This window comes from Buteo buteo, chromosome Z, assembly GCF_964188355.1.
Source record: "Buteo buteo chromosome Z, bButBut1.hap1.1, whole genome shotgun sequence".
Taxonomy (NCBI): domain Eukaryota; kingdom Metazoa; phylum Chordata; class Aves; order Accipitriformes; family Accipitridae; genus Buteo; species Buteo buteo.
In genome coordinates, this window is record NC_134204.1 from 67650299 (window position 1) to 67794477 (window position 144179).

General features: G+C 38.9%; 2 protein-coding genes across 2 annotated transcripts; one reads left to right on the plus strand and one right to left on the minus strand.

The window, feature by feature from the left end:
* Positions 1-17131: 17131 nt before the first annotated feature.
* Positions 17132-25493, plus strand: LOX (lysyl oxidase). The gene is given in 8 exon segments (XM_075020882.1): positions 17132-17865; positions 17867-17926; positions 17929-18340; positions 18772-18880; positions 20169-20306; positions 22595-22751; positions 25137-25232; positions 25374-25493. Coding segments are annotated over 8 exon segments (1395 nt in total). The 5' UTR covers positions 17132-17562.
* A 9337-nt stretch (positions 25494-34830) lies between these two features.
* On the minus strand, positions 34831-111671 carry SRFBP1 (serum response factor binding protein 1). The gene is made up of 8 exons (XM_075020883.1): positions 111528-111671; positions 83282-83370; positions 82246-82318; positions 58671-58742; positions 38743-38824; positions 37063-37798; positions 36600-36637; positions 34831-35863 (listed from the first exon to the last, which is right to left on the minus strand). Exons 1-8 carry the CDS (start codon positions 111555-111557, stop codon positions 35676-35678), a joined length of 1308 nt encoding a protein of 435 aa, XP_074876984.1. The 5' UTR covers positions 111558-111671; the 3' UTR covers positions 34831-35675.
* Positions 111672-144179: the final 32508 nt, after the last annotated feature.

The following is a 144179-nucleotide window of genomic DNA, read 5'->3' on the forward strand; positions in this document are numbered from 1 at the left end:
GCTAACATCCTTTCTTTCATGAACACTTCTAGATATATAATGGCTGCAAGTTATCTAAACCCAAATTCTACCCTCATCTCATGTAACATACTGTACCTGGAGCAACACAGCACTTCCTCCCTTTGTGCTGGACAACAGGGTTAGGTAGCAGTGACTCAAAAGAAAGCTGTCACCCGGTGAGTTATTATCACCATATAGTGCAGTATTTTATAGCAGTATGCTTTCAAAGAGTCAAAGAGAGCTGACCATATATGGTCTAACTTCTTCTGGACCACATTTAAGATATTTCTTCTCACCTATTCTCTTGTATCGCTTTAGCTAATCTCCAGCTCTCCATTTAAATTTGCTTTATATTTATGGTTTCCTAAATACATTAAAAATCTTTTTAAAAGAAAAATATTTGCCACTTTTCAATCTCCAGTGGGTTTTCTGATCTTAGTTAAATAAATCATATCACTTAGAAATGAGATTGGAACACAAAATGCCATGAAAAATATAATGTTTTAAAAGTATAATTAAAAATCTCTGTCTGGATATTAATTTGGTGCCACTATTTGAAAAATCAAGTTAGTTGATCTTCCCCCTGCCACACCTCCCCCCCTGAAGCTAAAAGGAGAGAACCAAATGACTACCTTATCAAAGAATAAATGGCAAGATGATGAAGATAAAAGACAATTTATCTTATAAACTTTATACACAGTAGAAACAAAGTGGGAAATAGATGTGAAACCACACAAAGTCTTTGGGTGATGAATATGAGTTGGTTTCACCAGGGAACATTATTGTCTTGATAGAAATTAAAACTATACCCTGAGCCTTACTGTAAAAACAATTGTACAAACATGAAGATTTACTAAAAGAAAGACAGAAGTGGTGCTTACTTTTCTAACAGTTTACATGCATTATCTCCCCTTAAAAGCCATAGGGTTTTTCATGGATTTGGACCTGTTCTGAACAAAGCTTGTAGATATACAAAGAATAATCTAAGCATATCCACTTCTGGCATACCTCTTTATTTTCAGTTTAAACTCCAGGAGTCTCTCACCTTAACTTAAAAACACTGATGTACCTTAGACATTCACTCCCTCTACCTGACACATGATGTAGCCTCTTTTATAACCTGGCTGCAGATCTACCTAGCACAATGTAGCATACGATGCCTAGTGACTACTGTTTGTTTCCTATTATACTAACAGTCACTTTATTTCTTTACCTATAAGGTCAACTGAAACGTCTAACTCCTTTTTGTGTTACCATGTTATATAAAAGTCAGATTTCAGGATCTGGACATTTCCACTAAAATCTACCAGCATGTCTGCTAAATCTGGCAGACAGATTATTTTGGGAGTACTATGAAGTTATTTTAGACAGATTCTTTAGTCTAAACATTCAGTTTAAGTCTCATCCCATCACAAGTTAAAGAGTTCTCTTATGCCTGGGAGGTCCTGGAACCACCAACATTCTTCCTGGACAATTTGGGATCTGAATGGAATTATCTTCAAATGGAGAAGATTAATAAATAACATAGCTACAGGAAAAGTGAAGATTCAAGAATGTCCCAATATTCTGGCTTTCAGGACAGCACTGTATCGGCATGTTTGTGAGAGCCTATGAATTTGTGAGCTCCAAAACTTTGCTTAAATAATTGTAGATCTTCATGTAATTGTTCTAGCAGATCAAGTAACTGGGGTTTGGTAAATTAAAATGCCACATATGAGGAATTAGACTTTGCACTATAAAACACAGGGCCTTGCATTAAAAGCAGCAAAATCTAGGATGATTCAGTACTATGTCTCAGTCACATCCCCAGGCTTACTCCTGATGTGACCCTGATGAAGGTGTTCTTGCAAAACACCTGGCTAGTTGGCTGTCCCTCCCACTTCCTTGGCTGTGAGAGTCTTTCCCCAGGTGTGGGCCTTTACAGTCTCATTTTTTACTACTCCAGCATTCTGATTTCACAGAAACAGGACAGCAGGTCAGAGAATAACTTTCTAAATGAAATGTAGTAATTCTGTTTACGTTTTATACATATGTACACATTTGCATGCATGCCTAATAGACACACTAAAAATATATATATATAAAAATAAAATATCCACCTGATAGTATAGGCTTGCAGTACAGGTGAAAACAAGCACCTGATACATACAACAGGATATACATAGCAGTAAGAAGCTTCAGTCTATATGGGTATCCAAGATGATTTCCTTCAAATTTATGAACATAGGAAATCAGATCCCACACTCCTACACAATAAGACTGTTTACATGGAGTCAGAACCAGTGCTACTTCTCTTTTCAATGTCTTTTCCATCTCATGCCATTAAAGCTGCACTTAAAATTTCTCATTCTTCTGGACAATAAATGCAGGCCACAGGGTTCCTAATTCAAAATCCAGTACCACATATGCCACCTGTATAATGCATGCTTCCCCTGCTATTACCCAGCACAGGATGGCTAGTGGGGGAGTATACCAACAGGCTGTGTCTGGGGTGATCCACCTTGGGAACACATACATAACCTGGAGAAGTCAGCAGGCTGCAGCTCTCTTGAGCGCAGCTGCCTTCAGACTACTGGGTTGAGCAGATGCTTATGGGTTCTGTCTTCCATTATTTTCTCAATTCAGTTCACAACTCCTGCATTGTGCCCTCTATATTACCCAGCAGTAGTTAGTCCGCAAGGTAATTATATCCTGGTGAAAAAAAAGGTTTTTTTCTCTTTTTAATTTTTTTTTTAATGTAAACTTGGCAATAGTCATATTTTTGAGTACTAAAAAAAATTTCTCCCCATTCCCCTCCTCTGCACCAGTCATGATTTTTAATGTCTATCATTCCTCCGCCTTCATCTGTTTTCTCCTTTATGAAATGAAAGATCTTATTCTAAGGAAAAGCTCATCAAATTAGAACATGGGAAACTCTGACTTAACATTAAGAAAAATAATTTACCATGAGGGTGGTGAAACACTTGGATGGACCCAGAAAGCGTGTGGGATCTTCATCCCTGGAGATATTTGGCACTTGTCTGGGCATTGCCCTGAACAAACTGCTAAAACCAGGTCTCATATGTTTCTTGAAGAAACATACACTTTTACCCTCTGAGAGATCCCTACCTGTAATGATTTATTATCTCATAATGGCTTCCTTTTGTTGTATGTATTTATGGCAAGATGTTATCAAAAGCACTTTTTAAATTCAAGTATTGACTGGATTGCCCTAAGTCTGTGTCACAGACAAATTCCACAACAGCAGAAGGAGCAAACAGAGTTCACTGGGTCTGAAAAACTGCCTGTTTATAGTACACTGATGAGAGAGGTTGTTCGTACTACCTGAAAAACCATGTTCACGAGTCATATATTGGACTGCAAAAGGAAAAAAAACTGTCAGAGGAATGCATAATGTTCTCAGGAGACCCATTTTGGATACTTTAAACCTGAAAAATTACCAGATGAAACCAGGAGAGGGCAATGAGCACATAGAATATTGTTGATAGCTAGAAAGGCCCAAGTTCCTGAATGCTCTGGTATTTTCCTTTTTTTAATCAGGCAGTAAATATTTATTTGCCCCATCATTGGCTCTGAAGAAGCTGCATTTCTGAGGTTAAATATCATCACATTGCACACGATAAGTCTAAGGGTCTTTCAAAACAAAAAAAAAGGTTTCCACATCAATCTTGCTAAAATAAAAAACAATTCAGAATTGCTGCTGAGAATTTCCTCTTGGGCTAAATGGAAGAATGTGTTTTACTGGAAAAATTCCCAGAATTAATGCCACAGAAATTTGCATTAAAAAAACCAACAATCAGCATTTAGAAGTGGAAAAACCATTGCAAAGATCTGTTCTAAGAAATTGCTTTCACAACAGTCTTCACATGAATGCACTTTCTGAGTTCCTTCTTTCCCAACTGTTATTATTTTTAGGCAGCCTATTTAGTGCATTTTGATCTCTTTCAGAACCTTTAACTTCTGGTGAACTCTGAAAAAATCTATCTGTTCATTACCAAAAGGAGGACAGCATATGTTTGGTTTTCCCAAAAAGAAAGCTTGCTGCTATATCTGTTGCTGTTAGGTCCACTGCAGACATAAACAACAATAAATTGTCCTGCTGGATTGAGGCATATAATTTTCTTAGTTTTCTTTAACAGGAAACTCCCTTTAAAAAGACAGGGTAACTTCTAACTTCAAAGATGCTGAAATACAAAAAAAAAAAAAAAAGCAAAAATTTAAAAAAAAAGAAAAAAAGAGCTGCTTTGGCTGAAACAAAAATAACCTTTTCCAAAAGCAAATGAATAAGGTACATCATTATTCTCAGGTGTAAACAAGGACAAGGGTTTAAACTGGAATTTTTTTATAGATGAAGTGGAAATATGTTCCATCAAAAAAAAAATTCTTCAGAAGCTTGAGTCCTGATTTTTTATTTTTCAACCTTAGCAATTTAGGTGGCATGTGTTGGATTCTGGTTTTGTCTCAAAGGTATTGGTTTAACATTTTATAACATAATATTTAAAGTCCTGAGGAATTCAGAATACTTTCAGTATCCACGGGAGCAAACAAACACATATTGCTTGCATACCTAATAGTCTAGTGGTTTACCGTAGTGAGAAACTGCCCACTACATTTTATGGTTTAACCTCAGTGCTTAGTTTTTTATGGGTTCAAATGAGTTGAGTTCGTGTTTCTCAAGGATATCACTATCTCACACTTAACATACATAGTTTGTTCACTACTTGGAACATCTTTCCAAAATAATGTATTTTAAATGTCTGTATAGTTTATGAAAACATGATTTAATGTGATATAAATAACAACACGACCATTTTCTGTCACAGAAAATGACTGAAGTAAATCTTACATTCTTAAACAGAACAAACTCAATTATGTATAAGAGCATTATTTTTATAATTGGGGTGCTATCACTTTGTAGGCTGCTTGAGAGGAGTACACCTCAGTAAGGATTTGATCACATAAAGTATGGAGCTGGACCAGACAGCTAGGAGTGCACAGGTGAGACAGGACTGACTGGGTCACACTAACAACAATGGAAATTTGTCCTTTGTTTCTGCCCTCTGTTTGCTATCTTTTAACCCCAAAGAAAGGAACCTGGCCAATTTCTTCAGGTATGGGATATAGTTTACCTGATGTATTTTAAGCCTGGGAAAAAGCTACAAATCATGATGTAGGACTGAGTACATGGAGCTCTGCAATCCCCTGGTACCAGGCTTTTTTTGAGCAGTCCCTCCACCCACTATGCCTTTTCACTAGAATGTGGATCTTAAATGTAGTTTTATAACCTACAACTATGATTGTGTGTTCTGAACATAAATTTTGAGCGGTGAAGGAAATAGAATTTTTTTAAGTGATGCAGTATTCATTCTGATCTCAGTGTTTAGAAAGCAAAAACCATGTAATAAAAGAGAAGAGTTAGCAATTTCTGTTAAATAATGTGTTCAATGACTCCTTGAGAAAAAGGCATCAGACTGTCTTCACAAAACTTCCCAAAATGCTTCTGGGGGGTAAGCAGGTCTCTTCCCCCCAGCTGACACTCACTGGTGGTTTTTTAAGTCCACTAGCACTCCATTGTTTGGCATGAAGAATGCAAAGTTAGATAAATACATTTTCAGCACACCAGATACCATATCCAAAACTGTTCCTTTACAGCAACATGCTCCTTTCTGACAGGTAGAAAACCAGTGAAGGACAGTCACTCCAAAGAATGGATAATGGTAGGGTTCATTTCAAAAGGTTCTTCAAAGGTGCTGCAGCTCTTCAGCACAACCCTGGCTCTCACCTATGAAGAAAGCAGCCAGAAGGGAAAAGTGAGGGACCTTACAAAGGTGAGTGAACAAGAACAGTGAACAAAACTTTGCTTTATTTTTCTTACTTCTCCAGTCACTGCTTTTCATGCTTAAAACATGTTCATGCTTGTGTTAGCAGGTGCTTTTTTACTACAGGTGCTGTCCTGAATGACAGCTTCAGTGGAGGTGTTCAATTCAAATTGTAAATAAGGAACAGTTTTGTTTTGTTGTTTTGTTTTGAAGTGAAGGGAAAAACTATTGCATCAGCTGACTTCGGGTTGTGGTGTACTCTCTGTCATTTGACCTCTTTAATCCAAGACTGTCTTTCTAAAAAAGATATCTTAGCTCAGCAACTAATTATGACCTGTGTGCAGAAATTACTGGGTGAAATTACATTGCCTGTGTTATGCAGAAGATCAGACCGTATAGGTCCTTCTTGGCTTAAAATATTGTAAATCCAAATTCCAATCCAAATTCTAACACATGTAATCTTACTTATGGATTTCCCCAGAGGTTTCTATAAAAGAATATTTCATTTTCTTCCTTTCCAACACTGCTCATTAACACTACTTTAACAGAGATGACATGCTCTTCCTCAGTGGTGTGCAAAGAACAGTGATGGGAGAGTTTTCTATAATGTGCTTTTGAACCTTCCATGATGTATTGCAAACTAAAGTTACTACTTGTTATTGTTTAGTCTTTGGCAAAAGACCCGTAAGGACAGTACAGTAATGATGGAAAGGCAAAAGGTAGTTTGAGAAAGACAGTATCTTGCCCTTCTTAATTAACACAGGCATTTTAAATTGTACTCTGCTCCTACTTCCCACCATAGTCAAATTTAAACTTTAATCAACCAAAGTTTTACAACAGGAGAGTTGTGCTGGAAACCATTCTAATTTTAATGCAAAGTGAAATGCAAAACCAGAGTTACAATAAAAAATATGAAAAATACAGGATCTGGAGGAATTTTCATTCCTCAAAAAATATATCACAGGACATACACAAACTTGTTAAATGCTCTACTCTCAGCTGCAAAGTCCCACCCTGGTGTAACTCAGCTGATTTCCATGGGAATTGTTCACTATAATTGAGTATTGTCCACAAAATTTAAAGGGGAATTCAGACACACTGTATTCCTTCCGTGTCTGTAGGGGAAACACCTGCTTCTGGAACCAGACATTCAGTAAGCTTCATCTGCCTCAAGCAGCATCTTTGCTTCTTAAACTTGCCAATGCTTATTCATGTTCTCTCTTCCTACAGCGTCTCTTCTGCTGATATGATTCCTAGAGAAGGCCTATAGGAGTTCCTATAGGCTCTGCTCTTTATTCCTCAAGAGGTCCATGACAGTGAATAAAACAATGCCACCAAGTCAAGACTTTCTTATTCCTTATTGATTTCTCATGGCTTTTTGGAGAAACTCCTTCTGGCTTTCTCTAAGCAGCTTGACTTCAGTGGAGCAGTCACAGTAAGCTTCCACTAGGAAAAGCAGAAAACCTAGGAGCAGTCACACCTCCCTATAGTCCTTTCAGAGAGTTGTGCTAGTAGGTGTAATCTGTCATACTATGACTGGTGAGACACCCCATTCTGCAGAACAGCTACCCTACTGTTGATCTCTCCAAAACAAAGCATGGATGGTGACCAGAAATATAAAATCTCCTAAAGCTTAGGACTGTATGTATTTTTTTAGGATGGTCTATGTATTTGTATAGTTTCAAGAGTTTGATTTTGTTCAAGTTATGCCGGGATATGGTACTTGTACCTAGATACAATATTATATAGATAGATACATACAGGAGTTTTTGCTGAACAAGTACAGAAGGAAATTAGCATGGTAAAACTAGACTAAAATCAAAACTAGTGTGGGTTTAGCTGTAGATTTACTGGGGAAGATAAGTAAGGGGTTTAATTGCTCCTGGTTTTCCCCACCTCATGTCCTCACGTCCTGCTCCCATGCCACCACACATATAACTCATACAAATCCAGCCACTGTGTGAAACCACAGCTTTTCCCTAGTGCCTCCAGAGCTACAGAGAAGTCAGTGTTGCACCAGAGTTGACTGATTGTCATCTGTTCTCTCCCTCATCCCATTGCCTATCCTCTTGCAGATGCTGTTGGCAGCATCACCCCATTGCCTGACCTGATGCAGTCACACAGCCCAGACATAGATCACAGAAGACAAAAGAAGTCAGCTGGAGGGATGGGGAAGGGCCTCCACTTTCTCAGATGAAGGCAGCGGCCACCTCTGCCACTACAGTATTCAAGTGAAATTAGCACAACTGATTATATATATTCCTGAATAATGTATCTATTTTCATGGAAGTTTCTGTTTGGCTACATAACATCAAATGTTGAGATAATTTTGAATGCTTTTAACTGACACACATGCAGTGCAGTTAAACCAATTTTTGTGTTAGGCTTCAGCTCAGACAGAATAAACCTGGCATACCATGAGAGTTTCTGAGCTTATGCTCTCAGATTGGTCTTCAATTAGTAGCTGCTTGAGTCTGTTCACTGTGAGGAGAAAATAGTAGTTACTGTCAACTTTTATTTCAGCTCATTAAAGCCAAACAAGCACTTTCTAAGTATATCTCTTTTCTTCTACTCTTAGGTGGTAAAGCAAATATGACAGTCATTGCCCTAGTATACCTTTAACATCTTTCTATAAACATTCCTTTCAAGCTACATGCATGACTTAATGTTTTACTTCAAGTAATTTCTCCAATCATCTGAGCAATGAGAAGACCTAAAGTGAAATCTGATAATTACCTGGGGATGAAAATAGGAATTAGATTAGGAATGTATTTCAAAAAGGATTTACTATAAAGCAGAATAGTAAAAGAGTTCATAATATTGGTATGTAAGACAAAATATTATGATGAAATTTAGGCCAAAGGGAAAACCACTATGGGTGTTTCATTTGAGTCAGAACTGCTGAGTGTCAACTTTGTCCAATAATACACACAGCTGCATGAGGGCATTCACATGTTCTAAATGTCACATCTGTTCAATACAGCATTCTGTATTCAGTGCTGCTCTTCATATTGCAGCAGTCACCAAAAGTAATAGTCAGGCTCAGTGCCCTACTGTGAGAGTCACTGAGCCTATACGTATGAAGCCATGGTCCCTGCCCTGGAGAGCTTACAGACTGGCCAGAGAAAGGGCATAGCAATTGGAAAAAAACCAAGAGAGTAGTAGAGAGGAATGATAATGGGACAAAAATCATGTACTTGGAAATGATGAGAATATGAACAACAAAAAAAATTCTCAATAGGTTTAGTGTTCTCTTCATCTTATAAGGAAGGTAAATAAATAAAGTCGGTTCTTCCAAAGACTCATTCAATTAGACACTACTTTTTTCAATCTTCCTAGAATAGTTATACTTAATTATGCCTAGACAAAGAAATACTCAGCAGCAAAGAAATGCTCACCAGTCCAGACCATCAATTTAGGCAAACTGGCATATCTCCACTATTGTATGTAAGCTGATTTGCTTCAGGACTGGAAATATACCTATTTTCATAGAATGGTCTGGGTTGGAAGGGACCTTAAAGATCACCTAGTTCCAACCTTCCTGATGTGGACAGGGACATCTTTCACTAAGTTAGGTTGCTCAAAGCCCCATCCAACCTGGCCTTGAACACTTCTGGGGAGGGGGTACACACAACTTCTCAGGGCAACTTGTTCCAGTGTCTCACCACACTCATAGTGAAGAATTTCTTCCTTATATCTAATCAAAATCTCTGCTCTCACTTTAAAACCATTGCCCCTTGTCCTGTCACTATTGACCCTGGTAAAAAGTCTCTCTCCATCTTTCTTATAAGCCCCCTTTATATACTGAAAGGCTACTATAAGGTGTCCCCAGAGCCTTCTCTTCTCCATGCTGAACAACCCCAACTCTCTCAGCCTTTCTTCATAGCAGAGGTGTCCCAGCTCTCTGACCATTTTTGTGGCCCTCCTCTGGACCTGCTCCAACAGGTCCATGTCTTTCATGTACTGAGGACCCCAGAGCTGGACACAGTACTCTGGGTAGGGTCTCATGAGAGCAGAGTAGAGGGGCAGAATTGCCTCCCTCAACCTGCTGGCCAACCTTCTTTTGATGCAGCCCAGGATATGGTTGGCTTTCTGGCCTGCAAGCACATGTTGCTAGCTCATGTCCAATTTTTCATCTACCACTGTCACCCAAGTCCTTCTCTGCAGGCTGCTCTAAATCCATTCATCCCTCAGTCTGTACTAATGCTGGGGACTGCCCTGACCCTTGCACTTGCGAATTGTTGAACTTCATGAGGTTCACATGGGCCTATTCCTCAAGCCTGGTCAAGGTCCCTCTGGATGGCATCCCTTCCCTCTAACAAATCAACTGCACCATTCAGCTTGGTGTCATCCGCGAACTTTCTGAGGTTTCCATCCCACTGTCTGTGACATTACTGTGAGCAGTACTGGTCTTGATATGGATGCCTGAAGGACACCCTTTTTACTAATCTTCATTTGGACATTGAGGTGTTGACTACAACTCTTTGGATTTTCCCCTTGGTGAAGTCACGTTGGCTGTATCTAATTACTTCTCTGTCATCTGTATGCCTTGGACATAGCTTTCAGGAGGATGGACCACATCTGTTTACATAATCCACACAGAAAGCCTTTTTCAGGGTTTACAGATGAAACTTTCTACACATAACTGTCTGATAAGCAAAACAGAGCCAATGTGTCTTAATAATATCAAACACTTGCTTGCCAATACCAAGCTAGGAACCAAGACTGAGTTGCAAATGTGAGGGTATTTATTTTAGAAACATCCTGCCCCCTGATCAGACATTTACATTTTGACAACATCAGATACAGCAAAACACTGCTGGGGACATCTAGGAGGGATTAAGGGCTGATAGATGCCTAAATTGTACTGTTTTTCTATGGCTAATATAAGGTACTTTATGAGTCTGAACCTGCATCTCTATCAGAAGACCTTTTCTCAGATAAGTTTCTGTGTCCTGCTAGAAGTAGATCTCACCGTGGAGAAGTTGCCCCATCCATCTGTTTCTATTCTTTCCTCATTTCTTTTTGAATACAAACTGCAAACTGTATTTTTAATGGCCTTGATACTTACTTCTGAAACATGCTCTCTAATGCAAAGATGTGGGGGTTTTTGTTTGTTGTTTACTGTGTATATATTCTTCAGTGAAAACAAAGTAGCAGACAATTAAAATCCTAGTCTTAGGGATACAGGAGTTCCTCTGCCAGTTCTTTATTACCTTCATCATTGTCCCACCTTTTACGCATTCACATTTGTGTTATGAATGGCATTATTGACTGCTATTTTAATTGAGCCTTTGTATGCCACTTTGTCAGTGTAACACAGGATTATTTTCCAATGTCAATTATGAAAATTCACCTCGGGATTTGAAAGTGGGCTCTTCTTGGTATTTTTACATCAGACATTAAAGTTTCACAAAGAAAATTGCCTGTCTCTGTGACAGCCATGCAAATTCAGGGATGGTTATGAAGATGAAGATGCTAGATGGAAAAGAACTATCAGATCCAGGTATATAGGAAAGTTAGGATTTATATCCACTTGTAAACTAAGCAACCTAGATATGATGAACAAGACATGATGAATCTGGAACTCCTTTATACTATTTTTACAAAGTTAGCTTTGTTTTAGAGATATCACTGCTGCACCGCCTAACTATCTTTGATGAGATGCATAGTTAAATCATGTTCCAAAATTTCTGCCAACTTGTTCTGCTCTTAACAGTGTTACACTTTGTGAAAGATTTACAAGGACTTCTCCCCTGCTGGAGAGGAAAGGAAAATGATGGATTTCAAATGTTATCCATGCCTCTCCCTTCATACATAACATTCTTAATCTCAGAACAGCCTGGTGAATGCCTCAATTCAAAACTAATTGTTTTCTCAAGTCTTCCTCAGCTTGGACTTACTAGATGGATTTTTTTGCTTTTGTGCAAAACACACAGAAGGGAAGGATCATCACGGAGCTTTGCCACAACAGAGACATGCCTGTGCATAGAACTGTTCAGCCAAACATTTGCTTTTTCTGAATTTACTTAGGTTTTTCAAGTTTATCATAACCTCTTCTCAGTATTCAAAAACTTGAATAAAATTAGGTAGTTGTGTCTGAGATGGTAGGCAGTTCTTGAGCATATGCTCTGCTTATGAAGACAATTCAGGACTGAACTCCCTAAACAAAAATGTACTGTTTACACATGCACTGTATAAATCTAATTTTAATTTTATTAACCTTGCTAAATGAAGCTAACTGGTACGCATCAGAGGCATTAATGCACAGATAGTGGGCTTTTTACTGTGAGTGTCTTGGATTTCTATTCCTTTGTACATGTCATCAGACAACTTACTGAAATCAAACCAAACATACCCAGTTATATTACTGATGGTAAGTTTTGTATACCATTGCAATGAATACTTCAAAGACAATAGTTAGGGAAGCTTTCATTACAGACATTGACGCATAAGAAAAGAAATAACTTCAGTGGTTTTCAAATCTCTGATTGAATTTATAGTAGCTGCCTATTTGTCTATTTATCTCACTTTTTTAGAAATCTTACTTGTTATAGAAACCTTTGGGACACCAACAGAAAACAAATAGAAATGTTAGAAAACAATATTCAGAGATGAAACATGCTATAAATTCAAGAAGGGAGAGGCTTTTTGTTTAATTTTCACTGTGCTCTTTTAAAATCTAGCTTCAAGTAAGAAACCATGTAGCTGCATGCTGTGAAACCATTCATATTCAGTTTTACCAACACATCAACACTCTAAACTTAAAAAATACTGCTCATTGCAAACCCTGATTTGACAAAAATCCACTGACATCAGAAGGCTTTTGTCTTCAAGTCTCATGCAAGAAAAGAACAGCTATCTCAGGTCCTGTAGCTGCTTTTCTTGATAATGCTGTCAGATCCTGCAGAAATGGACAAGTGTGCTTAACTTCCTTCATTGGGAGTAGACACATGCTATTCAGCAGCTCTGCCCACAGTGTATAAAACAAAGTAACTACAAATTAGTTTTGTAATGCAGATAAATAAACCCAAAATAGTAGACAGGGGCCAGGTGGCATTTTGGCTGATAATTTTGAATTGAGGAGTTTACCTACTGATAAAATTTTAACCATTTTCTTTCTTCAACAAATTTACAAGTTCATTGAAGCAAAAAAAATCTATGTGTTCCTTTATAAATTCAGAGCAGAAAAAAATCTGAAAGTTTTCTTTTGCACTTTACTTATGGTTGCAGGAAGATGCCTGATTAAAGACTCCAAAATCAGACCTTTAAATGGTAGCTAAATTTAACTAGAGGATTAACTTTTGTGAAAATAAATTATTGCAGTCTGCCCCAAAGACTACTGATGTCAGAAAAAGCCTATAACCCTGGTCTCTAATTAAGTTGGTTTGTTAAAAAAAAAAACCAACTCATTACAGTGTGTTCTTAGTTTCTAGTGAAGTTCACATACTGTAAAGAATATCTTAACATCTTAATTCCAGTTATTAAGGGAAATTCATTACAATTAGGAACCTTTTATTCCAATACATTGACAAGTGAGTTTTTAAATAAATATACCTCAACCTGCTGTAAAACCTGCTTCAGAAAAATCCATAGTGTTCTAGTGTGCAACAAAATCACCCCATTTTGAATATTTGAATGCAAAAAATTACAAGTTATAAAAAATATTATAAGATATGCAAAACAAGATAAATTTGAATAATCTAGTTGCAAATCAGTGTTTATGCAAACAGAAGAATCAAAGTTCTTTGTCTACTCAAGCATAACTTGGATGATTAAACTAAATTTTTCTCAGATAGAGAAAGCTGAAACCAGCCACTACTCTTCAACTCTTTTTCATAGCAACTCCTCAATAACTAACCCTTCAATCCCAAACAAATAAATACGAGCTTCAAAAAAATACACTTAACACATATTAAGTTTGTCTAGTTTCATGTTAGGATTTTATAAAATTATTTATATGTCTTGCTTCACGTATGTTACTTTAGCTAAGCATCCTAATTTAACACTAAGCAAGAAAACATTTTAGCCATCCTATAACAACAGAATTTATGATTTTTTTAAAAGTAACATTAAAAGTAACAAATAATGTGACTGGTGTAAACTGTCTGTCATTTAAAATAACTTCCACTTTTCTATACTGTCACACTTTTTTCATCCACACACAAAACAGTGAGCCTAGAGAACCTTAAATTGTCTCTCTTAGGACAGGTACTAAGACATGCCAAATTCAGAGAGATTTGGTTCTGGTTTTTTTTGTTGTTAAAGTTTTTTTTGAAGAACAGGTTAATCTTTTTCCATTTTTGAGATTCACAACTGCTGTTTAATAGTGGTGTACACATAAGGAGGACTTCAAACACTACACATGCCATTGAAGACATTTTTTCCATTTGTAACCTTTGAATGAGGACTTCAACAATCTACCAATTAATTGGTAACTGGTAAATATAAAATACCTCCTGATCTCAGGTTTTGAGAAATTATTGTGATTACTTACTGATACCTGCTTCAATTAGTGTCATTTTCTGGTGAGGGCAATTTTAATTTCTCAGTTGATATAGACTGGATTTATTTCTGTAGGTGGCAGAAATCAAAATCGGCAGTGCAACAAGTACCCAGACATACCAGTCATTTCATCCAAAAATGAAAGATGTAGGCAAATGCTTAAGTAACTAAATTAACTGCGATCCAGTATCAGAACTGGGCTTTACAAAGAAGCTGTATTAACCTCATGAGAAAGCTTAATACCAGAGTACTCAGGAGTTTTTAGGGCATTTTTAATGCAATCACAGTACCTGGCTTGCTTACAAGACTTTTAAGGTATTGGAGAGAATTTCACATCCATACTTCTCACCACATATACTGGTGGGCTTTTTAATGGTTTAGAGAGACCCAAGGTATAAAAGCTAGGTATAATTAGGTAACCTGTGAGGAGAGGACAGTATTTGAATGGACATAGGCACTTAATGATAAGTGAAGGATGCAAATCTCTAGGGATGCTGATAGTGCTTTTCATGCTCTATGAAACCTATATTAATGCTTTGGAAAATTAAATTAGTGCTATGGAAAAAGTTCCAAACAACGTGAATGGCTGATAAATGGGCAGGACTAGCCTCAACTATGTTTTCTCCAGTTTCATGAAAAATAGTTACTTAATAAGGAAAAAAAAAATATGGCTAGAATCCCACTGTGTGGAAACATTGTCTAATATCACACATTGGGCAACAACCTGCTATTTGTAACACTAGTAAGATTTAGAGGAAGATTAGAAAGACAGAAACCTCATTCCTTCAGTGTTGTATTTTCCCTATCTTCAACCTTTCCATTTTACTCAGTCTTAGTCACTGATTGTTCCGGGCAAACCCGTAAATGGAGAATAATATTTTCAAAGCCACAATAAGAAAGATCAGAGGGGATGAGCAGCCCACAGATATGATGAATAAGAGAACTCAAACCCAACCACCTCTGTAGCAGGCCGCCCAGGCTAGTACTAACTGGAGCATCAGGAACAACCTGCTTGTGGGAAGAGACAAGTTACTGGTTCTGGTTTGGGGCCCAGTCCAGTGGATGGTCCCCACCAGCCTGGTGCTGGCTAGCAGTGGTAACAAACACCCACTTTGCTATGGGGGGTATTCCCCAGTAAGAAGACTTTGCTCTCTTTGATGCATACCCGCCCTGTGCTCCTCGGTGTTCTCCAGACTGGGAATTTTTACAGTCAACTGCTGATTTTCCGGTGATTTTAACCCTGTAGGTTGTTTGGGTGACTGCAGGGAAGTGAACAGTGCTTAAGTAAGTCCACTAGGCTGCACACTTGCCTGCAGTACAGGTCTCCCGAGATCAAGAGCAGAGCAGGCAAGCCTGGTGTGGCACGCACTGGTCACAGCTTCTGACCCACCTGTCCGCAGGGCTAACTTCGATGCCCAGGATGGCACCGCTGATTTCAGGGGCTACAAAGAGCTACTTTAAAGCTAAGTACTACTACTACTACTACTAATGGGATAGCAGTGTAAATCAGCATTCACAATCCACCACAGCCACGATGCAGGACCACGTTTTGCAGGACCACATTTTGCAGGACTTTGGTTATGAAGTGTGAACCATTAGAAGTAATATGCAATTAAAATAAACTACAACAGAAAAAAAATGACAGGAGAACTGTATCAAGAACATCAAAGTACAGTGGCAAATATCTGCCCAGCCAGTAGCATGTGGACTGTGAACCTGACCTGGGGAAGCCAGCAGCGGCAGGAAGGTGTCTTGCATCTAGCTCAGTAGGGTAAAAACTTACAGCCTGGGCTGATTGTCTTTGACGGGAATCACTTAAGAAATATCCTCACCAGCAAACTTTTGGTGAAGGAGAACTGCTGTGTATTCTCCTCCATTCCTTTGCAAGGATTCATAAGCAAACAGCCCTTGGAAAAATACACCCAAAAGGAGTTTTGGCTGAAATCCATGGACCTTAATTCCTTTCCCTCGCTGGGTGATTGGACTTATCAAAACACAGCGTTGATGAACTCTTGTAAAAGCAGGAAGGGAGGGAGAGGCTTTCGGACCACAGCCTGCTCCTCTTCTCCAGCACGGTTTTGGGGAGACGCTGCCCGAGCCAGGTTTATTTGTTCTGGTGACGGGGCTAAGCCTCTCCCATGTGAAATTTCACTTTTCAATGAAAACTTACTCCGGGAGGAGCACCGCCAGTATATTTTTCTCGTGTGACTCATAGGCAGAAAACCCAGAAGTCAATAGTCAAGAGTTTATTTGATGGAGGTTTTCTCCTAATTAAGAGGTCATTAAGGGGATCCGACTGTTACTCAGCGCTGAGACGAAGGTCCCCAGCAGCTGCTCCAGCCCGGGAGATGTGCCGGCCAGCACATTTTCCAGAAACATGTTTCCTCTCTCGCTAGCGGCCCCTTCCCCCTCGCCGCCACCCCGTTTCTAGTCTCTCCAGCGCTGATGAGCTAATAGCATTTTTCCTTTGCATACTTTGGCACTGCCCCACGGCATACTCTGGCAGCCTACGTGTGTCTGAGCGCGCCCGCCCGCCCGCCGCAGGCTCGGCTCGGCGCGGCTCGGGGCGCGGGGGGGGCAGGCAGGCAGGCAGGCAGGGAGAGAAGGAGGGAGGGAAGGAGGGAGGGAGGGAGGATGCGGAGCCCCCGCCGCCACGCCGGCCCTCGCCTCCCCGTCCCCCCTCCGCCCCCCCGGCCGCCCCCGCGCAGGGCGGGCGGCGGCGGCGGGCGGCCGTGGGGGAACTGTCAGGGCCGCACGTTTCCAGCCGCATTACGTGAACAAATGGCGGGGGCGCAGCCAGCCCAGCCAGCGGGGCTTGTGTAACTTTGCGAGCGTGCCAGCAAGTTTAAAGTCCCTGGTCTCTCCTCCTCCTCCTCCCCTCGCTCCAGACACCAGCGCGGGCCGGAGGACGATGAGAGGCTGATTGTTTGCTCCGGCTCCCGTTCGCATCCCCTCGCCTATAAATACCGGGGAGAAGAAAAGCCGCTCCCGCCGCCTCCCCCGGGCCGGGTTTCCTTCCCGACGGCCCGACCTGCCCGATGGCACCGCCCGGGTGCCGCCGCGCCTGAGACCCCGCCGCACGCCTAACCCTTCCAGAGGCGCAGCCCGCACCCCCCCCGCACCTCCCCGCCCCTCCGCCCCCCGCCCCATCCCGGGCAGGAAGGCGCCCCTCGCTCTCCGCTCGCCCCCCGGTTTCGCCCGTTTCTCTGCCCCGTCGGCACCCAGGCAAGAGGAGAAGATGCATTTCGCGCCGCCGGGGCTCCTGCTCGCCCAGCTCCACGCGTGCATCTACTGGAGCTGCCTGTGGCCCGCCGGCTGCCAGCAGCCGCCGCCGCCGCTGCGCCGCGACCCCCCGCCGCCCCCAGCCGCCTGGAGGCAGCGGATCCAGTGGGAGAACAACGGGCAGGTGTACAGCCTGCTCAGCCTCGGCTCCCAGTACCAGCCCCCCCGGCGCAGGCAGTCGGCGGAGGCGGCGGGCAGCCCCATCCTGCTGCTGCGGAACAACGGCACGCTGCCGCGGAGAGCCGCCGCCGCCCGAGCCGGAGCCGGAGCCGGAGCCGGGGCCGGGGCCGGGGCCGGGGCCGAGGCCGGAGCCGCCGCCGCGCAGCCCCAGCCCGCCGGCGGCAGCCGGGGGGGCTCCGGCGCACGGCACTGGTTCCAGGCCGGCTACCAGGCTCCCTCCGGGGGTGGCGGGGCCGCCGGGGAGCGGGGCCGGGGGGCCGCCACCCCCGCGGCCGCCGGGGCGGCCGGGAGCGCCTCCTCGGGGGCGTCGCGACCCACCAGCCCCGCCGGCGGCACCGGCACCGACGGCAACCGGAGCAGCACCGGAGCCGGCGGCCTGCCGCCCCTCAGCAGCTTCAGACCCGGGCGGGACGATGTCATGGTAGGAGACGACCCCTACAACCCCTACAAGTACACGGACGATAACCCCTATTACAACTACTACGACACCTACGAGAGGCCCCGCCAGGGCAGCAGGTACAGGCCCGGCTACGGCACCGGCTACTTCCAGTACGGTAAGAGCCCCCCGATCCCGGCCCGCCGCGCCGCCCCGCTCGCTCCCGCGCACGCCGGTGCCCGCGCGGCGCGCCCCGGGGAGATGCGGCGCGGGGGTCGGCGGCCCTGCGCGCCCCTCGCTCGGGGCAGCGCCGGGCCGGGCCGGCGTTTGCACGGCTCCCGGCGGGCGGCAGTCACTGCGGGGTGGGGGCGAAGGAGCTGCGGGGGGCACGGCGGGAGGGGAGCCCGCGGCGGGTGTCCGAGCGTCGTGCGCGGGATGCGGTCTTGGAGAAAAGCCGAAGGGCCCGAGCGAAAAGGGGAGAGGGAGCTTAGCGGGGGGCAGGGGTCCGGAGCAGAACGGCGGCTCCTAGCGACTGGGATGGAAGCCAAGTACTTGCAGACGTGTCCTGGGTTGATCTTGCTCTTACGTGGTTGGTTTGATGAACTGCAGGTCTCCCTGACTTAGTCCCGGATCCCTATTACATCCAGGCGTCCACATATGTCCAGAGGATGTCCATGTATAACTTGAGATGTGCTGCCGAGGAGAACTGCCTGGCAAGGTAGGCATCGCCCCGGCTTCTGCCCGTTCGCTGTGGGTTCTTGTGCTTCTGCGCCCACCGCAGAGTACCTGAGGACACGGCGAAGAGTGGAGAAAAGTGAGGGTGGAGGGCCTGAGGAAATGTAGCCCGGTTTAGTAACCTGCTTCTGAGCCGGGGGCAGATGGTAGGGGGCACACGTAAGAGAACAATACCAACGTATTAGAGAGACAAACTACAGATGCTTTGAAGAACCTACATTTTGTGAAAAGTTAGATTGCACGTTTCTATTATCAGGCTCATTTGAACATATCTGAATTTTGCAAAATGGAGGCACCTAAAAAACCCACTTGAATCTGGTGATTTTCATCTCCCTCCTCTAATCCAACCAGATCATACTCTACTCCATTTAAAAAAACCCCACCTATTCTTAACCAGCACAAGTTACTATTAAAATTACAACATGCTAATTGTTTCTGGGCCTATGCCTTGTAATGTCTCTTAAGGCTAAAATCTCCCCGAAAAGTGTTTCAAAGTCTTTTAATGGATTGAAATAACAGCTTTGCTATGAGTTAGGTCCTGTCCAGTTGGCAAAGAGGGATTTTTCCTGTTTTGTTTGGAAAGAAATCAGCGTGGCTGTTTTTAACCATTTTAACTCATTTGATACCTTATCATACAAAACAGATTTATTTATTTACCAGCATCATTAATTCATGTCAGACTGTTTCCAGGGTCATGCTCTTTCTTCACTTGCTGGAAGAAAACATGGCATAAGAAGCAGTATTTTTTTATGCTAACTTTACAGTGAAGACTGATTGAAATGTTCTTGCTGGCTATCAGTTGATTAAAATAATTCCAGTATTTAAAAGACTGTAGATAATAGCGATGTGAAATGGGAAAATATAGCCTGATTCATACATTTACTTTTTTTTTTTTTTTACAACAGAAACAAACATCTATTGTGTGATCTTACATACACAGTGAATTATTTTGGTTAACAGCAACTAACAAAATTGTATTTTTGGTGCCAGAGTAATTTTACAGCTAAGTGGTGATCTGCTTCAGAGACGGAGGCACAGAGTCGGTGGTCAAACTCCTGTTTATATTATTAGAAGCAGATCTGAATCTTACTCAGGGCTTGGTCTGACACCAGGCACTTCTGAGCACCCATGTGGAATTCTTGTGCGTCTCCAATGCACGAGCTTTAAGGGGGCTGAAAAGATCTGTGCTGTCAGTTACTTCTGAGACAATATAAAGTGTTTTTTAAAGTGTTTCTTGCATATACTTATGGCTCTTTTTTACATTATTGCAGTTCAGCTTATCGAGCAGATGTTAGAGACTATGACAATCGGGTGCTCCTGAGATTCCCCCAAAGAGTGAAAAATCAAGGCACGTCAGATTTTCTGCCCAGCAGACCCCGTTACTCATGGGAGTGGCACAGCTGTCACCAGTGAGTGAAGTGCTCAGTATGGTACCTTCTAATTATCTTTTTCACTAACAAATTGTCACTTAGAAGGTGACATTTTCTAAAACTGCAGTGAAGCTGGGAGAAGCCGTGGGGAAACTTTAGCCTTTTACTGTCTGATTAATTTTATGATGGTGGTGATTACTCTTTATATAGCCACATGAAACCAAAATGGATATGAAGCTTATCTATAAGTATAAAACTGTTACAAGTATAAATTGATTATAAATACAAGTCTCAAATCAGTTTTGGCAGTGGCACCTTCTCCCTTTAAGTATATTTTACATAGGTTATAGTCCACTTACATTTAGGTGGAACCAGTAAATAAAAGTCCCAATCATGTAAAAATAACTGTGGAAACCCTAAAATCTACATTTACTAGCATGTTCCCTATAATACATCATTGTAAACATTGACTCATACTTCTTGAGCTCAATTTCATGGATTAGTTCTTGACAAGGAATGGTTTGGTCAATATGGAAAAGAGAAGATAGTGACCTGACTGATCCCATTATCAATATCCTTATCATATCATGATAATTTCACATAGCAGTATTGCTCTAGAAATAGCAAAACTGCTGGAAACATGGCAGGCAAATGTAGTAGAACATTTTCAACATTCTAGGAGCAGGTAACACTGTGAACTGGCACATTTTCAGAAAATTCACATGCAACACTTTGCAGGTTTGTTCCAATTTTCACTATTTCATAGCAGGACCAATTGTAAAATGCTAGAACCTTACTTCCATCTTACTTAAAATACAATTCTGCTATTGTGGGTATGTAAGTGATAACAATATTATTCTATTAAAAAAATAATATGTACTGTGGGCTTGACCTAAAGGCCCCTGGAGTCAATGGAGTATTTCTCTCTAGCTGCAGAGACTTTAAGCTTTGAATGAAAAATCAGCATCATTAGAACAAATTCTTTCAAAAAAAGACTGGAATTACTGGTTTATAAAACTTGTAAGGATCAAAAAGCTAAAAATAAATCAAACCAAACAAAAAAAGCCTCCATAAATGCTTTAGTTAACCTCCACCCCTGAAAAAACCCACCACCAACAGAAAACCCTAACCCTGGTGCTTACAAAGTTGATAAATGGATGAAATGGGTAGAGAGCAGTTGAAATCTTCCATTTGTAGAAAAGCAGTTTCTTACTGTGCCACGATAGCCTAGCTATCACTATCCAGATGCAAAGTGTCTCTGATGTTGATTCAGTTCTTGGACAGAAAATACATTGCGTACAAAAAAAATGCATTTCTCGTGATCATTTCCATGACAGTGAAACAAGCTCATTTGGAAATGAAGTGTAACTGCCAATTAGTTTGGCTAGCCATCAGACTTCAGTGTTAGTCATCATCATCTGTGGACCGGTTTTGTGCTCGTCATGCATGCTTGTGAGACTCGTGTGCTTGTCTTCATTTTAACAATAGGTTTGAAATCTGTTTAATTGTATCTTTTTCATATACCTCTCAAGGTGAAAACATTCATAAGTAACAGCAGCCAAATGCTGCACAGACAAAGTGCAGGTAGATAGTACAAGTTTAGTTTTCCACGCGTTTAGAAAAAGTGAAATTACAAGAATAATAGGTGTTCAAGTCCACAGCAAGAGCTAGAGCTCACTTTGTGTGAGAGCAAGCAAAATGCATCACTGTGCCTAGATCAAAAGCATACACACTTTTGAAATAGAGACTACAGTAAGTATAGATTACAGAAATCACTGACATTGGAAGAGATTTGCATTGCCAGTACACAGAAGCTGATTTCTCTATGCAGATTTTGTTTTCACTCATGTTATGTATGTGTTACATTGATTGAGGGCCATGGAAATGTGAAAATAAATTGTTGGGGTTTTGCTAGCAAGTAGCAAACTTCCCTGGAATTTATAGTATGTAAGGTAAGCATTCCTAGCGAAACTCTGGCTTAAGGCAGTTATAAATGTACAATTCAAATATGAACTACTTAATACTTGCTATTGTTATTGGAAAAGAGCTGAAACAGAAAATTTTGGAGAAAACAGTGCTGCTGTGGAGTATTTCCTGTAATAAATTAAAATCTATTATTTATTTATAGAAGATGGCATTTTTATAGTCATTGAAAATTAGAATAATGAAAATAAAACTTAATTGAATGGTAAATAATAGGAAAGCATACTAACATTCAGGTTCTGTGTAATAAATAAAATTTGGCCAGCTCTAACAGAATAGGAATAGATTAAAATGTTACTGACAAGATCTGAGCCATCTTTAATAATGTATCTATGGTTTAACAGACATTATCACAGCATGGATGAATTCAGCCACTATGACTTGTTGGATGCAAGCTCACACAGAAAAGTTGCTGAAGGACACAAAGCAAGTTTCTGTCTTGAAGATACCTCCTGTGATTATGGATATTATAGACGGTACGCGTGTACAGCGCATACGCAGGTAAGAGTTGGTTCAGAGACATCCAAGTTTCTTTTCCCCCACTAATTTATCTTTGGATATTTTTTCTACCAATCATTTGATGCCCTAAATTATCTGATGCCCTAACTAGCTCTGAAATTCTCCATCATAGAGGCCAGGATAGCAACTTGGAAACTTGTCATTTACCCAGTTGCTGCTAAATGTGGGTGTCTCATTAAAATGCAGGGACCGTCATTAGCCTAGCATCACTGGTAACTGAACTATATTAAAATGCACCACAAGTTCTTGTGGTTATAGAACTAGTCAAGCAAGCTAAAGGGAACTCAAGACAGAGTCAGTAGAGAAGTCGTTTCCAGTGTCCATCCCCCACAGACTGCTCGGTGATGTCCTTGGCTGGTCCCAGATTTCATAGCTAATATTTTCTGCCTTGCAGAGCATAAGGCTACAAGTTGCGCAATTCCCTTAATATCTATAGCTACCAGCTGGCAGTCCAGCACTGAAAACTTATGGCATGGTTTTATATGTGTATAGAAGGCTGTTAAAAGAGAGTGGCAGCCATGTGAACATTATGATGGGTCATATACAAATGTAAAGCAAGGTATTAGGGCTTATTAAGGGAATAGATAAAAAATGGAATGTACCATTATGGTATTACACAAATCCATGATAGACTCCTACCTTGAATATTGCATGGAGTTCTGGTCACCACCTCTCAAAACTGCTACAGAAAAGCTTAAAAAACCAAACCCACCAGCCCCAGGAGAACAAGGATGATCAGCAGTGTAGTATGGCTACCATGCTAAGAGATTTCATAGACTATTCCATTTGGAAAACCAGAAATAATACCAAATCTTGAGTGGTCCTGGATGGAAAGAGGAAATTGTTGATATTCACCGTTTCTCACAGTACAAGAATTTAAGGAGATCCAAAACAACTGTCAGATAACAGCTTTAAAACAGAGGAGTGCTCTTTTGACATACGAATAAAGTATTAAATTCCTTGCCATAGGAAGTTGCAGAGATCAAAAATATCTACCATGGGTTCAAAAAAAAATTTAGACAAAGTAATGGAGGCTATTAAACACAAAAATCTGATGGTACCTCCTGTCTTAAATACAGTTAAATGCCCGGTGGAAGGAATTTCCTTGGGTAAAGGACAGTACGCATCCCATTTCTTATGTTCTTTTCTCCTCAAGCATCTGCTGCTGACCACTGTCAGAGACATGACACTGAGCTTGATGGATGTGTGGTTTAACTCGATGTGGCCATACTTATACATAAACTTGTATCCCTTATTCTGCAGTTTTTAATCTAGGAGGTAGTTATTTTATCACAGAGAAATGACAGCTATGCTTTACTGGCTGACGTGTCCACATTTGAATCTTAAATATAATGAATGATCTGCAATACATAGAGGCTTTGAAGAGGTTTTATAAATACCTTTTCTCCTGCTGTAGACTAGGACATCAAACTAAGCAACATACATATTTTACAGCTGGAGTATTTGTGTCACTAGAATCATGGCTGTGTCAGCATTTCCACTGGAAGCCCATTTTTCAGGGGTTTGTAATTGAACTGCAAAACTTTCCTCCAGCCTCAGACTTGGCACACACATGCGAGAGTCTGAGCTGATCACCAGCTGGGTCAAGAGGGAATTCCTGCAGCACTTGGGTTTTGTGCATCCCGTGTATTGCCGGAACACATCAGCTTTGCTGAGAGCAATCTGTATCGGCCACGGTTAAAGACACCAGATTTGAACCACTGATGCATTCATATATGGAGATTCTTACTAATGTTCCTAACAGCAAGGAAGTTTTCAGAAAAAAATCATCTGGAAGAAAGGCTGCATTTTCAGTTCTCTCAGATTTTTGCATCACTATTTGCCTGAAGAGACGCCATTTCCACGCAAAACGCAATGTGAAAATGGCCCTAGACTCTGCTATTCAAAGATAGCGCTTTGGCAGAGTACATCTATAGCAAAAAAGTTGCATCATTCCTAAGGGTAGAGACAGGTTCCAACACAGTGATCAAGTTTGTACTCAAGGACCTCAAGCTATTCACTTGACATTTACAGATATTTAGGTCCAGTCTTTGGTCAGTTTTGATTTTATTCTCACCTTTTGTAAAGAATAGTGCGTAATAGCATCGCAAAGATGCTACTACCAATAGTATAGGTGTTTCTTATGCAGTAGTAGTACCATGCTGTCTATAAACGTGGTATGTTCGACTTACGTGTTCTAGTTTAGATATTCAAATAAAATGCCCACAAAAATTAAGCCTCATATCCTGAGGTAATTTTCTTAGTGAAATGTGATGGTTAAGCGAACTTCAGTCTGAGTGTCCCTAATGTCTAGAATGTTACTATTCCCAATGATTTTTTGACATCCATCTTAACTTCATTTTTAAGGGACTGAGCCCTGGCTGCTACGACACTTACAATGCTGATATAGATTGCCAATGGATTGATATTACAGATGTAAAACCTGGAAATTACATTCTGAAGGTAAGGGTGTTGGGAGTGGGGAGGTTTGGGGTTTGTTTTTGTTGTCTTCTTAAAGAAGCAAATCATATGTATATGTGCTTTTGAATGTAAGTTATCAACTCAAACCTAGAAGTAGACAACACTGTGCTTTCTCCCCTTAAGGTGAGTGTAAACCCTAGCTATTTGGTGCCTGAATCCGATTACTCCAACAATATAGTACGCTGCGATATACGCTATACAGGCCACCATGCATATGCCTCTGGCTGTACAATTTCACCGTAAGTACATTCTTTTGTCTTTCCAACTGTTTTATATTCATAGCATTAAAGTTGACAAACAGATTTATGAAGCTTAGAGATTTACTTTATACTGAAAAAATAACTCCCACCATTAACTCTAGTGAAAACAATTTCTTCCGTATGTTGTTTCTTGGGTTTCAGGATCTAGTTTGTTAATTCAAAATTCAGATGGTACTTTTCAAAGGTCTTGTTTGGCAGGAATCATGGGAACAGTTACTTTGCTGTTGATAACTGCATAGCTTTCAAATCCTGACCTCTGATAATTAAACTATTTCCATAAGGCTAGCACTGATTTTAAAAAATTATTTAGTCTTGAAAAACAATCAGAAGTGAGAATTTTGCTCTTGCAATCATGCCATCAGGATATATAGCACTTTCAAAATTGCTGCTACTGTCTGGGCTGCTAGATAACTACCTCTGGCTCACGCCTTCTTTGTATTTGCACTAAAACCTTTCTGTGCTCATTCAATACCTATTTATAGCATCCACACAAAACTGTTGAACAGTTACAGAGCTCTTAAGACATTCTGCAAAATCTCACACATGTATGTTACTTTGCTGCTGCTGACACTGCAGCCATCCTCCCTGAAACAGTTCTTCCAGACACACTCCATTTACAGTTTAGTTCTTTAGAAGTTTAAACAATGCTACAATTATGCCTTTTTTGTTTTCTCCAAAAAGGCAAATTCATTTAATTAATGTTCTTATGGTAGATCTACTGTACCTTAGTATCTATGAAAGACACACACACAAAGCAGTCAGTCTTCTGTAACACAGAGGTAAGCAGTTCTCAGGATAATATGTTAGTTGCTCATACAAGATACTTACCAAGTGGTTTCATTGTATTGCATAAGGAATGAGTATTAACATTGTATAGAGATTCATGTGAGATAAATTCCAGAGCAGTAAATGAAAAAGTAAAATAAGTGACGAGTACAGTCTGCTATAACAGCATCAGTGTAACAAACATACCAAATTAATGTGATTATTGCTTAATTAGCCTTTAAAATATTCATTCCTTACTTCACATTAGGAAACCACTAGTTAAATGAGGCCAAAATAAGAAATATTTTTTCACACCATTGTGGAGATCTGCATTTATAATCACACTTCGGTCATAAACGTGACGAGTTAAATGGCTTCAGCAAATCCTCTTAGTTCTTGCTGTGTGGTGGTCAGACTTGCAGAAAACTGAGGGAAAAAAGAACAGGCGTCCCGTGGGTCATGAGTGATTATTTTTCGTGGAGCTGTGGCAGGAGCTTTTAAAGCATTTCTCTGTAACAGGACTAATTGGTACTTCTAGGAACACTGTTTCTGCTCAGATCCACGTGGAAGGGAAATCGATGCTTCATGCCTTTAACTTCTAGTCTCCCCATCTTATCTCTGTAAATGTTATCAAGTAAATACATTCATGCAGGGCGAGGAAACAAAATTGCTGTTATTGTTTGTTGACCTGCGCCTTCAAGCTGACAAAAGGGTATTAAGCAGATACTCTTTTTGTATCTGCTTGGTCATCTGCATAACATGTATTTTTTCTTTTGACAGATACTGAGAAAGATGCAAGAAAATGGATGAGATGGTGCCAAATGTTTTGAACTGAAGTATCATTATATAAACTTCAATAGGATGTAAACACTATAGAAACAAAACTACAGAACATACACACATACACCCACACACCTTATGTGATTTTGAAGCACTTCAGCTGCTTCTAAACCAAATCTGTAACTGGATTTTAAGCATTTAAATTGGCATTACTTTTGTTACTATTGAAATGTGTGGAACTGGTGACTCATGCACAGATACTTTTAATTTTTGAAAAACTAACTCATTCATGAAAACATAAGCGTTTCTTAACTCCTGAAAATTTGGAGTGTAGGTGATAATAGACTTCAGTGGGAATATTAGTGGTGAATGAGTTGAACATATTTTAAAAGGTAGCAAAAATTTATGTAAAATGAATTAAATAAAATTCAATAGAAAGTACTAATGCCAGCTATCTCCAAAAATACCAGAATGAAAAATAGCTTAAAAGTAATGCTACAGTACCATTAAAATAAAACTTGCTAGGACACGTTGACATGAATGAGAAAAGTATGTTCAGTTTTCAAGGAATATTAACATATAGCAGAGAAATACATATATATATATATATATATCAGTTATACCCCTGCAAGAAAAGTTATGTTTACATTTTTAATACATTAGAAGTTTTTCCATTTTCTTAAGTAAAAAACAGATGGGGTTTTGAAAGAAACCTTTAATCTGTGGAAATGAATTAAAGAACTTATCCACCTTTCTATGTTCAAGAGGTTTTTCAAGGTGGGGCTTTTAAAAGACTTCTGCAAACTTAATGTGGATAAAAATAAATACCTGTCAAGAAAAGGGCTCTTGAGATGATGAAGAGTCCCTGATGTAGTCATCTGTGAAAAACATCCAACTTGAAGAGGTTAACCATCAAAATAATACAGGCAATTAACTCAGGTGGCACCACAAACAGAAGTAGGTCAGAATCTCTAACAAAGTATTTTTATTGTGAAAAAGCCTACTACCTGCTTCCCCTTTAAGTACTGTATTTGACTTTAAAAATGTGTATCTCAGTATTCAAACAATGAAGTTGAAAATATACTATATATAGAGGGAGAAAAAAAGTCAATGTATTTAACATCCTACTTAAGGCTGTTCAGGAACCAAATACAACATTGTTAAGGGGAAAAACTTCAAGCCCAAATTAAAGTTTTTGCTGAACTGCTTAACTGGTGCTGGGTACACCACTCCTCCTCCCATCCCCAAATTATTTTGCTTTTGCAGTGCGCCCTGCTGTAAGCTACAGTAGCTGTGATTTTGTTTTTAAACTGTGAAATAACATATCACAAGGGGATCTGGCGTTTTTTTCAGAAGATTTCTGATCATGTAAAATGAAGGATCTACATTTAAAACAAAGGGACCTAGAAATATTGATTGGTATTGGTTAAGTTTAATCAGCAATTCAAAACACCTAATGAAACATGGAAAGCTCAATATCTTTTTAAAAAATTTGAAAAATATGTGTGCTATTCAGTATAGTTAAGAAACGAAAAATCTGAGGAGTATGGAGAGGTTTTATTATCACTATTGAGAATACTTCAGGCAGTATTTGGAAGTATTCTACGCAATAGAACCCTACGGATTTAATTTGGAATTTTTATGAATTATTCTATTACCCTTTAAGGATCAGCTTGTTCTTTACTACATATTTTTAAGCTTATTTCACGATTATAAAGTACTTCGACCTTAATCATAACTTGGGTACAAATTTGCACAACTAATATGCATACTTAAAAAGAATCTAAGAACCAGAAACCCAGTGATTACCACCCAACATTGGGAGCGGGTGCAGAATGAATACCATTTATTCCTGCAGGTCCCTTTTTATTTGCTGAGAGATCCATTTTAGCAATCAGTCACCCGTATGGGCAATGAACAGAAGCAAAATTTGGAAACTAGATTTATTAGAAAGCCATTTATTACATATGTCTGCAAAAATGAGGGTCTGTTTAAAGTCTAGGCTTCTGAAGTCTCAGCCCAAAGAGTTTTTAAGATTAAGAGGTGTTAAGGGATGCAAGTGCATTCACCTTTCTATAGAGTTAGGTCAAAATTGCGGTGAAAGTCCTGACAGCAGCTTGGGCAATGGACACAAAAGCTACTGTAATGGAAGCTAGGCTGTGGGCACGGGCTGCTTCCTGGTAAGAGGTTGTGTGCTTGTACCTCATTGTGCCTGATGCTGAATGTGGGATAAGAGAGCACTAACTGGACACAGAGCAGCAACAGAAATTGAGTTTATCCCTCGGCTTACGAGGCAGTAACCTGCTCACATGTCTATACCCAAACTACTTGCAGAACCCCACTGAAGTCAGCAAGGAGCCAGGGGACCTTGAGCATCTGTGTAGGTGGAGCAAGTTGTTAATACTGGACTTAGTCCTTTCAGTGGGAATGGCCTGGTTCGGAAAGGTTTTGAACGCCATAACTTTGAATATTGGGGATATTTTAGCTACAAAAATGTAGCTTTTTTTTCCGTAGCAAAATATTGTATTTGTTTTGAAATGTGTGTTAAGCAACATGACAGTGATGTACAATAGCACAAAAATTGCCTAAGATAACATGAACAGTCTATTCAGAAAAACAAGGGATTTTAGGATTAAAAAAAATGAAGGAATGTGACTTTAACTTCCCCTGTTTAACTATAGTAAATCACAACGCAGTAGAAGAGTTTATTATATAGCATGTGTAGAAGTAGTTCTAAATAGGGGAGTGCCAACCAGTATTTTCAGTATCTTGGCTCTGCAGTTTTGACCCGGATACCTTAACTTACTTTTTTCATACTGGAATATATTTATGGGATTACGTGCATTTTTGTTGAAAAACATTTACAAAAACTGTTTTGATAAAAGCTTGTTTTATACAGGAAATTATATTTTGGAATCCTTTTTACCAGACATTGGGCTTAATCCCATCATCTTTGAAAGGCATCTTGCCATTTGTCTCAGCAGGAGCAAAATCAGATTAGAATTTTGTGAGAATTCTAGTACAAATTTGCTTTCTTGCAGTCTCAAATTTCCTTTGAAAAGCCAAATCGTAAAAATGTGTGTGAAGCAAGTACGTCCCACATTTCAGATCTTTAGATAAAAATTGCACATAAGGAACATACTGCATGTCAGGCTCATTACAGAAGGGGTTTGTTACGTATTTTTTTTAATCCTGAAATACATTTGATATTTGCATATTTCTAGACGAAAGTGTAACAAAAATGACAGCTTGGTCACCAATGGAACCAACATACTGTGTAGATGATGTTTTTGTGTTAGTAAAAGTCTACTCGTTTTCTCTCTGCTCCAAAGTTTACTATGCCGTGTGGAATGAGTGCAAACACCAAATGTACCTTCCTATAGTCATTCATGCATTGTTTGCAGTGTACTCATTCAAAACCAGCAGGGTGAATTTCATAAATGAGACATTGAAAGGTGGTTTATCCTGTGTCTCACATTTATGCCGATAAGGCATTTCATCTTCTCCAAATCCTAAAAGGTGCTGAAAGATTTTAACTTGAATTAAAACCAAAGAGTATGTTATTGGGAGGTTTTTATTATGCAACTAAATGCTACAGATACAGTGAAATGCCACTTGTTTTTGCATCTTTTTTGAAGGTTTTTCATTATTTCCTTCACTTTTCTTCCAAGAGTCTTAATTTCAATAACTTTGCATCTTTATCTGAAGAGCTCTAATTTATAATATTCAGGCACTAGCTTTGTATTCTTCATTGCACTTTCATATTCTTGTGTTACATGCCCGTATTATGGTTGCAAGTTTATGTGAAAATGACTTGAATAAAATGTTTCAAGCGTTCTACTTGTTGAAGTATTATACTTAATGCACAGGCCAGATCCATCTCTCAGTGAGAAAGCTTCAATTAAAGTTGTTACATCTATATGAAAATGAGGAAGATTGTGTCATGCTGACATGGTCTCAGAAGAAGTGTCACAAGATAGAAACAAGAAAGAAAAAGTTGCAAGGCATGATAAATTACCTCTTACACTACACAAAGGCTTAATATGTGAAGGCATAACAGGATGAAGTATGATTCATCTGGATACAGGATTTCCTTACCATGTTGGCTGTGTCTGTAGGAGCAGGAACTTAGAAAACACTTTCAGAATTTCTGCTCCAAAAACTTTACTTTCATGGAAAAAACATTTGAGCAGTCTGCGTTAGAAATCTAGAAAATTGACTAACACATTTAACACTCAGTTACTCCAGATACATTTTATCCTTTATTTACATTCTACAAGTACAAAGCAACATCCTGCTGCCTCTTCAATCTGTATGCTAAACTGATGAAATAGGCTGAATTATGAAGCATCTCTTGTCCCTTCACTGATGGATTAATACAGATGAACAGGGTTAAAAACTTTGGAATGTTCACTCTAGTAAAAGGTTGTCAAACACTTAAATATCAACTAGTGGCACCCTTGGCTTTAAGTAAGTGGAGGCAAAAGCAATGTATAACTTTTTAAAATTCATAAAATAAAAGTAGAATTATTTCAGATATAAACAATGTTGTGATGTTTGTAGAATTTACTTAACAAAATTATTCCTATACTACTACATATTGTAGCTAAGAGCTTCAAACTGAGAATTCCTGCAAGTGATATCCCTAAAGTGCAGAACTTGGTGTGGATCAGAATCCATGCAAATACAAAAATGCAGTAAAAAATGCATACATTTATTGCAGAAAGTATATGCAAATTTATACAAAATAAAGCATCTCCTAGTTTCGAAGTATCTTCCACCTGCTGTTCTGCTATCTCATTTTCACATTAGATCACTTGCCTAGTATCACAAAATGATCTATCACGAGTCTACAATTAAAAAAGCAGCCCAACACTTTTGGTTAAGAAAGTATTGCTGTAACTGAGTTTTCTTTCAAGCCCTATTTTTCTTGACCTAATCAGTCCATAGAAACTGATGAGTGAAATATTTATGCCTGCTTGGAAAACTTCAAACTGGTGCTAGCAATTGTACACCTGTCTTTCTTTAAAAAAAAAACCAAACAAAAACCCAACACACTTAAACTAATATCAGCTCTCTTAAAAGATTTGAGATTGCTTTGTTGGTGAGTCTGAAGTGAAAAAATTGGGCAGCTGAAGCAGTCTAGTAGTATCTGACAGTATGTACCCTGACTGAGAACATTTCTTCTGTGGTATGGTACTGAAATGGAAAGCATGGTTCTCAAGGTTTTTTAGAACTAGTCATCGCAGAATGAAGTAACTTTCCATATCACTATAAAAATAAATTGGTAGTACTTTGTCAGAGGTCTCTGTCTAAACAGTATTACAGATACAAGTTATGTTAAAATCATGGATATAATGAAAACATTATGTTATTATAATGATGAGAAAATGTTCTGAACTTTATCAACCATGTCCAGGCAAGTTCATGAGGTTTATCAGTTCACAAAAAAATTGCCCAGTTGCACATAAAAAATATTATCAAGCTTCAACCACCACTACTCATCTGTATAGTGCATTAAGGCTGTAATCCAGGTGAGTCACTAAGCACCCGCCAGAAGTAGTAGTAACCCATTAAAATACAAAGCAATGCCAGCGTTCAGTGTATGTTATCTTTTTTATTTTCTTTAAAGTAAAAGCTCAGAAGTGTTTTTGAAGATGAAAAAACAGATGTTTTGATAAGTCAGGCTTCCCTCAGGAAGACTTCTATGGCCACAAATTACAGCTGTAAGAATCGAATAAGAAACTTGCTCAAATGCCAAGATAAAACCAATGCTCCTAGATCTCTAGGCATATGCAAAAAAGAACATTAGCTCCTGAAAGAGTTTTGGTTTTTTTACAAACTATTTGCAATCTTTAACTTTTTTGTCTTTAATGTGAATCAACTTTTAAAATGGGGTCCTCATCTGCTAAAAGAAAGATAAGCTATCCATGAAAAATTTCTTGCCTTTCATTGGAACCAGAGAAGTCACATACCAAACATTTGTTTGGCATCACATTCTGCTAGGATTTATTTACTTTTTTTATTTAAAGCATTAAGTATTATCATTTGCATCTGGAAAACTTAGTTTGTATATAGCAGGTAAATGCATGGCTTTTTCTACAAAATATGATCCTTCCCTACAAAACCAGAGTAAACATGTTTCCATGTTTTGTTTTGATACTTCTGGCCTTAAATGTTGTTCCATATGGTACAGTGAAAATAACAATAAAAAACACTGGGAAATGGAAGGTTATTTGAATTTCTAATTCCTCTGAGCAGCAATGCCATTCAGGAAGTTAACACCACATAAACTGATACTTCTTCAGGATGCAGAAAAGAAAGCCTAACCAAGTGGGGCAAAGACATGCCTAGATAGTAATACAAAATGGACCAAGTAGAATGTTTAGCCTTCAAGAACTTAACACAGGATGGGAGAATGGGCAGAAACTGCTGGGCTATAAATATTTAAATACAAAGTCTGCAGGGGAGAGAGAAAGGTGGCCATACCAGCAACAGAGTAACACTACATTAAAAAAACTGAACATGTTCGTGCCATTTGACTCTAATATCATCTCAAGTGGAATACACTGAGGTATTACACAGTGACTTATGTGTTTTAGACACATCCAATAACTCTCCCATGGATGTGCTGATGGTTAGGGAGTCGTCGCTTGACTCAGTCCTACGTGTACAAAGTCACAAGGAGTAGATGAGGTAGGAAGAGACCTCTGGGTATCATTTAGCTCAAATCCACTGTCCAAGCAGGGTCACCTCGAGATGGTTACCCAGGACTACGTCCCATCAGGTTCTGAGTATCTCCAAGGATAGATACTCCATAATCTTTCTGGGCACCTGTGCCAGTGCTACATCACCCTCACACTGAAAATGGCTTCTCTTGTTTAAGCAGAATTTCTTGTATTTCAATTTGTGCCCACTGCCTCTTGTCCTTCCACTTGATAGCACTGAGAAGAGTCTGGCTTGATCTTCTTTACAGCCCTGCCCCATATTTATACACATTGACAAGATCCCCCTCAAGTCTTCTCCCCTCCTGAACAGTCCCAGCTCTCTCAGTCTCTACTCATAGGTCATATATTTCAAGCCCCTAACCGTCTTGGTCACCCTTTGCTGGACTCATTCCAGTCTGTCCTTGTCCCTCGTGTACTGAGGAGCCCAGAACTGGAACCAGCACTTCAGATGTGGCCTCACCAGTGCGGAGTACAGGGCAAGGATCACCTCCCTGTCCTGCTGGCAACACCCTTTCTATGCAGCTCAGGAGGCTGCTGGCCTTCTTCGCCAAGACATAGAAACTGATTGTTTTTTGTAAGAGTGTAATACATAGGACGGACTTCTACACCTTAAGGTATTACAGCTTCCACAAGTCTACATGGATTTAAGAGCAGACAAATCCACAGAAAAGAAATCCATTGAGGATTATTAAACACAATCAGCTACAATATTGCAAGATGTCCCTGAGCTATAAAACTGGAAGCTGGACAAGTTGGAAGTTGGATAATGTATCACTGTGTACTTCCTCTGTCCCTATGCTTAAAGCATCCCTTTTTGACTGTGGCTGAAGATATTAAGCTAGATGGACCTTTACTCTGATGCAGGGCTATTCTTGGGCATTACAAAATGCTACATGAATTGTACAGTGTATTATCTTACACCTACTGCAGTCATTTACCAAGTTTCTGAATTAATTTGATTTTGAAAGATACAAGAGTATGGAAGATAAATATATTTAAATAAACAACACTGTTAAAGTTTAATTACAAGTTCAGAACTTGTTTCAATTAAGCAGTAGAAAAAGCCCCTGAAGAAAGATACAATGAAGATTTTACCTCATATCCCAATCAAATGAACTCTCAAACTCAGAATGGCACTTAAAAGTCAAATGTTTCTTAGTGTACAAAGACCTTTCAGTTTTTCAGCATTCTTTCAGAAAGTGCAAGACAGACATGTTGGAGCACCCAGATATATCCACCAGGACAATAGTATTAAGTATCCAGTTCTTCAAATTAGCAGTATAATCAAAGGACAGAGATCACAATTTAACAGGCCAGTATTTTATTGCTCTCCAGAAATTTTCATATCATACATACTTCTGATAGGCTTTTCCAGCTACCTGATACATTCATGAATTTGTGAAGTCTGTTCAAGTTTAAGAATCTCCTACTTTTTCTCAGTTGAGATGTGTTTGATAATACAGTCCTAGGATTATCACCTCAATATTTTGTATTTTTCCCTCTCTTTTGACATTCAAGTCCTCATATAGTTTAAAGTACATTTTTACACAGAAAAAAAGCTCCAGAATCTCTAGTATTCCTACAGGGCACAAATGATGTTCCTAAAAAACATTCATTCAAGTTAGAGTATTTCATAAATGGTGGCACTACGTAATGGGACTTGTGAACCAACACCATATGAGCATACATTAATCAGCAGACAGCACACTGAGTACATGAGGCAATCTTCATTAGTAACAGATGGTAAGTTTCAGCAGTTGCTATTTTATAGGTTGCAAAGGATAAGGACAGTGTAACAAAAATGTTCAAACAGCAGTTGTTTCTTTGTAAGAAAATACCATGGGGTGCAAATCTGCACGCATCCTTTTTAAAAATCTCAATTTACATATAGTCTAGTCATCAAATTTAATCTTTTTCCCTTGGAATGCTGTAATTTGAGACATTTGTTCCCGGCGCCTCTTGCTTGCTTCCCATGATGGATGAAGAGGCTGCTCCAAACATGCTTTCTTATTGTCACATTTAACACCTGCAGCTTTTGCAAATGGTTGCTTCTTGAGCTGAGGTTCCTTTTTAAGAAGAGCTGTGCAAGAAGTACAGAATAAAACATTAACTACATCATGAACCATCATAAAAATATGCTAAAACCACCTTGGGATTGCAGGTATTTTCAAGAATTTCTTAATGAGCCATGGGGATCAGATTCATCTGCATGTTCACAGCAAGATTTCCTCATCTTGCAGGCCAGTAAATTGTCACTTGGTAGACTGCAGATAGTTAAGACTTATTATTACTGACCACATTGGAAATTTGTGTGGACATATATTCAGCACAGTCTCAACATTTTTCTTCACAATAAACCAATGAGATATTACACAATGTTACAAAATAAGACTGAAATGATACCCTTGATCCAATGAATTCCAAAATTGAACCATACACTACAAATAGAATAAAATATTGAAGGAGATATTGAAGGAATTACTCATAAGATAAACGACTTGTTAAATATCATAATCTGACACCTTTACGTGTGCATAGGTAACACTAACTGCTCAACATGAAGTCAGATGGAAAAGCACATTCCTGTATAAACCCTACTTTAAGTATTTCTAATATGCAAAAATAGGAAATAGCAAACAATATCCACAGATTAAAATGAAAGCTCAACAATTTGACCATTTTAAAAACCAATGTTAAAATATGTGCCACAAAACTGAAATGAAACAAAAACCAGACTGTTGTGATTAGGCTGCAGAGGCAACAAAATCTGAAAATGTTTTTACTCTTATAACTTTACCAGGTTAAGTAATACATACCTGTTCTTCCATTTTTGAGAGGGTGGTCTTTAGTATTTCTAAAAATAAAAACAGAATTTAGGATTTTTCAGGAAGCTTATAATATGACAAATACCTGTGAACAGAGAATTGTCATCACCAAAACATCTGTGCAATGACTTTTCAAGCATAATGTCCAAAACCCTTACACATTATTTCCTCTTTGTTAAAAAAGAAATAAAAATAGAAGTATCCAGTAGTGATTTAATTTGGATGCAGGTCTACTTAGGAATCCTATGCATATGTCAGTGCTAATGTGAATATGAAAAAAACATAAGTATGAAGAAAGCACAAGAAGACTGCAGAATAGTTTATGTGAAAATGTTCTAAGCTGTAATAGGTTGAAATTCTCCTTGTTTGGTAAAGGGCTACTAAAAATCACAACAATTTCCATTACTGGGAAGGAGGGAGGGAATGGAGAACATAACAAGGGGAAATGGTTTACCTTCTTCTGTTTTGAGATTTCTGATTAGAGGTAGACAAAGAACTGCAGAACATTGATTCCAGCTTGCTTGCTTTTGCACATGGCTTTCCTTCTTCCATGATTAAATCTCGTACTGCCCCACTGTTCTTTTCGCTCTTCACTATGTTTTTCTGAAGTCTATCCTTTCCTTTTGCTGAAGAATGATCAGTAACTGCTATCTTTTTCTTTCTTTTTACTTTGCCAATGAAGAAATCATCATTGCTGTCATTGTCAGAATCTGATGACTGGTTATAAAACCTCTCTTCAGTACTATCATCAAAGTAGTCCTCTTCATTAGGATGTTCCTGGTCACTATCATCATTAATTATTTCTTTCATTGCATTTAATTTGTTCATGCTCATATTTTCTTTCCTTTTTTGACAGCCAAGTTTCTTCCCTGTTTTATTCTGAGTCACTGCTTGCATTTCTACTGCCTGAAATGAAGATTCTTTTGGAGTATATGCTCTCTCAATTTCCACAGTTTTCTGCTCAGATTCACTGTCACAATGGTCTTCAGCCACCCTGTCAGTTTCTATTTTCCTACTCATTTTTGTTTTGCGTTCACATCCTTGCTGTTTCTGACCTAGTTTACGAGCTTGGTCATCCAAATTGCTATTGAAATGTTGCGCTGATTTAGGCTGTTCTTCTGACTTAGCTTTATTCAAAGGAGTGGCTTTTGCTGGGTTCTTTCTTTCATCCTTAAAAGCTTTTACAGCAGCTATACAAGGGACAGAAGAAAAATATTTTGTTGCAGCTACACATGAGTTTCCATAAGTTATTTTAATATATTAAAATATTTTTCTAAGTTAAATATGTTGTACTGAGCAAGCATATTTTGAATGTCCTTATCAATCATTTACTAAACACATGGGGCAATAAATACCTTAAAGTATAGCATCAACAAAAGTTAGGAAAAGAAATTATTACCAACTGAATACACTGTTAAACTTGGGTTTAACTGTTAACTTCTCTTCCAGAAGATAATTTTCAGCTGATAATCATGCTCATTTAGGGCATTACTTTGTGTGTAAAAACTGCAAACAAACAGTAAATTGCTCAGATATAATTAAATGGGTATTTGACATGCTCTGCTATTAACAAAGTAACTTTGTGACATTATTACTAGGACTTGACCCTTTTTAACATCAATTTTAGTCCAAAACTTTGAGTTTAAAGAGAACAGGAGATAACCTAAAGAGCAAGGAAAGATCCCCTAAGGATTCTGGGAACAGTTTCCAAGGAAGTTTAAGGGAGTAATTTGCAAAACCTTTTAGCTGCCTTTGGAAACCTAGTTGTAATGCTCCTTTTACCTTTGTATCTGCACGTTATTATGCTCATTGCTAGTTCAGTCCTATATAATTTAGAGATACTCCATTATATCAATTTGATTTTTTAGAGTTCCATTTATGAGCCCTATTTGTCCTACACCCTATACACTAAATGTCATATTGCATACTGTCACATATAAGCCCTTTTCAACCAATACAAATGACTAAAAGCTTGTGATGCTTGGTTCACTGCAGCTAGTTAAGGTAACTACAGACTTTTTTTTTTTTTTACTTTTCTTTTTATACTGGTTGTTGGTGTCAGGAATATACAGGAACAAGATAACACAACAGTAAGCTACTGAAGTCATAAATGAGTTAATAAAATATTTCATACCTTTAAGGTCAGCGAATCTGGGTTTCAAGAGGGGGTGTGTTGCCAGTCTTGCAATGGCTCGCTCAGCTGCAGTACAATTCGGCTACACAAAATAAATTCGAAGATGTGAAGTCAATAGAACAGTGAATACCTATACAGGTCTGTATCAGTTATGCTACAATGCATACTAATATGATTCTGGACTATGAATTGGACAAGAGAAAAAACTTATGACACTATAATATTTGAATGTTTCTTATTTTTTCCTGTACTACTGTCATTCTAAATGAGAAAAAAATCTGACTGCCTAAACATTGACAGAAATGTGACAGACATGCAAATCAGCTATTTTTCAGGTACTGAATAGGGATAACGTGATTTTTATTTTAAAGGCATACCAGACACATCTCTTAGAGCTAACATGCTGATTTTTACATTCACTATTTCTTACCCCTGCAAAGCAAATTAATGAAGCCCCTGAATAAAAACCATCATATTGGTAGAAGGCATTCTGCATGAAGAAATACAGCAGCTTGCAAGAGGTGCAGTATAGATGCCATAAAAGTAGGTAAAATGACAGAGCAGGTATTGAAGGAATACACATTAAAAGTGGTTGAGAGGCAAGGTCTAACCTGATCTTAAAGATAAACCACCTTGAATTTGATGTGGTAGAATACTGGAACTCTGCAGAATGATTTGAAGAACAAATATGATCTTCATGCTTTAATTTGAAGAAAAAGGAGAAAGGTAGGAATTGCTTCCATTTCTGACTTCCTTTTTTATATATTAGAAGTCACAGGTATGACACATTGTAAAAGCTATCTCATTTACAGGTTCTTGTTATCAATTTGCTTGAAGAACAAAATGAGAGGTATCTAAGACTTTCCAAAGGCAGTTTTGTCTTCTTTTTTTTGAAGGTAGGAAAAGAAGGTGTAACAGGCTTGTAAAACACAAATTTTTCAGGAAGATTTCTTAAAGCCTGCAGTGGAATTCTTTGCGAGAGAAAAGACACACCTTCCTCCATTCCTCCTAGTGGTACTGTAATGGATATATGTTTAAATTGTTGCTACCTGTGATTTGAGCTATATGCTACAGGAAGTACTACAGCAGAAGCCACCCAAACCAACAGATGATGAGCCTCGTAAAGAACTGGAAGGTGTCCTGTGACCCAAGCTGAGCTGGTTTTGGTACCCAACAACTCAACACGACACACTGCCTATCCTGTGCTAAGCAACTACTGTGATGCAGCCAAAGTCACAGGTATGTAAATTGTAGGGAATAAGGGGTGGAGATTGTACTGGCTCTGCCCTGGGATGGAGTTAACTTTCTCCATAGCAGCCAAGATGGTGCTGTGCTTTGGATTTGTGACTAAAACATTTTAATGTTGGTAACACACCAATGTTTCAGTTATTGCTGAGCAGTGCTTGCACAGCATCAAGGCCTTCTCTGTTTCTCACTCTGCCGTCCCAACAAGCAGGCAGGGGGTAGGCAAGAGGTTGGAAACTAAACACTCCTGGGACAGCTGATCCAAATTGACCAAAAGGATATTCCATTCCATATCAAGTTGTGCTTAGCAATAAAATCTCAAGGAGAGGAAAAGGAAGGGGGAGGGATGTTTGTGGTTATGGCGTTTGTCTTCCCAAGTAACTGTTATGTGAAATGAAGCCCTGCTTTCCAGGATGTGGCTGAACATCTGCCCGCCGATGTGAAGTAGAGAATAAATTCCGTATTCTCCTTTGCTTGCATGCACAACTTTGCTTTGCTTATTGAACTGTCTTTATCTCAAGCCATGAGTTTTTCTCACTTTTGCTCTTCTAATGCTATCCCTGTCCTGCAGGGGTGGGGTGTAAGCTGCTGCTGGGTGCTTAGTTGCTGGCTGGGGTCAAACCACGACACAAACACTACCTATACATCAGCAATGCATGTTTAAAGTATCTGATTTGCTTGACATGAGTGCTCAGTGGGGAATCTTACTTGTTTGTATGTACATTTTCTTCCAGCAGAAGAAATGCCACTTAGCATAAATAGTTATGTATTCATTGCATAAAGACAGATGGATACTTCATGCCAACTAACAGAGCAGAAGATGACACTACACCTACAGCAGAGACAGTACTTCTAAATGCAGAAACATTTAATTGGTTTGCAAAACATAGATCTTGTTCCTCAACCAATGCAAAGCAAATGCCATTTGTATTTCTTTTGCCATAGTTCTAGAGCATACAATACATACTCTGGGTATGTCCACTCATATTTCATGTTTGAAGTGCAGAACATCTAGGAATTCTAGTACCTTCCTTTCTCCTCAAGTCTCTGCTATTACATCGTTATTTCTTCAGATCAAGAAAAACTGGAAAAATATTTTCTCTGTAGACTGTCTACAGAACTATGAACACTGGCCAGAAGAGACAGGTCAAAAGATGGGTCCATTTCCAAGGGCCACAGACTGGCTTACTTTCAGGCTAGCCTAGCTCTGAGAAATTGAAATCTGAATTTTGATCCCCATGTGACAGTGCTGCATGCTGCCACCAGATTCCTGGGACAGCAAGCTCACATTTCTGAAGATCAAACGCTATTTTCTTTGGAGATTTTTCTATAGATGGAAAATCTATTTCTGAACTTAATTAATACACTTTTTCCCTCAGCTACTTCCTGTGGGTTTTGAAAGAATATACCATGAAGTTCAGAAAGCAGCAGCAGCTTCTGTGCAACATCTGGTGTTCTTTAATTTAAGTATTTATAGAACGGGTTTAAGCATATACATGCCAATCCATATGGAATAACTACATTTTTTCCTTATAGCAAAATACTTCACAAACACTACTCACACTGATAGACAGTAGCCAACAAACATACAATATGACATTCACATTCTTTAAAATTTCCCATTTTTCCATTTTTTTGGCACATCCAATGCTCAATTTATTTTTCCTCAAGTATTTTCCAGTATATAAAACCTTGGCAGAAAATAAAACTTAACAGAAAAAGGTCAACTGTATTTACAGCATGAACACCCTTTCCCCCTCCTCCTGCCCCCAGCACATTTAATTATGCAGATACTGGAATTGTACATCTTTATTCTCACGTGTTCCTGCTACTTCTTGTATTGTTTTGGACTATTCATTTTTTCACTCAGGCATATCCTAGTACTTTCCATAGGAACACTCTTCCTCATTCAGTGTGCAACTGAGGTGCTGCAAAGTGAAAAAAGCAACTGAGCAGTGTATAATCACACTTCTCAGTGAGCAACTGTAAGCTACATACAGAACCGCCTGAAAGTCAGAGTCTCCTCAAACTTTTTGTCTTCGTAAGTGATGCATTATTTCTGTATATAGTATTAAAGACATCTGTCTATCATCACTGACATGATTCATTAAACTCCATGTGGACATTTAACTGAATTAACTGCACTGATCTCTGTATTTTCAAATATCTTAAAATTAAAAGAAACCCAAACTGCATAAACAAGCATTCTTAATCCTGAATGTTAGCTGTGCACACAGATGCAAAAACCTCAAAACATAACTTGTCAGTTATCGCATATTAAAGCAGCAGTTGTATAACTTACACATGTGCAAACACATACACATGCCCCACATCAGGGAGACAAACTTCGTACAATGTGGCAATGATTGGGAAGAGAATGGACATTACAAGGTTGCCAAGATAAAAACAGATTCATAACCCAAGTTTTGAGATGTGCTGGAATAGGGGTCAGCAGAAGTATGGAATGGCTCTGAGAGGTGGCAGCACTAGGGGAAAAAAAAAAAAAGTCAAGCGGAAGTTGTGTGGGTAGTACCTGCTTCATACAATGCAGGTGATAAAGTAATGAGAAACTGAGTGTCTCAGGGCCTGGGGCAGATGGGATTGCAGGAGTTGAAAGGGATACCTTGTTAGCATGCTTGACACAGTAGAGTTTCAGGAAGAATTAAAGTGCAGAAAGCTGGGATTAACTCGGGAATATGAAATGGAGACTTCTGACCATTGCTTCATTCTAATTACTTTTCCTGCTCAAATCTACGTTTGTTTGTACCCTCTCTGCTATAATTATAATCAACAACAGGAAAGAAAAAGGTCATACTTCTATTCTTCAATTGACTTTTGCACAAAAGGGGATTGCCTTGTTACAGGTCTCACCAGAAACAAGACTGCTACTAGAAGAGTATGCTACTACAAAGAGTACTACTATGGGTCAACTGGGTCAAAGGACAGTGCTACCAAACTTGTAATGCTTGGTGGCCCTACATCTGTTATTTTAGATCATCTCTCAGTTATTTAAAATAATGACATTCACATGGAAACAGTCAGAAACCCCACTGACAAGTGTGCAGTACATGGCAAAAGCCATGACACAAAAAGTAACCTTGAAGCCATATCATACCTAAGTTTCTAAACTAACTGGAAGTGCAGTTTAATGTTGAGGGTAGCGACAGCCTGATTTTAAGCAAAAAAAAATGGCAGAGATAATGCTATCCAGGGTAAGCTCTAAAAAAAAATTAAATAAATAAATAAAAATTTTCCCCAGTTCTGGGCCAAAACAAGATGTCATTGCAATACCCTTTGTAGCAGCTTAGGAGAAGAGCTGTTTCTCTACTAAAAAACCCCCCAGAAAACCTGTTAATCCACACGTTCCTCCCAGAACTCTAACTAGTTACAGCTGTCCTTCATAATACCAGATGTGGTTAATGTGGAGTCACAGGGTGGCTGAAGGTGCCAGATCATGGCTGCCACCCAAGTCCATCCCATGACCTCATACTGCTTTGGAATGAGACCCTTGAGAAAAGTTACTTTCTGACTGTGAAACGCTGATAGTTCTCCCTCTTCCTTTATGTCTGTAAGACATACAGTAAGTGACTTGTGGCCATCAGACATGGGAAGATTTTGGTATGAGAGGCAATTAGTTATGGTTATCGCTTGGCAGCATTGCTGTGTCTCAGCTCCTAACAGCAAGAGATTGTTTGTTGACCCTGGCTGGACACCAGGTGCCCACCAAAACTGCTCTATCACTCCCCCTCCTCAGAGGACAGGGTCACGTTATGTTGTCTCTGCTGCTCCTTCCTCCTCAGGGGGAGGACTCCTCAACACTCCTCCCCTGCTCCACTGTGGGGTCCCTCTCACAGGATATAGTCCTCCATGAACTTCTCCAACATCAGCCCTTCTGATGGGCTGCAGTTCTTCACAAAGTGCTCCAGTGTGGGTCCCTTCCACAGGCTGCAGTCCTTCAGGCACAGACTGCTCCAGCGTGGGTCCCCTTCAGGGTCACAAGTCCTGCCAGAAAACCTGCTCCAGCGTTGGGTCCTCTCTCCACAGGTCCACGGGTCCTGCCAGGAGCCTACTCCAGCACAGGCTTCCCACAGGGTCACAGCCTCCTTCTGGCATCCACCTGCTCTGGCGTGAGGTCCTCCAGGGGCTGCAGGGGAATCTCTGCTCCGGTGCCTGGAGCACCTCCTCCTGCTCCTTCTTCATTGACCTGGGGGTCTGCAGGGTTCTTTCTCTCACATATTCTACCTCCTCTCCTCTGGCTGCTGTTGCCACCTCCCTTCTTAAACCTGTTATCCCAGAGGTACTACCACCGTCACTGATGGGCTCAGCCTTGGCCACCAGCAGGTCTGTCTTGGAGCAGGCTGGCTCTGGCTTTATCGGACGGGGCGGGGGGGGGAAGCTTCTAACTTCTGTTGTGTCATGTCTGTCTGCCCCCCCCCCCCCCGCACCCCAGCCTTGCCACACAAACCCAATACACTCACCTTGATAATAGGATGATGGATCAATTAGGGAATGCAGTAAACAGGTCTCTGTTGGATTTGGCAAGAGTTTAAAAGAGAGTGGTTCTCCCAAATACAGAAATAACAGAGAGCAATCCCGTAGTATTCAAAGGATAGAAACAGCACTAAATGCTTCAGACTCTGCACAGGAAATGGATAGCGAAAACCTGTCAAATTTATAATCAACTCTTACTCAGTTTTTACTCAAGCTTTCCTAATTTTCCATGTAACATCAAAATGATGGTACAGGTGTTAGGAAGAAGTAGCTATACAAGCTTAATAGCAAGACAGGTGAGAAGTTCTTATGGCAATTACTTCTGTATGGATGTCAGGAAATCATGCAAGTTTCAACAGATTTTTTTTTTTTTATATTGGACTATATGCAATTTTTAAAATAGACTGATGAAAAATTTCCAACTGAAGCTAAAATGTATGTCCTAACAGATCTAAAGCCTTTGCAAAATAACTCAGCAGGGTAATGTCTTGTAATAGAACAATAGAAGAGAAACTGAACAATTTCTTACAAAACATCATGATACACAGGTAAACTTGAAGTGCTCCTTGCCTTCTTGTTTATTACTCTCTTCAGTGCTTGCCACAGTTTACATTGTTTTACAGTGTTTTCTGTTATCATAGTAATTCAACCATGAAAGTATTTTTTATATATACTTTAATTGTCTTGCAAACATTATGGAAGTTGAAGACCCATGGCAACATGGGGTATTCTCGACAATCTTTTCACTCATCTGCAGAACTGCACACAATAGAAGGCAAAGGTCTGGAGAATCTAGCTGACCTTGCATTGACAGCAGTAGCACTGGCAGTCAACTCATCACTGACTTCTGCAGACTCTTGAATCCATCATCAGGGAGAAGCAGGAGATTCTTCTAAATACTATCAAGGTGCCTACATTGCCCTAACTTCACTTGCATGTCTGGACCAAAGCTGTTCTTTTCCCCACAATTTACTTGTTAGATTTACCTTCACTTGTACATCCAGTTTGGCTTGTCTTTTATCAAAAAAGAGTATGAAGTATAAATTTGTTTCTATCATTGGCTCATCTTCTTTCAAAACAAGAATTTCGGAACAGGCGTTAAATTCAAACAAAAATAGATTTCTTGCTGTTCTTTGCTGCATGCATGGTAAAAAATACCCACTATCCAAGCATCTGAAAAAGTCTGAAGGACTTTTAAGCAGCCTAGCACTTTACAAGTGTTAGAAGACCATATTTAATTGGAGTATAAAAGAGTCAAGGGTTTCTCTGATTAATCTGTCACAACTAGTTTAGCCAACCATACAACTGTCAGGTAAATGCTCTTTTTCAGACTGGGAAATGGTCAAAGAGAAATGGGAGTGTTTCATACCAAACTACCACAGTGATCTACAGCAGAGCTTGGCATAAACCCTAATCCTGCCAAAGTACAAATTAGGTACTTAATCTTCTACTAATTCTTTCCTTCTTCTCTTCATGCATAAAATAATTCCTATGATTGTTTCAATAAAGAAAAGTCAGAGCAAAAAAAAATCCTGAATAGAACAGGCATGGATTCCCAATTATCTCCTCATGGAGAACAGGGTCAACTCTAGGTGTAAACTGAAACAACAGGACTATGGGAAAACTCAAATGCTGCTAAGTCGTCTTCACTTCTTCCAGGGCTAGTAAGAATATCTGTCTATAACCCTCGCAGTTTGGCATTCCCACACAAACAATGCAGACATTTTTTAAGGAAAAAATGTGAACTTCTTAAGGTTATGAAAGAGGACATAAAGCAAGCACTGTGCCAACTCCCCCACACAGTTGTGGTGGTCTAACTCATTGTGACTACCAACACTGAAACCTCCGCTGGCCTTTGAGAAAACATAGAAGCATGCTGAACATTACTTTGAGCTATGGACAAATGTGTCTACGAAGTGGACAAATTCCCAGTGGAAAGCAGTTGTGAAGAGAGTACTCACCATATTAGATTCTAAAAAAATTATTAAGAAATATCTGTAATGTAAAAATATTATCTAATTTGAATTGTACATCCAGTACAGTTAACGAGTATAAAATATGTACAGTTCTGACTTACAGCAATGTAAAGTCAAATACATAAAACATAACAGTATAAAGCCTACATGTTTTCGCCTTTTTTATATAGCTTTGTATAAAATATATGCGTTTCATATATTTTGACATTTGAACAGTTGCGGCACTATATCACTATATAAAATATATGCACCCTGCCAAAGTGAACAAAAAAAATTGGCACACAGCGCAGTAAAATAGATGCCACTAAAAAAAGAAAACACCACCACTCTCCCCACCCACTTTCAGGCAAAAGACAATCATATTGAGAAAGTAAACTGGAAAGCAAAATATGATGAAACAGAAACCCTGAAGCAAAAAATGTACTTCAGGGGTATAGAAACAAAATGCATCTCGGATAACATGCAGTAGCTGTGAATAATACAAAGAGAAAGGCCTTTGCCACAAAATTCACATAGACTTCTTCAGAGAACATAGTGAAATTTGGAGGAAAGGTCATATATAAATTAGTTTAACAACCACTATATATCAGATCTGAAACCACAACTGACTTTTGCAGAAAAGTGAAGTTGACAGATCATTTGCTCATAACTGTCCATCTAGAATGAGGGTCTGGAGACTCAATAGGCAGTAGTTTATTAACTCTGAACAGGGAGTTAAGCTGACCAATCTCAAAATGAAATTTGAAACAAGCACTATTTGGGAAAACAAAATTTAAAAAAAATTATTACTTATTTGCTATGGAAAAGACAGCAGAAACTCAAAGTAGACCAGTAACACTCAGACAGTGCTGCAAGCTGAGCAGGAAACAGAATTGTCCGAGTTCACTACGACCTGAATGCATCTGAGCTCCCAAGATCCAGCTGTGCATCACGGGCATGTCCAAAGACTGAGTGGAAGCAGATGATAGCAAATAAATTGGCAAGATACAAGGATAAGCTCCACATTATTAAAACTATCTAATGGCCCAAGAAGTTCACAGTATTCTGTCTTGAATGAACCTGAGAAGTTTCAGAACTGAGATATCCACCAGCCTCCTTATGAAGTCAATTTGGTGACAAAACCCTGTACCAAGCTTTCAGGGATGTAAACTTGAGATATCCTTACAATATTTCACTGTAAAACAGATGCTCAAATCTCAAATTATTACTTCTCAGATGCAGCCTGATACAGCACCATATGAAAGACAGTTTACAACAGAGAAAGCAGACATAGTTCATGTTTTCAAATTTAAAACAGATGCAAAGTGCTTCAAAACTAGCTAACATTTGAAAAACAAGCTCCAATTTAATTCAGGTGTATTTCAGATAATTTATAATGTAAAGGTAAAAGATTTATCCCTGCCAACAAACCTTGTCCTGCTCAGACCTTCTAATTCACAAGCATTACCACCAGGGAACACACCTGTACATAACTGAAGTACTGTCAGGTCAATGTCTTCAGGCAAAACTCTCAGGAGAGATGTATTTATGTTCAGAGCACTGCTGAAGGAACTAAATATGGGACCTAGGGATTTGGAGGTACAGATGACTTAAAGACTTCATGAACACTGCACACACTAACCAGGGGTAGGCCATGTTATAATATGCTATTCAAAACAAGACAGAATTTCTTGGCATACCACATTGCAATTTTCGTGCACAACTGAAAACAGATTTCTTTTAATCTATATGTTTTTCAGCCACTTTCTGAAAAAGACAATGGAAATACAAATTCTGTTCACTGAAAAACTATTAAAACATCTGAGATAAACATACCAGTTCTTTGGCACCAAAATGTAGATTTTCCATCATTAAGTCTATTGAGGGAGTATATGCATTCAAAACTTACTCTAATGATAAACACATGTCAGATATATATGGAAGCCCTGATATTACTTGAGCATATCAGCAGATGATGGATGTAAAATAAATGGAAATCCTGGATGTTCACATTTTATAGCAGGTATTTCACCATATGGCACACAGAACAGTCACCTTTATGCTTAAAGGCTCTCGGGCATCTTCTCAGCCATTACATTATTATTACTGAACTCTGGCATGCAGAATTTTCCTAATGTGTAATCATTCAACCGCTTCAATTGTCATGTAGTTATTTGTATTCCAAACCAAGAAAAACTAGACCATCACCCTTCAAATTTAATGCTATTATACTATCACTAAGTGACCAGTTACCTCACATTTCCCATACTTTCCCTTACCTAGTAATATTGCCATAGAGGGGCAATTTGCCATAAACTTAAGCTGTCATTTTACCAAGCTGTAACTTCTTAATGTAGCCAGTCTTAGCATCTACATTCACTGACAGCCCAATAGATAAGATTTTTCTTTAAACAGAATTCCAATAATTCAAGAACACCTATTTTTTCCCCTTCAAGTTTTAAAAAGTACAAGCAATAGTGCCTCCAGCACTTTTAATCTAATTTTCCAGTGTTAGTAGACTGATAGGCTTCATATTGGCCTGAAAGAGCCCTCCTACTTCTGTAACTTTTTTCCTAGTTTTCATTTTTATAAATATCAATTTCTTAATTCTGAGTTGCAGCACTTTAAAACTGATCTGGATAGGAAAGGGGGGAAGAAGTAGGAATGGTTTTGTACTTTATTGTTATATGATATATAATGAAAAACTTATAGAGTTTTATTTATAAAAATAAAAAGGAAAAGACAGCAGCAGCTGTTTTTCATTTTTAGAAATACCAGGAATGTCATTTATTTTCTTCTGATTTTGTAATGCAATTCTGAGTCACACTACAAAGCATATGTACAGAAACAGCTTTTCCAGTTAGTAATGTGCGAGTAGCTGTCAGTCTTTAACATAAGTGATTACAATTGTTTATATAACATTAAAGACATCTTAACACTTTAAGTTCTCTAAGCAACTAAAATAATGAAAGATTCCAAATCATGTATGTTCTACCTTATGTTCTCTCTCCTTGCGCTTATCTTCTGTGCCAAGTCTATGGTGCTTCTCAAAACAAGACCAAGAGGTAATGAACTATGGCCGCTTTTCCTTTGGTGGTACAATGATCTTGGTTTCTCATACAAAAATAACCTGCTGGAAGTTAATGCTTTTAAAACCACCTCCAGTAACCTTGGTTGAAATTGCTCGATGAGTACCAATACTTAGAGGATTAGCAGATAGACAGATGGCAAGACAGGGAAAACATTTTGCTTTCTCATTTGGTTGAGCATATCCTTCTCCCTGCCCCTTCATGTGGATCAGCTTTATAAACTGATTGCTTTCCCTACAGATATATAAAGCATGGAATTCAAAGATGCTCTCTTTCGTACCCAAATGAATTGAGGGTAACTGAAAACTCTTACTATTAATATCTGTCCTAAATTTGTAGCTTCTCTAATCTCATTTAACATTTTCTGTTCACCATCATCATTCTGACTGGAGGCTGTAGCACAGTACTAGTACCAAACTTTTATGACAGTTGGAACTTCCATTCAAAAGGCTTCTTAGTGTTTCTCTTTTCCTGCAATACATTTGTGCTGTTAGATTTAAATACAGTGCTTCACAACACAGCACCGTCATGCACATACATCCTACCTCCTTATCCCTGTAAAGATGGTACCTTTCATTAATTATCTTGAAGACCTGGTGGAAGGAGGATATCTATTAGATCTGTGATGACATTATGTGTCAGGTATTCTAGTTTCCCCCCATAATTTTTTCAGTTCAAGGATTGGTATGGAAGCATTCATAATTTACACCCTTTCTCTATAGCTTAGTATTGGAGGTGCTAATCAACTGGCACTGTAGGCAGTTTGATTTACCTTCCATATTTATTGGATTGAGCTGTTCCCTCCTTGGCCTTTAAGAGACATCCTGAAAAGCAGCCTCACGCTCCCTGTCGGTCATGTAATTGCGAACCAGATATTAAAGGAATACTTAATAACCTTTAAAATTTTCAGTGCCAGCAGCCTGGCACAATTTTGATTATGATGTAGCTCATCTTTCCTGTTCAGCTTCTCCTTGCCCCAAAGGCTCCCCAAACACCTAAATCTCTCCTTTCTGTACCATACTCTCATCCATGCACTGAGATTCTGGACCTCCGCCTGCCTCTTGGGCATTGTATGCAAGTCTGAACAATATTTTGGAGAATGATACCAAGGAGATTCTGGACACCAGTAACTTGGCCTTCCTTTATTAAAAAAACGCCATAGCAACCACCACACCTTGAGAACCTCTTCCTACACTACATTTTTCCCTGCATTTTCTTCAAGGAGAGAATAAAAACAAGATTACTTCTAGTATTTTCCTCTATTGTTCCCATAACAGCTCATATCCAGTAAGATATTTACACACATCACTTAAATGCTCATTTAAAATAGGAATGAAAGTTGAGAGTTGCTTGTCTTTTGTAAATGCTGTAATATAAACCTTTCTGGGACTGAAAAAATACAGCCATGTGCTTGTGAAGCACCATGCATCACATCACTACCACAGGCACATCTGACCTTAAAAACACTGCTCTTCTGCACCCACCTGTTTGTCCATTTATGCTCTTGCAAGTGTGTTTATTGTATCTGAATTACCTAGATGATCCAAGGCAAATATTGCTTACAAAAATGTGAACTGACTCCCTCTGAGCTTTACTGACAATATGTCTGCCCACATTCTGGTCTGACACCCCAAATAAGTTAAATGAGCATATTCAATTCAAAAGCAATCCCATCACTTTTGAGATTGAGCCTTGTCAAAGGACAGGAATACACTTTAATAATCTTGAACAATCAGTTCAGCCAGGCAACAAAAATCAAGCAATACAGCTTCAAAGGAATGCAAATGAGTGGTAGTAAGATCCCTGGATTAGTAATTTAAAATTTGACAGGAGACATCCTTTTTGTGTCAGGCATAAACATAGTATCTCTGTGAAAAACTGCCAGAGTTACTAGCAGTTTATTTCAATAGCAAACTTTAAAAAGATTCTTTCTAGAATGGACAAAATCCAAGCTGTAATTAGTCTGAGATCACTGCTGTTGAAAATGATGGTAACTTTGGTCAAGTCTATCTTCTTGCTCTCAAACGGTGACCCCACTGAGGCACATGTGTGGTGGCAGCCTAGTTTGAATGCAAAGGGGCTAATGGAGAAGAGATATACAAATTGGCCCAGAGAAAGTAAGGGAAAAAGCGCAGGGGCAGGAAGGAATGGCTAACCAAAGTTGGGAGGGCAATGAACAGAACACAGCATAGACAGGAGCCTGAACTCTCCCACTGGAAGCCTGGGAAAGAGTTGATACTGGCTGGGCTAACAGACAGATGGACAATCAGGTGGAGAAGAGTGGAGAAAGATTTATCAAAAATTGACAGACTTAGTTTTACACTGACATAAAACTTCAGTTGCAGCCATGGCAATAGATTCTAGGCTCCAAAACATAGAGTATATATGAAAGACATGCTAAACAGCTCACAGCTCAAGTGATCAAATTTGGAAGATGAGGAACCTTCAGAGAAAGAAAACAAAAAACAAATCAGACACACAGAGAAAGTATTTACGCCTAAATGTGATATTCATCACTGAATGCAAAATTCTTCACTTCATCAGCAGTCTTAGGAAGACCACAGACATTCCTGTTTAACGTTAACATCTGGTGTTTGACATGGAAAATTCTCAGGAAACAGTGGCTTCATACATGCAGTGTAACTTCCATTCAAACAGAGTCAAAATACTCAGGACAAAAAGAATTCCACTCTGCAACACCGATCCCAGTATCAAGCCAATTATTTTAGCCTGTGTTACAGGAAATTGTGCTATTAAATCAATGCAACACATTTCCAAAAACATAAGAGGTTGACAGATGCAACTACTACATAGAGAAAAGTACATCTGGTATCTGATATGCAAATTAATAGCTTTATTTCCATACTTAAATAAGAAAGGAACATAACATAACATTTTAACATGCAGGAAAATAAATGGAGTATTATTATTTTACTATTCCGAGCATAAACCTGGTCTTGGAGAATGGAATCATCTTTGTATGTACAAGGCAATAAAAAGCAAAAGTAAGTAAAGTTGGTAACACTGTTTCCAATAATTGATACTTAGAAAGAAGTGGGGAGGGAGGGAATGAGATGGAGAAATGGAGTCCAGGTAGGTGATCGTTAAGCTATTAAATTATCACATATTCTTCTTATAATTATGTTCTGATTGTCTATACACAATTTCTAATTTAAGAAGAGCGTAACAACCAGAGTTTAGATAAAAAAAGAAAATGAAGTTTTTCACGTGTCCCTCAAAAATACCAGCCATTTGCCCCCACATTGCCAAAAATCAAACCACAAAACAAAGTGCAAAGAACTAATGATAAGCATATTATACAAAGCTGATGGACTATCACATCAGTATTACACAAAAAACTCATTCATACAGTAGTCCTCTCCCTATGGTTTATGGATAGCAAACAAAATATTTTCATAAGCAAAGAATGTAAAAAATGCACGTAAGTAATTATCTAGTTCTATTAAACTATCTAGCTTCTATTAAAGGCACTAACAACAGAAACAGAAGTTTTATATCCATAATAACATCTATCCTAATCAGAATGTTTTTGTAGTGAGTAGAATTCTTTAGGGAGGCTTGAGGGGGTGGGCGGGTGGGAAGGGAGGAGGTTGTGGAAAAATCTCCCAAAGTCCAAAAGAAAGACAGCAACTATTCTGTGCTTGATCCAAAGCCTTTGAAGTTAATGGAAAGTCTTCAATTAAACTGCAAGAGACTTTGCATCAGGCCCCTTTTATGATTTAGTGCATTTCCTCAGATTAAATCCACAGAGAATATGGAGGTTTTGTTTTTATCTTTTCCTCTAGAAAGTCTATTTTAAAAGTAAATTAAGGCAAAGATCACAGGTATACATTTAGGATTGACAGCTAAAATAGAAACCTTTATATTTTTCAGTTAGAAAATACAGGTATGACTCTTCCTCCTCGGATGCAGGTGTGTTTAATCAAAAGTTCTACTCGATTCAGAAATTACATCTTCCTTTCTTTCCCTGACACATAGTTAAAAAGTACTAGCAGTATCAAGTTTAAAATTTCCTTAATAAGTAAGTGTATTTGTTAGAATAGATGTTATGCATTTGATTGTGTAACCACGTCTTGTACGTGTGTCTTGTAACCAGAGATTACAATCTAGTGATATACTCTAGGGAACCTGATGCTCCAAATAATTACTTACTATTAATTAATGCTTCAAAGTTAGCAGCCTTTCATAAACTGCCTTTCACAGATAGTTGGCGTGAAACACGTTTTCAGTGTAAATCTACAAAGAAGAACATAAAACAATACAAACACTGTGACTACCCTTGTCCTTGCTCTTTTTTCGTTAGTGATGGACACTAACGTTGTGGACAAATAAACAGACTAATCTCAGGCCATCAGCTGCACAGTTTATAAAGAAATGGTATTTTTGATACATGATTTAAACACTCTTCTAAAAGAAATAAAGGTAATAAATACATAATCAGTCCTGTAACTTCCTGTCTGTCCTGGGCAGAAATACCTTTCTACTTCTTTCTCATGTCCTTCTTGCCTAAGGACTTCCTTAGTCCTGCACCAGAGATCCAGTGAATTTAAGGAGGATTTTGGGAAGTAAAACAGGATCTTCTCACATGTAAAGTAGTAGAACTCTCTAAGTCACAGAAAATCTTTTCTTATTACTGTTAGTATTTTAGCTGGTTCCCCAATCCCAAATTCATTTGAGCCATATAGGTAAAGAGCCATAGATACTAAATTCAGTCACTCCTGAAATAACCCCTAGAACTTTAAGTGTGGCATAACAGCCTTTGGGCATCCATTAAAAACACCTGGACCTGAAGCTAGACAGCACTAATGTCATCTATTCAAAATCATGTTAAGTACAGCTGTCCTCATCAGGCAGCTTTAACTTTCAATGATCAAAATCATACCCTGAGCCAGGCTGCTCAGTCAAATCCTGGCTCGTCTTTCTATGGCCGTGCATGAGCTGCCTGAGATCCTGTTTTCTAAAGCCTTTGAATTCTTATTAAATTCCAAACAAGACAAAGTTGGTTCCTGAACATGAAGCAATCCAAAATAAGCTCACCAGGCCTTACATTAGCAAAAAAAAAAAAAGCTTCTAAGAGCTAGTAATGGCCTACATTTCTGGTCTAGAAGAAATTTCTCAACACACTTGGAAATTGTGGCAAGCTTTTCAGTAATTGTGAGACTCAGAGGGATGTGGCATGGCCCCAACGAACTTTGAAGATCACAATATACTCAAAATTTGCTATGCAGAATCCTCTTTGCAGACAAGCATCTGCATGATTCAAACACCACAGGACTGGAGTAGCAGGTGAAAATATAGGACTTAGTAGGAAAAAGTGGTGCTCTTCTCAAGCACCACAGATTAGAGCTCAGTGCAAAAAAAGGAAAACTATGCTACTAAGATTATGTGAAGATTGTATCTGGAAGCAAAAAATAGAGGATGTATTTATCTGTGAATATTTGTTGGTACTTCTGCAAGTCAGAAGCATGTGCTCAATTCAAGCTCTGACAATAATGTATACTGGTACACTAGTCTTCACTCAAAGAAAAATACAATAGTTCTTTGCAGTTTCAGTTGCACATATGTCGTCGTGTCCCGTCCCCCCCACCCCCCCAAATCTGAAAGTTGCTGAATTTAGAAGCACATAGACTTTATTATTTAGAAAAATGAGAAGTATTTTGACTTAAGGCAAGATGACTCTCCAGGCTGTTGCTTGTAGTACCAAGTTCCATTATGCTGGAGCAGAATTCTGTCATTATCAGTGTTTAAAACCCAGGTTGTTTTTTTTCTCATGTCCTATATACCAAAGACTTACTGGAAGAAAAACTAACTGAGATGCTACAATAAGTTAGTCAGTATCTGTTAGCACTATTGCAAAGGCAACAAAACCAACTGTGGTTATGATGAAGGTGTTCACAGGTGGACCGATGTCTCCTTTTCTGGAGAAACAGCACAGATAATACATATAATTTCTCTAACACTGGAAAAATATTGATACACATTAACCTACCTATCCTGCCTATCTTAACCTAAGTTACCTTAAACCTAGGTTAGCAATAAGTTGAAGACAACAGTTCAGACCTTTGTCAGTTCCCAACTCAGCTTCCTGCTTGTAATGAACAGCATTTTTAGGATTAGGTTTCCGATTTTTAACTTCGGTGTGCTGGAGCACAATACTAATGAACCAAACCTCCCATAACAATTCAGGTACATATGCTGTAAAGAACACTTCAAAATGCAATCACAGCTGGAAATACCAGTTTAAAAGAAACATTAGACAACAGATCTGCCACATGTTTTTTGATTTTATTAATGACTGGCAAATATATTTGTTGCAGACAGTACACAGCTGTGTATAGAAAGTGCACAAAAACTTAGTCAAAACCTAGAAAAGACAGGTTCCATTTTTCAATGGCTGTAACTAAGCACCAACAAGATAAAGGCTAGTTTAAGTTGCATGGCAACATTCATTACAGTTTTTACAATAGAATTTATCACTTGCTGATAGCAATGGTGCCAGGTGCAGTAATATTAAAATGGATTAAAAATATTTCAGCAGAGGTGCACAAAGAACTGTTCACCTACTGCTTCTTGTCTTACAGTAATGTGGTAAGCCCTATAGCATTTTTATAAATTAGAAAAGGAAGAAGTCTTGTGTCATGTGGCTGGTGACTCTTGCCAACTCACTCTGCAACTATAATAAATCTGATTTGCCTACTAGCAATATTCCTAGTAATATCAACAGCTAAATCATAAGAACTCAAGTTAGAGTGCCACTTGCTAAACACTTAGCACAATTTTATTTTACTTGTCTTAAATCTATGCAAACTCTTTTTAAATAGAAAAGTATGCTTACCTTATTCTGAAAAATATATGGGAGAACATAGTAATGGAACATAAAATCTCAGTGGGCAGAAGGAATTAAACAAATATCTTGACTACATGTCCACTACACAAAACTAATATTCAGCATTCCATAGTGAATTAAAAGCAGATTGCCTTTTATCAATGAAAACAAACCTATTCTGAAAATGAAAACAGCCACAGGATGTTTTCCTTCAAATATTTCGAAACTCAAGTTAATGAAAAGGTAAACAGTGTGGTCTGCATTTCATGTGACCTACAGAATATTGCTAGGGATAGAAAAATCATTGATTTAAAAAAATTTTTAATTGTATGTTTAATAACTAACTGTGCGAAAAGAAGAAATAATATATTGGAAAATTAACTTTTGTTAAAGCACGGAAGGGATGTCTTCTTTAGCTAGGGATATGCTATGGCCAATCAATAGCAACAAATAAAGTTATGATGGCTTAGCCACCACTTGCCAACAGTACTGTAATAATTAATTGTACATGTTCTTCTACTGCAGTGAGGTTAAAAACCCTCTATAGGTTTAAAAAAGCATCAGCACCCATCCATAAACTTTATTTGAAACATGAGACCCATTCACTACAAGGTGTAAGATTAACAGACTTTTATACCACCGAAAAACAGGACCAGCAGCAGAAGGTAACAGAAAACCCAAAACAATTCCATGAACATGTGCTCTGTTCTCAAGGATTACAGCTAAATGAAAGCCTATTTTAAGTAAATATGGAAAGCATACAGTCAGACATGACTATGAATACATCAAAAATATTGGGACAAAATAAACTAGTAAGATTAATAATATTCCTTCTGTATTCTTGGCAATAAAATTGTCCTCTTAGAAAATAAAATTCCAACTGTAAACCTGTAAACTCCTTTAAAACAATAGCATCAATTATTTCATTTTGGGGCTTATGTACTTTATGCAACCAGCATGAGCCTGATGCATTCAAATTCTTGGCAGAAGAATCTCCTACAGGAAGTGACAAAATGTCTTACTTGCATTTAGCATCCCTCTTCAAGCATGAAATCCCTCTCCATGTGTCCTCACACATCCATAATTTTCACTTCTGCACCACTTCTAACATTATAGTAAACAGTTTCTGACTAGCTCACCTTCAGACTGGAAAATCTTGGTCAAATAAATTTAAAAGAAGAATGCTGCTTTTTAGCTCCATGTCAGTATATGTGTGACCTTTTCCTTACTCTCTTCTATCATTAAGAGAAGGAAAAGCAATAAGATGCTTCCATCCAAACACTGCTCCAGAAATACCAAATTCCCATATTTTCCTAGTAACTTGATTTTGCTCACATGAAGCATGGAAATCCTGCTGCACACCATGCTAATAGTTGAACTGTATCACACATGAATGTGCTTTGCAACAGCAAGCTAATTACAAACTAATGATGCCTTTATAGGAGGAAATGATCCAATTCTACATTAAAACTTAGCCTATGGACTATAAACATTTCAGATTTCAGACCCCCTCAGTGGGCCGCCCATAGGAATTTAGGATAATGTGGAGGAAAATATACAATTTCATGTACTGATATTTTGTGATTCAGAATTGCTTTCTGGCATCACTTCTGCAGCACATCCCTTAAAACAGTACTTATTTCTGCTCTTCTTCACTCTTCTTTTAGACTGAGAGCCTGTCTGCTCTCAGCTGCTCATTTCAACAAGCATCTTCCCACTCGTATGTCTTCATTTCATCTCTTACAGACATCACTAGTTAGTTAATATTTAATAATGTACTATCAGTGGACTTCAGGAGAAATATTGCACTGAAATTAATGAGTCACAGGGGTGTTAAAATTCCACCTTTATTTCAGCCTCATGTTTTGTCACGTTTTGTTCATGTGGAAACTTCTCCCTGAATCTAAAAGTATTTAGAGCCTTTTCCCAACTGTTATTGAAACCTTAGATTATTTACACTAACTAAACCATGTATATGTACTATATAAACAAAACAAATCTATTTATAAATACTGAAAAACCAGTACTATGCTTCCTGGTATTCTACTCCAGTTACTAGAGAGTAGCCCATCAACCTAGGTGACAAGCCACTTGTACTAAACAACTACACAATTTTTTGCAGGTATGTCCGAGTGGATAAGTTTCCTTAGAAAAGGAAGTAAGGTCTACAATGAAGATGCAATATAACATACAGAACACACTGTGCAAATGGACATACTCCCACCCACATATGCACCTTTTCCTAAGGAGCGCTTTCACACTCATGCAAGCAGGGGAAAGAAAACAAACAACAAGCCTTACCTTTCTGCAGACACTTTCAAAACTAACTTCTGTCCTAAGAGCAAGTCTGGTAACTTCATCTGGCTTTATTTCCTGTGGAGAAAAGATATATTTATTCTTCTTATGATCAGACTTTATAAAATCTTTCTAAGATTTACCTTCCTCATAAACATTCTAACTTCATGGCATTTCTCATTGATCTCAAAGAAAAAAAAAATTAGTTTGTTATATAGAGATTTTTTTTGTGTGTATGTAAATACTACATTTACTGACTTCCAAAACATTACTTACACCTAATCTGACTGTATCTACTACTACTACTGAGGGCAACAGAGACTTTCAACAGTGAAATATGCAGAAAGGTGATTTTATTTACAGAAATGTTTAAACTGCCTGTATTGTTGTGCTACAAATAAACTTTGGAAGGTTTGAAATGCCCCACTTACCTTAGACTTTGAAGTTACATCAGAACTTATCAACATATGTGAATATATAAGTTTGAGACAATGAAAATAAAGTTGAGAATAAAAAAAAAATTCTCTTTTCTGAAGAGACTCAATACACATGCAGTTTTCATTCTTGGACTTAAGCATTTCCATTGGCAGTTGAAATAGAGGAAAGAAAACCCTGGACAAATGGATTTTGTTAAAAGTTGCATATTTTATGAAACATGCCCCCCTGACAGATTTCTTGTTATTTTTAAAATACATACTTTATGTATGTTGTATTACAAAATGCCCTATTAACCTTATCAATTGAATGCGCTGAATATTGGCTTTTGCCTCCTAGGGCACTGCGTGAAATAAATCATGTTACATACCAATTGTTTGCCAGATGGCCATTTTAAAAGCAGTTTAACTACTGTTATGCAGAGCCCAAATAACTTCCACACATTCATAGTTCTGAAAAATAAAAAACTTTGTACAGAGAAACCTAGTTATTCTGATAGTGTTCATCTAGATCTAGCCTATATCACAATGCTGGTGGCTTCGATACCTGAAGAAAATTATCTTTTTGCTGAATTATCTCTTTGCTGAATTTCTAAAACTCCAGGAAAGTAGATGACTTAAATATAAAATACAGTAATTTTGCAACACCTGTGGTCAATAAAGAAGAAAACCTAAACTGGAAGTGCCCATGCAAAGTATGACAGTTTGAGAAAATGAAACATGTCCAGGTGCTTAGGCTGCACCTGTAGTTAACATTATGCTCAGACCTGGGCAAGAAAGACACTAACTGAAAACGCTTAAAGTAACTACTGTAACTATTGGCTAAGAATAATTAATGTGTTAGTGAAGACTCAAATGCAAATCAAATTATGGGAAATATAATTTACAAATGTCTAGAAAAAAAAATGTTTCTTTGATGTTCAACAGCTAAATCATACTTGTTCCTTTCTCTCTTTTCCCCTACTTAATCATCCTTGGTAAGTATTCCAACACTTTGATTTAACATCCTGCTCCATTTCAAAGTTTCCATATTCTACCTTGTTTCTGTCCTGAATCTGGAGCAGTCTGCACACTTCCTTAGATGTAATTTCAGGAAGAACCAAGTAGCTTAGTTTCTTAAAAAGGGTCATACCTTGTGTTTCAAAACCTTATGTTGTCCTTCTCTCTCTATATTAGAAACCTTATAGAGAGTTTGCATCTTACCTAGATCTTTAAGGTGTTGTGTAAATTGCATGTGTCTTAAGACTATAAATAAGCATATAATAATGGGAACAAAGTAACAGAACAAAATTAAATTAACAACAACAACAACAAAATCTCTTTTTGTGACTGTCAGAAGAGCTTCTTGACAACGAGGTCTAGAAGTCTGCAAAATCATCTCCCAAAGGTATTGGTGGAAGTGCAATCACTTGGAGGACAGAATCCAGACTGGAAAAACGCTGGTGGATGTAGGAAACAATCTCTACTGGCAGATGGACAGTTGGATGACCTAATAGAATCTAGAGATGGAAAAGGCCTATGATTCAGTTTTCCACGACCTTCCAAAGCATTTCACAGATGGTAAAAGTAGGACACGGTGGTTAAGCAACATGCTTATTGTCACATAGTTAGTTGGGAGCTATGAATGAAGCTCTGGAACCCAATACTATTCATTAAATCCATCTGTTGCTTTATTAAAAAAAAGATAATGTATATGATCTTCATCCCAAATAAAACTGCCTATTTCCTGTCTCTTTAGAATTTAAATGCAGCAACCTGGTTCAGAGAGGAGGCAGGTAAACTTTAGAAATCCCTACACTACAATGGCAAAGGTTTAATTTTTATATGACAATATTGCAGAATTCCCTTAACATTGCAGAATCATGCACAATAATGGAGAAAGAATTACAGTTTGGAATGTCAAATCATGAATAGAGCTTCACTGAAATGTTTAGTATACAGAATGAGGCTAGGAACCTCCTGTTAAGGCTTAAACCCCCCAAATTTATAAAGCATCTCTGTCACTTCTCTTAGATTTAAGGCAAAACAAGCAATTTTGACTTACATAGTCCTCAGCAGTGCCCTGGTTTTGTAAAAGCAGCCACATAAGTCAAGCTACTGGAATAAATAGACATTTCTTTTGTGTCTACTAATGGTCAGCAGCAGACAAGAAAATAGAAAAAGAATATAGTGATATTTTTCCCAGTAGGATTTTCTCAGCTTTGAGATGCATGTATCTCAAGTACTCCTTGGTCACAAAGAGAACCTTTGTATTGAATATCTATTACAACATCTTTTACCAACTACGTTAAGGGATGTTATAGGTGGCTGCCACCTCCAGCATCTCTGGGACCAGTCCAGGGATTCTTCCTGCTCTGCTGCTGGAGCCCAGTCTGGTGCATGCAGAGCCTTGGAGGTCTCTGTCGCAGGTCCATAGATGTGGCAGTTTCTTTCTCATTGGCAGGTTCAACCACTAGTGAAGCTCAGCTATGCAGCTAGCTGCCATAGACAAGGCACTGCCTTTGGCAGCACCCACATGTTAACACCCCCAGGACTCGCACCAAGTTAAGTACAGTCAGCCAAGACTTTTTCCTCCTTTTCATCTGGTCAGGATTCAAGCTCACTATTTAGACTATGCCCCCTCCCGCCTCCTCCCACCCCCTCTAGATTCATGAGCACATGCACACTCATGGATCCCTCAAATATCAGCACAGCATATCCCTCTGTCCATCTAATACCCCTCTGCCTGGGTTCAGAGCCCTTTTATCCATCTCATGGGCCTTCTACTTGCTGGCTGGCAGCAAGTTACTAGCAGGCAGATGCATGCACTCACACTCTTGTCTTACAGGTACTCTTGTTATATAGGCACCCCATGCTCACAGCTCCCTCCTGAACACCACCAGCACAGGTCCTCTACCCACCTGATACTCCTGCCTGGACCCAGCGCTCCCACTCACTGCTAGTCTGACTTGAAGTTTGCTAGTGAATTACACATGCCAAAGAGACACACACATGGGGTCAAACCACATGAAGTCAAGCCACGTAAAAATACAGACACTTCACCTGCCACGGTCAGCAGCAGACACTTGTGGTCCCAGTCCAGATGCTGCTCCGAAAGCCTCACTTGCTTCACTCGCCCCAGTCTCAGCTGTAGCTGCGTCCAGGACACACACTGTCCTGCCCTCCCAGTTGGGACAGGTGCTGCTCCTGCCCCTGTGGCTGCAGCTGAGACCCTCACCTGCTCCTGCTGCTGTTACCACAGGCTCAGGGCACCTACAGCCCTGGTCTGACTCCAGTTGCTGGCCCACTGGAGTCCATGACCATCCACTCATGCTGGTCCCCCCAGTAGCTGGCACCTAGTCCTTCCAGCAGTCACACACACAGGATAAAGAGTGAGATTACACAGAGTGTTAAGAAAAGATTTAGAAAAAGTTGACAGTCTGCGGTTATCAGACACAAGACTTGGTCAGATAAGGGTACTGACTGGCACTGGTTGGGACTGGCCCCTCTGATACCCGCTCCCACCTATTAATTGTTTAGTAAGTTTCACATAGTCCAGATAAATATGCTACTTTATGAAGTATCCAGCCCACAATAATCCCAGATTAGGTAAATACAGACAAAGCCCCCCTGCCAACCAATACACATACTCTCCTCTCCTTGAAAATCATCTCTGACAAACATTTTAAACAACTCCCAAATACCTAAAAAAAAAAGCCTTAAAAATAGGGTGTTGAAGTACTGACTGCCTCCTAAGGGATGTTGAGAAACAACTGTTGGGATCAACAGATCCTTCTGCCCTGCATACTGACCATGTTTTCTCTTGCGGGAAAGAGACTACAATTACAACAAGAGCTACTGACTTTCAGATCCACTGCCAGCACCAACGGCACCAATGCCCTAGCTGCCAAACACTGGCACGCTGATGGATAACGGGTAGTAAGCAACAAGGGAAACAGATTGTTGTCTTTTAATTACAGACTCAACTTCTCAACTTCTGTCATGAAACCCTTTAAGAAACAGGGACCTGCGCAATGGAAGATTCTCTGCAGGCTGATGTACATAACACAAAGCACAAGAGTGTAGCTCTCTTCGTCCTGGTGCCTGAGCTGAGCCAAGAACTGCCACAGGAGCAACAAAGCTAAGACTGGAAGGAGGTGGTGAAGGTGACAGAGCATGATCAGCAACCTGCCCCTCAAGGGCTGGGATTTGCACAATTTTTCGACAATTTTCACAATGTGGAGACTGAAGCTCCTCCAGGCATTCACTGTACGAGCAGCTGTTCCATGCTCCGGCAGGTGGCGGGGGGATGTCGGGTGAACCAACCCATCAGCCACATCACGGCTGCAGGCAGATGACTAGTCTTTGGCCTGAGATTAAGCTGAATAAACACGATGCGAAAAACTACTGGACATGACATAAGAAAACTGCTGGACGTGGCAGATAATGCGAGAAACTGACAGAGTGGCTGGATTTTACAGATCATTGAGGGAGAGTTACATGAAAAACAGACAAGCTTCACGGAAAGGTGGAGTACAGGGCACCTTTCGAGGGGGACATCTTGCAAGGTTTGACAGTACTGAAGTAACCGAACAGGTAATAGTACATGAAGACAAGACTGCCTACGCAGTCACACTGACATAACCAAATTTGGGGAAAAAGTAACTATGGGTGGGCAAAGACTAGCCTGGGCTGGCAAAAGGGAGTGCTGAGGCACAGGAAGGGACACGGCAGCATGCAGCGGGGGTAGCTGTGGGGCAGCCATGCAGCTCTGAAGCAAGTCCCGGTACCAGAGGCAGCGAGCTCACCCCACTACTTACAGAAACTTAGAACAGCACAGACTGTTTTTTTCATTTTTTTAAATGATGAACTTATTCTACAAAACAGTAACTGTCTTACACAGAAAGGCAAGACTACATTGAACGTAAGTATGTCAAGCATAAATGGCATCTGAAAATACAATTTTGTGCCAATATTGATTGTGGTTGTTCAGATGACACTATCCAAGTGATACTGAGGAAGATACAGTTTCTAACTTACTGGGTATGGAAAAGTAATTCATTGAACAGTCTTTGGAAGACAGGAAAGACACAAAAAAACCCTGTCGGATGAGGCTTTGAAACATCTCAGAAATGCAAGATTATTCACATAAAATGCATTCCCAGCTATGCTGTCTAAGGCAGTTCTAGATGACTCAGAAAAAAAAAGTTTGCCAGTAGTGGCTTGTGGAAGAAATTTAGGAATCCTCACACTTAAAAACTACCCAATTTCAATTTTGTTTTGACTGGTATTTTTGTTTTACCTTTATCATGCAATTCATTCATCTTCCTAATCATTTTTTCACATTTCCTTAGCTGTAAGAGTGTTAAGCCTTTCCTTATTAAATCACTCCTTACACACAATCTTTATAAGATGATTTTTTGTCTTAAAATGGAGGAATTTCTACCAAAAAAAAAAAAAAAGTAGTAATATAATCAGGGCGTATATGAGTAGATAACAGAACACCCATACCAAAAATAAAATGCTTCTGGTGAAATCTTGACTGTAGTTTGTTACCCATTACTGTACTTATATCTCTTAAAACATTATCATAATTTTTACCCTTGGACAGGTGTTTGAGACTACTTTCTTGCAAAGTTTCTTTTATTTTTCCACAGCATTCAGTCTCATTTTGCTGTTTTCTGTCATTTTTATACGTTCCTTAGTGAGGAGAAAGGGATAGAAAAAAACCCAAAAACAAAACCACGTCATTTCAGAACAGGTCTTCAGCTTCTTTCTTCTATAATTTAATCACTGCATAGCTTCCTGTCATAACCAATTTGTTCCTCTAAGTCTGTAAAAGTTCAGTATTTCAATCATTCAGAGCAGAAGTAGTCTTTGACTCTTAGTGTAAATACTATCATTGTTAAAGTACACAAAAATGGGATCATGCACTTACAAGCAGGAGATTTTCAAAGTAGTGAAATAAATCAGCCACGGTTCACCTGAAAGTTTACATTCTTTTCAAAAAGAAACTAAATCCATGGTAAGAGTACAAATCTGTCTCAGCTGTGAAGGCCTGTTTTCAAGAAATGCAGTACTCTAATTGGTTATACCAATGTGATTATGAAGAAAAAGTCACACTTGTTTCCCCTGAGAGTTTACAATTACAAATCCTTTGTCAGTTAACTGTGAGCCAAATATATATCTATATATATACACACGAATTTCTACAGATGTAAGTCTCACTAGTGGACTACCATAACAAACTAAATGGCACTCTGCCTATGTAAAAAAAATAAAATAAATCCACCCCCCAAGCCATATCCCCTCAAGCCCCCATTTTACCAGATGTGAAACCAAGATGAACAGTATTGCCAGGAGGGGAATTTGGATAAAATTAATAAACAGAACAGTAGGACAGACAATTTAAACAGGTAAGTAAAAATCTGATATTGTCTAGTTAAGTGCAGCTTAAGCTTATTAGTAAGTTCATTAAATAGATCGGTGCTACACTGAGATATCTGCTTTATTATAAAATCACTATGTAATTTTACCAACAGACAAAATTAAGCACTTTCGAGTAGCTGGCTGCCTTCCTGCCAGTATTTACAAACTATTACCAAGTCACCTCTCAAGTCCCCCTCTGAGTAATTAAATGTCCTGAACTTCCCCTACCACTGAATGAAAATTTGTCCATATATAACCTCCATAAGTTTTTTCTGCATTTGCTCTCATTTTTTAAACTACAACTTTAAAAATAGGAATAAAATGGGATGCAGTATCTGTGTTGGTAATATCATACAGAAGAAGAGAACTCTCATTCTAGACAAAAAGCCTGTAGCCTTCCTTACTCCTGGAAATTTAATCTTCAATTTGGCTTTACTTTTTTCCTCAATGGAATCTAGGCAATCCAGGTCACTCTCATCTTTGTCCATCACCTTTAAGTTACATAAAATACTTCCAGAAAGGTCTACTGATTTGTCTCAAAATTCCCTAATGGTAACCTGATGTTAGGTAAACTCAGAACACTGTATTTGCTATTTGTTTGTGACTGTACCTTCTGAAAACTTTTGACACCTAAAGACTCAAACTTTTGTTTTAATGATTTCCTTCTTTGTTGACTGTCCAAACCCACATTTATCTCCTCTGGCTGAATGTCAACATGAGAATGCCCAAATGATGCAACTGCACCATTTGTTTTACTTGGTGCTAAGAAATAGATTGGATAATCATTAAAATGTTTCATTCCTAATTAACAAAAATATAAGCTGATACATTAGTTTGAATGGATATAGTAGCACTACATTGATCCTAAAAATTCTATTGCTGGCAGCCCCTAGAAATCTCTGGTCTTCACACCTATATATTTCTACTAAAAATACAGCACAATCTGAAAGTGTGGCAAGTAAAAACCAGACTTTTTTTCATCAGGAATTCAATCCAGCATTTCAGCATTTCAATTCCAAAAAGACCTGCCATTACCTCCTGTTGCAGCAGACTGCAAACAGACACTTTACATAACACTTCACATCCGTGGATGTGAAAGCATTATGCCACAGTTACCAAGAGTTTCAAATTACTGCTGAGGAGGACTGAAGTTTTCAATCCACCAGTGAGAATCCAGTGGGAGCCAAAACCAGTCTCATTAGAGGTAGATTGATTGACAGGGAGTCTAGGATTTTAGGGCTGTCCCTGTCACAGGTCTGAATTTGACTGATGCCCAGAAAGTTAAGAAGTTATACAGACTGCAGGTCACTTGCTCAGAATATTACTGCCCTTCATGAGTCAAGTAAGTATCTAGTTATCTCCACGTAAAAGCTTTCATAATTTTTTTTTTTTTAACAGTCATTTGGAAAAAACCTGCACTCACCAATCCTGGAAGTTGTCAGCTCACCTGCTGGCCCATGCAGCTGAAATAGGGATTCATTCTTGGGTGTAGTATAACACTTGGGGCTCAAGGCAGAGGATGTGCTGGGAAACTTCAGCACTTCATCTCCCTCAGTTTACAGAATCTTCCCATACCACACAGAGAAGGGCCTTGCTATGCCTCTCAAGCTACACTCAGTTCATGCTAGATTTAAATAAAATGCAATTAAAAGCATTTAATTGTAATACTCGAAACAGAACATTTATAAAATGCTTAGGTAAAGAAGTGAAAGACCAGATATGCTTAATCTACTTACACTAAGGTTAAAGATCTCTCTGCCTTGCTCAGGTTGACTCACTGTTCTTCCTGGCAAGGTGACACTCAGGATTTCCAATGTTTGTGCATATTTACACCACTGCCTGCACTTTTCAGATAGAGAAAGTGAGGGAGTCTATTTGGGAGCTACTGTCACAGTTTCTCTGGTGACTCACTGGCACCTCAACAGCATAAACCCTTGCTTTTTAAATTACAGATGGACACAAAATCTAAGCGGTGCAAAGATGTAAAGCTTATAACTCTACTGGGTGCTAACAGAGACCATAAAAGACAATAATTAACCACAGGGTGAATGTGTTTGGGAATATGGATTCCCAAACCTTTTCATCTCATATAATGTAATATACTGACAAAGTAAAGGCTGTGTGTTGAGGCATATATGCACTCAAAATTAATACAAACAAGACAAATAAATAAGCGTATTACTAATGTATTTTCTTACTAAGTGAAAATGACATTTCACATTACAATGGGGGTAGAAACATCTTTCCAGCTAGCAATGCTCTGCATGTTGTGCGAACATCTTGCTATTAAACTGTTTTCATACTACCAGTCTTACAAATATTTAGTAATATAGTTTGAATAAATACTATTTCATAAGTTTGCACAGTTTCAGGAATGCCATCTTCTTTTAATAAATACTTCAAGAAGTTAAGCTTTTGCTAAGCTTACAGCTAATGTAGTAAGTCTGATAAAACTTCAAAGTCTAGATATACAGATTTAACTTTCCATAGAAGTCAAGTTTTACTGTAAATACCTGTGTCATAAAGAACAGACAACTACAGGAAAGCAAAACCACAACAAAGAAGAATTCCATAGATCTTTTTTTGTTCCACCAGTCTAGCCAACAATGCTTTTCCCGGTAACCTGACTGGATGACTTGATTCTATATCATCATATACTGAAACCAGAGGTTTTATCCAGTAGAAATGAAGACATTTTCTCTCTAATTGCAGACAAATTAGGTGAATTATAATTTAAATACATTCCCCTGTATCATTAGGGTTTAAGATTATTATTATGTCCTACAGTAATTACAGTATTTTTCACTTATCAAATATCTAGATTCTGTATTACAAAGAGCAAGGAAAGCATAAAAAGAAAGGGTTCTACAGTTGCTAATTTTCCTGAAGCATACACTAAAGAAAATGTCATGTATTTTTTAATGATTTTGCATGTTACATCAATTGCCTTATATTTTCAAAAGCTTTATAGAATTTAATGTTGGTTTAACTTGCCTTTTATTTTAATATATGACTTCTCAAAATAAAAAAATAATCTTCCTTGAAATCATTAATTTTCAGCTTTGTTGGATTAATAACAACTTGGGCAGGAATACTACAGAACAGATTAAGAAAAAAATCGGAAAATTAATTCTCATTTTAAATTATGAATCCAAAGAAGTCACTAGAGGAAATTATCAGAATAGAACTTCCAAAAAAAATCAAAAGCTGTACAACCATCTCACTTCAGATGAATATATGGCATTTGCTTTGGGAATTAACTATTACTAACCTGTTTAAAAAAAGAGCACTCCAAAATTACAGTTATTCATTGGGAATACAAGAATGTATTTCAAGTAGAACTTGTCTCGCAATTGTTCTTTTTGTAAACTACACTGGTGTCAGGTTTTTGCTGGCACCAGTTTTAAACATTACTAAATGTCTACAGTATTGCTGTCTCATTTTAGATCCAAGTGAAATTCAATGTCAACCTGTGAGTTTTCATCTACTAAGTTTCACACTACAAAATCTTACAGTTTTCTGACTTTATTGTTCTCTGGAAAATCAAAGTTATTAAAAACCCCATCAAATAAAACTACACATTATTCCTATAAATATAATTTTGTCCAAATGGTTACCTTCCTCTGGCTAAATATCCTTATTCTGCTATGCTGTACAAGCTTTCTTAAAAGCAGAGCATGCAGCTGAGGCAAACACTACTTACTCATGTAGTTTAATAACAAAACAAAACGAAAAAACAACTCCCCAGAAGAAGAGTTAACATGGCTAGTTTGTTTAAGCTGTTGTAAAATACCCAAACTTTATTTGGCAAGTATAGGCTGCTCTTTTCTGCCACGTTTATAAACTAATTTAATATTTCAAGAAGTATGCAAGTCAAACGCCAGCAATTACATCAGCCTACTGAGATGAACACTGTGAACTTGGCATTTTACTTAGTCAATTATATTAAAATGAATTGTTTAATTTTGGAGGTTCCTATCTGATTCAGTAGCCACATTCAGGGAGCAAGTCACTGTTTTCACCACAGGATACAAATAAGTTAGCAAGTCTGTAATCTTGTGACAATTTCAGAAGTAGAAGGTATTATGAAAGTAAACTACAATTACGAGCATTCAAAGAAAAGTTACAAAAAAGGAAAAAACAAGCTCACTGGATTATTCAGTACAGCAAGCATAATGATGCCAAAATTATCGTTATTAGAATTATCTTCAAACGTCTTTTAGTTCTGAGTTGTCAGTATTCACTTGCACTGGTACAATCTGTAATTTCACTCTGTACTGGCAATTTGTTCCACACTGCTTTTCTAATATTAAAATAACAACCACATACAATTTCAGGGTTAACATATTTCCAAGCAGTCCTGTGTTGGCTGGAACTATCTTCGGTTTTGAATTACTATCCCTGGTATTCACAACTGTTGCCAGTACCGCTGGTTGCCAGATGAACTGTTTTTGTAAAAATTAGAAGAAAAACAGCGTTACCTGCCAGAAGGGGACGCTATGCACAACTAGCAGAAAGCTGCCTCTTTCTCAGTTTAGCCTCTTTTCTCCCAGCAGGAGCTTGAGCCAGCAAGACTACCACCAAAGCATCCAGGAAAAGGATGTGCTATATTCTCACAACATTCCCAGTGAAGACAGTAACTGACAAATGGATGCAATGCAGCTAATAATCTCCACCTGCTAGATTCTGGTTTGAAATAGACATGGAAACAGAAATGAATAATGAAGACAGAAGAACCTGGAGAGATGGAGAAAGAGGTAGAAGAGTGTGAATACACAGAGCTGTACACACAGCCACTTCGTCTGCTTCCAGAGGGCATAAAAGAAAAAGAGGTCAAAGATTAGACACAATGGAGAAAGAATGAATCTCCTTTTTCCATTCCTCTTCCCAGTATGCACTATCTGCAGGAAAAGTATTCCTCCTCTGGTCTTTTAAAGCGCCATGTGGAAGAAAATAAATTACTTTTTGTCCTTTTTCCTAGAGGTCTTGAAACTTGAGCAAGACAAACCTGCTATCTCATTTGCTCAAGTTGAAGGGTAAAGATGGAAAGAGATCTGGCAACAAGACATGAAAAATGTTATTTTTTACAGTATCTACAGATTTCCAAATTGGCTGCTAAAAGCTCCTGAGCAAAATGTTGGTATACAAAGTGCAGAAGAACTATACAGGACAAATACATGAAATGTCTAAACCTCCAACATCAGTAGTTCACCTTGTATCCTGGGGAATCCTATTCCAATTTTCTTACACCTCCTGTAGATGCTATGCCATATCTCTGATCATGCTTGACAGTTTTCTTCACAGTCATACTAGTTTTCTTTTTTCTTTTTTTCTTTTTTTTAAATACACTAAGGACTTACGCAGTATACAGTAAAACAATTGATTTAAATAGAAACAGACTGTCTTCTGTCTGAAGACACCAAATCACAATACAGCATTTTCACACAGGTATCTATGGTAACTCCAATATCCACTTCCTCACTGGTAATAGCCAATTTCAATCCAGTGAAAATGAACCATTGGAAATGTAATTCTCACCACCACCACATGCATTACTTTGCACTTATCACTGTTGAATTTCTTTAGTGATTTTATTGCCCAGTTAGTCAGTTTTGTAATATTATTCTGCAGTGTCTTAGTGTTAGCATCCTCACTATCCTGAAATTTGGATCATCAAGCTCTGTCATTCATTCTATTTTCCTGAATCCTTTCCAGCACTATCTCCACAGAACTCCACTGTTAGCTTTCCAACACTATGAAAGCTAACCATCTATTCCCCTCTTCCACTTATTAACTTCGTGACTAAAAGAAGAAAACTCATATCCATGAACAGCTTTTTAAAGAAAAAACAAAAACATAAAAAACAACCCACCAGACAAACAAACAAAAAAATAAACCACAAAAAACCACCAGAGGCTTTGGTGAAAGCTGGACAACGGCTTTTTGGAAATTTGAAATAATATACAGACTCAATCAGCAACATCCACTGTATGTATTTATTCCTTCAAAGAACTCCCACTGATTTGCAAGGCATGACTTTCATGACTTCCATCTCCTAAAGGTACAATTATTCTGCCTCATCTATGCATCCATGTGTTCACTAAATCCACTCTTTAATAAAAGTGCCAATGAGTCTGTCCAGCACTGAAGTCATATTTACATTAGTGTTACATTCCCAGAACAGACTTTATGTATTTTCATAAGTAGGAGGCAACCATGGGGGAAGTAAGATTTTACACACAAAAGCATCAATTAGAATAGGAGTCATAGCAGCTGCAGTCACCTGAATTAGTTTCCAAGTGACTATAAAAGATATTTATAGTAGGTATCCAACTTCTTTTTTTCTGTTCCCCACAATCCCTCCAATTAGAAGAAGTAAGAATAAAGCCTTTACTACAATATTCAAGAATAATTTATTTTATAACTGTGAAGAACAAAAGACCTAATTTCTGTGGGAAATTCCTTCAGAAGAAAGAGTCCCCAAAAGAACAGTTGATTAAAGATGTTGAGACAGTTTAATATTGATCCGCAATACTAAGTAGATTCACTATTTACTGGAGATAATTATTTTTAGCTTCTCCAGAATAAATTAAGTAAGTACAAAGACCAGCTAGTATACAGCAAAAAATTAACTAGAACTGCCTCAGAGATGTCACAAGGACCATCTTATTTGGCAACTATTAGTACAGCTCAGCATGGGATGGCCAAAATGTAAAGAAAAGGTATGCAGTGCTTACAGAAACATTCTTTTCTATCTCAAGTTCAGATGAATTACAGAGAAGGCTAATGAAAAGGCCCAAGTTGGTGTACTAAAGTGAAATACATGGTGGGATACTGAAAGAAGTCAACAACAAAAAAGGTATCTATTTGGAATATGCATAAATATCTTCAAAATGAGTGCAGCAACATGCTGACACTTCTGTCATTTTGAGTAACAACAACAGTAAGAATTTTCGTTTGCTGTCACTGCTCAATTTTAAAATAAATTAAGGCATATGGGTTGCATTAATTTGTTTTTTTTGTACTACTGCAAAGGTTGCCTCTTTATTAAAATAAACAATAAAAATGCTTATGCAGAATTCAGAAAGGAGATGGAGTTTCATCTGCAAGCCATATTTTTTAAAAAGTGAAAATAGCTTATTTTGCATCCTTACAAAAAAATAAGATAGTAAAATTCTTACGCAAGACTTGAGGAAAAGGCTTCATCTGCAAGCCATATTTTTAAGAAAGTTGACAACCTTTACTTAGAACCTACTTTAATATTTTCCTTAAGTTGTCTCAAATCCAACAAAAAGCTGCCTTTGTGATCTGTTTTCACTTTGTAACTAAGAATCTAGTGCATAAGAAAAAAAAGCACATGGTTACTGCTTCTATTTAAGTATCTTGTCAAGGATGAAGTCTTGAAAATGAAGCTGGTGATATTTTTACTGACTTTTATATTTAAGAAATGCAGCCCATCTTTTATTAGGCTATCCAAAGCAGTATTTGGTGAGAAAAAAAAAATAAATAAAAATCATTACTTCTGTTACCATAATGAAATAAAACAGTAGGAATGGCTGTCAGTTGTTTTCTCATTCTAAATTAAAATTGTCCAGTGCAAGGCTTCCCTCCTATATTTTCCTCTCAGTTTTCCTCACAATTCTAAGTATTCTTTCACGCTTACTATCTAGAAAAAAATGTATCATATCCTACAGCTTTCTCACACTGAGACTGTTAAGCTTGCTCAGTTAAGCTATTTTGACCCTGCAAGAGAGGCAAACAGGAGACTGACTTTGGAAAACAATTAAATACGGGGTTTCTTTTTTTTAGCATAAACACGAATGGAAGCAATGTATCAGTGAAAATAATATGAAGTACTATGAAGATTAAGAACAGAACAGAACTCAGTCAATGAGTATACCAACATGCCTTCTTACCATTTTAAGAATCATGTTAGAAAAAGGTGGTAGGTAAGAATATTCAAGGGAAGCGGGTATTGAGGTTATGCAGTCTCCTGACAAGGCTTTCTTCCCTCATTGTTATTAATCAAGAATATGAAGAGCCAAGCCTCAGAACTCAAACACTGAGAAAGGCATCCCACCAGACAGTCATTCAGCTCATGACTTCTGTACACTTTTATTCCACTTCAGCTATGAAGATCAAAACATTTGTGTTTTGATAAAAAGAAGTTGTCATCATTTGCTTCTAAGGATAAGTTCATGTACATATTGCCATGAAGTAAATTCTATTTGGAAGCAAAATCCTTACTGTCTTGACTGGAGAGCAATTACATACACCAGCATTTGCTCCAGGAATAATTTGTATTTGTTCAGACTCTCTTACTTCTCTCTGGAAGTGTAACATTGTCTTTGCTCATTATTTCAATGTTAATGTAATGTTTTTAATTACAGAATCAGAAGGAAAGAAGTTTTTTGAAGTAAGAATTTGTTTGATATCAAAAAGTCATAATGTTTCTGAAACAAAATGCTCATGAATTACTGAGGAATTATCTCCTACAAGGGTATCACAGAAGAGGAATTCCATGTAACTTCATGATTAGAAATAAGTAGAAGGTATCAGTGAGCCCATTCAACCACCTATCATGGTCTTGATAGATGAGCTGGAGAGAGAGTATATCGTAAAAGTGAAAGAGACAAAACCCTGACCTTGAAGTTACAGCAACCAACCCTTTTTCCCTTATAATCCAATACCTGAGGTGCTTTAATATTCATATGGGAAGGATGATAAAACACTATGCCACAACCGATTAAATACAGAAATGCAAGATACTTTCTTTCCCACTTCCAGTCATGAGACATTGATTGTCATACAAATATCTTTGCCATTTTTGCATGGAAAATGTACTAAGGACCACTTGTTTACATCTTCTCTGAAAACAGGTCTATTTATGGGTAGTACCAGTTCAATAATATGAACTAGCACAGAACAGAATAGACTATCTGTAAGTTTATCAATTAAAGCAGTATTAAATTCCACTGTCCAGACAAGTGGAGGTACAGTAGTGCTCCACACAGCATATTCTTAAGCACCTGATCTAGCTGCCTATACTGTTTATGATGCTCCTACACACACTCTTTGGAAGGTAAATATACAGTATAGTACAGTTATGTATATCAAAACCTAAGCACGGAACTCTTTTGACTTACTCCCAAAGCTATTTCTTAAAGACCAAAAAAAAACCTGACTGAATGAGATAGTTTTCACCCCTAACTAGAGCTAAAATACTTTATTGTACATCTACAGTTTTACTGTTCCTAACTTTAAAATCCCTCCTGCTTATGATTGTGTAAACAGAGACTTACACAGGCTGGAAGAGACCTCCAGATCTAGTGCAACCTTCTGGCCAAGGCAGCTCTAGACAGAGCAGGCTGTTCAGGACCCTTGAGTTTTGAACATCTCTAAGGACTGAACACCCACACCCTGTTTCAGCATTTTATCATCCCAGTGATGAATTGCCCCCTTCCTCCCCACACAAGCAAGTCAGAAGTCTCTAGGATGCAACTTATGCCCACCATTCTTCCACTGGACATCTCTGAAGAAAGAATGACTCCATCTTCCTACGCCATCCTAAGTAGCTACAGACAGTAATAAGGTTTGTCCTTAGCCTTTTTTCATTAATTGTGAACACAGTTCTCTTACCTTGTACATCATATCCTCCAGCCCCTAACTAGCTTGGTGGCCATCTGATAGACTTGCTCCAGTAATCCATATCTTTCCCGTACTGGCAGCCCAGAACTGGACACAGCACTCCAGCTTCAGTCCCACCACAACCAAACAGAGGGGAAGGACCCCGGCCAGCTACACTAATGCAGCCCACAACGTAGTTGGTGTTCCTTTCCACAGTGGCACTTTTTTTGTCTTATGTTCAACTTCTTGTCCACCAGGACACCCAGGCCTTTTTCCACAAAGCTGCTTTCTAGCCAACTGGTCCCCAGCCTAGACTGTTGCATGGAACTATTCCATCCCAGATACAAGACTATGCATTTGCTTTTCTTGAACTACATGTAGTTCCTCTCAGCATATTTTTCTACCCTGTACAAATCCCTCTGAACAGCAGCCCTGCCCGCAAGCATATCATCCATATCCTCCAATTTGGTATCATCCATAAACCTGCAGAGAATGCACCCCATATCATCATTTATGGCATTACTAACACACTAAACAGTACCGGTACTAGTACAGACCACTAAAGGACATCACTTGTAACCAGCAACCAGTTGGATGTTCTACCACTAACTATAACCCTTCGAACCTGACAGGCCTTCCTTCTTGTCACGTTGACACAGAAATTAATCAGATCAGTCAGGCACAATTCACCCTTGGTAAATCCACTCTGGCTATTCCCAGTCATCTTCCTGTCCTTCCTGTTCCTGGAATTAGCTTCCAGAAAGACTTGCTCCATAACATCTCCAGATATTAAGTTGAGACTGACCATCCTTTATTTCCTCAGATCCTCCTTCTTGAAGTTAAGCATGATGTTTACCTTCTTCCAAACATCAGTAACCTTTTTCAATTATTGTGACCTTTCAAAAACAATGAAAGCAGCCTCATCATGACATCAGTCAGCTCCTTCTGCACCCCAAGTGCAAGGTATCTGGTCCCGTGCACTTGTACATGTCCCTGAATTATGCATTCCTTAATGGCATCATTTTCTGCTGTAGGTAACACTTCACTCCCACAGACTCTGCTCGTAGGGTCTGGAAACTGAGAAGCCAAAGGGCAGAACTAACCACTAAAAACCAAGAAACCCCCCCCCCCCCCCGCTCAATATGTCACCCTTCTCTATGTTTTCTCACTAAGCTATGGACCCTTGTTTTCCTTTAGCTTTACTTTTGCTCCCAGTGGACTTACTCAGTAGTTGGAAATCCATCTGAGTTTTCTATTTTCTAACACTATCTGTGTGTGTTCAGGCAGCATGTCTACATTCCTCCCAGGTAGTCTGTTTTTGTTGCCACCTTTGGTGGACTTCCTTTTTGCGTTGGGCCCAGGAACACACTGTTTATCCATGCTGGCTTCTTCTGTGTTACGTTAGATGCTCTTTACATTGTGTTTCCTACTTGGAAGAGCTTTCTACTTCAGTCCTGACAAAATCAGAGCTGTCTGTTAAACGAATATTCAGAGTTTGTACAACAAAAATAACCTGCCTTGCTAGGGCATACCTTACCTAGAAAAGCGGTGTAGTGCCACTGGCAAAGTAGAACATGCTGTTGAGAACACAAGCAGTAAAGTTTAGAGTTTCCTAAAAGTGCCTGACTTCTTGCATATGTACGCCTGAGTAATGCACACATGGACCTACCCACCACTCGAAGCACCAAGTTACCTGCATTACCACAGGGAAATGCATCATGCATGGATAAATAGTCAGACACTTGCCAAAGCAAGGATTCACGCTGCTCCATTGAAGGAGGGCTGAATGACTTTGAGTACTATCCCTTCTTCCTTCCCTGAAATGGTCTATAAGTGGCATCTGGCCCATACCATTGTGAAAGCTGGACTGCCCCTGCCTCTATCGTTTGTTGAGAAGTATCAAGGATCCTTCCTGAGCTGATTATACTACAGTTTAAGAGCTTCCCATTACTCTTTCAAAAACATTTAAATGTTAAATATTCTATAACATTAATATGAAAGTCTGTGATCTATTATGAAAGAAAATATGCAAGACTGTTGTTGGAAACATGCTAGGAGAAGGAAAAAGCAAAACAGCAAAAAAGTGCGTGAGTCCTCACTCTTACTGAAAACAGTTCTACAATGAGATGTTAACCGAGACCAAGGCTACAGAAGATGAAATCATTAACCAAAAAAGAAACCGCTACTATTAGAGGAAAAGTATAAGGGTTTTTGAAAACGCCTGATATTTCAGGATACAAAAATTCTATGCAAAAAGACCATACTAAGAGAAAGATCTATCAAGCTCCTTAGGCTGACCTACTGTAAAATCATCAGTTACCTAGTCCTAACCAAAAGCCCTTTCTCACCCATATCACTATTACTTTGATGAAATCAGATGATTTTTGTTCCAAGGCCAAAGACTGTGAAAACATCCTTCAGACTCAAGCTCTACCTTTACAAAACAATTTGGTTTTCAAAAGCTTAACAGTAATACTGGAGTTCATACTTACCTCTACTTCTGATCATACCTTGCTAAAATATAAAGTTTAAAGAAAATAATTTAGAGTAAAGCATTAATTTTTCCCTGTATCTCTTGTACTAAACTCATTATTCTGTGATAAATACTGTGTTTTAAGTGCACTAAAACAAAAACATTGCATTATCTGTTTCTCCAGTGATAATTTTCAGGATAGAGAACATACTTTTCCAAGCCATTTAACAACGGTTGTAACCAACTGCTGCTCATTCCCAACAACTGAAAGAGATTTTCCCTTTGAGCACTACAAATAGTCTTTCTTCCATATCTTACTAATGGGCACCCTCCAAACATGGTATTGCTATAGCAACACCTGCCATAATACCAAGGTTTTCACTGTAAGACGAAGGCAAAAACTACTCCTAAATACACAGTAAAGCAACCACATGAAGTTGTATTAAGACCTAATTTCAGCAAAGAAATTTAAACAATTCAATATAAGCTACACACTGCTAAGAAATCACTAGACAATCAGTTATTTTTGTGTACAGAAACTTTTTAAAATATTATAGCCTCCTAATATGGTAAGAGGTACTCTACAATGGATAATCAATCCATTTTGACAGTATCATCAAGCCTGACAAACAAGTAAAAAAATTCCTGCAAGTATACACAATTTTATATTTCAAAAAAGTAGTATCGTAGTAGGACTAGAAAGGATCATACTGTTCTTTTTTCCCATCTTTCATGAATCATTAAATAAATATTTTATACGGTTTTGGCAAAGCAAAATCTGAGGAACTCAAAAAACAGTGTACTATTCCAATAGCTTTGAGAACTCCTGCAAACAATTAACCCAGTTCCTGCATCCACGTAGCTGGAATTTTTCACTGCTCTCATTTCCCACAATGTTTACTTCTGATTGTTGTGCTTGAGACATTATTGTATTTGCCAATTAAGTTATTTTTAATCTCCAGTTCTAACAATGAAAACATATAGAATCAAAACATATAGAATAAAAAAAATAAATGTCATTCCAACAATAACACAACAATATGTTATTTTCAAATTCAAGTAACAAAAAGTTTCTTAATACAGCCCAGCACCAACACTTCCTAGGTTTTCAATATATGCAGAACTATGCATGTGTGAGTATGTATAGCATATAAAAAAAAAGAGACACAGACACAGTATTTAACCTGGAAAGTGAGCATCTAATTATGTCCCACTCCTAGGAAACAGTGTATGTACAGTGAAATTATGTCAGCAGTGTCTGTTTAGAGTCTGCTTGAAGACAGGAAAAAAGCATCCCAAGAGTTAGTGATAAGACAAGAGTTATCAAATAATAGCAAGCATTTTGTCCTTCCTGTAATATCACATTGTAATTAGTAAAGATCCACACTAGAAAGAGATGTTAAGATCTTGTAACTGAAAGTTCACATTTGTCTCATTCAGAAGGACAGCAGCTCTTACAAGTCCTGCTGAGCTGCAGGCAGCCATCCTCTAACAACAGATGCACCATCAGGCAATTAAATTTTGTTTGTTTGTTTTTCTTACAGTCTGGATGAAAGATAATAGTTGTTCCACAAAGTGGCAGCAGCCATGTTGAAACTGTGCTGACCAAGAAACCGATTCCCCAAGTAAATGAACTAGTACAAAAGGTTTGTGGGTTTACAGGCAGCTGAATGAAGAAATGTAATTGTTAAGAAAGCAAGGAATTCTCCCTTATCAGGATTTCAAGCCCTCAGATTTTTTTTTCCCCCAAGTAAGAGAAACTTAAGCCATCACATTAAAACCTTCAGTAAGACAGACAACTGTGTCAAGGTCCCAGAATTCTAGTCTCTCTTCCCTGAGCTTGAAACAAATTCCCTGTGAAATGGAATCTTCCTCTCATGCCTTTGGAGATCATCACAATACGTGGTCCTTCACAAAAGACCCTGTTCATGCCAACAGTCCCCAGAAGGCTTTTTTTCCTCTGGATATGTGATAGGGGAAGGTGGTCTGGGTCTGTTCTTGACTGATGGAAGAAAAATGCATTTTTAGAAAGAGGTGTGCTGTCTTTGGCAACAGGCAAAAACTCAGAAAAAAAATTGTACTATTTTCCTTTTCTTCCAAAGATGTATTTTCTTCAACCTACAACAAGCCACCATGTCTTTGTCTAACCATGAAGAAGTTCTAGAAGTTCTAAGTAGCCATCTCAAGAAATCTTTTAATCTGAAAATATACATGCTGTCAGACTCTGGTCTGACACTTTCTGGCTCCAAACCACTTTGGCTGGTGTAATTATTTTTGTTGGTTTTTGTCTTTTCACCTGAACTTCTCTTTGCAGCTTGCTAAAGCTCAAGACTAAACACTCAATAAGAGAGAAGGCAGACATTTTTTCTTACATAAAACATGCGAGTAGAAGTTTATGGACTACTCCTGCATGTTACATGGAAAATAACCTCTTCCTATATTCTGCTCACAGACAGTCAATCAGTTTTGAAAGGATTTGCATCTCCTCTGGTAAGTGTTTGGGATCCACACACTGCAACTGCTAGAATAGTCTGGATAATACAAGCCTGCTTTAAGTTGCAACTTCATAGACCACTCACCAATTTACCTTATTAACCATCTCTATTCTGTCCATTCTTTCCTAAAAATTCTAAAATATCCATTCTGGTTATGCAAAAAGTTCTTTATGAATCCTATGATTAATAACTTAAGACAAAAAGTTGCTGGGAGTGACACATACCAATATAAAATCTCCCACCATCTCAAATAATATCAATGATTTCTGTGAAAGCTGCCTTGTTACTCTTCTATGCTCAATGAGGAGTATTTCTGCACCAACTCTAAAAAGCACTCTTAGTCTAGAAATCAACACTGGTGAAAAATATGTAAACAACCAGTGCCTTTTAGGCTGTGATTCTTAAGAAACAGGAATTTTTCTTTTGTCTAAGAAACAAATACACTGTTGAGCTAGTAAGTGTCTATCTGTTCATTTTTAAAGACTAAAAAACCCCAAGAAAACCAACCTTTATTATTAATGTAAGAGTGCATTTTTTTAACAAAAAAGACCACTTACAGCACAATTTCTGATAACTGAGAGTATTTACTAGCTATTTGCCTGAGAAGTGGGAGAGCTTTTCCTCTTTGTCAGCTGCTCACTTTGAAGACTCCTCCCTTTTTATAAACCATTTCAAAGCAAAATTTATTTGCCTTCAGCTCTCCAGATTAAAAATCTATCTTCCCTTAACAATCGCTCTTGAAGTTAACACAACTCCTACACTCATTAATGCCAACTGAAGAAACAGCTTGAATGTATTTGGCCAACGTAGTCCTGAGTGCAGGCAGCCTTTAAGATGTCTGCATGAGCCAATCATGGAAGGAAAAGCACAATGTGGACAAAGCGAACACTTCTGGAAGATGTGTGCAAGAATGCATCTTGCAGTGAAACCCTCTCAGAAGCCCTCACAGAAGTCCTGTAAAACATGGGCTTGTGAGCTCAGTGCTGCACCACACCTGATCATGTGACATATGTACTCTTACAAATTAAGACACGTTTCCAGAATCCTCATCATGCTCCACCAGACAAACACGTGTCATCCAAAAAAGAAAAAAAAAAAAAGGGCAATCACAAGACCAAGTTTAAGACTGATGGCAAGCCAGAAAAGTAGAATGCCTCAATATGACTGTCATGCTGCATGCTGCTTGACCAGTGCTTTACCCTTTAATACAGTCCTGCCCCTTTACTGATTTGTGAGGACTCTTTTGCAAGTACTGTATTAAAACCCCCTATGACTCCACACGATCAGTCTGACACAAAGCACATCTAAATGGGTCAGTGAAGCCCTCCCAGTTATCAGGTTTTTTGAAGACTAAGACCTGTGCAAGGATAAGGAAAGAAAAAAAAAAAAAAAAAAGAGAGAGAGAAGGGTTAAAAAAACCCCAAACTCCAACACACACACACCCCCCCAATAAGGGTGATTTAATCACTACAGTCATAGAGGAAAACCAAACAAAACAGCCAATTATGTGAAAACAGCTTTCTTGGTCTGTACAGGACTCTTGCACTCAAGCCTTATGACTGGAATTTGTACCTCATTTCAACATACACCATTTTAAGCAGCATCAGCTAAAATTGAGATACAACTAGTACAAAACATTATGAAGTTATAAAATTTCTGAAGCATTTGCTGATATGTCATAATGTATCAGATACAAAAACTGTATCAAATGACAGTAAGGCTGAAGATAAAAAAAAAGTCTGGCTCACGCACTGCCGTTGCCTTGCAGCTAAAATTTCAAGTTACTACAGAACTTTGGAGTTGAAAGTAAAATACAAGTAGCATCATACTTAAAGCTAAAAGAACGGACAATGAGGATACTGTACTGTCAGGCACACAAAATGCCTTCCATACTCCTGAGCAGCATGAGAACTTTAATTTCTGTGCTTTAACTGTTACAGTAAAAACTTCAAGCACCACACAGATGAAGCAAACATGGAAATATGCAAATATTCATAATTTTCCAGCTATGTTACAGTAATGACCAAGCTGACTCTGGAAATATTTCAAGTTAAGTTTCAGTAATGCAGTCCCAGAAAACAAAGCTTTTTTTTACTAAAATTAATTGCCTCTAATATTATAATAATATCTAAACATGGTATTACCTTCATGGCATGGATTTCTTCTATTAACCTCTCAACTCGCTTTTGGTTCTTTAATTTCAAATCTTCTGAACCCCTGCAAATGAAGTCTGTCTTTATTAAAAAATATCTGGGTTTTGTTCACTTTATTTCCCCACGGGCTAATACTAAGCAGCAAAATAAAAGTATCACAAGAGTGAGCATAAACACATTGCCTTGCTGTTAAATGAACATTTTAACAAAGAGTTGAACATAATCTAATGCCTCTGCTGTTCTGAACAGAGGAAAAAACACTGAGGATTTACCAGAATAGCAAGACAAATGTTACTTTATTAGAAAATAGTAACTACAATTCCTACCAACAATACATAGGAGACACTGATATCTCAAATATAATTAGATTTTAAGATCTGTAATATGTAAATATAAAAGATCATTGGGCTTGCTTCTTATTTCACACAATCTGCTAAAATTGTGGGAGAAGAGTACACTCAATTTACACTTTGAACACAGTAACAGATATATCTTACAACATCTCCAGTAAGACACGTTGTAAGTTACTTTGGGCCAGTTATCTTTAAAAACATAATCTACAAAATGTTTTAACTATTTACTTAAATATTAATTATTAAAAATCAAGGATGACCTGTATATCTATGCCAACTGAACAATAATTTTTGCTACAGAACCTTGCAGACAATTGCAGAGAGAAAATGTTGCACAACTTGCGTTCAACAGCAGAACAGTCTAAAAGTTAAAGCCTAACACTTTTAAAAGTGCTGTAAAAGGTTCTGTAAGTGATTTGGATTAGCTTCCAATACACTAAATCCCTTTAAAAAAATGTTATCCCAATTCTGCTTTATGAAACTGCTTTTTAGTTAGTAATTTTAGTCTATCTAAAGCGACGTAAAAATAAGACAAATACAATTCACGCATCACAGTGCCTTAAGTTTTAAATGTAATATGTAAAGTTTCTCCCACTTCTCTGTTTTGGGAAAACAACTAAGATACTGTGTCATTTATAAACACACAAACAAGAACACTGATATTTAAAACTGACTTTTTCAACTTTAATTTCCTGATGTGTCTGGTTAGTCTGCGAATAGTCAGGACTCTGGCCTTCTTCACATCTTTTCTCATCTTCACAACCTGTCAGAAAGATGGAAGACATTATAAAGCTTGTTTTCCTTGATTAGTTTCCATATACGATACATTCATTACATTGACTTAAATTTTAGAAATTAGTTCAACAAAAAACTATTTTTGAAAAGAGAGTGCATTCCCCTGCTAACCCAATCCCAGTTCAAATTAATTCAGATTTCATTTAAAATCAAACTGCTTCCATAAACATCAGAGGAAGAACAACCAACAGTCTAAAAATGTGTCTGAGGTCTAAACAGAAGACAAGACATTCCAAACTAGCCATACTTTAATATTTTTCTTAGAGCAAGACTACGCTTGAGATTTGAAAAGACTCACCTTTTGCCTTCACTTTGTTTATTTTTGTCCCAGTGAAACAGCACCAGTACTTTTCCATTAGTACATAATACGTAAAACCATTTTTGTTATGAAACATTTTGAAAGACTAAGGAAAGGCTCCCAAACTAAACTTTATTTATTATAGAACAGAATTTGAGATATGAAAATTTTTTTATGTATTTGAATTGATTTTTGTTGAAAATAAAATCAAAGTGATTTCCAACCTACTACAGTCTCTTTCAACTTCCTATCCTACCCAGTACTCTGTTCCCAAAATGTATTTCAAAGTAGTCAGTATTAAAGAAAACTTGACAATGATGTTTTGGTGTTATTTCTTGCCCCACAATAAAAGAACCAGAATTTTAGTTATTATTGGACAGATGGCACAAACAGACAATTCCTTGGAATCTTTTGCTATTAAATTCTGTCACGGGAAGCCTTAGGCCTAGGCATTGTCTTGTCAATGATCCACATTTTGAAGATACAGGGAGTCAATAATGACTTACAACCTTGCTTTTTTACAACTCAAAAAAACCCCTTATTTATTCAGATGTATCTTACTGTCAGTATTAAGATTTTGTATTTAACAGTTAAACTTAGAAAATCTGAAATATTAAAACAAACAAACAAAAACCAGTCTTCCTGACAAAAAGCCAAATTTCTCTTACAATTATCCAGCGGGATAAGTTTCAAAATAAGTTGGCATCTCTTTCTCAAGGAAGTTCTTTACTTCAGATATCTGGTATCTTCTAATTTCTTAGACATAACGTAAAAATGATTGCTTGATGGCGACTGCATCATCAAGTCAGTTCTACCAGGAATATTAGTATTATAAACCTGCATCAAGGTTGACCAAAAAAAGAGAAAAAATAAATCTTCAAAGCTCAGAGGAGTGTTTCACACCTACAATGGGAAGCCTGGCTAGTATATCTCCCCTGTGTAAAGACCATAAAGGTAAGACTATCTCATTTATCTGACCGCCCCCCCATATTTTGCACACCTGATTGTGTTTGTAGGTTACTGACACAAGCAAGCAGTTAACCCCTGAACTGTACTCAGCAGTGGCTCTACTGAAGGCTGAATCAGTAAGAGCAAAACAATTTCTAGAGAGGGGCATATGCTGATTGCCAGCTCCAGCTCTGCCAGGGCAGAGAAGGGGCATGTGGAGCAGTGCTCCCCCAAAAAGTAGGGGAGGGGAATTCTACTGGGCGAGCGTTACTGTCACTTGCACAGAGAGCAAGGAAAAGGCAAAGAAGGTATTTCAGGACAAGAATGAATGACTTAAAATTGGTCTCCTGTTCTGAAATTGGTACAGCAAGGTCAGTACTTACCTCGGTTAACCTAGGAAAAATAACTGTGCACACAGGTCTACCTACAAGCATTTCTACTTCTGTTAACAGCAGAAATCTCATGCCAAAAGGCACCTGTGCCAAGTCGCTGCTAGAGAGCAGCACTGCTCAACTCTCCACGCACTAAGGAAGAAATCCTTAACATCACCATTGTGCCATTTGAGCCTGTAAACATTTCTTTTTTATAAGATATTGATGGAATTATCACAGCTGCCTGTATTACATCTTCTAAATGGAAGAAAGAAAATAAAACATCTTCTGGTTGAATACCTCTTAGATACTATGTACGTTCAAAGAGTTTTGCACTTCAGATGCAAACTGGGTATGCCTTCTTAAAAAGTTTGAGGAGGTGGGTTGTTTGGTTTGTTTTGTTTTTAAATAACCATTAAAAACATCCATAAGCTATGGACATATTTGAATTTAAATAACTCATACTTTACCTAATAGTCACTGTGTATCCAAACACAAAGTATATTTAACTTTCTCTCAAAAAATATTTTGTAATGTGTTTTTTAATAGAAATATTAATGCAGACACAGCATGTTTCTGGGGCCTACAAGAACCAAACCCCAGCCTACCCTGCTGCCAGCCAATGAAGGCTGCATAGAGATATGACAGCAGGAATGAGGGAAGGTATTCACTCTTTGGCAGACTAGGAATATCAATTTATGTAACCCACAGTCACTTCTTTCACACGGGACAATATGCATCAACTGTGTTCTTGGAAGTACTCATAAAGTTCTCAAGAAAGCAGTCAACTCTTTGGGACAGAAATAAAAAAAAGTTTTGCTTTAGGTTTACAGTGTGCCTCAAATAATGGGGCTTAAGACCACCAGGGTGGCACCCAGGACTCACTGAGCTATCTGCCTCTCCTGTAACAAAGTGAGATAGGCAACTTGCTCTTGAGTAAAAAAAAGCAATACCACCATCATCCCTGAACAGTAGTAGATTTTGAAAAATAATTACAAGTATTTACTCATAATAATTAAGGTTTTTTTTATAAATAGGTTAAGAAAAGACAACAAGAAAAGGAAAAGCCTTTGAACTGAAACTTAGAAAGGCTGCAGTGTAAGTCAGGGTCAGACTTAGTGCTTTAAGACGCAGCAATAAGGTTTTTTAGTCTACTTGGAAATCACAGTGAACACAAGTGAGTAATTATAATCACAGGCAAATCTCAAAGCAAACAATTTCTTCTATCAATAGGAACACGTTCTAGGATTCCTGGAAATTCAGGAAGCCTGCAATTGTAAGTGGAAATAACCACTTCAAGGATTTCTTGCAACAAAGAAAAAGAGATGTTTTCCTTTGTTGAAAACATTTCTTTATTCTGTAAGAAAACATCATCTACAAGGCAATTAAGCCATTGCTATTTATTAATACTAATAAATATCTGTACTTATTAATGATTAATACTTATTAATTACAATTCTTAAATAGTAAGAATAGGTAATAGAAAAGTAAGAATAGATATAGACAATACATAAATTATTAGATCTAAAAGAAATCATAGGGAAAATGAACTCACTTTTTAAACCTACTACCTAGGTTTAAGAACAAGCCTAGGGAATAACACATACTAGCCTGAAAGCACACTAGCCTGTTTCAAAAGCTGTGGTTAGGAATAAAAATCACATCTATTCTGCACTGTGCCTTCCATAGTATGCTGTAAGTATTTATATTACCACTAGATCCTAAACAAATATGAAATGCAAAAGAATTCCATGGCTGCAGGTATGCCACAGAGAGGCTTCCATCACCACAACAGCTTGGAATCTACAGTAAGCATTGCCACAAAACATGGCATGTACCAGCCAACTGCACACAAGCCATTTCAAGCCATAGGCAGACAGCAGCTGCTGCTGTTTCAAGAGAAAAAGGGCAAACAAAGACCACAGCATGGGATCAGCAGATTACTAGCCAGACAAGAACTAGAAACCCCCTTATCTCTGCCCAAAGAGTGCACAATACTGAGGGGGATTATAACAGGAATTGCTGACTTCAGCACAACCTACACTAGCTCCCGGTACGCACTGCTAGTAGCCGCAGTATCCGGCAATAAAGAGCCCCATTTTTAGATGGATATGTATACTTGGCATGGTACAAAGGAAGAAGAGGATATATGTCAAACCAAGAGAGCGATTTCCAGCAAACAATGCATCTAACAAATGTGTGCTTAAAGGCATCACAAGAACTATATTTAACTCAGAATTTACAGCTGAGGAAGGGAGAAACCAACAGCTTCAGCCACTCTGCCTTCCTATTCCAGGTTCCTCCTTCCTCTGACGGGTGAATAACCATTCCCAGAGATTTCACTGTCTTGTGTGGTAGTCCAATCAAGCCTTCCCCAATCCTCAGCATGTCCAAGACCTTCTCATGCCCAAGTAGGTGGAACAGAATGAGAGAAGCTGACACAGGATTGTTTAATTGTACCTTTGATCTCTAAGTTTCCTTCTAGGTTTTTTTGCAAGAAAGTAGTTTGGTTTTAATACTGATATTTCTGTCATAGTTACAAACTACTTAATTTCAACTAACAAAAATCTTGGAAGGGCTGAATCAGTGCCTGAATCAGTGTTGGACTTACTGGAAAGGACTTCTGATCACATACATTATCCCTTTTAAATTAATGGGACATGGTTATTGTATATAATACAAGACAAAACACATGTGTAATAGAACAGAAAGTTATTTTAAGAGCCTCCCACACAATTAAGCCGCTGCAAAAAACCTTTTATGAAAATTTTCGTGTTTCCTGAAGAGAAACCTAAGGTATTTTTAGATGAAAGAACAAAAAAAAAATCTGGTTTAGGTTTGAAAAACCTAAATTGCTACAGAATGGTCCTCATATTGGCGATGGCAACAAAAACACACCAAGCAATGCAGACAACGCGACAGTATAGGCGCAATATTACATTCAAATTCACATGAGTCAAAGGTATTTGCCTTCAAATTTTTAAGACAACAGCAGCAAAGTTCTCAAAGGAACACTACATTAGAATAAAATGTTATACTTGGCCACTTCTGAAACTTGTTTTGAGGTCTGTACAGGCAACATGCCTCCAAACTAAGCTAGTGTTCAGCCAATTAGAAAAAAGTAAAGGAAAGTGTGACTAAAGATTTGTAGATGTATCAAGAAAGGTACGTGTCTACTCTGAACTATAGCATCAACTATACTTGACCAACCCCCCCCCAAACCAAACCATTCTTCAGAAAATATTAATCCAATGGATTAAGAGAAAAAAATAAGCAATAAGATATTTCTGCCCATGTCTTGTTTAATGTATTCTATTAAAAAACACTGAAATACTAGAACTGTGTAGATTTACAACATGAAAAGTGGTTTTTTCATGCTACCATGTACAAAAGCTAGTACTGTACATGAAAATACCTGGAAGACCCAGAATGTCTTAAATTCTTCTTAACTCAAAGTTAATAGAAGTTTACTTATGCAGCCAGCCCCAGCTATCCAAAATGCATGAAAGCCAATAAGCTGACGACCATGTCTTTTTCCTCTGAGTAGTGTGAAGCTCATATAACTGTCCTCCTTGGGTTTCAGCCCATGAGGTGCTGAATATTTTGGTCCTGACCCAATAATGCACTTAAACAAATTATTAAATCCTTAAACAACCAGCACTAGACAGACTGGAGTTCCTTCATCCACTTCTGCTTTATGCCAGCAAACAGTCTAGTCCTAGTACTTGTACAAGTAACCAGAAAAGACAAATCATTCTGTTCTTCTCAAGGAACGACACTGCACCTAACCTCATCCAGTGAAAAAACTAATTGTAGTGTTCAAAACACTAATTATAGTGTTCTGAAATATCCATAATGTTATACAAACACACCCCCATTAAACAGAGGTCTCCCTCCTCTCCCCCAGCATGGTAGTCTCTCCTATACAAATTGTCTTCCAAGGGCCAGAAACAATTGCAAAAAAATTTCATTTACAATTTGAAAATATCATTCCTAAGGAATGTTCTGTAATTTTACATAGATGTGGCCAAATATAAGGTCTTTTTTTGCAATATAAGGTCTCTTATGTCTTTTCTATCATTTGATGCCTGAAAAAAAACCCAGGGTAGTTCTGAGTTTACTTTTCTGCTTCAGTTTCTTCCTGCACTCTCAAGGCTAACAGGCTTTATCTGAGGTGAACGTCACACCTGATAGTGGGATGACAACCAGAAAACATCAAGAATTTGCTTTGTAAATTCTATCTCAGGAAAGAATCTATTTTAAATATACCTGATCATATTGCTGTCAACAAATTACCACATACCTGCACAAATTGGGTCTAGTGAATGAATGATAGCGATAAATGAAATCATAGATACAAGCTATACCTCAGTCCAAGTGGAGCTCTTTCATGCCAGGAGAACCCTAGCAAGCTGAAATGTGAATCTAATCCATTAAGATCAAAATGGCTCAAAGCAAAATGAAAAAAATTATTTACATGTGCCCAAAGGTATACAATAGCTTTTAGATTTTACTGCATTAAGAAATTTGCTTCTGAATTTCCTCAAGTTTAAGCAGCACTGCTAAAGTGGAAAGGGAGTCATTAAAAACACACCAAAACCAGTTGTGTATGTTGCTTAAATTATGCATCAACAAATGTCAAAGTAAGAAATCCAGCTTAAAAAGGAATAAAGTGAAATGTATTTAAGTTGAGCTTTCAAGGTCTCTCCAATACCTACAAGAAAAACATGGGACTAAGTAATGTTTCAGTTCTCACTGATCTTCTTTCCTCGTTTTAGGGCACACCAAAAGCATTGGTTTCATTTTATAGTTACTTGGCAGTCTTCTAACCAAGAAATTACCATGGAAACAGAGTATTCTAAACGTTAATTTTTGGTGTTATTTGGCAACAAGAGAGTTTTAAAATTCAAAACACCTGCAGTTGGATTACTTATTAGCCAGAACTAACAATAGTACATAACCTTTTGAGTGAATAATTTAAGTGAAAAAATGTTTCTGGAACTTCATTACAAATATTTCTCTCTATTATCTGGAATGTCAGCTTGAAAGATCTAATGATTTTTAGATTCTTAGGAAAAGTTAGGAATTGCCAAGTTTAGTTTTTTTTTTCTTTTTTAGAAAAAGAATCACTATATTACAGTATATATTTTATACATGTCAGAATATCTGGAAATAGCCAGTCTTAGACTTATTACAGCTTCATATATCTGTATTATAAAACCATGTATAAGTAGGGAGGTAAAGGCAGCAAGAACAACATAAATGCACTTATGTGGAGTATCAGGGTTCAGTTGTTTAGTTCCAGGACAGTTTTACACAAATATATATCCACAGAAAAGAAAACCCCCACACATTTTAACCTTACAAAAAAAACAAAACAAGGTGAGTTTTCAGCCAGATCAGTTTCCTGAACTGTTGTTTCCCCTTATGGTCCCATGAATACTAGCTAATTCCAGTGCAAAAGAGCAAAGTGAGAATGTACAGAAGGAGACAGAGATGGGCTACAACAAACCAGACGATGATAAATGAGCTATGCCTGTATTTAATATAACAATCAAATCCCAGCATAGAGTGCTAAGGAACACACAGTTTCTTCAGCTAGTGTCCGTGCCATACCAGTGTAGCACTAATCTTGCCTTTGCCTTCCTCAGCTATATGCAAACAGGTTTGAACCAAGTGGACTGAATTATATCACAATATAGCTAGCAAAACGTAGACAAGTTCATGAAACACGAGGCAACTTTTTCTGGATTAAAATATAGCACCCTGCTACCCAAAGCTAGCCAGAGGCAACCCGCAAAGCAAAACACCTGCAGCCTCTCAGGACTCTGGGCACTCACCCCATCAGGTTCCTGAGGTGGGTTGCTAAAGATGAATGGGAAAAAGCACACTGCCCACTTGGGCATGTGTCCGCCTTTCTCATGGGAAAAGTAACGCACACACTCCTTGTGAGTTACTGTCAAACACTTCCTCCACAGTCTGTCCATGCTGCTTTCTTTGTACTTTCTCAACCAAAGCACTGAAATACAAGTTTCTTTTTTTAATACAGCACCGTATTTCCTCCTGCATGGAGAACAGTTGTCCTTTCTAGCATAATTTCTGCAAGTGGAAACCACAATGAGTACTTAGACTGCTAGCAAAGATCACTTTCATCTAAAGGTTTTGAAAAGCAATTCTGAATATCTCAGATAGCTGGGAGAGAGTAAAGCTATTCTAGAATTACTTGTTTGTTGCCAGAGACCAAAATTGAATGGATTTACTGCTTCAAAGTCAGCGTCTCAGTGTATGGAGTCAGGCTTTATGTAGTACTTCAGAAAGCATTTGAGCTCTCAAGTCCAAACCAGGATCATGAGCTGGCTAGACAAATTTCTAAACCCTAAACAAACAGCAGTAGTTCTAAACGTCCAGATAAGAAACAACCATGATAAACTAGCCCAAAGATGCTAAATTACATAAATCGGTGCATAGGTCACCACATGGAAATAAAAATTAAACAAGTCTTCCAAACCAGAGGACTACCGGACTACCTCAAGGTGATTTCTAACCCTGTATTTAATTGATCAGCTGGACATGAGTTTGAAAACCCCCAGTTAGCACTCTGCTAACAATATTTCCATGGAATGTTGCAGGGCAATGTGATCAAGGCAGTCAACACAGCCAAGCTCAAATCAATGGATTTCTTAATTAGACGAGAGCTCTAGCTAGAAGCCACATGTGAATTTCACACCCCCTTATGCTTTGATTTCACAGGAAAACAGTAATAGCAGAAGCTACAGTAGTGATGTAAGAATTATCAGGATGAACACACATGAATAAACAATAAGTGGTGAGGCGTTTTTCCCCTTTTCTCTTCAGATGGCGAACTGTTTAAAAGCAGATGAAAAACAGAACACTGCTCCCATGGCAACATTGTGAATCTCTACATTACTAGCATAATCTGAAGCATAACACCATACCTTAACTATACTGACTCACAAACAATCTGTGTAATTTTTTGCATTAATTATACAAATCACAAACATTATCCAAACCTGTAAAGTTGAACTGCTGTCATGAAAAGAAAATTGTGGCAAAACTGGGTATGACACCTTTCACATAACCAAGTCAGAAATGCAACAACAGTGTTTCTACTATTAACTGGGGTGGTGGTGGTGGTGATTGCTTTGTCTTGGAATTGTTATTCTTTTTTTTTTAGGCGTTTCTTCTTCTTTAAAGATGCAGTGTCATGTTGCTACTTCCTCTTCTTCCACTTCAAGTAAGATAGGCACATTTCTGCAGAAACTGCAGAGTTGTTAAAAAGAGACAGTCAAAAGAGGTTTACAAACTTATAAACCTGTTCTGAGGCTATTTTAAAAATACAACATGACTCAGGTTAATGTATAGTTTTAAAAGATTAACCTCCTTTTATCTAAAAATGAGCCTGAGTAATGCTGTTAGGCACTCACCACCCTTTCACTTACCACAGTTCATGAACCACAGTATTAGCCTAACCACCAGCAAGGAGCCAGAACTCTCTCTTCTGACTGCCTGGTACCAGATCAGCAAGTGCTTTAAATGCAAGTTAAATTCAGTCCATCTGTAAACGCCCCAAAACATCACCGGATGGGTTTGTCAAACAGAACTAAGAGATGCAAGACTCCTTGCTACATAAGCCAGCAAGATGTCTATGAAGTACCAAACCCTTTGCAACAAAATGTAAAACTGAAGCATCTGAATAAGTATCACTCCATCTTGCAAGAAAAGCAGCAGCAGAACAACCAGTTGGCAGTTCAGCTGAAAGGACAAACCAGTGCATCAGATCATCTTCCCTTATTCTACCTCAGTTTGATTGTGTCAGTCATAGGGTATCAGCCACTTGAAAAAGTGCATTGTAGAAATGTTTACAAGAGGGGAATGCCAAGAGAGTGAATAAACTTTGGCAAACTGTAAACACAGCGCTGTTTCCCTTATATTCTTCTCTACCGTCCCTCATTTATGTTTACATCCACACAGCACCTGACTGTTGAATATTCATAAAATCATAGAATAGTTCAGGTTGGAAGGAACCTTTAGAGGTCTCCTAGTCCAACCCCCCTGCAATAAGCAGGGACTTCAGCTAGAGCACATTGCTCAGAGCCCCATCCAGCCTGACCCTGAATGTTTCCAGGGATGGGGCATCTACCACCTCTCTGGGCAACCACTTCCAGTGTTTCACCACCCTCATCGTAAAAAATTTCTTCCTTATGTCCAATCTAAATCTACCCTCTTTCAGTTTAAAACCATTACCCCTTGTCCTATTGCTACAGGCTCTACTAAAAAGTCTGTCCCCATCTTCCCTATAAGCCTCCTTTAAGTATTGAAAGGCTGCAATAAGGTCTCCTCAGAGCCTTCTCTTCTCCAGGCTAAACAACCCCAACTCTCAGCCTTTCTTCACAGGAGAGGTGTTCCAGCCCTCTGATCACTTTTGTGGCCCTCCTCTGGACCTGCTGCAACAGGTCCGTGGCTTTCCTGTGCTGAGGACCCCACAGCTGGACGCAGTACTCCAGGTGGGGTCTCACCAGAGCGAAGCAGAGGGGCAGAGTCACCTCCCTCAACCTGCTGGCCACACTTCTTTTGATGCAGCCCAGGATACGGTTGGCTTTCTGGACTGTGAGCGCACATTGCTGGTTCACATCCAGTTCTTCATCCGCCGGTATCTCCTTCTCCGCAGGGCTGCTCTCAATCCCCTCATCCCCCAGTCTGTACTGATACCGGGGCTTGCCCTGACCCAGGTGCAGGACCTTGCACTTAGCCTTGTTGAACCTCATGAAGTTCAAAATAACAGGCTACTAAATTGCACATGATTAGATGCGCATTTCAAGCAACCTCATACCATTCTTCTGGCCAACCAGTTGTTCTTTGCATGCTACAGTTCACTTTCAAGGAACTACACGACTTCAGCATTCGTGGATCATCCATCCCTCATCAACAGGCCTCCAATAACCTATGGCCAAACGGTCAAGTGTTATACTGTCTCACTCAGATTAGCATGCAAGTGTGCTTTACCATTAAGTAAAACATCAAGATTAATTTTCGAACCACAACAAAGCTGCTCAGCTCCAGCTGTAAGATCAGTCTGCTAAGGTAGGGTACTAATTAGAGATGGAATGGGAATGGGGCAATAGAGAGGGTGGCAGTTGTATGCCAATTAGCCATACAAGAATGCATGCTGCCCCTTCTTTTTGCGCTGGTAGAACTGATCTCATATTATTCATGCATTCATTTATTTTGGAAGTGCTTTGTACAACATCCACTGAAAGCAATCACTTGCATCCAGAAAGGTGGCATAGCTTATGATGGGCTTTAGAAGCAAGCAGAGAATCAGCACCTGAGCTGACTCAAAGCTTAAAATGGAAATTCTGAAGACTGCCAGCCAAGCTGACTCTTCTATGTATAATTTTGATTTTTAATAGTTTAGACTTGAAGTTCTTTAAACATTACATCAATTTGTATAGCTAATTTTATGTAACACTAATGTTATGATAAATTATTTACATGCTCAAAAAAAAAGAAGGAAAGCATAATCTATCCTACGTTTTAAACGTACTGTGTTCGCATCATCTTATAAGTCCCACCTTCTCAACTCTGTTTCAAAATTTAGATTTTCAAAATTTGTTTGCTGCTCAGCATTTCCAATTGAGTTTAATTAATGATCATTTTTGCAAAGTGATGGTGGTATTGGCCTCCTAACTCACCAGAGAAAACCTCAAGAGTCCTGAAAGCCAATAAATTACAACTTTTCTCAGCTATCCTGAAAGAGTGGAACATTAAAACTGTGTATTCTCAAATTAAATTTGTTAACCTGGTTTCTGAAGAAATTAAGTTTGTCAGCACATTGTTTGCCTGTCAGTATCCCTCCCCAGTAGCTTCCGGGCTTACTAAACAGAAACCAAGTTTGACAAGCACAGGCCAGAGCTCCTACATATTTTGTAAAAACTGGTAGCCAAGTAGGAGATAAAGACTAAAATTAGCATCCCTAGCATAGAAGAAATACACAAGCAGAATTCAAATCTTTTTCATTTTCACTGCCAATTAGTACATGCACACTCATTCGCTAGCACGTGTGGCTCTGAATCAGCTACAGAACACCAGTCACATCTCCTGATCAGCCAAACAGGTGGGAGACACAGGCCATAACTAGTTACTGATTAGCGCTCAAAAGGAGCGACTCCAAGGATAATAGACTGAAAAACTACAGAGACAAAGGAATAACTGAGGATACTGGTATGAAGTTTTAAGGAATACTGGACTCAAAGCTGTAAGACGCCAGGTATCATTGGTTCTGCAACTTGAACATACAGTATGTTTTATTCTTACCATGTTCTTTGGACTGATGTTTTTGACCTTTTGACCTTCAGCTTACACTAGTCTCACATGCTAAGAAAACAGGGAAAGAATGGGAAGTCTGTGCAACATTATAGCAGCACAATATTTGCCAAAAACATATCTTAGTATTACCAGAAAATGCATTATTTCTGTGAATCTGTCATTCAACACAACCGCTCATTTTGTACTAAGACTCATCCACTTCAAAATTTCTATTTTAGTGTCACTATGTAGTTGTTGTTATGAAGGCATAAAGGAATCATAAAGGAAAACCAGTTTCAAGTTCATTAAATAAAACAAAACTCAGCATTACCTGAGGAATGATCAAGTTGGAGAAATACCTTGTAAATCATTTCTCAGTTTCTCTATAAATCCAAAGGATAAAAAATGAACTAAATACCACCATTTTTAGATTGTCTATAAAGCATATGTATAACCTGTTTTTGTGAAAAATTAAAAGTAACTGATCTTACTATGATAAAAAAAATAATAAAACTTTTTAAAAAAATCTAAACTACTTTTCTTCAAACTCCTCATCAGTTATGTTTGTCCCTGTCCATACATGGAAGAGGAATAAGTATAGGAAACCAAAAGGCAGGAAGGTTCTTTAGGTATGTGAAAACTCCCATCAAAATATGGGAAGGTCTCAACTATAAACTCCTGCTGCTGAAGTGAAACTCAATATTGAGTTTAATTAAGTTTAATTAACTTTTGGACAGAAGCAAACACCACCTCAAGTTAAATCTTGCAACAGTTAAAGCTAATTTTCATCATATGAGTAAGTATCACCAGTGCTGATACAAGTTGGAGGAATAAGCAGTTCTCCTGGGACTACACTATCTTCACAAGCCAAAGGAATTTCTGTTGTGCAAGTATACTTTAAACTAAGAATAAAATTTTCTCCTGTCTCTAATCTGTAACTCCCAAGAGTTCCTACTTCCTTATCTGATGCTCAAATATGACACTTGTAAAGTTTAGACTGGAAAAAAAAATATCTATATAACTAGCGTCACAAGATCATAACAAAAACCATCACACAGAAGATAAGTAGAGAGGTACATCATGGAATGACGGAGTATAAGAAAAGCAAGGAATGATGTCTAGTCCAGTAAAATGATCAAATAAAAGTTACAGTGAGTGAAGTTCCAGGGAGGGGAAAAAAATAGAAAAAATCATAAGTACTTTTTTCTATGCCTGGAAAAAAAAAAGCTGTGGTGATAAGCATGTAATAAGGATTTCACATTCATGTTTTCAAAAGAAGAAATCTGCTATTAAAAAAAGAAATGAAAGAACAAGAAAACAGGGAAAGAACAGAAAAGATGTGTACGTAGTTTTCCACTTTCAAAATATTTTGTACCTTTGCATACCGTCTTAAAAAAACTCTTGTCTATTCCTGTCCTGGGTTCAGCTGGGATAGAGTTAATTTTTACAGGAACCTGGGAGGTGGGGGGCATAGCCGGGGCAGCTGACCTGAACAAGCCAAGGAGCTATTCCATACCATGTGCCATCATGCTCAGTATATATATAGGGAGTGGGCCGGGGGGTGGGCTCTTCTTTCGGTGGGGGAAGTGGCGGAGCGTCGGGTCCCAGGTGGTGAGCAGTTGCACTGTGCATCACTCTTTTTGTATACTCGTTCATTAGTACCGTTGTTGTTGTTGTAATTCCTTTGTGTTGTCCCAGTAAACTGCCTTTATCTCAACCCTCGAGGTTCCAGGGTTTTTTTTCTTCTTTTCTCTCCTCCGTCTTCCCCCCATCCCACCGGAGGGGGGCAGGAGGAGTGAGCGAGCGGCCGCGTGGTCCTTTGTTACCGGCTGGGCTGAAACCACGACAATTCCTTATTTAAAAAATGCTAACAAAAGCAGATTTCAGACTTCTACTAATGGACTATAAAGTCCAGCACAAGGTTTTTCATGTTCCCTAGCACAAGGCCACTAGCATGCATATAAAATACACATATCACAACACATCCAATGAGCACAACCCCTCTTCAGACCTAGGGTAGACCAGTGATGGTCAAAAGCCATGGTTTCAGGGACCACACTGATAACGACTGATGTAAGGGAAATCCAGATTTGCATCACAGATTTTTCTGACTTACTCAAACAGGATGAATACTCAGCCTCTGTCAAAGACTACTAAAATCACGTGAGATGAGCTTCTGTTGGCTTCAAATGTTCTTCAATATTATTGGCCTGCCAGACTCTGAAACAGTATACTACTTCCCACAAAAAACCTGCTCTTCCATTAAGGTGGTTTCTGTTATCATGACTCTATGACTTGTCTTTTTGTGGGAACTCTACCTCACACAGCAATTACAGATTAGGCCAAAAAAGTCTTAAAAAGTGAGTTATTTTAACAGCACTACCATATAACATACTGCTCAGTCTTTTTGGAAGGACAGGAAGAATTACCTGGAGAATTACCTTGCTACATCAGTTAGTGTTCTTCCCTAAGAATGGATTAAAAAAAAAAAATAAACCCACACATTTTAATTATCAGAATTTTTCATAAACACAAACACATGGGAAAGTCAGTGTTTGAAAAAAAAATATCTAATAATCTGCACTCTTCCTGGAAGTTTCTTCATGACATAAAATAGAAACTGGGGAAAAGGACAAGTATGAAAAGTAGAAGGAATAAAGAACTTAAAATATCCCTGCCAGATGTCTGACAGACACTATTCTTTTGTTTAGAAACTATACCTTCAAGCAATTAGTTCTCCACCAGGCAGCTGCCAAGACACCAGATCCACAAGAGGTTGTGTAACTATCCCAGTATTAGTTACTAACAACTTAAAAGCAGTGCTTGAAGGTTCCTGCAAAATCTTCTTTTTTGTAACAGAACAAGGGCTCTCACATTACCCATCTATTTTAGGTATGGTATGTTTATTGTCCAGCCATTTACAACTTCTCTCCCATACTAAGTGCCAGTTCTGTTGGGGGATTCCCTTCTTCTAAAGCTTGCTGCTTTCTTCTTCAGTCTCCAGCTTTTTCATACCGAACATGTCTCCTTTCCTTAAGAGCTCTCCTCATTCCTCATCCTACTTCCTCTTGTTCAACACATCGCATAACCCACCTATCATTTTTGACTGTTGCAGTACTTTAAAAATTACCAGCTATCTCTCTCTTCCCTTCCTTCTTCTATCATTCTCATTATTTCTGAACTGCTCCACAAGCAAGCAATCACTTAACTGCCCTTTTGCTTTACATCGCCTGGAATTCCTATTTTGTCGTGCAACTAAGTGTCAGTTATACTCTCCTGCTCCTACGCGACTCATTGCCTTTGCAGCAGTCCCTTAGCGATTTTTGCTTCTGGATGAAATCCCTTATTCATTCCTTTGAACCAGTTGCTATTAAAAACAGTTCTTACCAGGCTCTCATGCAACCAGTCTCTATTCACCCATTCCTTCCTACATTAGCATTATCTGTACATGACCTCAGACTTATTCTGATGTGCTCTCATAAAACAGCAAAGAGGAACTGTAGAATCATTTAGGTTAGAAAAACGCTTAAGATAACCACATCTAACTGTTAACCTAGCACTGCCAAGTCACACCACTACACCATGTCCCTAAGCACCACACCTACACATCTTTTAAACACCTCCAGGGATGGTGACTCCACCACTGCCCTGGGCAGCCTGTTCCTGTGCTTGACAACCCTTTCAATGAAGAAATTTTGCATAATATCCAATCTAAACCTCCCCTGGTGCAACTTGGGGCAGTTTCCTCTCATCCTATCACTGGTTACTTGATAGAAGAGACCAGCACCCACCTCGCTACAGCCTCCTTTCAGGTAGTTGTAGAGAGCTATAAGGTCTCCCCTCAGCCTCCTCTTCTCCAGGCTAAACAGCCCCAGCTCCCTCAGCCGCTCCTCATAAGACTTGTGCTCCAGGCCCCTCACCAACTTGGTTGTCCTTCTCTGGACACGCTCCAGCACCTCCATGTCTTTCCTGTAGTGAGGGGCCCAAAACTGAACACAGCACTCGAGGTGCGGCCTCACCAGTGCCGAGTACAGGGGGGCAATCACTGCCCTGCTCCTGCTGGCCACACTATTTCTGATGCAGGCCAGGGTGCCATTGGCCTTCTTGGCCACCTGGACACACTGCTGGCTCATATTCAGCCGGCTGTCAACCAGCACCCCCAGGTCTTTCTCTGCTGGGCAGCTTTCCAGCCACTCTTCCCCAAGCCTGTAGCGCTGCGTGGGGTTGCTGTGACCCAAGTGCAGGACCTGGCACTTGGCCTTGTTGAACCTCATATAGCTGGCCTTGGCCCATGGATCCAGCCTGTCCAGATCCCTTTCTAGAACCTTCCTACCCTCAAGCAGATCAATGCTCCCACCCAACTTGGTGTCATCTGCACAGTGACTGAGGGTGCACTCGATCCACTCATCCAGACAGTTGATAAAGTTATTAAACAGAACTGGCCCTAATACTGAGTGCTGGGGAACGCCACTTGTGACCGGCCACCAACTGCATTTAACTCCATTCACCACAACTCCTTGGGCCCAGCCATCCAGCCAGTTTTTTTAACCAGCAGAGAGTACACCCATCCAAGCTGTGGGCAGCCAGTTTTTCCAGGAGAATGCTGTGAGAAACAGTGTCAAAGGCCCTACTGAAGTCTAGGTAGGCAACATCCACAGCCTTTCCCTCATCCACGAAACAGGTCACCTTATCATAGAAGGGGAGCAGGTTAGTCAAGCAGGACCTGCCTTTCATAAACCCATGCTGACTGGGTCTGATCACCTGATTGTCCCGTACGTGCCACGTGATGGCACTCAAGACGATCTGCTCCACAACCTTCCCCAGCACTGAGGTCGGACTGACAGGCTTGTACTTCCCCAGATCCTCCTTCCTGCCCTTCCTGTAGACGGGCATCACATTCGCTAACTGCCACTCAACGGGGACCTCCCCGGTTATCCAGGACTGCTGACAAATGATTGACGGGGCTCCGTGAGCACTTCCACCAGGTCCCTCAGCACTCCTGGGTGGATCCCAAGGGTATACTGATTCTGAAAACAATGAAGATAGCCTGTCATCACAGTAAAATTTTTGAGATGCCATATGACACATCAGAATGGCATACAAATTTCATGGAAAACGTTCCCTAACCACTTAGAGATTCAGATATCCATATTCAGCATTTACTGGTAGCTCTATGCCAGTGATACACTGTATGTATTGCTTATACAAAAATCTCATTTCTGTTTGCCCTGCTCCACCATTAGTTTTAAATAATTTGTTTTCTTTAAAAGGGGTGGGCCTTCTTGTGAACACTTACTTTCAAGACAAAATAAATTTAATTTCAATATTTTTAAAGAGTACTAAGAGTTATATCCTGAGGATTAAGTTTTGTTTTCCATTGTCAATTTTATTTTTCTGGCTAGTTTTCATTCTCTGTTGAAGTTATCAAGGTCAGAATCTAGAGAAATGAGCTAAAAACTACTGAACTGCAGAAGAAAAAAAAAAAGAACAGAAATAATGAAGGAATAAACACAATTTTATAACCATTTTAAAGCATGTTTGGAGACTTTTATTTGAGACTGGCCTGTTCTCTTTATTAGAGTTATTTGGAAACTGAATAAGGCAAATCATAAGATGGCACTCTTTTTCTAAAATAGCTTCCAAAGAAAGAGCTATTCCAGATTCACTACTTACATTTGCACCTTACACACATATCTTTTAGGAGAAAGACATCCCTAATTCCAACATTTGACTCATTAAAAACAGGAAACAAAAAGTCCCTCACATTTTACTCCTCACTGAGCTCCTGCTTCTACTGGAGTATTACTCATTTCTGCTCCTAGTAAGGGTAATAAATTTTTGAGACTGAACTCTTTCACACTGTATCTATCTTAAAGACCTTGCAATCTAATTTGTCACCCTACCAAGCTGCTGTACAATAATATCTTAAATTCATAGTTGTCCAATTCAATGTTTGCTTGACCACAGATAAAAAGAATTTAAACAAGTCTACAAACATACAATGAACTAGTTTCCAACACAACTGAATGAATCCAACCAGATCTCTAGATAGTACACTCAAAACTTACAATTTGTGAATTAGAGCCCCTAGTTTATATTTGGTGTCACGGTAATCTCAGTATCAAGCTTACTGGTGATTGAAAGGGAAGTTCTCTAACAGCCATTATGCAAATATTCTGCTGGACCCAATTTTGACCTGTTTACTCAACACAAAAATTACAAAACAGAAAAGCATGCCTCTAAGTCAGGTGACTGCAGAACAGAAAATACACCAGAATAAAAATGAACAGAATATTTGCATTTAAAAAAAATGATAATTGATTTACATTCTAAGGGGTTAGTTTTGAATATATTTATACACACACACACACACACTTCATTTGATATTAATGCCATATGAACAAACATGTACCCCTGACCCACCTTTGCAACGGAAATAATGTAAGAGTAATTTTTTTCATAGAAAATCAGCACAAGAATTTAAAACCCCTTTCTCTTATGCGATTTAAATGACAATCAAAAAAGTCACTGAACTTAGTAGCTGGGTACTTTCGTGCTGAAAACCCTAACTAAAAAACTCTTCCCTTATTTGCTCTTCACTACTGACCTCGACAGCGTAAGACAAACTGAAAGGAAATTTATCATTGCCATACCAATTGGCAATTCGCAATAAATTCACAACTGATTACTGTTCTCTTTCTAGGAACAATCCCCCCCCAAAGACCCCAAATTCTATTAGGAAAAAACCCACCACCACCCCTTCCCTTCTACACCCATTTCAGCCTTGCTTCATTCTTCATTTGGCAGCAAGCTTCAGGCCCAGCAAAGCAAAGGTTGCAGAAAGATGTCTGCAACGACAGCAGTAAGCACATTTACTGTAATAGAACCATTTTTTTAAATTGTTATTTTATGCGTGCATATATACCCATAAATTACAGCTGATAAAAGACTATACTGTGTCCTGCAAGTATCTCACAGTTCTTTTAAAATAAAAGTTACAAAGTTTCCCATGACCATGTTTGCATGTTTTTTTCATTATAGTACACTACCACACCAAGGAACCACAGATGTTTTGTTTTATGAGAGCATCTTACTAGTCTACGTGGCCTACCACACACACTTTATATAAACCACTTGAGCTAAGGAAAAGTTTTCATTTCTGTCCTGAAGTACAGTAGTTTGATAACGGCTGTATACAACACTGCCAGAAGCAAAAACCTGCATAGTTTGCCATGTTTAATTGCTTCAATAATGTGCTGAAACAAAATCTGTGTGCGCTGTTAATATTAGTATAACTGATGATGTGGCAACTCTAAAAACTTTAAAAACAGCTGCTGGAACAGTTCCTAGGGAAAAAAGCCACAATTCCTCAGAATTCTATCTCACAGAGTATAAGTTTGGAAATTTCATAAGCTTCAAAAGACCTTTTCCTTAGGACATTTACATGGTCTGTAAAAGAATGTCAGTAATTTAACACTTGAACTGTTTTAAGCAGAATTCAAGCCCAGTCCAGCACAACTTTCTTCTACTTCAAGAAAATGTTGTGCTTAGAATTATTTGTTAGTAACACAAGTAATGCAAGAATTTTTACATGCATTTCCATAGAGCTAAAATGACTGCTGTATTCCAGAGTTTAAAAAGAAAGTCCTGTATGCTTTCTAACTTTGCACAGACTTGCAATTTACAGAAAAAAGTACTGATTTACCAGTATACTGAGAAATAAACTGATGGAAAAGATTAGCTATTTGTTTTTCAATTGTGTAGAAATTTATTCTTTCTCAGTTCTCATAACTTGTTTATATGCCTTTCAAGGCTTTAGGCTGATTTCAGTGACATATATGAGACTGTATGACCAGCTTCAAGGAAGTATTTAAGACCACATGCAAGCCAGGGATATGCAAATCTTAGCAGTGCCAGAATTCAGTCACAGCTTCAGTTTTGACCACAGAGGATCCTAGGCACCTGTACTTTTTCCAAAGTATGTAAGTGCTAAACACTTCACCTTAAGAATAATTCTGAAGTGGTCACAGATGAACCTAAAGCTGACTTAAGCTGCACAAGAGACAGTGCCTCTCTGATACAGCTTAATACCATCAGATAGCTAATAACAGTACTAGAACTCGTGTCCACCGTCTGAGGAACAGTCTAGATGTTGGGACACTTAGCAGAACTGAAAAGCCTAAAATTACAAGCCTTCTTCAATGAGATGGAGTCTAGGACAAATGCTTCTACTTCAAGCAAGTGGCTTGGCCAGCATGCTGGATAGGTGCTGGAACAAACAAGGCTCATAAGCCAGAGACTAAATAGCAAAAGGGAACTCATCTGTAGACCAGCAAGAAGAATTTCCTCAGGGCTAGAGAGTTCTGAGTTCCAGTATTTCCTCTGAGGGAGCTCATGCATTTTATGTTAATTGTTGGATAAGCAGCCTTTGGAACACTGCCAAGGACTTTTCCTGTGGAAATGCTCCCATCAGTGAAATACATGACCAGGCTCCCCTCACCCCATAAAATCTCCCTTACTTGCCCGACAGTAGCCCAGCAGTAGTATTTGTTAGTGTTTGTGATGAGTGCACTCTGCTGGTCATTGAGATCACAGGATTCAACACATCTCAGATTGAGGGGACCAATACACCAGCTTTCTCAACTACTGGAAAGTTTTCTAACATCTAAGCCATTAAACAAAAAATGCAGCATTTTCCCCATCAGAGGCAAGCCTTGAAAGAAGGCATGATATTTTGAATTACGAGCAGCAAGACATGTCACAGCTCAGTCCAGTACCAGATACCTGGCCAGATACCTCACCTCATGCCTTACCTCCCCTTTAGGTAGCTATAAAGTCAGTGCACAGGAATATTAAACTGCCCTAAAGGAAATCCTAGATTCCCACACAGCCCCGGGGATAGCACACAAAAACAGATCTTTGGGGGTAGCTACTTTATTTCAAAGAGAAGCCTGGATCAACACACTGGGCTGGCTGCCCAGTATTTCAGACTGCTTTAAACACCATAATACCTACAGCACTCAGTGACTGTTATTTTCAAAATTTCCATCTAGGATTCTTTTTTATCACAGGGAAAGAAGGTCCAGGAATGCACTTAAAAATATCACAACACACCCGAGGTAACACTAGCCTTTTGGATACACTAAAAAATTGAATGCTGACATCAGCTTGTTTATGATAGTGAAAAGCAATTTTAAAGAAAACTCAAGAAAGAAGGCCTAAGTGTTCATTTCTCTGATAACTGTGGGAAATACAACTCCTGAAAAATTACATTTTGCTTTACTTATTTCTGGACTGCAACTTGTTTTAAGAGTTCTTTTGCAACAGGTAAGAGACTAGTTTGGGGTTTTTTCCCCTTGATATATCCTTGGTCACATTTTCCAAAAATAAATACAAACTTATTTAACACTGAAATTATAAGATTCTTCTTTCAAGCTGATTTGTAACTACTTTCCAGTGAACTCACTGTGTAACATTATCAAGATCAAACAAATATAAAGGCTCCTTTGGCTTCCTATTTGAACCCTCCAGTTCTCCTGCCCTTGGACAGCCTTGATCACTAGTTAATTTCCTTAACCTAAACACCTGCCAGACAATGAAACTGCACATCATATAACCATGCTGACTATTTTAGGTTTTGCTGGTTGCACACCCTCCCCAAATCTTAGGCTTATTTCACTGCCTAAAGAGAAACACTTTGAGATGAAGAACAGCACAGTTCTACCAGTCCCACAAGACAACTGAACAGCTCACTGTGGTGGAAGGGGGACAGTCTGTCTCCATCTCTCCTCCACGCCCCTCCGATTCACCCCTGGTCCTATGTTCCTGCTGCTCTCATTCTCTGTAAGACCCTGCTACCTTAAATCAGGAGCTGTAAACTACCCGAACAAAAAATTTACTCTGCTCATAGAAGAGGGAGGCTGGACCATCTGGCTGGAATGCTTGAGAAGCAAGGAGAGTGAGAAGCCGTAGCTGCAGAAGCAGTGAGTCCAGCTGTCCGTGAAACCACAGTCAGAGAATCACACTTCTTTGGGGGCACACCACATGTGTCTGCAACACCACACACTGAACGGCAAAGCAATTCTCCACAAAATGCCTTATATGAAAGGACTTTCAATGTTAAAACTGTCCCAGTATCTATAGTCTAAAATGTGGAAAAAAAAAAGTCATTAATAAACAAAACCTCGAAGTCATCTTAAGTCAATGAAAACACAGTGAGGTGTATCACATCTGAGTGATGTGGCAGTCATAATGCTGAAGAAGGCTGAAAATAAGGAAGATCTTAAGTAACTGCAAGTAAATACCATGGAGAAGTCTTAAACTCACTTTGTATGGAATATTTCTCTGCAAAAATGGTAATCATTCAATGACAAGAAAACTTCCAAGTTAATTTCATTTTGGATCAATTTAAAATTGACATTTATACAAGCATGTTGGACCTACTGTATCAACAACAAAAATATATCATGCACTAAGGACTGGCATGGTTAAATAATCAGGTTTTTCACGTTTAAGGCATTTTACAAAAATCATGATGCAGTTCCTGGCTATACAAGTCAATTCAGTTTCAGGAGGAATGTATGACCCTCTTCAAATTCCCCCCTTCCCATTCTTTAATAATTCCACCTGATATCCCAGTCAGACAATGGTTTTTTTCACTGCTATACAGAAACTTTGATTAGCAAGAGTGATTTATTTCTAAAAGCACATACATGGCATTTCAGCAATTTGTGACTGACGGCATGTATACATGCAATTTCAGTAACTGTTTTTCTATTTACATTTGTATCTTAGATGTGTCTGACCACCTAACGATGAACATGACACCTACCCATGCTACACCAGACCAACCCAGCCTTTACATAAGCATCTCCAAATATACATTTACTTCTGGGTGCACTGTGATAAAACGTGCAAGTTTCACAGAATAACAGATACAACTCAGACTGCAGTTTCAGACTTTCAGAGACTGTATGTCAGTCTTTCTTCACAAGGTAAGGTTAGTTCCCATGGCTTTTTGTCTGATTTTTTTCATCATCAGCCACGCTATCCATCTCTGACTTTGCCGTACACCAGTCTAAATCCTTAGCCAAATGTCCAGGTTTCTTTCTAAACATGACATTCATTTAAATTGCAGTCCAGATAACTCAGAGGTCATGACGTCAGTCCTAAATCTAAAGAGTAAAAGGGCCTGACTATTGCCACACTGAGTATCACAGCACAAAGTGTTGGGACCCAAACCACTACTGAATGGAATCCACCACTTTGAGCTTCATTACTAAGCTCCCTACATAACATTTTTTAATTCTGCACTTTGTTTAGCAGACTGAAAAATGTGTGTGCACACTACTACTCTGAAGACATATTTTTTATCTTGATTCTACCTTTTAGGGAAAAAAAAAAGAGCACTTCAGTTGTGTATGACAGGCATTACGGAGACATCAGCTTTTATTATCTAAAAAACATAGCTTTGTAAATAAAGCTCAACCTTTTCTAATTAAGTAAGAGGTCCACAACATTTTTATAGAGAGAAATTATTTTGGATGCATGCAATTCATTATTAAATACAAATTTAAGAGAAAAATTCACCTATTCATCTGATACCAAAGCTTCCATACCCAAACAGGTTTGGCAAATTCCATTCATCCTATGGACAGATACCACTCTCAACTCTGAGATTTAAATTTGCATCACATAATATGATGCCTTACTAATAGTCAACTTCAGCCATTACAGCGCTTGTGTAGATACACACTACAATACTTATTTTTAAAATGATTCATAGAGAGATCATTTGCATTAGATTCATGGGCTTTCTGCAGCTTAATTCCTTAAGGTATTTGTAAGCAGAATTTAATTCAAAAATAAATATTTAAAAAAGCGGAGCAGAGCGAAAACTGTATTTGTTGTAATCACACCATATTGATAGCAGAGTATGATTATAAAACCAGAACAACATAATTTAAGAAGCATGGGTTCTAAAAAACACACAAATCTGGGTTGGTTCCCATTCAAAAGCTTCAGTTTTGTACTACTGTATATTGCTGATCGACAATGATCATTTTTCACATTAAACATGAGCTATCTCCCTTTAAACTTGCCCTTGTCCATGGCAGTTGATGATAACGTGCTGCCATCTAGCAAATGTTCCCAGAAAAGTTTAACTTTGGAAGGTATTCTGGGACAAGACACCTGAAAATTCTTAGAAAGCTTTTTAAAATAGGAAACATATACACGCGGCAATAGTTTTTTAAAAAGATTCCTTCAGCCTGCATGCTTATAAAATTAAACACGAGATGAGAATCAATTAGGCTTAATACAAACCCTAAAAAAGCATGTCATATGCAGTTGATACATTGCCATTTAAAAACTGAACTTTTTCATTCTACAAGTTATATTTTCCCTTGTATAAAAGAACATGATGAGTAGAAAATGGTATGATATACTGCATTTTCCCCTTCTTTCTCAAAATCTCTAGTCTTCATTGTTTAACTTTGTTCTAACTTTCTGCAGTCTTTAATTCCTCCCCACAGTCCCCACCTCTTCCTTGGGCACAGAAATGAAAATGCAGTAATCCCGTACAGGAATGGGACGTCTGAATTACAAAAACATTTGTGTTTTTTAACTCTTTCAAATCTTTATTTTTCAGTCATGCAGTCACACTGAAACTGTATGATGTTATTTACCAGCAGCAAGATGATGGCTTCTTAAAATTACTGGACCTTGCTAACTGTGGGTTTTGCCAAGATCTTGTTTTTTTTCTGTTATTATCTAGGTATATATGCAATTAGAGAAAAAGAAAAAGAACAGTTATACACTTTTGGCACAATACCCATTTGTTAACATGGACATAACGTGAGTTTCTGAAGCTGTTACACTGATATAAACAACTTTACATGAAAAAATAAATGATTAATAGAATGTCTAAACTAATTATTCTGTGAATAACTGAATAATTATGACTGATTTCTTATATTTTTCTGTCTTATTTGACCTCATCACAACAACTGCAATTCCCTCTTATTTTCACCCAGGATCCCTACCACTGTACAGTAGCTTCAGATCCCATTCATATAGTGACCTAAACAGTATGACATTTTCATTCTTTGTTCCCTATTAGATCAGAACTGTTGGGAGCATGTCGCTTCATGGAGGCACTATTCTTTAACCAAATGATAATTTAACAAAAACCCCAACAATTTTTGAGGTCTCTACTCCTTTCCAAATTCTCTGAAATTAGCCAATGAATTCAAAAGCTGTCAGAAAGGAGACACACGTCACAGTCCTTTATTTGTCTCATTTCCTTGGAGGATTAGATTTTCATAGTAATAAGATTCAACTTCCAAGTTTCTTTGGTGATAAGTTAAATCATCACCCAATTAAATGTCGTTTAATTTCAAAACACATATACACTACTTCATTATAACACAGGAACCAAAAGCTTGATTTTTACACTGTACTAACAAAATGTCCCCTTAAAAGTGTGAGGGTTCTTTTGTTTTCACCAGGACAGTAATACCAAAACAACTCCTGCCATTGAATTACACTGAACTGAAGCTACCTACTCAAGTGGTAATGACCCTTCCCATTCAGAAATAAGATAAACAAGTATATCTTATCTGTAGAAAGCAGATGCTGTGCAATTGTTACCTATGACAATACACTTCATAGGAATGTTGTAGACACTCCAGAACAAAGAAATGTTTGGACATCGATAACTATTTGTTTTGTTAGTTACTAGTATCAAACATGTAACAAGAAGTAATGAAAATAAAGGTCAATTAACATTAAGAAAGGTGCCAAATTATGTTACTGAGAAACACTGGTCTTAGTCTATATGTTCTTCCTGTAAAAAAAAGATGAATTTTTAAAAAAAATTTTGAAACTTGTCATCCTAGAATTACTTAAGACTCCATTATTTAGCAGGCCATTATAGTTTATTATATTAATGAATAGCAGAAGCCTGTCTTTGCCAGAATTAAATACTGGAGTACATAAATATAATACAGCTGAATTTACAAGGCCTTACACAGAACTACTGTAAATCTAGCTAAGACAAACAAGTTTATCAGCTATGTAAGGGTCACAAAGTTCTTTCTGCAACAACTATCATCATGCCAATTTGATATAGCCTAATGGGGGGAGAAACTTCTATGATCCCTAGCATTCGTTGATTGCAGAATGCCAAAGGTGTATAGCGTAGAGCTGCTCTGTAATTACAGTAAATCTTTCCCTTAGCAAATTGGAAGAATACACAAGAAAAATCCAACAGTTTGTCTAAAACATTAGACTTCGTAAAATCATTGCTTTATTCATGCTCAAATTCCACCATGTCACCTTTATTAGCGGAAGATCAGTATTTCTTACCAGTAAAATGCATTCTTACAAGAGCATCTCAGTAATAAATACACAGAGGCTATCCAGGTATTGGTAAAGAAAACATTTATTTCAGATTTTATGATTAGTCACCACAGTAATTAATACAGCTCTGATGCTTATGAAAAGGCATCCATGTAGAAATGGAAAAGTTGTTTAATCTGTTCACACTAGGTCTCCATCCTACTCTTAGCCAGCTGACCTTATCCCTCTTGATGAAATGACATCCAGGATTTCAGTCTCTGTACTACCTTACGTCTCGGATGGACCTGTTATTAGAGAGTGCCTACTTTTTGTCTGAGCTCTGATGAAAGCTTCCACCTCCAGAAAATCTAGGAATTTACTTTCATTTTCCTCTTAGGATAGGGTGATGTTTGAACCATAAGAAGGAACAGCATCCCCAGTGTCCTTACAGAAATTTTTCAATATTTTGTACAGAAACTCACTGAATTCTGTCTTTTTCTGAAGAACTGTTTGGGCATTCCTCAGTCAAATAATGTGTTTTTTTCATGCCTTGTTATACGAGTATGTCTTTGGTGAAAGACTATGAATCACCACCTCAATCATTTGAAAAAGATCCCCGCTTCAACAATAAATGAAACACTCTCTTCTTTCTTTGATGACTCACTGGTATATTTCAATGTGAAATCACTCACATTTGACCTTACATTTGTTAATAGCAAGTACCAAAAGCTTGTAATAAATTACAGTGTAGATACCTGTATTTTACATAGCATCAAACTACATTTTCTCTGATGAACAGGCTACCTCTCACTAAATTCTTGACTTGCAAATCAAGCTCTCTCAAGAGTTACTATATGCCTAGAACATAAAACTTATTTTAACTACAAGCACAATCTGAGAATGCTTCTATAATCTGTCATTTTGGTTCTCCTGATGACAAATAGTAATTTTAACCATACTGTGAATTATCTAGGAATCCTGGAAGGGCACAACGCCATCTGCAGAAGCTGATACAACACATGCTCAGCAGAACTGTCAGCTACTCTTTACGTGTTGCAGCAACAATTTAAAGAGGCTGGTTTAGTTGTGCCAGACTCAGCGTACACAATGATTTGCAAATGTGCAGTCAAAACCTACCACAAATGAAATGCACCTAGCTAATTTAATTCACGCTATAGAGTGGGAAAAAATTCTGAAAGAAATGTGAACCACTAAACTTCTTACAGAACAGGAGAAAGTTAGTTCTAACCCACTGATTTCTCATTCTCAGCCCCTCTGCCTCCAAGAAAATAGGGCAACATCATATCTTTGCTACCTAGGAGACAGGCAGCTGAAACTTAAGTAGGTCCACTAGAATCACCTGCAGAACTTCAGTGTTAACACAAACACGGTAAGACATGACACGACACGAAGATGACAGGACACCCAATGACAGGATGTTGAACCGAAGCACACGTGTCGACAATTGCGTAGCACTCCCCTAAAGGCAGTTTATCTTCGCAAGACAGATCTTTATTTTCATCCCCTAGCGCTTTCGCTGATAGCCAGCAGAGCGCGCAGCGTTTCCCCAGGAGACGGCGACAGCCGCGGCCGCCCCGGGGCCTCCCCCACCGCTCCGCGCAGCCACGCCGGCCCTGGGGAGGGTCGGGCCGGGCCGAGTCCGGCCCGGGCCGCTCGCAGGGAGACACACCGCTGCACAGCTCTGCCACTTCCCTGCCCTCCCGGTGCCCCGGCCCCCTTCAGCGGCCGCTGCCTCCACCTGCCCCGCCGGGCCCTCCCCGGCTCAAGCCTCCCAACCGCCCCCGACGGCCACCCTAGAAGACGCCTGGGCGGGTGGCTCACCTCGTTGTTGAGGTTCAGCACGGGAGCCATGGCGCCGACCCCTGCCCGCAGAGCTCCGCCGTCCTCCGGCCCGGCCCGGCCCGGCCTTCCGCCGCCGCCGCCTCCTCCTCCCCGAGCTCTCCCCACGCCGCTGCGGAGGCAGCGCGAAGCGAAACCGCGCGCATGCGCCGCGCGCGCCGGGGCAGGCCCGCTCCAGGCTGAAGCTCAATGGTCAGAGCCTCTCTAGGCCAGCTCTCGAAGGCCTCGGTCCTCCGGCCCCGCCCCAGCCGCGCGGCTTCCAGGGGACGCCTGCGCGTATCGCTCGGCGGCGGCCCCGCCGCAGCCCGGCCCTGCCCTGGGAGGCGGGCTGAGGCGGGCTGAGGCGGGCTGAGGCGGGCTGAGGCGGGCTGAGGCGGGCTGAGGCGGGCTGAGGCCCCGCACGCCTCTGCCCCTGCCTGGAGTCCCGTTTCCTTCAGAAATGGGGGTAAAGAGGGTTTTCTTCTGGTTCTCGCGGGTGATAAGCGGCGTGGGCAGGAGGAGGATCCCGAGCCTAACCCGTCTGAGGCGCCTCGGGGGCGACCCTTGGAAAAGAGCTTGCCTCGCATGAGGTTGATCCTGAAACTCCTCACTCGTGCCTTGCGTTTTATGCTGCTGCGTTAGCTGGCTGGACCGTAGACCTGAAAAAGGTGTACTCGTCTGAATCCTTGAACTGCAGAGACATCTGCCCCTCCAAATTGTTTATAATCTTAGGAATGTTCTGGGATTCTTGCTTTTCTCATCTTGCTGCTGCCGTTATAGAACCAGCCTAAAAAAAGCTGCATGCGTAACCGTGATCGGTGCTGCATTTCTAGACTTTGTGCCTTATCCTCCCCTTCTCCTTTTCCCTATGACACAAAACCAGCCTCCATTTTCAAACGGCTTTAAGGTTTTCAGATTGAGTTTTCCGTTTGTGCAGAAGGCAGAGTGTGGGTTTTGCAGGAATGAAGTCATCTGACGCTTCAGCTCTGTAAAACTTTATACACAATTTTAAGCAGCTGTAGTGAAGTGGAGCTGAGCATGTGTTTTGGACTTTGCGAGATCTCAGTCTGAAAATTTTGGCAAAGTGTCATGAGAACTTTTCCTCATTATTTCGTTTATTGTGCTAGAAGGAATTGTTTTAAATCGTTACAAATATTTTTCTATTTTACTGAAACAGGATTTTACACAACTTATGCCTAAATGTAAGAAAGTCTTAGCATGTCTAGAGAATGAATAAGTTCTTGTTTCACATCCCTGTTTATCGGTTGCAGTATTCAAAAGAACTGAGATCATATTTGAAAGTATTTGGGGAAATTGTTTTAAATATAAAACTTTTTTGTTTATACGAGTAAAATCAGTTTCAGGAAATTCTTCGGAGGTTCACCAACAATTAGTTGGCCCCTGGATGGCACTGTTGTGCCTGGAATTCTGCTTTGAAGTCTGACTATTTAAACAAATACAACCGTTGTTAGCTGTCTCTGTAATGCATTGTGTCTGCAGGATTTAGCATTTAGGTCTTGTTATATTTTAATGTTTGATTTCTAACTAGTGCTCAGGCATCTCCTGTAAGTGAACTGCAGCTAAATCATTTTTGGCTGTAATTTTTATCAAGTCTTACATGCAAGTGGGATCAGGCCGGGCAAGTCCTTCAAAGTAAAACTTTTGAGTTCCATTTAGGATGTTTCAGAAAGTGGTAATGGTTGCTCAGTAGCAGGTTAGGTTTCATTTGGATCAATAAAGAGCCAGCTGAAACTACTTTGAACCCATCCTTTCATAATATGGTAAATTTATTTTGTTCCAACAGTGGCTGAATTTCAGGTTAAACATATAGTTGCTGAGAATGCTTTGGCTCTAACTGCAGGGGAGGGGTATCTACCACAGCTGCTGTTTTGGAAAAATTCTGACTTGGGCTGTTATACCCAGCCTACCTAAGTCAGCTGACCATCATAGAGTATTCTTTGATTTTTAGCACTACTGGTGACAAGCAGCTATAGTGTTCTACATGAGAAGTAGCTGCATTTGATTACGTCTGTATATAAAGCAATCTTGGATGTGATGCACTCAATAGCATCAATATATTTTTAAAAAAATTAAAGAATACGGTCTCATACCTAGATTGGATTTGTATGCACTGAGTATAGAATTGGAATCAGAAACTCAGTAAGGAAAGATCTTCCAAGGAAAATAAAGAAGTACTTCCCTTTGTCTTGATCTTTCATGCAAAACTATTTCCTAGATATGCCAGTCTTGTATTCCATTGTGCACCTTAACAAAGAGAAAGACAAAAGGAGCACCAGGGAGCCAGCTGCAGTTCTGTGACTCCATCCAGTGCCAGCCTGGCCTCACATCAGAGTTGTTCCCTGTCTGTGTAGCCTACTGGGTCATAACTTCAATATTCTTTTCCATTTCCTCTGGACACTGAAATAACTTGCTTTGGAAGTTTCTCATAGACCCTAATGACATACTTCTGGCCCTTCTTCATCCAACAATTTTGTTTTCTTGTTACTCAGTTAGTCACTGATGAAAATATGTGTTTTTGTTACTTTCATCTTTTTAAACTTCAGTGGCCTTCCAGAGTTCAGAATTGCTGTGCCTCACAGCTGGTTCATTGGCTCTTTGTCATACAATTTTTTGACTTAAATTCATTCTAAGTCAAGATTTTCTTGTCAGCTTGTCACAGTCAGGATGCTTTGAGGCATTGCCCCATATAACACTTTCATACTTTGATGCTTTGTTCTGACCTTGCTTCCTTTCATGTCAGTATTTCACTCAGATATTTTGGCATGCTTTCTCAGTGTTTGAACACATTTTTCTGGACCATCTTCGCTACTTCAAGAACAGCTGCCTGTGTGTGCACATGGCAGAGCAGCATGTATTTGTAGGACATAATATATTGCAGAACAATACAGGGGAGTTGGAGTGGTAAGCTATTTAAGGAAAAAGGGGGTTATGACTACGTCCTATTTCCCTCCCTTTATCTTGGCACTCTCCAGGCTTACGTGATGTGGTAGCAGCTGTGCAGAGCATCTTGCAGCTACATCTGGCCTTGATCCCAGAGGCCATGCATATAAGTCGTATTTTTGGAGTACTTACTGAAATTTGTGGTTATTGCAGACACTTGCACTCATATGCACAGTACAGATGTAATGAAATATGCATTAAGTATGATTTGTATTGAAAATGACAATAAGTAAATTTTAGCAATTTCAATTAATTGTTCAGGTTTTGTGAAGCAAATTTAAGAAGTTTCACAGAATGCAAGTGCCAATATTGTTAACTAGACATTGAGGACCACAAAACCAGAAGGTGTGCTGTGACTTGTAGCTTCCTCTATAGCAGCTTGTGCTCTGACTTTTCCCAGAGGAGTTGCTTTTTGCTTATACCAAGGCACCTCTTCTGGGTTTGCTCTCTTTCTTTTATTGGACATTATATTATTTTTTGGAAATGATAATAAAACTTAAAGGATCTAGCTAACATTAGGATCCTGTTTTTTAGTTAGCTCTCTACATATGTGTAGTAAGAGAAAATTTCAGCATCACACAACAAGCAACTGAAATACCCAGGTGAACTACTGAAACTGCTTCTTATAAAAGCATGTACGGTGTAGAAATGTAGGGTGTAGGAGTTAAGTGATTTATGATGGGTTGCAGAAGAAAACTGTGCATTATGCATTTAAACTTAATGTCCCAAGTTGGAGTTCACCTCAAGATCATCTTTCCAGGCTCTGTTTTTCATATACATTAAAATATGCATTAAAATCAGAAGTATTTTTTAAATTTAAGTGCTGACAGTGTGGCTGAATGTTGAATGAATTGTAAATAGGAAGCAATCTCAAAGTTAATTCTGCTTCTTTGATAGCAGCAGGATGTGGTCCCTTAGGACTGATATACAGTGAATTTCACTGAAGAGCATGTTCTAGTGTGTACATAACAAGGGCAGTAGCCAGTAAGCATGTATGAAGACACAAAAATTTTTACAATGAAGAAATCAGAAAAATAAGTCTGCAATAACAAAAGCCAATTTTCCTATTTTGTCCTAAAAGTCAAAATAACTCCATCAGATGTTTTTATAAACTACCAAGGCATTTTTTTAATATATATTTTTCAATCTTTTTATTACATAGATAAGGATTCACATTTCAATACGATGATTAAATTTTTAACTGGGTTCACTGTATATGCATGTATGGATTGTTAATGTGTTAAAAACAAGGCCAGTTGCATTTTCTGACTAATCTTTTTCTAAAGAGCATATTGACTGGATTTTTGCTGTGAATTAATGCATTAAATCACTCATATTATAGCAACTACATAGCATTCACAAAACACACCCTTACGAAAATAATGACACTAGCATTTTGTGGCATGCTGTCTTGACTGGAATAAGGTCCAGTTATAACTGGACTCATACATACACATATGGCATAGTAGATTCTGTGTGTTGAGAATATAGTATAAGAAACGTAAATGGAAAGCATTTCACATGTTAAAAATAATCTTTTTTTTTTAATATGATGGGCTAAGACTTTGTAAAAGCTTAAAATATTAAATATAGGAGAGTCTAGAAATACTCCATCAGAGGAGTAACGTTGTCTGGTATAGCCGTTTTTGTAGCTGCATTGCAAGCAGTGGATTCTGTCAATGTATCCAACTGAAACTGCTATTAAAAGGTATTCCAGAACGGTGGCAGTAATTCCAAAGGCATAGAGGAAAACTTCTTGTGCAAAAGGTAGCCAGCATTTTAATAACATTTCTAAGACAGTAGAAAGGCTATTTCAAAATATATTAATTATGCTTTTTCAAATAATACTAAGAAATCAAGATTCTTCAAAGTATAAAAGTAGCTTGACATCTAACAGAGAAGGAAGGGCATGTAATAGTTGGTTTTCTGCAAAGATTTATTGCCTTCTTGCATTTCCTAGTTTAATGCCATTTTAATGTGTTTGTTGTCCTTTTCATACTACCTTGTAAATACGCAATACATTGTGAATAGACATGAAAGTGCTGTTCTCCCATTTCAAATACTGTTTGCTCGTATTTGAAGCAGACTCAAGCTTGTTTTGCTCTGAGTTGTCCAGAAGCCATATGAATGTTATCTTTATGGCACTGTTACTTGCTTGCACTAGTGAGCAACACTGAGAGGCAGACCTCAGGTTTGACACTGCTTGCTTCCTCACCTCACCGTAATAACTGTCTATACACAGTTTTCTGTTGACTCCAGTTGTGTCTGGGAAAGAATATAAGATCTTGAAAGTGAGGATAAGAAGTTTGTATTTAATGCATAGGGAAGTCTGCAAAGAGAAGGGTCTTAAGGTGAAAATTACTTTTTAGGAAGATGATCTATGCATACAGTGCAAAGGCACAGAACTGCATTAGTCAAGGGCACGGACTATGATGTGGCAATAATTGTAATGCAAAAGTGGTGACAGAACCTTTGATGAGAGTATCGGCTCCATGAGTGGATAGGAGAGACCGTATGTTTGAGGCAAAATCATTATGCCGTAGACAGCAAGTTCCCTGAATATTCAAGGCCCAGTATATGGGCTCTGATGCCCAGTATATGTCTATTGAAAGGATGGTGCTGCTGCCGTCAGTTCAGGAAGGACATGGGACAAATGGCCGGAGGGTAAAATTAGGGCGGGAGCCCATTGCTGGTTAGACTTGACAAGATAGCAGGAAGATAGGCTGAAACATGAGTTTGACTGAGGGGCGGGTTTGGAGTAGAAAGGTACACCTGTATGTTTCAGTCCAGAGATGACTGCTGAATTTGTGATAGCAGAAAAGATTACTTGATGGTAAGATTCAGGGGAAGAAAAGGACAAAAGACTGAGCCCTCTCCAATCCCTTGCAGGAGGATCACTTGAAAATTAATGCCGCAGAAGCACTCTTGAGAGAGCCAATGAGCAGAAGCTGCGTGAGCATACAGTATCAAGATTAACGGTGGGTCTTTGCCACAGTACACAAACAGCTGACATGCTGGAAAAGATGAGAGTGAAGCAGGTCTGACTCTTGGTCAGAGAGAGGTGGTTGGAATTCATAGCAAAAGATGCACTGGGAGTCTATATGGCATCTAGGGTGAAAGCTATATAGGAAGAGTCCTGATACTGAGTCCCTGGAAGGGAATTCGGAAGTGGGCAATGGAGCTTGGAGGTGGACAGGGAAGGGGTTTATGGAATAGTAGCTGAGGTGACTGATGGGATTAGTGGGGCTGTCTGCTGACTGTATTGTAAAGAAAAAGCTGCAGAGAATGAGTGGGCAAGGAAGGGGTAAATTGTAGTATGAAATTGAAAGTAAGTGGGATCAGGAATAGCATGGAGTCATTAGTGCAAATGGAGAGGTGTGAATAGGCGAGTAGGTGAGAAACTTCTTGGCTAAAATGGAAGAGAATGTAACATCCATAGAATAATGTTAGCTACTTATGCGAAAATATAAAGCAAAGCATCATAGTTTAATTGTACTCTGACAATTCAGAAATCATTTTATTGCAGTATTTAAATTTTGTAAGCATAAATTTTCTGTATTGAAAAGTCTGAAGGCCAAAGTTCATTACATCCAATGTTAGGCTTTTAAGCGGGATGCTTAATGAAGAGTCAAATCAGCATTAATTGACCCTTCCATTCCCTTCAGAAGGAGACAAAGGGATACTTCCAGAGAGCACTTAAGCTTATCTAAGATCTTGTTGCTGAGGGTAATACAAGTCTAGGATGACTAGATTGTTAACTTACAATACCTCTATTAAAAATTAGTTAGGTAGGATGAATCTTGGCATGGGTTGTAGTTGTGAAGAAAAGCTCAGAAATGTGAAGAGTGTAGTTGGTATTTACTGTCTACCTAAGTCTGAAATCATAAACAAATGTGATTTACTCCAGATATTGCAAGGCGTTTCTTGAGAGCTCCCCCGGGGTAATTAAAAGTCAGTGTTAGAGTCAGTGTCATCTCTCATCATGTTTATGTACAAAAGCGGTTGGGGGATTGGAGTCCTGTAGTGTATTCCAAGGGGCGTCTGACTAATCAGGCTCGCTCTCTGTTTTCTCTCTCCTTTAAAACTGATCTAGGAGTTAAGTCTGTGGAGCTGAGCAGAATTTAGCCAGCATTCCTCCCTCGAGGAGGGAGTCAAGTCAAAGAACTCCTCAAACTCCACAGACCAGAAGGTGAGCTGGTGGAGGCTGCTCACTTTTCAAGTGAAGCCTTAGTTTGGTAACTCAAATGAGTTTTTCATAATCAGAGTTTGGAAGAGTACTGCTTTGGAATTGCATGTTTGCACAATATTTTTAGGTGGTGATTAATGAGAATCCTGTTTCAGCATTGACACTAATGATAGTTTTGCTATATTGAGAAAGATAACAGACATACAAGAACAAATTTGTAACACTCTAAGTTCTCTGAATTACTTTCAGTCTACTAATTAGCAGTTGTTTTTACTGGAATGTGCAAAGGTTTTTTGCATTTTAACCTAAGCTTCTTAAAGGGATTGTTTCCTCATATCCTGTTCTCAAAGTAAACTAAATTTTTACTAGGAAAAAAATCACCTTTTTTCTTCAAAGAAAATCAGCAAAATGTAAACAGAAGTCTAGAATGCTCTGTAAGTCTTCTTAAAGAAATTAGTTATTCACTGTAGTTCTTGGAACGATCACATTTTCTATCACTGGTCTAGCTTTAAAGAAACAGCTGCTGGCACTTATAAGCATAATTACTTACAGAACTAAAGGAGGTTCTGAAAAGTTTGGGTAGCTACAAACATGAGTAAAAGTTGCAATATAAGGTGTATACTGTATTTTATGTTCTCATACATATTTCATAAACTGCCTTTATGTGTCTTCATCTGGCCATCTGTTACAATTCTGAATAGGAAAATATATTACTGGTCAACTTAGAGATAGGTATAATATAACAGATGGATTGTAGCAACTACAGAGCAGTAAGTTCTACTTGTAAGCATGTGAGTCCAATCAGTGGATACTCATTTATAGTAATGAATTTTCAAAGATGAATGCATCATTTCTTTCATTTAAATGAGCAAAAGGTTAAAACTAAATCTTGGATAATCTCTCTTCAAAATGTGGTTTATAAAACAGGCTGCTTTTTGTTTTGTACAACTTACAGGAACAAAAACTTGGAAGACTTTAAGCTTTAAAGGTTTTTTTTAATGTGGTTCTGGCTTAGAAATAGTTTACAATTAGTCTTAGAAAGCAATCTAAAGCTAATGTTAATACCTAAACACAATTTTATGATGTAGCTTTGAGAATAAGAGTCTGTAGTGACGACTAATGAATCTGTTAACTGCAGCAGCGTTAGCGGAATCATGTTTTGAGGTTTTTATAAATGGAGTTGAAAAATACAGATGAAAAATTAATAAGCCTTCTTAGTTTACAAGGTTGTTGAACCAGCACAACTTGCAAAAAGGGTTTCATTTAAAAGCACTCTGTATCATTGCAAAAGAATACATTATGTGATATACCCAGAGTTTATGTAACACGTGATCCTTTGGCAAAGATTAAACTTACTGAGCTTTCAAGCCACAAAATGATAGAAAAAATCTGTTGTCTTTCCAATGTCAAAGCAATTGTTGAATGTTTGGTGTGAAACCAGGAAAAACTGGACATAATTTCCTGAATTCTGAAGAATTATATTATTTTTAACTTCTAATACACCTTTTCTCTAGTGCACCAATGTTTCAAAGTAACATCAGTGGCTACACACTAGTTTCCATATTCAGTTTGAAGAGAAGTCGTTTTGTTATGAAAGTGAAGATAAGGGAATCACTGCTGTAGTATTTATGCTACAGACAAATATATTCCTTATTTTTGAGCTTCCAGGAAATTTGCATTCCTGACTTCATGTTTCAGTTTTGTTGTATTTTCAGTGAAAAAATTAATTCTTTGTGGGAATTTATATACAAAATTTCTAGCAACAAACAACTTGTATTTCTTAATCTGTTCCACTGATTACTTCTAATTTATGAGAAAATTAAATCTTTTGGTTATACTTTTCTTTGGGATTTGTCTGTTTTGAAAATCTAGCAAAATCACACATTAGTAAACTCACTGAACTTTTAACTCACTTTCAGTATTGCCAGCAGAATCCAAAAATTACAGAGTTGTTTTAAAAAGAATTGTGGTGGGTTGACCCTGGCTGGATGCCAAGTGCCCACCAAAGCCATTCTATCACTCCCTCTCCTCAGCTGGACAGGGGAGAGAAAATATAACAAAGAGCTTGTGGGTTGAGATAAGGACAGGAGAGACCAATTACCATCATTCACCAATTAACATCATGAGCAAAACAGACACAGCTTGGGGAAAATTAACTCAATTTATTACAAATCAACCAGAGTAGGGTAATGAGAAATAAACCCAAATCTCAGAACACCTTCCCTCCACCCCTCCCGTCTTCCCGGGCACAACTTCACTCCAAGATTCTCCACCAACCCCCCCCCCAGCATCACAGGGGGATGGGGAATGGGGTTTACGGTCATCACACTTTATTATTTGCCGCTTCATCATCCTCAAGGAGAGGACTCATCACACTCTTCCACTGCTCCAGCATGGGGTCCCTCCCACGGGAGACAGTCCTCCACAAACTTCTCCAATGTGGGTCCTTCCCAGGGGCTGCATTTCTTCACGAACTGCTCCAGCATGGGTCCTTTTCATGGCATGCAGTCTTTCAGGAGCACACTGCTCCAGCTTGGGTCCCCATGCGATCACAAGTCCTGCCAGAAAACCTGCTCTGTGGGCTCCTCTCTCCACAGATCCGCAAGTCCTGCCAGGAGCCTGCTCCAGCGCGGGGTTCCCATGGGGTCACAGCCTCCTTCGGGAACACACCTGCTCTGGCGTGGGGTCCTCCACAGGCTGCAAGTGGATATCTGCTCCACTGTGGACCTCCATGAGCTGCAGGGGGACAGCCTGCCTCACCACGGTCTTCCCCACAGGCTGCAGGGGAATCTCTGCTCCGGCGCCTGGAGCACCTCCTGCCCCTCCTTCTTCACTGACCTGGGGTCTGCAGGGTTGTTTCTCTTACATGTTCTCACTCCTCTCTCTGGCTGCCGTTTTCTGTCTGACCCAACTTTTTTCCTTCTTAAAAATGTTATCCCAGAGGCGTTACCACTATCACTGATTGGCTCGGCCTTGGCCGGCAGCAGGTCCGTCTTAGAGCCGGCTGGTATGGGCTCTCTTGAACACAGAGGAAGCTTCCCGCAGCTTCTTACAGAAGGCACCCCTGTAACCCTCCCCCCTACCAAAACCTTGCCACACAAAGCCAATACAAGAATCCTTCAGAAATTTCCAATTAGGAAATATCCCTTGGTTTTTTTAATGTCACAAAGAAAGAATTGTTCTGGGATTCATGAAGATTGGAATCAAGATTCTGAATATAGCTAAGTGACCCGTTGTCATGTCCCAGTTTCTCAGGACGATGACTCAGGTGTGCTGAATTCCCAGGTCAGCATTAAGGTAAAATGACACCAGGGAGCCTTTAGCTCACAAAACTCAATTTTTATTGGCTCACAACAAAAATTGGCATGCTCACCACCAAAATTGGTACGCTCACAACAAAAATTGGCATGAAACTATGTCAGTAAACTGTGTAACATGTGCTAACCATACATCACCAAACATATACTACAGGCCTTGCTCATTTGGGAATCAGTTCAGGGAAGACAATAAGGAGAGGCGTCCCACTGAGTCATGAGGTTCAGAGTGGAGCCCGTTGCTTTCTAGACTCCTTCTGAGTGAGGAGTCCAGGAGTGGCTGAATCCACTCCTAGTCCCAGACTTGGTCAACGGTTTATGTCTAAAGGGATGAGGTGTAGGGATCACGGAAAAAGGAAAAGGGAAATAAAGAGAGAGAAGAGAACTGTTTCACCACTCCTGGATCCAGCGTTGGTTCAGTCAGCCAAGGAGTTGCAGTGGGATTGCACACATAGGGCTTCAGTTTGTGTCCTTGTATCATCCTTGCCCCTCCTTCAGGCCGGCACTCGGACTCATTAGGCTAATTAGGTAGCCCTTGGGCCATGGGCTTGGGGATCGTTTGGGGATTAGCTTCCTCTTCCCTGCAGATGCGATCTTTGGCCATACGGGGTGAGCTGCCCTGCTCAACATATCAGAACAGCACACCAGAACAGGGAGCTGTGCACCCCCCAGCACGCCCTCCCCCTCCTGTTGCTGATGGGCGCTGAGGGGCTTCTTTTCACCTGGGGTTCCTTGCTAGGCAGAGTGCATTGTTATGCAGAGTTAGTCCTTAAGCAGAACTTGCCCCACCACAATGTTTGAGACATTAACTCCTTCAGTCTCTCCCCGCCTCCCACCCCCCCCCCCCCCCCCGCATGTAGGCAGTATTGTTTTTTTTAGTGTTGGGCTGTTCTCAGGTAATTAATAGAGTCATAGAATCATTTAAGTTGAAAAAGACCCTTAAGATCATTGAGTCCAACTGCAAACCTAACACTGGCAAGTCCCACCACCACACCATGTCCCTAAGCACCACACCTACACATCTTTTAAACACCTCCAGGGATGGTGACTCCACCACTGCCCTGGGCAGCCTGTTCCTGTGCTTGACAACCCTTTCAATGAAGAAACTTTTCCTAATATCTAATCTAAACTTCCCCTGGTGTAACTTGGGGCTGTTTCCTCTCATCCTATCACTGGTTACTTGATAGAAGAGGCTGATACCTCGCTACAGCCTCCTTTCAGGTAATTGTAGAGAGTGATAAGGTCTCCCCTCAGCCTCCTCTTCTCCAGGCTAAACAGCCCCAGCTCCTTCAGCTGCTCCTCATAAGACTTGTGCTCCAGGCCCCTCACCAACTTGGTTGCCCTTCTCTGGACACGCTCCAGCACCTCCATGTCTTTCCTGTAGTGAGGGGCCCAAAACTGAACACAGCACTCGAGGTGCGGCCTCACCAGCGCCGAGTACAGGGGGACGATGACTTCCCCGGTCCTGCTGGCCACACTATTTCTTGACACAAAGATGAAGCCCCCCCTTTCAGATGACTTCATGCACCCCATCCTCTCCGCAAAGCACAACTTCCCCAAGTTCCAGAGCTCCTGCCACACAAAGGCTGCCCACAGCGGTGCACTGCGCTGCGGGCCAAAGCACTGTAGCTGCCTGCCTTTTCAGGGTGCTGTGTACCAGCAAGGTCCTCCCTAGGTTAGTGTCCGATTTCCGCCGTGCTCCCCACCCACACCCACAGCACTGATGCTCTGCCATCAGTGCCCTGCCTGCCTCCTCCTGCCATTGCGTCCCACCACCTCCCAGGACATCACATGTTCCATCCAGCCGAGGTCTGGGGACTTGCCCCAGCCCCTCAGAGGGGTTGAAGGAAGCTCCCCCGCCACCTTGGTTGTGCAGAAAGACCTCCTCATACCTCCCCCCCCCCCCCACCCCAAGGAGGTGGAGGATGCGTCTCTGTGGCAGTACACTCCCCCCAGCAGGAAACGAAACTTTTCCAGGCAGGGAGAAGAGAAAAAACCCACAAAACCTAGTGGCCGCAGGTTAAAAGTTGAACTGGCCAATTGAGACGTGCCAGGTACACTGAGGTGACCTTCTTGGCCAATAGGTATTAAATGACCACAAGTCAGATTCAACAGGGCTATAAACAGGGTCCCACCGGAGAACATGTGGGTATAAGTCCTCCTCGGAGCAGCGGGTCTGCAGTCAGGGACACCTCCTTGGATCGGGGCACTGCCTGAGGTAACTCCCTGAGGGAGGGAGCCCTCAGCTTTTAGGTGAGTGATATGTGCATTTTAAGTCACCACCTTTAAATCTTAAGGATTCTTAAGTCGGCTGTGTAGTACTAATTCCCCTTACATCATTGTCTGTGGTTCACTAATGTTATGGGAGTTCTAACTAACTTTTTACAGAAGAATAAATATGACTTTTAACACCTGTTGGATTTGATTGTGTGTACCTCCTTAACAGTCTCCCAGCCTACATGCCAGCATGAGAGGTGCTGACGCTGTGGACCACGACACCGACACCGGCAGGACAAAAAGGAGGTGGGAGGACGGCGCTACACCCCTTAGCACCCATCTGGCCAATTTCCACATAGTGTATGAGGAAAATGAAATCCAGGGCAAGAGTGGAAGGGGAAAAAACAGAACTGAAAGGAGCAGAGGCAAAAGGGTGTCCCTGGACTCCCACCTCAGTACTAACCAGACCCATCCCTGTTTAGCTTTCCAGACTGGGCACATTAAGGGTAGTGTGGCTGCACACACTGTCCCCTGCCAGCACTGGTGCCAGTGCTGGCCTAAGCCCCCTCACCCAGCCCCACTTTCCCCACCACCAGCTTTCCCCTGTGGCCGCGCATACCCTCCCTAGGGCATAGGTGAGGCCTTCTTCAGACAACTGAAAGAAGCCTCATGTCCACAGCCTCTTGCAGAATTGAATCACCCCACTATCTGCAGCAGCAGTACAAGCCACAGCTGTCAAGCAATGCAGGAGATTTTTGGAGAGTGTCAATGATAACTCTCTAACACAGTTGACTGAGGAGCCAATCACAGAAGATGCTCTGCTGGACCTGATACATACAAACAAGGAAGAACTGATCAGCAAGACGAGGGTCAGTGGCAGCATTGCTAGCAGCGACCTCGAGATGGTGGAAATCAGGATCCTGAGAGAAAGGAACAAAAAAGAAATAGGATCACAACCCTGGACTTGAGGAGAGCAGAATTGGGCCTTCTCAGGCAGCTGCTTGGAAGAATCTCATGGGGGTACAGTTCTGGAGGGCAGTCCAGGAGAGGTTGATTTTTCAAGTATCACCACCTCCAACGTCAATAATGAACCATTCCAACACAAAGGAATTCAAGCAAAAGCAGCAGGAGGCCTGCAGGATGAACAAAGAGAGCATGACCAACTCAAATGTAAAAGGGAAGCATATACAGTGGAAACAGAGACAGATGGCCTGGGAGGAATACAGAGACACTGTCCAGGTAAGCACCTGTAGTTGAATGTGGTGAGGGACATGAAAGGCAACATGAAGGGCTTCTGCAGGAATATCAGCAGCCAAATGAAGACTAGGGAAAATGGGAGCCCACTGATGAGTGGTCAGGAGATTTCTGATAAAGGACATTAAAAAGGCCAAGGTAATCAATCATTCTTCCTGCCAGTCTTTGCTGGTAAGAGCAGTGTTCAGGGATGCTAGGTCCCTGAATCCAGTGGGAAAATCCAGACCAAGGAAGACTTATCCTTGGTGGAGGAGGATCAGGTTTAAAGGATCAGATTTAGGGAACATTTAAAGAAAGTGGACATACAAGGATCAGGTTTAAAGGATCAGATTTAGGGAACATTTAAAGAAAGTGGACATACACAAGTCCATGGAACCTGTTGGAATGCACCCATAGTTGATGGGGAAGCTGTCCATTGTCACCAGTCAGTCATTTTTGAAAGGTCCTGGTGGGACCAACTTGGGGGGAGCAGGGGGAAGACTCCTGACAGCTGGGAGGAAGCAAATGTCACTCCTATCTTCAGGAAAGGCAAGACGGAAAATCAGAGGTACTGCAGGCCAGGCAGCGTCTCCTCAATTGCTGAGGTGAGGAACAGAGCAAATAATGGTGAAAACCATTTACAAAAATATAGAGGACAAGCAGCTGATTGGGCATAGTCAGCATAGATTTACAGTGAGGAAACCACATATGACTAACCTCATAGCTTTCTACAGTGTTGTGGCTAGCTTGGTGGGCAAGATGAGCAGTGGTTGTTTATCTCTACTTCAGTAAAGCTTTTGACACTGTGTCCCATTAACATCCTCACAGAGAAATTGAATTAGGAGGGACTAGTTAAAGGGAGAGTGAAGTGGATCAAAAACTGGCTGGATTGATGAGCAAAAATGTTTTCGATAGCAGTATGAAGACCACCTAACTGGAGGCCAGTAACTTGGTATACTGCAGAGGTCAGTACTGGGTCAGTAGTATTTAATGTCTTCACTAACAGTAGGACAGAGCGCATGCTCAACAAGTTTACAGAAGATAAAAAATTGGGAAGAGTACACCAGATGGTTGTACTGCCATTGGGAGGGATGTAGGCAGGCTGGAGAAACGGACAGAGAGGAAATCTCATGAAATACAGCAAAGAAAACTGTCCAGTCCCTGGGAAGCAGTAAACCCTTGCACCTATCTATGCTGGAGGCTGACAGGCTGGAAAGCAACTTTGCAGGAAAGAACCTTGGTGTCCTGGTGGATACTAGCTGACCATGAGCAAGCAATACACCTTCATAGCAAAGAAGGCCAGCTCTCTCCTGGGTTACATTAGGAAAGGTGTTGCCAGCAGGTTGAGGGTGGTGATCCTTCCCCTAAACTCAGACCTGGTGAGACACATCTGAAGTGCTAGGGCCAGTTCTGGGCTCCCCAGTGCAAAAAAGATGTGGACATCCTGGATCAAGTTAAGTGAAGTGTCATGAGGATGATTACAGGACTAGAGCATTAAGGAGCAGGTGAGAGAGTTGGGACTGTTCAGCCTCGAGAAGGCTGAGGGGGCTCTTAGTAATGTGTATAAATACCTGATGGAAGTAGTGGTGCCCACTGATAGGACAAAAGACAGTGGGCACAAATTGATAGTAGTAACAAAACCTGAGTATAAGTAAGTTTTGGGTGTTTATTTTTCTATTTTGAAATAGAGCATAGGAAAGTGATGGAAAGAACTATCTATACAGTTCCTAACTGATCAGTGTTTATGATGCAAGTCTCAATTCTTTGGGTTTTTTTGAGCAATTGTAATGTCACATCTTGGGGGAACACATCAGTGGTAGAGTCTAGTATTTTGGTCATCTGGCTTTCTGCTGGAATGGTAAAGAGATGTCAGTCAACAGACTTGAATGCTGTGGACAAAAGAGGATGCATTCCTATTTCTGACTTTTCACTTTCCAACATGTGATTTTCTAAGAAGGTGGACTTCTTGTTCTGCAGCAAGTAAGTGGAGGAATATGCTAGAACATGTAAGACTCATGGATGGTATTACTGCATAAATAGTTTGGGCACCTGCCATGGTTTTCTTCACACTTTCCAAATTAGGCCTGGCTTTTCAGTCCATTGAAGGGTAGACTGAGTACAACCTCTGCCTGGTGCTTGTCAGGGAATTCCTGATTTTTCTTCATGTCTTTTTTCAAATTGCCTAAATTACATACATCTCGTCTTGGTTCTAACTTGGTCTATCTTTCATTTCTGTAATAAAAGCCTGTCTTTGATGCAATAAGCTGTGAAACAATGTGTAAGTAGTAACGTCTGTTGTTTTTCATTTTCTCTTGCAAATGGTTGATGTTTTCAGCCAGCACTTCAGCAGTTTTATTAACCTCGGCATTTTAATTTATAATAACTGTAGGAAGAATATTCTAATTTCTTATTTGCTTTTTTATCTTGTTTTTTTAGCATTAGCAAATTTGTCAAGCCTGCTAATAAAGAAGATATCATACATTAGTGTTTCTTTTTTATTCCTGTTTGACTCCCATGTGTGTGTGCACACATGTGCGCCATAGACCTGTGACTTTGTTTTGATACTACATGAGAGAATAAATAAAAAAGTCTTTTGTACTACTGAGACAAATTTACAGGAATTCATTCACAAGGTCTTCATAAGGCTGGTGCAACAGCATCTGCAGAGCTGACTTAATGCAGACACAGATCCACACAGATTTTGTTTCCTTTGAAGCAAATAGAATAGGAGAGGAGCTAAGTTAATTACTTGGCCCCTCTGTTGCTTCTGTTGCAACAGAAAACTCCTCAAAGCATTGACAACAGTGGCAGGCAATCGTTCAGTCACAATATTTTGGGACTGGTTGCAGGGTCTTGGTTTTTATTAGTTTTGGAAAGCGATGATTGGTTTGATATAGTAAGTAAATATGCATATGAGTTCTCCTGAAAATGGTCACCATAAGTGAATATCCATAAGTGGATGGCAGTTGTGGTGATATAAGGCTCTGAATGAATAGCAGTTATTTTATGAAGAAATGCATGCGCATAGTGATCTTATCTGGTTCTCTGCCAATGAACGTACAAAATCCCTACAGCCAGTAATAGTATCTTGATTAATATCTGATTGTAATTCTTCCATTCATGGAAGTCATGCCTGGAAAATGAACAAGTATATTCAGTTTGTTCCAATCAGAAAGAAGCATATTTCAAGAGCAATTTTCAAATGAATACATGAATAAGTAATCCTGTGAAATGACTTCACATCCTCTGATTTCTTGCTGTCCAATGATGCATACCCACCTCAGGATAATTTTAGAAGGACAGCCATAACAGACATGTTAAGAAGGTCTTTTCAGACTGCTCAGGATTTAAGAATTTAACTTGTTAAGGTCCTAAGTGGCTTGCTCAAAGTTCGTGCTCAAATTTTTGATCAAGCCAAGGAAATAAATTTGGTGTCTGTTTTTCAGCTTGATGGCCTATCTACTGCATTAACAGCATTTTAACTACTAGTTTCCAAAGGAAGGTTATGTCAGTCCTTCTTCTGGTTCCTCATTCATTTATTTATAGGTGAAAGGCCTGACTCTGCATGACTGTTGTGCAATGCAGTGATTTTGGAAAGTAGATAGAAAGTTGAGAGCTCAGCCTCCATATGACTTCTCTGCATAACTTCTGATTGTACTCCTCACCCTGACATGGAAGCTCCTGGGGAAAGGAAGCAAGGTCAGGATAGCCCTCAGCCAATGAATTGTTCTCTGCAGTTACTGGCAGCAGGCTATCAGGGTGCTTTGATTTATGTGAGGGTCAAGTAACCCAATTTCAGGGCTGCTGGAAGTTCAAAACTGGCAAAAAACTCATTGCTGAGCATAACTCAACTGGGAACCAGAAAATCTAGGCTGAAATTGGCGTGGCTGAAATCAGTGTATCTGAAATCTGCAGCACAGAAGCACCCTTGTGTGTAGGCTTCACACATAAAGAGTTTGGCTTCAGCTCATGTAAGTAATTCATTCACTTAGCCAGACCTTTTTAATACAAATTAATTTCAAGTCTTTTGTTAAAGCTCACTAATTAAGATTACTCTAGAGTCCTGAGTGGTTTGAGAGAGACAGAGGGTTAGTCTCATTATAATGATCTGACCGATGGGGATTTTCTGCTACTTCTAGCAGGTATTACATTTAGAAATGATGAGTTTGTTTATGATGCCATTAAAATGAAAAATCAGTGAAAAAGACCAGAAGCCAATTTCCACACTGCTTTTTGAATGATTATACAGGCTTTAGAGTAATACATGAGCCTCCATGGACTATACAAGTACAGCAGAAGGAATGAGGAGATTCACCTTTCACATGTAGCCTGAAAAATGCTGTGTGAATAATTTATTTTTGTGGCCTAGTGTCAAACCTGGAAACTTGAAGGAAAAAAGTTCAGAATTTACTGATTATAAATTTTAATAGCGGTCATTTACACCAGTTTTGCACTTCCCATTTAAACCACATCTTTCCTATTGTGTAGAATAGCATTTGGAAGAGCATCTAGAAAAGAAGAATTTTTCTTGTTACACCTTTCTTTGATTATTGTCTCACAAATCATTGAAAAGTTAGCAATCGATTACCACCACTTAATTCAAAGAAGTTGCTGTACAGTCTTTGGTTTCCCATATTGTTTTTGCAACGGATGTCTGAATGGTTAAAAATCCCCAGTTGCTGCCTTGTGTGATGCTTTGGATGATTCTATTATTGACTCGTAAGATGCCTGCTCCACCTGAGGCCCCTGATTTGGGTTGTCTGTGGTAGATTACTCTTGTAACGTTATCACTACGAAGTGATAAATTCTCATTTTCTGATTTTATCAAAATTTAGATATCTTCAGCAGTTTCCCCTTTGCATCCTGAACATTAGAGAAAGCATATGTGTTCTTGATACGCAAGAAAATATATCCTCACATCCTTAATTAATATTAATATTGAATATTTCCATCAAGTCTGTTATAGAAACTTTATTTTAAATTTGATCATGTATTATTTTAAATTTGATCATGTATTAGGAACTGCAGTTTCTCTTGGTTTGTCCTCATAGATCTTATAAATGAACTTCTGAGCTATTCTATGAATTGATCTCGTATCTGCCTTCTGAAGTTATGCAAATTTACTGTTCACTACAGCAAGGCATAGAGTCCAGGTTTTGGTATTCTCTGTGTTATATTCCTTAAGGAATGGCTTATAGCGTCTTCCTCACTTTCTCTGTCTCTCCAATCCAATAAGAACATTCATGGAGCAATCTCAAAAAAAAAATAATCTGCCTTGGAATATAACCTAACATGATGTTTAGATTACTATCATAGGAAATAGTTGTTCTGGTGCCTGTATTGAAGGATAAAGTAGAAATAGTCCCAACCATTGGACTTTGAGTAAATGATACAATATCTTCTCCCTTAGTTTCTGAATTCCAGTTTCTGTTCCTCTGTTTTTCTTCTCTGAAATGAGTAAGATTAACCCAAATTTTGATAGCTCTGAGTTGGCTACAGCTGGATTTTTTCAGCAAATAATTTATTAAAATTTGCTCATCCCTGCAGGATATCATTTAGAGCCTCTATAACTAAATTTCTTTCATTGTTATGTTTGTCAGTTCAATGGCAAGAAGTGTTAAACGCATTTTGAACACGTTCAGTAAATTCAGGAATGATTATACTGGCACCAGAAGTCAGTACTTCCCCTAATGGTTTGAAAGCTGAAAAAATGCACTAATCTTGTAAAAACTTATTTTATATGACTCTCAGCCTATTTGCAATTAGGATAATGCATCTAAATGAAGAAATCCTACAGAGTTTGTTACTGGCTATTATCAGTGGGAGATCCAAAAACCACCAACATTCATTTACATGGATGTTCAGATATATTTTGTGGCATATTTTTTGTGATATGTTGATCAAATGGATATTCAGTCTGCTTAAGTCAGCAGAAAGAAAATAGTTTATGATAGTTTTAAAGGAATACTGGCAAAATTCTATCTGCTTTATGAATACAAAGCCATAAAAGTGCTTGTTAAAGTATGGTGAGCAGGTTTTATGTCACATGCCTGATGTGTGGTATTTCTACATGATAAGAATAGTAGCCTGTGAAAATAGTTAGTGACATGACACGGGCTATGGGGCACACCACATGTATTGGAACAGTATGTGTTTCCTTTCTTTTACAATAAAGAGTAAAAATGTGAAGCTGATATTTGTAACTTTATGTTGTGCAACTACTAATTAAGGTGGATGTGGAAGTAGAAATTCTCCAGCTTTTAATATCACCGAGCAATGCCCTCAGACATCACTCAACAGTCAGATCTAATCATGTATTACAGTTCTTACAAATTTTGCCTACTAGCAAACAGCCTGTCTTCTACCACCAAAACCTGGAAGCACCTTGGGAAGGAAGTATTCACTGATGGAAGGAGACTTTTAAGTGTTTATAAGCATGTGTGTCCCCTCTTTTTGTGTTGATACTGAAATCCTTTTATTTATAAGAAAGAAAATTAAGACTACTGCTGGAGTTATTGAAGGGCTTAGCACTGCTAGAAGGGACAGCTTTCTATAAGTTCACACAAGTTTTCTGAAAGTTCACACTGTTTAAAAGAATTATTTCTTTTTCAGTCTTCAAGGGAAATCTTGACAGCAGGGGTGAGATGCAGAGATGTTCAGGTCACGGGAGATCCCTTTTTCAAGATAAAACTCTTAACACTTGTGTATCATTAGCTGATTTTACTGCCCTGGAGTTTTTTTCTCTTAACTGTGTTTAATACCTAGGACCCAGAAAATACCTGAGTAAATTAAAAATCTATGAATAATATTTTGAAAGCTGAGTTCAATCACAAGAACCTTGATATTATTTAAAGTTACAAGAAACCAGTCAGGTGTTTTTACTTTATTTTGAAAGTAAATATTCTCTAGTATTATAAGTTTAACATCTGTTCTTCCAAAATTTAGGCTCTGGTTTATTTAGAGTCTATATTTACATATAGTAGACATATATAAACTCATATGTATAAAATACATATATGCATATAATGTAATGCTTAGATATGATCTTGAGTTTAAGGATGTATTTCAGTTTTTATGAAGAGAGAGGCACTTAGTTGTAAAACTGCCTTCTTTCATGAAGATGCTGCAGCTTTGTACAGTGGTAGAAATCACTTTTGTATATACATCCTTAAATACTGTACTTTCTTGGGAATATAAAACTTTTCTTTAAAGAGTCCACCAAGGTTTGTCTAAAGGTTACTTTAATATTCACCTCTTTATAAGTAAAAATAAATTATGGTTAGAACTTTGGGATCTTCTGAAATACGTTAAATCAATCCTTCTATCTACAAGTCATTGTTATTCAGGTTTAGATGTGAACACCAACTCATGTCTGTAATCTCTAGTTCTCGACAGAACAAGAAACGTGAGGAACAGAATTGTACTAACAATACTATTAGTGTTCATTCACTCCAGCTGCTTGATACCAGGGTGATTATTGCAGCAGCCTTCTGTAGGAGAGCTGTCATTACAAATGATTGTTGCCAATATGGTTTGTGGCAAAGAATATGATGAGCAGTAGCTGAAAACAAAATTGTAACATCAAATTACAGCAGCTGAAGTAAGGTGTAGAGTTTAAAAATTACTCAAATGTTTGAACTCTTTTAGAAAAAAACCTCTTCGCTACTGCAGAAAAAGTGGCAAACTTCAAGATTTGTAATACATGAAGTAGTGAGATATATACTCTAACACAACTCAACCATTATAATAAACACATGAACATGTATATGAAGTAGTCAGATATATAACCAGATACAGCTCAACCAAGGTAAGAAATATGTTTCTTCAGCTGTTCCTTTTGACTTTTTTACATGGTATGATAGCAAGCAGTAATGGGTCTGAGGTGGCATTCCCTTCAGAAAACTACAGCTGGACTAATTGCCCTTGAAAACCCCTTAGACAGCCTAACCAACCACCTGCAATCACCTGGATGCAACATAATATGACATAGAACTCTTACAAGGGAAGAAAATGAAGGAGCAAGTATTCCATAGGGCATGTTCTCTTCTCAAACTCATGTATCACATGGAACAGGAAGTGTATATAACGGTGTGATAGAAAAGCTCTCTTGCTATACGTGCTCTGAGATCCTCACTGGAGACATGACTGTGTTCCTCTAAATAAAAATGACAGTTAGCTTGCCTGTAGAGATAAAAATGATGCATGAATATCCTCAGTTGGGTCAGTCAACATTGCAACTTTTGAAACAAAATAGGACTTTCAGTTCAGAAAAGTCTTTGTGGTCATTAGTGATTTAATATTATGGCATTTAGTTTACTCTATGGGAACTAAAACCATGGTAGTCACAAAAGGTCCTGCTGGAGCTCCTGGAAGGTTAGCATTTAATTGCTAACTCTCATTTCAGTTATGTTTTTACCTATAAATTTAATTTCAGAATAATTTGCTGTCTAATTACTTACAAAATCGGGAAGAGTGGCTGGAAAGCTGCCCGGCAGAGAAAGACCTGGGGGTGCTGGTTGACAGCCGGCTGAATATGAGCCAGCAGTGTGCCCAGGTGGCCAAGAAGGCCAACGGCATCCTGGCCTGTATCAGAAATAGTGTGGCCAGCAGGAGCAGGGAGGTGATCGTCCCCCTGTACTGGGCACTGGTGAGGCCGCACCTCGAGTGCTGTGTTCAGTTTTGAGCCCCTCACTACAGGAAAGACATTGAGTTGCTGGAGCGTGTCCAGAGAAGGGCAACCAAGTTGGTGAGGGGCCTGGAGCACAAGCCTTATGAGGAGCGGCTGAGGGAGCTGGGGCTGTTTAGCCTGGAGAAGAGGAGGCTGAGGGGAGACCTTATCAGTCTCTAGAACTACCTGAAAGGAGGCTGTAGTGTGGTGGGTACTGGTCTCTTCTATCAAGTAACTAGTGATAGGATGAGAGGAAATGGCCCCAAGTTGTGGCAAGGGAGATTTAGGAAAAAATTCTTTACTGAGAGGGTTGTCAGACATTGGAACAGGCTGCCCAGGGAAGTGGTTGAGTCACCATCCCTGGAGGTATTCAAAAAGCGCGTAGACAGGGTACTCCAGAACATGGTTTAGTGGGTATTGTTGATGGTTGGACTCGGTGATCTTGAAGGTCTTTTCCAACCTAAATGATTCTATGATTCTATAAAATCGTATTACCAAGCTCTGTATTGTTAGGTTAGAATGTAATTATGTAACTCACAAATCAATTAGTTCATAAATAATTATTTAAATATGGAATACTGTTTTCAGTACCTTTTACTTTATAAGGTTACTTTTAAAAGCTGATGTGCTATTAATTTCCATCACCATACTAATATATGCTTTGTTGTAATATATTTTCATGACAATCTGGGGATGTTAAGGGTGCTGAAACAAATAGCTGTTGGGACACTGAGTATTGTTTCAACACTTCTTTCCAACATCTGTTTCTTATTTGAACTTTCTGTACTCCCTTATTTCCCTGCCCTGTCTGGGCCTCACTGTGAAATGGAGCTGCCAAAAGGAAAAAAGAAATAAAAAGAAGTTTCTGGTCCCCTGAAACTGTGGTCAGGCAACAAAGTTCTGCAATGTTTTCTCTTTACACCACCAGACATGCAAATGTGCACTCATCTTTATTCTACATATTTTCTCTCAGGAAAAACTCTAACCAACTTTATGACGGAAGAAAGGCAGCAAAAAAGGCTGAGAGGTTATTCTCAGGTTCCAAAAGATGTCTTAGAGATTGTGGTCTGCAAATAGATCTGCCAGTCTATTGATCTGGACTAAGTCACGCTTCACAGGAAAATCACCTACCAGGACTCAGTGGGCAGCAATCCTTCTGAGAGCACTTGCCTCACAACAGCCAAGATGCTCCAAGGAGTTGTCAGGTTATGGCACCCTGCTAGAGCTGGTCCAGGTTTCACTGACAAGAACTTGCAGTACTACTTGTCTCCCACCTCATCAAGACTCCAGTGGAAACATTTTAGGAAAATGCTGTTTCTTAAGGAGATTTAGTGAAACTGGTATGTCTCTGGATCTTCATTAAAAAAAAAAAAAAAAAAGGCAAACAAGTATTGTCAGAAAATTTGAAAGGTTTTTACATATAAATGGGGTATGAGAATAAAATTGTATAGGATATTTTTCTAAAAGAGTGAAATTTTTCTTAGAATTTTGTGAATCTGCAATTTCTCTAGAGCACGTTGGCAGGTCACTCATGGGCTGCCAAGAAAAAGGACTCTGACAGTGGGAGTCTGACACAAACTACTTCAACACCAAGAATGCACTTGGTTGGTGTATTTGCAGCATGGTCCAACACAGAAAGTGAAATCTGTGCTATGAGTTAAAAGAGTGTAGTATGCACAAAGTGTGGTAAAGGAGGATTAATGGAGGCTAGGATCTGTTTTGTCCAGATGGAAGTTCAGACAGACACTGCTTTGAGAGATACCAGTCAGCTCTCAGCTTTTTTTTCTTTAAATTAATGTAAGATAGCATTTCAGTGTTTCAGTAGTCAACAAGGGAAGAAAAGAGTAATGTGAACACATTATGCAATGTCTCTGCATCCAGGGTCCTTCCTGCTTTCCAGTTCCTTCTGTGATGAATTCAAATTTTTCTTTCATGTAGCACCAGCCAGCTTGAACGGAGAGAAGTTCATATTGCATTGTGAGAAATGTTATTCGGAGACCCTAGGCCAAAATGGAATGGAAGCCAGACATATAATTTCCATAATGCAGTATAGTGCCTGGGAAATGCTATTTAATATTTTGTTATTTCAAAAATAAGAATCTCCTTTTTGGCAAACCTACAATGAAATATTTGATTTTGACTTTACATCAGAAAATCAGTTTTTAGGTAAAATAATTCCTGTGGAAAATTCACAGTAAGCTTTAGGAGTAATATTAATAAAACAACTATTTATTCACTAAAGATGTGGAGCTGTGGTAGCTCTAGTAAAATTTTAATCAGAATCCAACAGCCTTCAGGAAGACCAACATTTCATTAGAAACTGGTGATCTAACATCAGTCATGTTCTTTCTAGTAAAAATTAAAAAGAAACTTGTTTCTAAAGACTCCATACAATTTCTGTCATTGACATGTTTATACTATGAGCATTGTGAGTACTTACACTGAATGGAAAAGAGAAGAGTTTTGCATGTCAAACATAAACATGCAAAACCAATGAATCCCAGCCTTTCTTTTCCCCTCTGCTCTTAGCCCCCACATACAGAATTCAGTTCTTCCAAATTTTGATCCTGAAGCATTTGTAGGCACCATTTTCTCCACAACTACTTAGTCTGAAAGTGTTTTTAACTAGAAGCTAGTATTTTGGGGCAATAATCTAATTCTGAGCTGCTGCTCAGTCAGTTCCATAGATGGCATCTGCCTAGTTTCATGCTCAAATGTGGATCAATTTGTACACCTTCACACTCTGCAACTTTGTTTGCACAATACTGTCTTGCAAGCAAGACAATACTGTCCTGTGTAGAGGTATGCCAACAATTGTTTATTAAAAGTCATCTGCACACTTTGGAAACAATAGCAGACAAGGTTAAATGATTATAGCATTAGTCAATAATCCTACGTTACTGCTATAAAATACAGAAAATCCTGTGGAGAGCAGGTAGAGCCTTCTCATTTTCTGTTCAGAGAAGCAGAGAACTGAAGTGATACTTCAAAAACTGTTAAAAATGGGGGAATCCCAGATGTCAGTCCTAAATACTTGTAGACATCAACCCAGAACAAAAAGTGGTCATCCTGCCAGATGTCATGGTTCTTACAGTCCACTGTATGTGGAAAGAATAGTGTTGTGTACTTCATTGCCTTCTGACAAACACTTCATTGTTCTTAATAGCACTGAAGAATAAAACTTCATGACTACTTTCTGAGGCTGTTAGGCAGTTATTATCATCATTGTTTTCAGCTGTGGAAAACATCCCAAGGTTATTAAGAATCTGAGACAGAGCTAGGGAAAAGACTGAAATTTGTTGGCTTCCAGTCCTTTGCCTTGACCAGAGGACAACCTTTTCAAGACTGTGTCTCCTATTTCTGGGTGTTTTCTCAGTACACAGCTGAAGAAAGAAAAGGGTTGTTTTCATTTAGTTTATTACTTCAAACTTTTTCTGTTAGGTCTGAATCTCCTGAAGGTAATGCATTGGCTAACTTGCATATCCTGTGTTACTGGATGAACATCAGGCGAAAAACACTGGGAGGATATGGTAAAGAAAGAGTAAAAAGACTTTTAAAGAGAACTTGTTTCAAAAGTTCAGGTCTTAGTAGCTTTTGTGAAAATACTATGTGATCAAAGTCTGAGACTTACTACACCACAGATACTAGACTAGTGGCACGTGCGATTGAGGCTACTGTTATGTGTGCAGGAAGTTCCTTGATCAGTGCTATAAGTGTAATGTTATCAGACTTAGCATATTGAAATTCTGAATTTTATTACTGCCTAGTGCAGACTAGCAGTGTTTTCAGAGACCCCATCAGCAGTTCTGCTCAGTCTGTTGTACAACAGCTTTCCAGATGGTGCCAGTTGTATTACTGAAAATGTAAAATTCTCACACATGATCTAAAACACAAGTGGCTACTTTAGCATTTTGTATGACATGGAGAAGAATGTGATTTTAAAACCAGATCTATGTTGCTAACCTGACTTTTGTGAGGTAAAGCTATGGAAAAAGGCTTAGCAGTATCACCTAGAATTTCTTATAGCTGTCCTCCTGTTGAAGAGCTGCTTTACTAGTTTTTGAAAGCAAATGAACTGGCAGCCCTGTGCAGAGTCTGCATGAAAAGATACTGCTGGTGCTAGCCAAATACAGTGTTTTTATTCAGAGAACCTGGAGTTTGTGATTTATTATTAAGACAAATGAGTCGCAAAAGGAGATTGCCTCCCATTTATGCTCCCGTGCATTTAAGGAGCAAACAAAGTACCACTGAAGCAATTCTCTTGTAATTGGGCTAGACTATTGCATAGACCCAAAAGAAAGTCTTAGCTGTTACATACTCTAGCTTTACAGTTATGAATTATAATTTTTTTATATCTATCAAGATTTTTAAGTAGAAATTTTCATAGAAAGCTGTTGAATTATAAAAAATCTGGCACAGAACAAAGATGTATCCATGCTCCATGGGCACTAAGTTTTAAAAAGCAGAAGACTTGTTTGCTGTATTAACTTCCTTAAATGCTTGATTGCACATTGCCTGTGTTGGAGACCTTCCAATTCAGCTAAGGACACTGAACTATTGCTTGAATAACAATAGCTTATAGGGGGTTTTGAAGACCTCCACAGTGTTTAAATTAATAGGAGTTGTGACTACTGTTGAAGGAAAAAGCACTTTTCACTTCCCTCTCCACTGGTTCATAATGATCGAAGTCAGAAAGCCATTATTTTTCTTTAGAAACCAATTTAAAACAAACAAACAAAAAAATCAAGTGAAATGCAGTATTCTCTTGTAGTTACTCTTAGGCTCTCTGCCTGTGCTGTTTTACATGTCAAAAAATCCTTTCATCTAGGAGGCATTAGTGTAAAATTTAGGTGGGCATCTAGTGTTTCTGATGGTATGTTACTAATAGCTTCAAGCAAGCACAGATTGTAAAGTATTAAGTCAGTTTTAATGTGTTCCTAAACTCTTTTGCTCTCTCTTTCAGAGATGCACCAAAATGAAGTACTAACAAAAGCAAAAAGATCAAAACTTCATAATTCTCAAACAAATAATAAATCAAAAGCCCAACACTTAGAATGAGTACTTCTGAAGTGTCAAAGATTTCTTGTATTTCAAGGTAAACAGGAAATTATGCTGCAAGATTTTTCTGCTTTAGCAAGAACTCTTCTATTTAGCTGTGCATTGGGATGAAAGTCATCAAGCCAGTGGTTAGGAGATGTAAACCATATTTTATAGAGAGACTCCTCTAAATAGCTTGATGGTACAGAAATACTCATAGTAATACCCTAGAAAAGATAATAGAGTTACAAAACATTAAAGGAGAGGGAACTTGAATATCCTTTTGAGGCCATGAGGCTAATTGATTATAATAAGTTGAAGTGCTAAAGTAGACATGTGATACAAATTCTTCCCTGTCATAATATTTTACAATGAGTACCTTGTCAATTTTACCTAATTACCATTGCCAGTAGTCCCAGTATACACTACTTTAAAAATAGCTGATGGTCTCATGGGTACTGGAAAATTAAACTTCCCTGCTGCTATATCTATCTATTTTTTTCCATCTATCTACATGCAATTTGTAAGAAAACTTTAAATTAATGTAATTATTTGAACATAATTGTAGTACCTTAGTGATTGCACATGTCACTTCTGGCTGATGAATTTGAATACAATTCCATTCATTCTTCTCTGAATTAGTTAGTAGACTCTGAACATGCTACACAGGTAATAAACTGAATCAGGGGAAGAGCTATTGCCTTTTGTTCTTATTTTGAACAGCTCAATTCTGACTAATCTTAGAGGTTTCTTGGCACTCTCTGCTGAGGGATTAATTCAGCCTTTGTTTTACTTTTATTGTCATGCATCAGATCTAGTGAGTGTATCACTCCTTTCAAAGAACACCTCTCTACAAAAGGTAAATGCACCATGAGATGTTCCCTGGATGCTTTCATTCATTCGGATTCTTTTTTTAACTAAGAAGACTACTGCAAAAAGCAAATATAATAACCAAAACACCATCAGACATTATTTTGCATTAAAATGGAGCTTTCTTACTTTGTCTGGAAATAAAAGTGAAGACTGTTATGTGGAGAAGGCTCTTCAGAAGCTAATGGGAAAACAGACTCTGGAACATCAGGTCTCTGTGTTTGTGTTGAACCTGAGACAAGGTATTAACTACTAGCTAAACAGAGCCTTGAAAAATAATATAAACAGTTTCAAAGTAAAAAAAATAAAACAAGTGAAATAGATTAAAATGAAAGAACAAAGGTAGAAGTCATGAAATGACATTGCATTGCCAATGAACTTTCTGCCTTTATTTAAGTGCAAATGAGTAAAGGGAAGAAGTTATTAACAATTCAAGGTGAAATCTAAATTAAATTGAAGGGGATAGTAAAAAATTAAATGGTTGCAGTATTAAATCTAATTTTCCCCAGAGGGAAGACATGACTAAACCATACTAGCTTCATAGGTAATAAAGCATAGGTGATAAAGGATGTACAGTGAAACAGGGTAACATAAATGTCCGTAAAGGCATATACTTTTTTAAATTGATGTGTTTTTTTTTTTTAAAAGTATATATCCACTTTTGGAATAAAAGATTAATATTTTAGGCTTGCTTACTATGATTTAATTTTAGAAGGTAAGAAAGAATGAGTCATGGCAAGAATATCAACTAGGAAAGCATAAGACAGAGTAACTTTTCCACTTGCCTGATGTTCATCCTGAATAAAAGACCATGCAAAATGTTAGAGGCCAGATTCACAATTTGTGAAACTGTACTGATTTATGCAAAGAGCCATTTTTTTAGCAGTAGTTACAAAGATTCAGATAGAAAAGGTAGGTTAGAAAACAGCTTAATCTTTGGATAGCTCTAGCCAAGTCCAGAACAAAATGCTGTTTAAAGCCAGCAGAGGAACTTACAGTGAGTGTTAAATTTTGCATTACAGCTCACTGCAAATGAAATAAGCTTGAAGATCTCACCTAAGACCTTAGTTAATAATCACAATGAGCACGTCTGTGTAGGGCCACTCTAAATTATACTTTTATCAACATGAGTGAAGTGTGTGTTTCTTGTTCCAAAGATTTTGCAATTTACACAAGATATGAGAAATAGCTGCATAACTCTGAACAGCAATGAAGAAAATGAGACTGTGCAGTCAGTTTTCAAGGTACAGAAGAGGCTGACTGTTCTAGCTGTTTGAAGCACAGATTTGCTATCTATCTGGCACATTTCAAATATGCAGAATGGCTTTAATGGCCAGTTGTCATGCACAGACAATTATAGAACATATATGTACTGTTGCACCTGTTTGTCTGAGGTGGCATTTTTCAGCAGATTAGGACTGGTGTTGGAGCCGTATTAGAAGGCATGAAGCCTTAAGCAGGCAAAGATGTAACACTGAAGAATTGGTAAGATAGTGAGGTTACTGGGGAAAAAACAAGCAAGAAAAGAAATTAAAGAGGATAACATAGGCTTATGAGAAGTCAGAAATGGTATCACAAGAGTTAAGAAGCCAAAAATACTGTGATTTGTAAGTGTGAATGATGATTCTGAGAGTGACTTTCTGAACTGAAAAGGGACAAACAAAGGTAATAATAACCTAGACAAGTGCCAATAAAATTGCTGTAGGAGAAGACCAACGTCTAGCAGGAGAGTTTTAATCATAGATATTATAAAAAAACCTGAATTTTGAGGAAGTCAAAAGCAAACAACAGCAGACTGGATACGGGACAGGAGAGGGCAAAAATATTGTAGTTAAGGAGCTCTTCAGAAGAGCTGTATTGGCTATTGAAGCATGTTAAAACTTTCTGTTTTAATTAGGCATAATGCTGCAAACTCCTGCTATATACTGACTACATACTGTAATATGTTTGATATTGTATAGTGGTGTAGAGGTGGGACCCTTGGAAAGCTCAAGAACAGCTGATTAAGGTAAAAACTGTATAAACAACAAATAATGAGAACATTGAATTACTGTGGAAGCAAATGTTTCCTGGGGTGAGCTGTCAAAATTGATAAAGCTGAACAGTCCCTCTACTACTTACATAGCTTACTGTAACGCTTTAATAGTTCATGACCGGAGATAAAAATGAACTTCTTTTCCAATCAGTCACAGGAATTTTATTGGGTGACAGTGTAGTGACATTTTGTGCTGCAATGGTCAGTTAAATCTTTGTGAAGTTATGATTGATATTAATCTAATTTGCATTATTTGACCTTTTTTACATTTGTGGAGTTTTTTCCCTACAAAGCTACTGGGTTTATTTTCTTCTTCTTCCAAGATCCTGGACCCTGACCTGGGTCTGACACCATGATTCTGAAAATAATTACTTAACCACTTTGGGTAGGTGAGATCCACAAATGAAAATGTGAACTGAATGAGAGTACATGAAGTATGTGCATTAACTCTGACTCATTATTTGGCACTTTTGCAAATTTTGAGTTCTAGAATAGCCTAGATGAAGAAAAAAATGTCTTGAATTAAAGGTATAGTTAAGTTTGACAGTGCCGTCGGGAAGGTCCATAGTTTGCTTAAGAAAGTCTTGTGCCTGTCTTGGATTTCGAGTTCTCAGTCAATTAATTACTGTGGCATTATAGTGGCAGTAAAAACAGTCAAGCAAACATGATAAATTTCTGTGAGCTCCAAGGGTCTTTTTGGTTCTTATTATGGTAGATACTGGAAGTATGAACCAGTTGAAATTGTACACAATTTTTCTGTTGACTACAGGCCTGTGTTTAATGTTGACAAATAGGAGATTAATTTAAACACATAGACTTCCAGCATGTGATTGTGTTTTTCATCCTAATTTGTCATATCTTTAACAGCCATAAATAAAAAGTTCACACCTAATTGTTTTTGAGCATATAAGACCAGATCTTTTTTGAGTACAGATATCAGGCAGCAAGAGAGCAGGCAGCTCCACAAGGACAAGGAGGCTGGCTGCACCAGCAAGAGCAGAGGCCCACCACCCCAACGAGGACGGTGGTGTGGTGTCGGGATCATGACCAGAGACAGCCAAGGGACCTGTGGCCATCACACCTGTCCCAGCCAAGGGGCAGGTCCGAGGCCAAGCCAGGAAGCCAACGGGGTCAGCAAGGTCGAGGCTGGGAACAAGCAGGCACAGGATGAGGACCTGAGCTGAAATGTGTCTTCTGAGTGAGGGCAGGGAGGTCCCAGAGAGGTTCCGTGCAAGTTTTTGCCTGCCAGCTCTTTCCCAGCAGGCTGTCCGAAGGCCACGGGGCTTCAGCATGCCAGCGTGGCCTGTGAACATGAACCACTGGGAGAGTGTAGAGGCTGCTCTGCACCTCGCCCCAGTGCCTGACACCGTGAGCTTAGAAATTCAGATATGACTTCAGGTTTTTGTTCACTTTACTGATTTGAAGTGTAAATTTAGATGTATATCCCAAGGAGAAGTGTAGAGTACAATCTGTTTCAACTGAAATATGGACTGATAAGTTTTCATCATTGCTGTTTTTGCACAGTGCTTCAATTTCTGTTTATGGTTCTCACATGTTTACACATTTCATGCTCAACCCTCAGGTCTTTTTTTCCTCCAGCAGTCATAATTGCCATTGGACATTGTAGAGGACCTTCTGCTGAATAAACCTGACTCAAATAAGAAGACGCAATTGTGTAACTGATTGAAACTCCACATATGAACAAATCATTATTAGCTCCATTTTGAGCAGACTTAAGTATACTTCTATTCTAAATTAAGTCTCAGTAAAGCAATGTTTTTTTATTATCTGCATGTGTTCTAAGCTTTGTCTCTTTGTTTACAGAAATAAGAGGGTTTTTAATGTTTGCTAAAAATGCATAGTTAAAATTACAGGAAAGTAGTCTTGAGTGATGTGGATCTGCAAATTAGTTTGTATTTCACCTTAGGTATTGACTAACTTTCAGTTGCAGAATGGTAACTTTGCAGCTTACAAACCTTGCAGCAAACCTATTTTGCCTTAAAATGCATCTCAGGTAGGTTATATTATTGCTGTTGATTAGAAAGAATAAAAGAGTAGTATGCAGTTAGAGAAACATAATAAAACAATATTTACAGATTTCCTTTTCAGAATAGAACTGCATTTTAACTTTACC

Coding starts and splice junctions, on each gene's coding strand:
- SRFBP1 (XM_075020883.1), bottom strand. CDS start 111,557: ATGGCTCCCGTGCTGAACCTCAACAACGAG. Junction 38,825..58,670: donor TTGAAAGTGTCTGCAGAAAG/GTAAGGCTTGTT, acceptor TATTTTGTGTAG/CCGAATTGTACTGCAGCTGA. Junction 36,638..37,062: donor AAATCTCAAAACAGAAGAAG/GTAAACCATTTC, acceptor TTTTATTTTTAG/AAATACTAAAGACCACCCTC.